General features: G+C 37.9%; 5 protein-coding genes across 8 annotated transcripts in view; 3 read left to right on the top strand and 2 right to left on the bottom strand.

The window, feature by feature from the left end:
• The window catches only part of LOC145984275 (uncharacterized), a 4,716-nt gene extending 87 nt beyond the window's left edge, over nucleotides 1-4,629 (top strand). Inside the window, exons 1-2 of the mRNA XM_083117950.1 lie at nucleotides 1-524; nucleotides 3,594-4,629. The exon at nucleotides 1-524 is cut by the window's left edge and continues 87 nt beyond it. Of these exons, the coding sequence (XP_082974076.1) occupies nucleotides 7-524; nucleotides 3,594-4,461 (1,386 nt within the window). The 5' untranslated portion in view covers nucleotides 1-6 and the 3' untranslated portion in view covers nucleotides 4,462-4,629. The remainder of the gene's footprint in view (nucleotides 525-3,593) is intronic.
• A 2,487-nt stretch (nucleotides 4,630-7,116) lies between these two features.
• mio (GATOR complex protein mio) lies at nucleotides 7,117-42,631 on the bottom strand. 2 transcript variants are annotated; one of them, XM_083129186.1, is made up of 16 exons: nucleotides 42,519-42,631; nucleotides 36,851-36,988; nucleotides 34,540-34,737; nucleotides 31,863-32,150; nucleotides 30,655-30,847; nucleotides 29,314-29,510; nucleotides 28,279-28,463; nucleotides 26,357-26,499; nucleotides 24,703-24,819; nucleotides 24,175-24,413; nucleotides 20,404-20,534; nucleotides 19,059-19,197; nucleotides 17,396-17,534; nucleotides 13,536-13,746; nucleotides 12,889-13,106; nucleotides 7,117-7,295 (listed from the first exon to the last, which is right to left on the bottom strand). In XM_083129186.1, exons 2-16 carry the CDS (start codon nucleotides 36,966-36,968, stop codon nucleotides 7,202-7,204), a joined length of 2,610 nt encoding a protein of 869 aa, XP_082985312.1. In that variant the 5' UTR covers nucleotides 36,969-36,988; nucleotides 42,519-42,631; the 3' UTR covers nucleotides 7,117-7,201. The 2 variants fall into 2 exon arrangements, with proteins under 2 accessions (XP_082985312.1, XP_082985315.1); XM_083129189.1 differs by having other exon boundaries at nucleotides 42,449-42,625.
• A 469-nt stretch (nucleotides 42,632-43,100) lies between these two features.
• Nucleotides 43,101-52,631, top strand: LOC145984220 (transmembrane protein 222). Its single transcript, XM_083117820.1, has 4 exons — nucleotides 43,101-43,424; nucleotides 47,055-47,265; nucleotides 50,954-51,084; nucleotides 52,155-52,631. Exons 1-4 carry the CDS (start codon nucleotides 43,273-43,275, stop codon nucleotides 52,234-52,236), a joined length of 576 nt encoding a protein of 191 aa, XP_082973946.1. The 5' UTR covers nucleotides 43,101-43,272; the 3' UTR covers nucleotides 52,237-52,631.
• A 12,505-nt stretch (nucleotides 52,632-65,136) lies between these two features.
• On the top strand, nucleotides 65,137-110,896 carry LOC145992767 (neprilysin-4-like). 3 transcript variants are annotated; one of them, XM_083129171.1, is made up of 15 exons: nucleotides 65,137-65,196; nucleotides 72,915-72,996; nucleotides 80,669-80,811; nucleotides 83,024-83,584; nucleotides 85,370-85,621; nucleotides 87,048-87,250; nucleotides 89,274-89,453; nucleotides 93,494-93,705; nucleotides 95,845-96,067; nucleotides 97,838-98,014; nucleotides 98,982-99,144; nucleotides 102,583-102,792; nucleotides 103,843-103,949; nucleotides 109,500-109,675; nucleotides 110,615-110,896. In XM_083129171.1, exons 3-15 carry the CDS (start codon nucleotides 80,727-80,729, stop codon nucleotides 110,712-110,714), a joined length of 2,649 nt encoding a protein of 882 aa, XP_082985297.1. In that variant the 5' UTR covers nucleotides 65,137-65,196; nucleotides 72,915-72,996; nucleotides 80,669-80,726; the 3' UTR covers nucleotides 110,715-110,896. The 3 variants fall into 3 exon arrangements, with proteins under 3 accessions (XP_082985297.1, XP_082985288.1, XP_082985305.1); XM_083129162.1 differs by lacking the exon at nucleotides 65,137-65,196 and adding an exon at nucleotides 67,029-67,107; XM_083129179.1 differs by lacking the exons at nucleotides 65,137-65,196; nucleotides 102,583-102,792; nucleotides 103,843-103,949; nucleotides 109,500-109,675; nucleotides 110,615-110,896 and adding exons at nucleotides 67,029-67,107; nucleotides 99,972-100,110.
• A 1,472-nt stretch (nucleotides 110,897-112,368) lies between these two features.
• On the bottom strand, nucleotides 112,369-134,159 carry LOC145992743 (carotenoid isomerooxygenase-like). Its single transcript, XM_083129132.1, has 11 exons — nucleotides 134,120-134,159; nucleotides 127,497-127,833; nucleotides 126,192-126,303; nucleotides 125,172-125,318; nucleotides 123,782-123,923; nucleotides 123,272-123,425; nucleotides 122,475-122,692; nucleotides 119,844-120,020; nucleotides 118,680-118,940; nucleotides 113,822-113,920; nucleotides 112,369-113,465 (listed from the first exon to the last, which is right to left on the bottom strand). The coding sequence occupies exons 2-11, from the start codon at nucleotides 127,831-127,833 to the stop codon at nucleotides 113,292-113,294; spliced, it is 1,821 nt and encodes a 606-aa protein (XP_082985258.1). The 5' UTR covers nucleotides 134,120-134,159; the 3' UTR covers nucleotides 112,369-113,291.
• Between the last annotated feature and the right edge of the window lie 10,020 nt (nucleotides 134,160-144,179).

The following is a 144,179-nucleotide window of genomic DNA, read 5'->3' as shown; positions in this document are numbered from 1 at the left end:
GAACAAATGGATCATAAAAAGTTAACTGAAAATCATGAACCTGACTTGTTAAGTGTGTCACAAAGTATTAAATTCGTATCCTGTACCGAGAAGGGTGCCATCAAATTGGAAGCAGGTACTATCGCTGAATCAGTTGTAGGCAATGAATTTTTTATGCACGAAAACAGTGATAAGGAAACAAAAGTATTTGATGCCGTTAACCAGGACACAAAAGACTTTGACCTTATCCATTCTGTTTCTACATCCAATGAAAGTTGTGTCGAAGTTGGGGATCGTCAGCGGGAACAAGCTACAGTGTCTTGTAAACAAGAGATAGAAGTAGGAAATGATACCATCAATATTCTGCCAGATAGTGACTGTAAAGTAGATCCAGACGATGGTGTTTATAATTATTCTTATGCATCAGCCCAAACAAAAGACCGTTCAACTCCCGTTGGATCTTACCAGAATGAAGTGAAACCTTTGGAGCATTTCAGCAATGGAAGTTATAGTCCAACAAATGAGACAATGATTCCATCTCCGAGGTAATACACCAATATATTTTAAATGACTATTGTTACTTTTATTCTAATTTGGAAATTTAGCGAATGTGACTGTTTGCAGCTGGTCAGAAATTACCATATTTTTGTTCGGGGAATTGAAAGTGTAAGCATGTTTAATGATTTTTCGAAAGTTTTATAAAGTATTAGCAAGTGCTTTAGAATACTGAAAATTGATTCATAGCAAGAAGATTGCTTCATTGAGCTTATTTAACTTTGCTTTTCTAATTGTGAAGATGAGGATGGGTGATGATATGATAAAATTGATATAGGGACAGTCACAAATAACACCCAGGTCAGGATTTGAACCTAGGACCTGTGGCTTCCTAGTGCAATGTGCTAACCACTCTACTACAGAGGTTGGCAATTCACAAGAAGGAGCAGTTTTTCGTCTACAGTTGTCTCACACAGTTCCGGTGGATTTTCATTCAAGGCTGGAAGGGGCTTTGGAACTTGAGACTAGATATTCCATGATCAGATGTTGGAAGCATTTAGGGACATTCTTTTATAATGCAGGAGGCCTTAGAAAGAGCTTTTCGTGGCTAACAGCAGACGTCGCTCGCACACTGTTGCCGATACTCTCGTGTCGTCTGTTCCTCAACCGAACAAACAGGCCGAGATAGCAAGAGGCAGAGAGAGGTCACTCACCCTTCCAGAAGGGAGCAGCGAGCTAGCTGTGGCAACCAGACTCGCTCATTCTCCGACCTGATTGGTTCTTGCAGACATACCCCCATATTGTCGCCTGCTGCAAGCCCGCGAAGCGGTCTTTTTAAGACTTCATGGAGTATAGTGCAAAGACCTCTAAACCTGACCCACTTTACACAACAATGAAAGCATTTACGGCTGTAATACCCCATCGCATAACATAGTGCCAGCGCAGTCTGTATCCAAAACAACAGTAAACAAATGGCTGCTAACAAACAGATACACACGTAGGAGTGTTCACAAGTGGGGAAAAAGCAGTAGTAAATAGTTAATTGAACAAAACCGTCTACTCTGAAAGTTATTTGAGCTATTTTTCTACATAGGCACCCATGACATTGAGGCACTTCCCATACCTGTAGTTTCTCTCTCTCTCTCCCTCCCTCCCTCCTTCATAACCTTGTCACACAATTCTGTTGCCAGTCCATTCTGTTTGCAGGAGCTCCATTTCATTACCATAAACCTCCGTGATTTATCGATGAATTTCAGGTCAAGATTTTCTAGTGTGCAAAAAACGAATGATGGCTCACAATGTTGTCTATTGACTGCCAACAAAAATACGTGCACAACCATCATCACAATGCTATTTGTACGAAAGCTCATACCGGGCGACCTTGGATGCCCTGCATATCCTTCTGCCAGTGGACTGGTTTTTCCAGACTTATAACATGCATGCCTAACACTATTATTAAAAAAAAAATTCTAGGGGATGGGGAATGCTAGGGTAAGAGGACAACCCAAAATATGAAATTATATACAGTGGAACCTCAATTTTATATTTTCAACAAACTAAACTGAAAAAAAAAAAACAACTTAAAATGCAGGAAAATGTAAAATCTACGAAAATTTTATAACATTTTGCTATGGTGTGACCGTCAAGATTGAATTTATAATGTGGGTTCCACTGTAATTGGTTAGAAATTTCATGGCAAACAAATATTGGGAGATTATATACAGGGTGTATCATAAGTAATAGCGCAAACTGACATAGTTGAAAGTACACGATAATAGAAGCAAAAAGGTCTCAGTAAACATGGGTCTGCAAATGAGCAGTTTGAGATAATTGTGAATGTGTGGTTACAAGCCACCACTGACTTCATTGTTTGTAAACGTCATCCTAGTTGGTAAAATGTACTCTTCGTTGCTGTAAGGTTCCATTTTCACTACACAGTACAGCACATTCGGTTTAGCCTGAGCTCTGGCATGCGCGAAGCGGGACTGCCTCTTTCACCCAGGGAGCTTAATCAATGGGGGAATCCTCTGTCATTCTTTTCCTTGAATTATCACCTTCTCAAACTGTCACTTTAAAAAAGAAACTAAATGCATTAAGGTGGTTAGCAACTCTGCTGTCACTGGAACTCTCACATCGTGGCGCTGATAGCAGGCTTCTGCGCAGCTGGAGGTCAGAGCTCAAGCTAAACCGAAGGGCTTGTACAGCACAACTGACGTGACTCCCACAGTACGATTAGACTGTGTACTTGATTGTATCCATCCTGTTTGATTACAACGCCACCTCTTGGAAATGTTCTGTTTTGTAAACAAAGAGCAAACCTCTGTGCAAGAAGTAAAGCACTCGGTGTTTACAAAATGCAATCAGTGATGGCTTCTAACCACACATTCACACACATTATTACCAACTAGGACAACGTTTACAAACAATGAAGTCAGTGGCGGCTTGTAACCACACATTCGCAATTATCTCGAAAATGGCTTGTTTGCAGACCCATGGTTACTGAGACTTCTTTGCTTCTATGAACGTGTACTTTCAACTGTGACAGTTTGCGCTATTACTTATGATACACCCTGTGGATAAAAAATCTGGTCAGTGTTGATGTTATTTCAATTGTGACATCAATCAAAGTTTTAGTAGGTGGCCACAATTAAAGCTGCCCCACTTGGCTGCCCTCTGAAACCCGTTTGAAGTAACGGATTGCGCTGAAACTTGGTATAGATGCTATGGAGACCATGGGGAAGTGAATGCTTATGAAAAAAAATATTCAAATTTTCACCACCAGGTTGAAATGTGGCGCTGAAGTAAACCACCCAGTAATTTGAGTTTATGTCGGAGTAGCAGCATTCAATACATGCCATGTTAATGTGAATGACCCTTTGGAAGTGTAAGGCTTTTTTTATTTTTTTTTTGTCGTCGTCGTCAGCATTTGCTTTTCTGTGGTCTTCATAGCCTCAAGGTTCAGCGAAATCTGATACTTCAAACGGACTACTGAGCACTCTGAGTAGGGCAACTTTAATTATGGCCACCCAATGTAGTAGTAGTTGATAATATTGATAGTAGCATATGAAAAATATCTGCTGTAATTTCCTACTAAAGAACTTAATTTTTGCAACTTCCAGCACGGCTGTCAAATTGAGAATACCAGATCTGCTGAAACGCACTTTGAGAGACGGATTGAACATGAGGAAAGCAATTCCACTCGAAATTCTCCTACCATGTCCAAACTGCGACAAGTGCTTTGGTGGGAGAGAGAAACTGAAGGAACATTTAAAAACCCATGCTAAAAAGAAGCCGTATGCTTGTCAACACTGCGATCGGAAATTTAGGAATAGAGGCCAACTTTCCCAGCACTCTAAAGTTCATAGTAAGGAGAAACCTTATTTGTGTGAAACGTGTGGAAGGAGTTTCGTGTGGATGACAGCTTATACGAAGCATGTGAAATCGCATACAGGGATGAAACCCTTTTCATGTGATAATTGCAAGAAGTGTTTTGCCGATAAGATGACACTCGTTAAGCACCTTCGTGTGCATACCGGGGAGAAACCATATTGGTGCACGGAATGCGGGAACAGGTTTTCTCAGAGACAAAACCTCGTTGCTCATGTCCTAACCCATAAGGGTGGAAAACGCTTTGGATGCGATGTCTGCGGTAAGACATACTCTCGTAAGTCAGGCCTTGCTGCGCATGCCAAGATCCACAGCAAAGGTAAAACTTTGGCATGTACTTACTGCGAGAAAGCATTTTTCACCAAACGTGATCTATCGGTTCATATAAATGTTCACACAGGCAAAAAACCATATGTGTGTCAAGTGTGTGCAAAAGCATTTTCTCAGAGACCGAATTTGATTACGCATTCCCGAGTTCATCTTGACGTAAGGCCGTTCTCATGCGACGAGTGCGGAAACAGTTTCAAGATCAGGAGCCACATGCTTAGGCATAAGTTAATACACCAAGGTATTACGCGAAGCAAGAAATTGCCAAAATAAGCATACATTTTATGAGGTATAGCAAAATCAGTATAGTACTTGAACTCCTACCTGATTCTGTGCAGTGTATTGAAAAAGTAACAAAATATGAGCTCCTACAAGTTCCAGAATGGCTGCCTATTCAATGGTCAGTTGTAAATATAGGTTGTCTTGTTCAAAATTACCTTAATTTACTTCTTATACCTGTCTTACCATAAATACTGTCACAAAGTTTTAAGTAAATTGACACAAAATGCTGAGAGATATTGTAATATCCTAATAACATTACTGAAATGGATGGATGACAAATCAAAATCACAAATCATTATTCCAAAATGGCCACGCTTAGCACGCACACATTCCGTAAGTCTTTGTGGCCACGCATCAATTGAATTATGCAACACATCGACTGGAAAATGAGCAACTGCCTTCAGAAGAGACCGCTTTAAACTTTCAATATTGGGATGTCTCTGCTTGCAAGCCATCTCCTGAAGCTTGGACCACAATTTGTAGTCCAAAGGGTATAGGTCCGGACTTGCAGAAGGCCAATCCGAAGTGGGAATTAAGTCTGGTACATTTGCCTCCAGCCACTGCTGTGTTGTTCGGGCCTTATGTGCAGGGGCTGAATCCTGCTGGAAGCTCCAGTTCTGACCATGGAAGAGAGTGTTGTTGACATTCTTGACTAGTCTCTTTGGCTGATGTTTTTACACCTTTTTCACAGAAATGGAGCATGCTCTCATAGCCAATGTTCCAGACTTCATTTCCACTTCAGATTGGCCTTCTGCAAGTCCGGACCTAAACCCTTTTGACTACAAATTGTGGTCCAGGCTTCAGGAGATGGCTTGTAAGACGAGACATCCCAATATTGAAAGTTTAAAGCGGTCGGTCTCTTCTGACGGCAGTTGCTCATTTTCCAGTCGATGTGTTGAGTAATTCAATTGATGCGTGGCCACAAAGACTTACGGAATGTGTGCGTGCTAAGGGCGGCCATTATGAATATTGATTTATAATTTTGATTTGTCATGCATCCATTTCAGTAATGTTATTAGGATATTATAAATATTTCTCAGCATTTTGTGTCAATTTACTTAAAACTTTGTGACAGTATTTATGGTAAGACTAGGTATAAACATTTCTTTGTATTGAAGTTATTTTACATCACTTTTCTACCTCCTGGGTTAATTACAACAATGAGAATGACTGATGAACTGTTGGGTGATGGAACAAACACAGTGATACATCCATTCATTAACCAGGGGCCTGTGGCTTTGTATATTATACTGACCACTCAGCCAGAGAGGTCTTATTTGCCTATCAAAGGCACTGACCACAATTCATCAAAAGAAAAATTCTGGCACCAAGTCACAAATAAGTGAATAAAAATACATATTTTGCAAGGAACTCAATATTAATATAAATTTGCTATTTTGTCACCACTATGTGTGTGGAGTTTGCAAAACAAATCAGCAAGTGAGAGCAATTTACCCAATCTGTTAATAAAAAAAGTGATGCAGCATGTCACTTTCAGTGTTGTCTTTTATGTACCCTTCACGGAAGTATTGATTAGCGCATTGATGCCATCATCTCAGACATTCTGCAGAGTACATGGAAAATGCACATTGAGACGTAATGAATTGTGAATAAATCTAACAAGTTGATATTACCTGCAGTTTATACTCCAGGTCTTTAGTTTTCCAGTAGCAACAAATTTAAATTTAAATTTGGACAGGACATCCTGTATTATTCTTTTTATGTGCATACATGTGTGTGTGTGTAAGTTTATTTATATGGAATGCATGAAAGGTCATGGAATTGATTGATTGCAAAAAATAAACTTCCTGATGATGGAACACGAGAAACCATTATTAATCATAATTCTCAATGTTAGTGATATTTTCGCGAGAGATACCTCTACTATTGATTGTGCAGAATGAATATCTTACCTTTTTAATAATAATAAATGTAGTTACTTCTGTGATGAAGCCCATGGAGTATTGGAATGATATTTCTGAGTATTCTTTCATCCATTCCATCTAATTTTCATTCATCGTCAATATTTCCCTAAAGAGTTACAAAAGAAAAATTAAATAACCAAATACAAATAATAAATGTACAAATTTTAACCCTTTCCGGACAGGCAACGGGCTCCCGTCGCTCCCTATAAAATTCCATTGTGAATTTTCTGCAAGGATTCCACTTATTGATGATTTGAATCCCGAGTAGTAGTTTTATGCTTATTTTTCATTAAATATTTCTGTATTATGCATTGAAAACATGTTTTCAGTAACTTTTAATACAATGTTTATTTTTTTAATTTAAAAAAATTGACAAAAAAACGTGAGAAAATGTAACATATTATATATCTGTGGAAAGACGACGTGTTGTAGATTTCAGGAAAAAAAATGTTAAATAATAACATACTTTGCAACATATTTTCTATGCTTTTTTGTAAAACTTGTCCTGGGAAAACTCGGTATCTTCAAACTTGTCCAGAGAAGGTTAAAAATTATTACCTCAAGATTTGGCATATTTTTGCAGCAATAACAATAATTCAGTCTCCCACCTCCATTGCTATACGAGTCCACAATTTTCACAGAAATGTAAAATATTGTTATTGAAACAAAGGAACCACCAAGATGATACATGCAAGTGAAAAACATTTTATAGTATGTACATAATAATTAATTTATTTACTAAATTTGTATGTGCATCATTGTCCACCATCCTACATTAGGAAACACATGTGGCATTCACAATACTTCTATTTCTGTAGATGAACAGAAGTTATCTTGCTCACAGTATCTAAGGAAATACATCTGCATGTACATGCCGTAACAGGACACTCTGAATGATCCCTGAAATATTACAATAAAACAATTAATGAAGAACCTTTTTTATTAAATTAAACAAGGGTGATACCAATTCAATTCAATTTTCCTTTATTGAAGGGTGAAGTTCACCCTGCAGCTGTTCTGCCACTTAACCCAAATATAAAATCTGCATTAGTTGTAATACATTTTTTGAGCCTGTTACTATAGAGGATGCATTCTAATATCTTCCCGAAAATCGAAGTATTTTCCATCTGAACACACACTGGGTGTGTTATTGTGGATAGCCAACCTTTGTACAGAATAGTATACAGTGATCTAGTGGTCAGTTCTACTGCTTTAGCGATTCGCTGGTCTCTTCAAACAATTTTATTGCTTTACAACATGGAAGCGTATTGGAAGGCTCATGTTCCAATGTTGGCACTAGTTGTAAACAGCTTATCACTTAGAAGCAGTGATTGCATAAATAAACCGGTATGAAATGTTGGCCAAAACTGATAAAATACTAACACAAAATTTATTGCTATTCCAGGGCTGGGCTGATACAAATTTCAACCAACAGTCTTTCCGATTTTCACCAATACTGATGCCTGTACTTGCTGAAAACCATAACAATTCAAAACAGTTCACAATACAGTGTAACCCCGATTTTAGGTTCCCAAATTTTACCTTTTCCTGCATTATACATTCAAACTTCATGTCCCAACACAGCAAAATGTTATAAAATTTCCCCGATTTGACATTTTCCCGCATTCTTTTTCAGCTTGGTCCCCTGAAAGACATAAAATCGAGGTTCCACTGCATTTATAAATTTCAAAATATATAAAGAGAGAGAGAAAGAGAAATTGTAGAGAAAGAAAATCATGTTTTCCACTGGAACAGTATCATATCAATCTACCAGAGTTTTCATTTAAAATATTCATAACACTGATAAACAATGAAATACTCCTTTAAATAAAACTAAGTGATCTTTATGTATTCAGATGTGCTGATAACGAATATCGCATCCGTTTTCCTGTATCACTTAAGTTTTTTGCAGAATACCCAAATTTTATAGTTTTATGGTTTCAGGTCTCCTCACCCTGCTCTGCTTCCGGCTTAACGATTGGTTCCTAGCAAATGGATAAGAACTTTTCAGCGACCTTGGGTTTATGACTGGCACTTAATATATAGTGGAGGAAACATCTGGCAATAGAGAAATTTCCTGTTTCTCTGTTAAAATTTGTTCTTTTGTGGGTTAGTTGAGTCTTAACTTCCTTTCCGATAACTTCGCAAGTAGCTGTATTTCATGTTTGTGTATGTTCGTGAAATTGTGAATGTAATATTGTATAGTGAAGTGAAGTGTAAGTTGTATTTTAACAAAATGATAAGAGCATTCACAATTGTTTTTTTAAAGAAATATATTAAGTCAATTAATGAGTTCGCCATGTCACGCAAATGTGTGAATAACCCGAACTTGTTTTGTTATGTTTGCGGGGAATTTACTCCGAAGTCACAGAGAAATACTATCACTCCTATAGTGAAAAAAGAATATGAGTTGTATTTTGGAAGTAAAGTAGACGAGGGAAAAAGCTGGGCACCAGGTAAAATTTGTTGTAATTGTTCGAGAACTTTACATGGTTGGCTTAATGGCACTCGCAAATCAATGCCCTTCGGATACCCTGTAATATGGACAGAACAGAAACTTTATACTACGGATTGTTACTTCTGTTAAACAAACATAGTGGATATAGTTCTAAATCAAAACATTCTATATTTTATCCTGATGTTCCTTCAGCCAAGAAACCTACAAGTCATGATTTTATACCAATTCCTAAGCCTCCTAAAGAATGGACAGTGGATGAAACAGAACCAAGCAGTTCTTCTCCAGATGATGAACCCGGACTCTCATATTCAAACACCGATCCAAATTTTCCTGATCCAAATATACCTCACTTTATTTCCCAATCCGAACTAAATGATCTAGTCAGAGACCTCAACCTTTCTAAAATTCAAGCGGAATTATTAGGTTCTCGTCTCAGAGGGTGGAATTTATTACAAGATGGTATTAAGGTGTCATATCGGAAACGCCAACAATCACGGACACATTTTTTTTTCTGTTAGTAATGAGTTAACTTACTGCAATGATGTAGAAGGCCTTCCGCAAGAACTTGGAAGGAGTCACAACCCAAACGAGTGGAGACTATATTTAGATTCATCTAAGAATAGTTTAAAAGTAGTATTGTTGCATAATGGGAATATATACCCATCAGTACCCCTTGCCTATTCTTCCACCATGAAGGAAACATATGAAAGTATGGATACAATATTAAAAGTGATAAATTATGAAAAATATGGTTGGCAGATATGCGGAGACCTCAAAATGATTGGTATACTGTTAGGCATGCAATCTGGGTTTACAAAATGTTGTTGCTTTCTTTGCGAATGGGACAGCTGGGCAGAAGATAAACATTACAACATTGTGGATTGGCCCATACGAAAAAACTTGAGTCCTAGAGAGAAGAGTGTTAGGAATCACCCTCTACTTGAGAAAGACCAGATTTTGTTACCACAAAATATATAAAGTATATGCATATATAAAGTTAGGGCTGATGAAAAATTTTGTTAAGGCTTTGGATAAACACTGTGAGGGTTTTGGGTACTTGAGAAAAACATTTCCTAAACTCAGTGATAGTAAGTTAAAAGAAGGCATATTTATTGGGCTGCAAATCCGTGAGATCATTCATGATGACAACTTTGTGGAATTGCTAACAGAAAAAGAGAAATGCGCATGGTTAGCTTTCAGACAAGTATGCTGTAATTTTCTTGAAAATGTGAAAGCTGACAACTACAAGGAACTTGTTAAGAACTTGCTGAAGTGTTATCAGCGCATGGGGTGCAATATGTCCTTGAAAATTCAACTTTTTACATTCACATTTGGACTTTTTCCCCCTTAACTTGGGCGCGGTTAGTGAGGAATGCGGCGAGAGATTTCACCAGGATATTTCTGTCATGGAAAAACGATATGCAGGAAAATCGATACAGACCATATTAGCAGACTATAGTTGGAACCTCAAGGGAGAGGTTTCTGGTGGCAGTTACAAACGGCAGAGTTTAAGAAAGAAATTTTGAAAATGCAAGTAAAAATGTGTTTTTTTCCTCTTTTTTTTGCATGAAATTTCTTCATTGAACAGTCAAAATCGGTCCTATATATTTTTTTTTAATTTTTTTATATTTCATAGTTATTCACTTCAATATTTAAATCTTATTTCATGAGCAAACAAACAAAAATAATTTCAAATTTCGATGTATTATTACAAAGGGAATTAATTTTTTTATTAAAAACAAAAAATGAAAATCCAGGGAAAACGATAGGTGATACAGCATTTTTACTTTCAGATTTGGATTCAGCAGGGTCGAATTATAAATAATCACCTATTTTCGTTCAAAGGAGCAAAAAAAAGTTTGAATTTGTTCATCAGTGTAATTACACACAAGATAATAATTTAATCTGAGGATGGACCAATATGAAATTTTGGGAGATACAGATTTTAAAGTACTAATATAAAATTTACCCACAACCGATACTCTACTGATCAAATATAAAATTCCGAATGATTCTTGATGGTTCATTGACCTCCGTAATAAATGCATTTTACCACATGAACCAAGCCTTTGAAATGCAAAAGCTGCATATTTAGGCATTTACCTTTTAATAGAGTGCAGAATGGACACTATAACATTTATATACATCAAAAATTATAACAAAATGGCACAATATTGCACTAAATTGTAAGATATTTATAGACATAATGGATTGGTATTGGTAATTTTATCAATAAACTGATACACCGATATGCCTATTGACTTATACCTATAAGAGTACCATTAATCTGTCCCATTCCTAATATAATTACAAAATCAATTTCTCCCCACAATTTAATGCAAAAAATAATGAAAATTATGCATTGTGCATAATATCCAGGATATTTAGGCTCTTCAACAGTGTCAGGTGGCATATTTGGGGACTCCATGAGATAACTGGACTCCCAGAAAAAGTGTCAGCTGGTGTTGCAGATTAAATTCCAACTGTTGCTCTCAGATAGAAAAAAAAAGAGCTCCCCTTTGCTTTGCGTATGGGGGGGGGGGTGGAGTTAGGGTCCCACACTCTTGATCACAGCCAAAGGTGGGAGTGATGTGATCAGCACCATGCCCCTGGCCACCTTTACCCTCAGTTTCTCCTCCAGGTACCCACTTTATACGACACTGGGCAGGTGCCAGAGCTTGAACAGGTGGAAAAAAAATCCCGGTTCTCCTCACTGGGGATCGAACCCAGGTCTTTTGCATGGTAGTCAGATACCCTAATGACTGAGCTACTGCGGTACCTGTAAATCTTACAAATAAACCAAAGCAGCCGAGTTGATATAAATATACTACCGACTAATCTGCCCCATCCAAAAGGGAGCTTTTGAGATACAAGCGACAAGCACCATGTGTCACTTGTCAGCGAACCTTCAGTAACGAATGCAACACTTAGAGCCAAAATGACATAAGCTGCATGTGTTGCTTACATGTTGCTTGGGCTGGGCCGTTTTCTCAATGGTGTGCAATGTGTCACCTCGGTCTTGTTCATGCATGGGTGGTGAATGATTGCTTGTGGACTGAAGGAACCCTTTTCGCTTGTCATTTCAGTTGAACCCCTGCTGTTGTTTGTTGCTTCACTCTGAAATCTCTCAAACATAAACTACAGTATCTTTTTTTGTACTTTTCTTTTAACAAGTTTGATCACGAACTAAAGTTATCATGTTGCTCAAAACCGTAACATCCCACTGCAACACTTGAGTCACATGTGCATGCAATGACCAGTTGCAAACTGATGGCACAACGTACTTACTTTTCACCTTACATGCGTGCACACAAAGTCAATTCTAGCTAGCTATGAATGACATGACCATACCACAAACTAATTTGAAAACAACACTTTTATCCCAGGAGTTTTTTTTTAATGCTACTTGGACAGTCATGGATGCTTCTGGAAATTCAATGGAATCATTACACCCCAGATCGTCTGTGACTATACATATCATTAATAAATTTGGTTTGGCTTGATCAGTAGTTTACCAATGAAAATAGAGGGGATAAGACAGCTCAATTGTCTTGAGGAGCACCGTACATAAGTTTCTACTAGTTAAGCACCCAGGCAACAGATGCCATCAAATTTCCCTCAGTGATTGAATAAGAGGGTCGTGCACGTTTTGGAGTGAAACACAAATAACAAATGATGATACATCATATGTTCTTTGTGTTTTAACACCAAAATGTTCCAGATGCCCTCGTATATGCCTAATACACCTACATCTGCTGATTATCCTGAGATTTTGGCCCAAGGTCACCCACCATTGTGAAGAAATTGGGCGAGCTACAAATGAGTAGCGCAACCCAGTCATGGAAACCTGCAACGACGACTGAGGGTTCGTCACCCTGTAACTGGTTGATCTCTCTGGGAGTGAGGCTGGCAGTCCGTACATAGGCACTGGCCCTAACAGGCTCTTACACCAGGGGTTCATTAAACACTCAGGATATTATACCAAACTCAGGTCTCGCAGGGAAAGGAGCATACTCATAGTCAAGGAGTATTTACCTAAACCACTGTGTCATATGTGACGCATGGCCTCCATGCCTACAGGTCTGACACCATGTGAACCATGTCGAGAACTCTGACAACTTATTCTCCTTGCTTGCATCACTTTTGTCTTCCGCAGCCACCCTGTTGTTCTGAAAGCCTGAAGGAGTTCCCATGTGTAGGAGACAAATGGCACATCGAGGCAAAGGTTTCCTACAGTTTGGGCATGATGACATCTGAAAAGTTTCAAACGAAAATCTACATTGTACAATTTCTTGACACTGCAATGTGCTCACATATATGAGAATTGCCACAGATTTTAATCTCAAATTTTCATCAACTTTCTTTGTATCTTGAGATTATTTCAAATAGAGAAAGTTTTTATTCTTATTATTTGCCACATTAATTTGTTGACTTGGAAGTGTACTTAGATATTTTTTGTACAACAGAAACAAAGATCGTGTAACTTGAAATCGGCATCTTTGTAATTTGAGATAGGCTCCAACAGCATATTTTATGAATCACGACCACAAATTTTCAACCTAGCAACACAGCATGTTCCCAACCTGGGCTTGTAAAATCTGGTGTAAATGGCCCTTCACAATTTTTTCACGTTAATTTTGGAACAGTGAAAAATATGAGTTGTTAATTAAGCAAATACTAACCTTAAGTTTATTTGAAATGGCTCCAAAGCGTGCACAAGGCCCTCTTGTTCTGCTCAGGCCTTGCATGTATGCAGATATACTTTTCCCACAGTAATTGCACGACACAAACACCTGCTGTGGTGGTTTCTCACCTTGGTTGCATGCATTGAAGCTTACGTCGAATTGTGCTCTTTGGTTCCACAATCTCCATGTGTCCAGTAACATTCTATAGCTGCAAGGAACACATGTTTCAATTACTTAACACCTTCCCTTACTTATGCTTAATTACTTAGAGAGAATTCACACCGAAGTGACAGGTCACATGTGTGTCGCTTGGGAACGAGCAAATCAGCAACAATGCTTTCCACCGCAGCAGCATGAGGCCACACACAAGCCTGCATTCAATTGGTGAAATCATCAAGTGGCAAGTGCCGCCTGCTGCTTCGGTGTGAATTCTCCCTTATACACCCACACACAGTGTTTGGAAAGTTACTTTTTAAAAGTAACCGAGTTATAGTTACTTGCTTCAAAAAGCTACTGGGTCAATCCATATGAAGTCATACAACTTGGTTGCTTGACCATTTTTAAAAAAGTTTATATTTTGTGTGGTGTGAGCCTCATATTTTGACAGTTCAGAACCACTGTTATTTTATTTTTACTATCACCGATTTGAAGATGGCGGGCATTTTTTTATCATGGCGTGCGTCATTTTATCCATTCGTAAGCATCAGCGCCAACTTTTTTTTCTCAGCTCTGGTAAGTCCTACGACAATGAGACAAAATCTGTAATATTAAGCACATTACAGGCTACAATTATATTTCTGTGTAATTTTCTAAATATTATTCCTTCATAATAAATTTTAAGGTTAAAATTGTGTATTTTAATCGCTCAAAATGACATTTTCGGACATTTTTTTGGGGGGGGAAGGCAGTTTGTTTGACACTTGAATTTTTTTGTGGAAGTACCTGTGTACCAATAGTGTGTGTCAAAATTATTTGAAGCTTGAGACTTTAATCTTTTATTTTCTACAGGGTCATAAACATGTACTTTTTGTTAAAAAATTCCAAGTTCAGGGTTAAATATCTCTGGTGAGCAGTTGTTTAAAAATCTGAAATTTGTACACAATACAGTACTTTATGATAAGTAACTTCAGTAAAAATTTTGAGTTCGAGATTCAATCGGTTTAAGAGATACAAAACTCGTGAAAAATTCAATATTTTGCATTAAATATGGCATGCCTAATTTAATTTCTTATTAACATTTTGTGTTAAAATTCTGCAAATTGTAATTTGGAATGTCAATCAACAACATTACAATCCTGAAATGGATCTACAATAAAGTATATATACGAGGGCATGCTGAAAAGTAAAGCTTCCTACGTTTTTATTTTCTTTGTTACCTTGTAAACGCATTTTGGATTTTGAGCAACCATACATTGCACTTATAAGACTTTCCCGCTTCTCCATTGAAGGTTTCAAACTTCTATTGTCAGGGGGTGCCGAACTATTGCGAGGAAAATGGCAGCATGTAACCATGCAATGTTGGTGAAGCGCCTGAAGTAGCGTGCAGTGATCGAGTTTCTAACCACAGAAAATGTGCTACAAATTGACATTCATCTGAGACTGAATACATATTATGGGGATGAATGTGTAGACAGACATCAGCACTTTGCGATCTTGAGTTTATCATGATCTTAAAGAAAACCCCAGCTGAAGAAATCTCAGCTATGTGAGAGAATGGAGTGAAAGGCCACGAACTGCAACTGATGGAGGTCATCGGAATCGTGTTCAGCTTGGGTTTTCTTTGCGAACATGAACAGACCAAGATCGCACAGTACTGATGTCTACACATTCATCCCCATAATATGTATTCAGTCTCAGATGAATGTCAATTTGTAGCACATTTTCTGTGGTTAGAAACTCGATCACTGCACGCTACTTCAGGTGCTTCACCAACATTGCATGGTTACATGCTGCCATTTTCCTCGCAATAGTTCGGCACCCCCTGGCAATAGAAGTTTGAAACCTTCAATGGAGAAGCGGGAAAGTCTTATAAGTGCAATGTATGGTTGCTCAAAATGCGTTTACAAGGTAACAAAGAAAATAAAAACGTAGGAAGCTTTACTTTTCAGCATGCCCTCGTATATATACTTTATTGTAGATCCATTTCAGGATTGTAATGTTGTTGATTGACATTCCAAATTACAATTTGCAGAATTTTAACACAAAATGTTAATAAGAAATTAAATTAGGCATGCCATATTTAATGCAAAATATTGAATTTTTCACGAGTTTTGTATCTCTTAAACCGATTGAATCTCGAACTCAAAATTTTTACTGAAGTTACTTATCATAAAGTACTGTATTGTGTACAAATTTCAGATTTTTAAACAACTGCTCACCAGAGATATTTAACCCTGAACTTGGAATTTTTTAACAAAAAGTACATGTTTATAACCCTGTAGAAAATAAAAGGATTAAAGTCTCAAGCTTCAAATAATTTTGACACACACTATTGGTACATAGGTACTTGCACAAAAAAATTCAAGTGTCAAGCAAACTGCCTTCCCCCCCAAAAAAATGTCCGAAAATGTCATTTTGAGCGATTAAAATACACAATTTTAACCTTAAAATTTATTATGAAGGAATAATATTTAGAAAATTACACAGAAATATAATTGTAGCCTGTAATGTGCTTAACATTACAGATTTTGTCTCATTGTCGTAGGACTTGCCAGAGCTGAGAAAAAAAAGTTGGTGCTGATGCTTACGAATGGAGAAAATGACGCGTGCCATGATAAAAAAATGTCCGCCATCTTCAAATCGGTGATAGTAAAAATAAAATAACAGTGGTTCTGAACTGTCAACATACGAGGCTCACACCACACAAAAAATAAACTTTTTTAAAAATGGTCAAGCAACTAGGTTGTATGACTTCATATGGATTGACCCTACTCAGAGTTACTGATACTTGAAAAGTACATGTAAGTTTACTTTTACAATTACTTTCTGCTGGGAATTTTCTTGCACAAATTATTATACACAATCAAAGATCATTCATTGAAGAGCTCGGGTGTAAAACATGGTAAGTGACATTTTGGTCATTTTTAAGTTACAAAGTAAAATGTGTCATCCTTCAATTTTTGAGTGAAATTGCCATCATACAATTTGCATTGGACTCAGTGAAGCCTTCTGAAATTGGTAAACACAGCACGAAAACAATTTATCTACAGTATAGCTTCTAATAACTTTTTTTCTTAATGAACTCAGAAATGACCAAAATGCCACTTACCAAGTTTTACACCTGATCCCTTCAATTGTAATAAAATAAATACATGAAGACTTACATGTTTTCTCTTGTACATAATAGAAGAATGAGTTACGTGGATGTTCTAAATTTACCATGCAATGAAGCCGAGCTTCCTTGCCTTAGGTGATTCCACGAAAATAATTTCACTTTGGCATCCACAGAAAACACATAGTTGGCAACATGTGTCCCTCACATTGCAAATTTTCAAGTTAACGAGTTATCGTAAAGTAACTGTTGATAGCATTACTTCGATTGCAAGAAAAAGTAACTGTTACAGTTACAGCAATTTACTTAAAAAGTTAGCTAGGTATGGCTAAAAATACCTAAAAAAAATGTTGGATGAACCGTGCATTGTTTTGCTTTAGACTAAAAAGGCCCATGTTGCTTGTCGCTTTCGTCTGAAAACCCCATGTTGCTTGTTGCCTGTCGTTTGTCGCTTCAGTCTGAAAGCTCCCTAAAGGTATCAGTTTTATGTCCCTAAAAGATGCCCCTTCCCCCTCCCCAACCCATGACTGACTTGGACATTCCAATGAGTGCAAGGCCTTGTACTCATGACTAAATATTTCCCTACCTTTCTAGCCACTGCTGAACCCTTGGGTCCTTAATCAGCTCAGTAGAAAATGCTGTTATGGCAAGGACACTGACACTCTGCACGTCGCTTGTGTAGTCCAAGTACTTCTGCAGAAGATCAATTCCTTCCTTACTGCTGCCTACAAGAAGAAATGCATGATCGTTAGAGACACATATTTTTGGTAAATAAAATAGCAAAATTTCGGTACAAAAACAGTCAATTTTGGATTCAAAAGCGGTAAATAAAATAAAATTTTGGTGTCATAGGTACCCCTTGATTACAAACAAAATAAACATAACCCTTCCAATAGCACATTTATGTATTACCAGAGTATTAAATTTATTCCTGTATAAAGGGGTCCATTCTTGCTTCTCAAATATTTACAGCAGAATTATTAAATTTTCCGTGAATTGCCTAACTTGCAGGATGATTCAAACTTCAGAAAGTGTCGCATCGGTGAATAAACTCAAAATTTCGTGTTTAAGAGTCTATTTCGCATTTTGCATAATTTCGTGACAAAACAGGGTAGGAAAATGCACCTCACACCTTTCAAAAACATTAAAAATTAACATTACAATGTGTTATTTCATATTTCGTGTTTTCATCAAAAACAAAATATGCATGCCCCTAGTGATGGTATTTTGTTTGATAATAATTGAAACATGTTTACAAATATGAAAAAAATAACTTTTTCTGAGCTATGTATTCACTGTTCTTCAGGTATTTATTTTTCAGGGAAATATTTTGATACTTCTAAAGTGACTTAACCCTGCTGGTCAGAAACATGGACCGCCAGAAATTTTTGTAGGGGTAGTCGGTCCTTTGATAAAACAATAGTACTAGAGAAAATAAGATAATTATTATTGTTTTAAAATAATAACTATTATAAACTAATAAAAACAAAATTTTATTATGAATTACTATTATTATTATTATTGCTATATCATTTCAGAGACAATTTTACTTGATTCACCTCATGATTGATTATCCAGCACAACTGCCTTTTATTAACACGTTCGCTGCTGATGCCACCGATCGGCGTGATCATGTTGTCTTGTGATACGCAGGTGATGCATTTCGGCACTTTGTTTGCAGTCGTGCAGAGTTATTTTTCGCAGGAAACCACTGCGCCAATTTTGCCACTGCCTTTGTGAGACTGTGCATAGCAGCAGAGGTTACTTTGTTTCTCAACTCTTTTATCCATTCATAAGTGCTGCAACTTCATTCTTCAATATGAGTGATAAAACTTACATTACAACTTACCATTCGCAACTGTGTGAACTGCCCTGATAAACCTGGACCTGTGTCGGCAATTGCATTCCAATTTTTTTTGTGGGGGGGGGGGGGGGCAAGGTACCAAAACTGGGTAGGGACAAGGACAATTTACTTTCTCCTTTGGTATAAGTTTTAGCATAATGCGAGACAAAAAGTGAGGGGGAGGGGACTGAACAATGCCAGTTGGCCAAATCAAGTTATGTGATTTTTCGGGCACACTGCTCACCCTTGAACCACTGTCTACTCCAGACACATTTTATACAACTTTCAAGAAATATGATGATGTTCTGTAGAATCAATGCTTCATAAAAATATAACATCATATCTTTCAGTACACATGCACAAATGTTGCATGAAATATTTGGGAACAACTTGATAAGAACTTTACCTGTTAATAACATTCCAGATAAATTGCCTTCTTCTGTTAATTTTGCAGTGAGTTTCTCCAAGTAGTCAACCAACTTGTTATCGGACAGGAAAGTGCAAGCAAAAGCTACTCTGTCATCAACAGCCATTCCCTCCTCACTCTGAAATAAAAAGGAAATAGTTAATGTGGGTTTTCCATTATGCATAAAGAGTACTGTATTCAGTTCCACATTTTCGCAGGCTTTTCTGCCACTTTCGGATAATCGTGAAGTTCAGGATGAAAGGTGATGCAATTAAATTGGTGAAAGAACAATAACAAAGGCGATGCAATTAAATTGGTGAAAGAACAATAACAAAGGCGATGCAATTAAATTGGTGAAAGAACAATAACAAAGGCAATGCAATTAAATTGGTGAAAGAACAATAACAAAGGCAATGCAATTAAATTGGTGAAAGAACAATAACAAAGGCGATGCAATTAAATTGGTGAAAGAACAATAACAAAGGTGATGCAATTAAATTGGTGAAAGAACAATAACAAACACATGAATACATGAGCATCACAAAGGCTTATACTGGCTGGGAGTCAAGACACCAGACCCTCGTTAGCCTGCAAAATGTAGTCCAGGGTGTACTACTTGGAAGTGAAATTGACATCTGGATGCCTTCACAAAGGGTCACATCACCCCTATTGTTCTAAACAACGTAAAGATAAAATACATCACCTGCTTATGAATTTATTATACAGCTTGTCCAAAAGTGAAAACTTTATGGGATCCCCCAGTCTCTTTCCATCTTTTCAATTGATTGATTGGTTTGGTTCATTTAACTTTGCTTTTCTGCCACTTTTTGCTTATCATGGAGATGAGGATGAATGACTGATTGATTGATTTGTTGTTTTAAGTGCACTTTATGTGCAGCAAGGCTAATCGAGACTGGACCTACAGTTTAAAGTGGGATCCGAACCACTGTGGAATGTTCCTCCACCAGGTATCGAACCCGGGACCCCTTGATTACAAGGTGACGACATTACCACTATGTCATTGGGGAGAGTCTGAGGATAAGTGATGATATGATGAAATTGATGAAGGGACACTCATGCCCAAGCTGGGATTCGAATCTGGGACCCCTGGCATTGTAGCATGCTGTGAAAGTTGGCCTCATCTTTTCAATAATTCATCAAAATGTTAAGACCAAAATTCATAGCAATTTTATGTACCAACGCTGTACCAATAAGAGATGATAAAAAAACAAACAAACACTATACCCAAATTTCATTGGGTTGCCTTCATAAAGTTACATACAAATTTCTAATAAAAAAAAGGTTTAACTCAGTTATATGCTTATGTATAGCAAGTCATACTTACTAGAACATTTTCATAATTATCTTCATCTGCTGTAAGGAATGCAAACATTGCCCTGAGATAAGGATCACTCAGTTGAGTTCTGGATGTCAAGCACATTTCCCTCCATATACTGTTCTTGTCATCAGAGAAACCTAAGAAAAAGAAAAATAATGGTCAATTTATTAAATCAAAAGAGATGCAGACTAATAATTACAGATGAAGAACAATCCCAATAATAAAAAAAACAAAACATTAAGGGTAGTACATATCAGCGGCGTGCATTCTGGATACGCAAAGTACGCAATGCGTACCCACAACACAATAAGAAAATAATAAATATTTTATTTGCCTTCCCTGAACATGAAAATTATCGTTCCGAACTTCCACTGCAAGAAATTCAGATTTCCGCACGAACACGCTACGGACTGCCTTGTGTCGTCTGCACCATCTGGCCTTCCTGGACGCAGTCCCGAACGATCCCGATGTGCCTTCGGCGAACCACCCGATCCCATGGTGACCCGATCCGCGTTTCTGCCGATTTCCACGAGCAAACGCAGCCGCTTCTCTTGAGTACCCTAGAAATTCGGAAGGCAGCCCCATTGGCTCAGATCAGCCCCGACCATATGTTTGGGTCTGCCCGCTCTCGCCTCATCCTGCGTTTCCCTGTTCAAAGCACAGAGGTCTGGGAAGCCAGGGTACCAAGGATTTGGGCAGCGTTTGCAGTGTTGGCAGTAGTCAACATATATTTCTTTCTGGAATGTTTAGCTTACTCACATTTAGCAGTCACGCGTAGATAGATAGATCACTGTGCTCGATTGCAATAAAAAAAAAGATTGCTAAGAGGAGGGCAAGGATATTTTGTGGTAGAATATTCGCGTAAACTATAAGATGTAAAATATTTATGCGAGGTTAAAATTACACTAGCAAGGTTTTTGCGTTAGGGAAACGAGGATAGCAGAATGGACTGACCGACTGAGTATTAACTTTTGCGCGTGAACCCCTTTTTGGCGGCGTCATTGTCTCAGGGGGAAATTATGTGAACAATTTGCAAATTTACACATTACTCAGAGTATGAGAGTATCTGTTTATCCCATTCCAGAGATCAACATTTTATTTAAGTTCATTTGCATTTCAGCCTATAAGTTGATGAGGATGGGTGTTGAGTTGACTATTGACCCGACAATATGAATGAATAGAAAAACGAAAAACATAAGTAAACACAATGCTACTATGGGATTCGATAATGAGCCACTCCCCTCCCCCCTCCAAGACATTTAAAAATGTAATGTATATGGATGGTATATTGTGCCCAACATTTCTCTTTTAGCTCTTGAACTGTGCTGGGATGAATACCATTGTATGCTGACGCATTTTTCTCGTGAGCGTTATTATCATTTTTCTACAAAATATTTCATAGACCGGCAACTCCGAGCCATTCATCCACAAGAACGTGCTGTTTTCGGGGCGACAGACACTTGTTTGTTACCGTGGGAGGTTGACTTTTACTTTCTTCTGTGGTGTGAAATTTGCAGCAAGTGTTTCGTTTATATTATTTGCTTGTTTCTCGGTTTAGTGAATGGGGAGGGGGGGGATTCGAGAGTTATTGATGACATTCTGGAGATGGGATTTTCGGCATAATAATAATAAAAGTGCAAACGATCCGAAATGGTAGGTGTGTGTGTGTGTTCCTGATTTTCAGGACTTGTTTCAAGCAGGAGTTATGAATGATGGTAAGCAGTATGTTACACATTTTCAGAAAAAAGAATTTAAAAAAATAGAACTATACAATTGACTGGCAGTAGAAAAAGCGGAAACTTTATTTGTTGGCCTTGTTCGTTGGTTTCCTCTGAGAAAGGTGTGTCAAATAGTAGAGGATACGGAGGATACTGACATTTATCAAATTTATCACATGCTATACGAAAGCACGAAAAATCATTATGTCAGTTCGTTCGCGTTCAATGTTAATTGCGCTGCATGTAGGAATTAATCGAAGTCAATTGGTGGACTGTACGTAGCTACATCAGAATTTACGTATTTGCGAATATAAATATAAAAGATCATACATATATCTTACCTCGTTACATTTGGATCTCTCTGGTAGCGTTTAAGATTATATCAGAGATTCCTTAGTTTTCTCGTTAATGCTTCAATAATTGACATCCTATTTTATTAAATAAATAAATAAATAAATAAATTTCTGCTCCCCTTAATCTTCAGGACATGACCCTCGTAAAAAAAATAATTAAAATATGGTGTGATTCTTTATTCTCAAGCAACAACTTTTGTGCGGGATGAATCAAGGTCTTACAAAAGGGTGCAAGGAGTGATAAATGCTGCTATGCCGTTCCAAAAAGTTATTCCTGTTATTTGAAAATTATGCAAGGATGATAAATTTTCGATTACAAAATTTCGAAAAAAGTAATTTTCTGTATAACACGATGGACTGGGGGGGGGGGGGTCTGACCCCTCCCTTCAGTGCGACCATGTTGCGTACCCTGGTCTAAATGTCACCGCACGCCACTGGTACATATGTATGTGTGAAAACTAAATACAGGGTGTCCCACATTCAATTTCTTTATGTTGTTTTTAATAGATAACTATTGCATCTAGAAATAGATATTTAAGAAAGGAATAGCAAGCAAAAGCATTTCACTACCTTTACTGAAAAAAAAATAGTGAACTTCAACATACAGTATTTTCTTTTCTTCCAACCTGTAAGACTTCCTGTAGAGAACTTTTGCTTGAAACTGAAATTGTTCATGCCACAATAGGAACACATGCCAAAGCGTACAGATTTACTTTCTATAAATGTGATGAATTACTCTAATGTTGATAGAGGTCCTGGATATTAATTTTTTGTTTTATTTTGACAGGACCACGAAATGCAATTTTTATATTTGACAATCTTATAAAGTGTTTAGGTGTACTTTCTTGTGTCATGAAATGATGCAACTTTAACTCTTTAAACTTGAAATTTGGAGTTTATTTACAAAAATCAAAATCCATACTTAATCAGTACTTTTATCAGTATCAGTTAGTTAACAAATCAATTCACATAATTCCATGTTATGGATGAACTGATGTGACATTTACTGATGCCATTAACTAATTCGTTTTATTTTATGATAGATGCGGTAAACACGGTTTAAAATTACTTACGTGAAATTTTGAAATTTCGTATTTCCGCATTGCACAATTTAATGGTTAAATCCTATTAATTTCGAAGACCCTCTGTCTTCATTCACTAAGGATACGGCATCTGAAGTGGATATGGTACCGCATCACTGCTTGTTCCCGAGCAGCGGTAGTTGCCATTTCTCCCATTCGGCAGCGCTGGCATGTGTATCCTGGTTTGCGTCGTCTGCTGTTTTTTTTGCTTCCTGTTGTCGGGTGGTGCTGCCAGGTGGTGTTGGGGGGGGGGGGGGGGCTGGGCCATGCTGCTCGATGTGGTGCAGTTCCTGTTTCCAGCATGGCTGGAGGGGGTCGAGTATGCGCACCGCATCTTTTCTTTGGTTTATATTTTACTTCACTTTCCTGCCACTTTTTGCTAATTGTGAAGATGGGGATGAGTGATGACATGATGAAATTGATGAATAGACATTCACAAACATCCATGCCCAGACCGGGATTCGAACCCGGGACCTCTGGCATCTTAGCGTGATGTGCTAACCACTCTGCCACAGGGGCCAGCAGGCTCAATAAGATATTAACTGGAATACATACATTTACCAACATCTATTGGAAAGTTTTCATAATATAATAAGAATAAATCTTGATACTTGGTACACATACCTGATAATGCCATTGCAACAATATTAAGATTGGAGTCCCTTTTTATATTGTCATGCAGAATGGAGCCTCTGTTAAGTATTTCTATTGCCTTCCTTATTTTCAAATTAAATACGGCAATTGCTGCTGCTTTGGCATATTTTTCATATTCAACAAGTTTATCTAGGAAGTTGTAAAGTGCGGAGCCATCCTTGTCGAATTTCCATCCACAAAGCTGAAGTGCTCTCTCTCTCTCCTCGCACCTGGAATAATTAATGTTAATTAAAGCACAGCTTACACCTTGTGCCAAGAATATTAAGAATACATATTTGTTTATAATAACTTTATTAACAAACACAACAGGAAAATAATTGTACTTGAACCCATGGCATCATTAGCAGGGGGTCAAGGGGGACACATCCCCTCCAACAAGGAGAAGAAAGAAAAAATATAACATGAATCTGTATGAAACAGATAAAAGTTCTGAGAGTATGTGCATTAAATTGTGCAAATTCTAAATTAAAATATGATAAATCATTACAGCTGACTAACCTGTACACTCTGATAGCTGATGCATGCCCTGGAAGAAGATCTGGCCACACAACACATGCAACTTCAGACCTGAGGCTTACACCATTGTGGTTGGCAACATCCAGTCGAAGAACAGATCTGCAATCATTGAGCTAATTATTTTATCCATAAAAATGAAAAGTTTTAAAGTTACAACAAATACATATAAACTTTCTAACCTTCTCACCCACAAAAATACAGAGTGCCTACACATTTTAACTGTGAATAAAACAGAAAATAATGTAGATACAAAGGCACTTGTAGTTTCTTTCTGTGTTTCTAGGTCATGAACGTGTTCATGGATGGTTTGCAGTTCTGTAGTTGAAGCAAATACCGCCTCCACAAGGGAGAGCTCAAACTGTGTGCTGGATTATTGAAACACCATCAGTGACTCAAACTCAGAGAAACTTCAGAACACATTAACAGAAAGATCCTCCTCCTAGAAACAGTAACATAGCTTGGAAAAGGGAGTTGTTAGAAACATGAAGTGTGCTAAGTTAAGAAGAGTCCCAGATGTCTCAGCACAAGCCATGATCATGATGAGCATGTCCACGAAGATTTTATTCCCCCTGAGGGTATGTGAAAGACATTGTTTATATATGCGAGTGAGACACATTGATAAACTTAAAGCCAGAATAAGAAAGAGCTATAGCCACTGTGGATGTTGGAAATCTCACTCAAACCTGGAAAGAAATAAACTTTCACCTTGATATTCTCCGTGCGGCAAATGGAGCACATGAACAAGTGTACCAACAAAAGCCAAAAATACTCTTTTGAGCCTGTTTATACATCTATGCTATTAGAACAGGCTGGCCACTCTAGGACCATGATAAAATTCAAGTATAATTCCCGGTTTTCAAGGCGAACTTTCCAAAAATTCAAGGCTCCAAGCAGATGTTTTCTCTATTTCAACCTTACACATTAGCGCCTCTCACCAACCACACACACAGGTATATTAAAGAACAAAAAGAGTCTATGAGATTCCAATGTATCCAAAAATTCCAATTTAATTAAATTAAAGAGTACATATACATACATAATATATAATTTAAGGTGCGGAGTTTACATATGTCATTTCACATACTCCGACTCAAAATACATCTACAAAAATGAGTCACAAATGTTACGGGATACATTAGTCTACGAAAAATTGCTAATTGTATGAGGATCTCAAATTCAAATGTCCCTAATCAATTTGAAGATATCTTATCTTACCATAATCTTCTGTCTGGCAGATAGACTGTTCTACAAAGGACACTAACAAAATAAACTGATTGAGAGAATCGGTTTTATTTTACACACACCTTTCTTTTCCTTCCTCGATAAAAATAAATGCTGAACTGTGAAAAACTTGCCTCAGAAATTTATAAATATGTATAGCTTCAATCAGATTTGGATTAATAAAAATTGCAATTTTTCACCATCTACAGAGAAAAATTCAAGCAGAATTCAAGCATAATTCCCGGAGCCAATAATTCACGCATAATTCCCGAAATTCCTGGTGAGTAGCCACCCTGTAGAATCGTTACATCTTCATTCTTTTCTGTTTTATCCACGTTTAAAATGAGTCAGACCTTTTGCAGATACCCTGACAATTACACGTAACCACAATTTAGGCAAATTAAAGCACAATTACCTTACGCCCGGATGCTTGCAGGCTGCTACACTTACTCCCTTCACACTTCCATCATCCACCAGCATTCTGCTAGTGGAAAGCCAGTACCACAAATTTGCGAGGGTTTCATCTTCTGCCAAGTCGCCATTCACAGTCAATTGCTGCTGTAAAGGTATTTTAGGAAATATTACCATGATGTCTTATCAATTCAGATAAACAAAAAACAAAAAACAAAAAAAAAAATTTCTTCCACAGTAATGACAAAATAATTTACAGTTTATTTGCATAATGTAACCCAATAGTGAACACTGAGAAAAATTGTTGTATGCAATAATATTTTACTAGGATTGAGATGATGCTGATGTGTCAGTTGTATCAGCAAGAGTGCCTGCAGAGGGGGTACTTGCCCCCTCCTGAAATATCAGGAGAAACTTCACAAAATTTGAATGGTGAAATTGTAGCGTGCAAACATGGATGAGGGGTGTCATGAAAGACAGCAGAATAAGTGGTCTCTGTGCATCGTGAAAAGAAAAAGACAGAAATGTTCACCAACAAAGTGATAGATGTGTATGGAAAGGAAGAGGTCAGATCCAGTTTCTAATTAAAGTATGTTCAAGTCTGAATTTGAGATCATCATCATGGTATTTTAAAGTCCATTTCAATTTTATGATTTGTAAAACAAGAAACAATAACAAAAGGTAAAGTATGATTTTTTTTTATGATTGAAGGCAAGATGTGAAATCATACTCCCCCCTTCTTTGTACTTAAAAAGAGAAAATTTTCCCAGCCTGGGGAGGGGCTGTTTGCCCAGATTGGGGACAAGGTGGGGAATGCTTGCATTGGGGCCTCCCTGGTAATGTAGTGGTAACGTCGTCACCTTCTAATCAAGGGGCTTCAGGTTCAATACCTGATGGAGGCACATTGCACAGTGGTTTGCATCTCACTTCAAACTGTACATCCAGTCCAGATTAGCCCATCTGTGCACAAAGTGGAGTTAAAAACAGCAATTCAATTCGATGCTTGTATAGATAAAATGCAGTAGGTAGGGTGATGCCTATGCAAATTATCCTAGTGGGAGGGATGCTTTATGTGAATTTTCTTAACTGGGGATAGCATCACCCATGCTTCCCATCCCTTTGAGCACTGCTGACCCTCCCCCCCCCCCCCCCCCGAGAAAAAAATATTCTGCAAGTGACCTTGGTATCATTATGGATATCCACTGGAATTTATTTACTGATACCAGCTGATAATTTTCTGGCCATTTGGTCTTTCATGTAAAAATTACAGACAACACTTGCACAGTCTACCTATCCTCGAAATTAAGCAGTTTGATTGATTGATTTGCTTTATTTTACTTCGCTTTTTGTGCCACTTTTGGCTAATTTGCGAAGAAGGAGATGAGTGATGATATGATGAAATTGATGAATGGACACTCACAAACATCCATGCCCAGGCTGGGATTCGAACCCAGGACCCCTGGCATTGTAGCACGATGTGCTAACCACTCTGCTACGAGGGGCAGCTATATGCAAAGTTTGAAATTTCCATTTAATTTACACCAATATTATGGGGGGGGGTGCATTTTATGGTAACATAACAGGTATTTTAATATACTGATGTAATTCTTGAATAAATTCGAGCAAAACTTTCATAAATTGGTGCATTGTGATGGCCATAGGAGGAAGCCGAAAATCAATTATTATTTTTATAATTTCGATTTTCTTCTTCTTTTAAGTTGCATGATTGGGAGGTACAATGTATAAATTCCTCTGCTAAAAACCTTGCCACTTTGGAGAAAAAAAGTGTTTCTATCCATATGACAATTAATTCTCAATCTATGATTTTTTTTGCACTTTGCAGCAAGTTTGAAAAGTGCTTGCCCACAAGAGGCAATTGCTCACTAAAGGTTAATACACTACCAGATAATATGCAACTATACTTACTTTCAGTCCATAGCCAAGTAAGGCTCTCCTCTTCATTTTCACAGAAATGTCATCCAGGCAGCCGTACTCCGAGTCCTTCTGGTCAATATACTTCAGTGTTCTCCTTCCACATGTCCAAACAATTTTACTTGTTGGCAACCAATTTAATGTTATCCTGTCAAAAACTGCATAATCTGTTAAGGAACCTGCAAAATACATATAATACACAAATCTTCATTACCACATCAAATGATTCAAATTTATTATGTAATGTGAAAAAAAAGTCAACAAAAACAAACAAAAAAAAATACTGTACCTATGGTCAATCTTTCAAACAGTTCACAAAAATGCCAAATGCTACTTTCACAAGGTCTTGTCATCCTGAAATTTAGGCAAAACACAATATTTTTTGGAATGTTTTATTTGTTTCTTATCGGATCAGTAGAATATAAGTTATAGATAGAAACAAGCAAATAATGTATGTGCCGACCCCCGTGGCAGAGTGGTTAGCACATTGTGCTACGATGCCAGGGGTCCCGGGTTTGTATCCTGGCCTGGGCATGAATATTTGTGAGTCCATTCATCAATTTCATCATACCATCATCACTCATCCTCATCAAATTAGCCAAAAGTGGCACAAGAAGCAAAGTAAAATAAAGCAATTCAATCAATCAATCAATCAAATAATGTACGTATGTGTGTGTGCTCAACCAGGACTCAAGCCTAACTCTCTGGCATGACTCTACCAAGTGAACTATAAAGCGTTGAACTTCAAAGTGAAAAAAACAACAACAAAAAAAACCAGTTTAAAACAAAGATGGCCGAGTAGTTCAAATGATAGAGAAATGCCATATGTCAGGAACCTGGATTCTAGTCCTGATCGATGCTGCATTTCTCACTTAAGTTTCTGTTCTCTGCTACCCCAGTGTGTGTCAAAACATAAGCTACCATTATCAGTAAATTCTACATCAGTACTTGATCCACATCAGTTTAATTTTCATGTAAGTTCATCCCTACTAAAAGATAATTCACTTAATATTGACACAACCACTTTACCTGTTAAGGCAATAGTCAGCAGTCTATTTTCATGCTCTGGATGCCAAGTGAATGAGGTTACATAGCTTGAAGTCTCTGGCTGTATATTTCGTTCTATAACTGAAGGTTCCACTTCATCATTCCCAACCACTGTGTGCTGTATATCATGCAGGCCTATTGTGAAACTATCTCGAAGAAGAGATCCAAGCAAATTGCACCTGTAACGAGATAAACATTTAAAATCATAAACGAATTTACAAGCCTGTTTCTTTTATTAAGCATAAATATCTGAAATGTATCAGGTGATTATATATAAATTTGGGCCGATGATTAACAATATTACATGCGTTTCTTTTAAGGCTTGGCTGGACCTTTGGCTGATGCTAGGCAAGTTGCTTTCAAATTTTCCTCTCCTTTCAGTGTCATCTAGATATCTGTGATGGGAAATAGGTTTATTTTTACATGACATGTGGGTTGAAAATAAAGTAGTGGCAACATTGTCAGGAAAAGGTGAGCTTCAATCCTCTGTAGAAGTGCAAAGCATAAATAAAAATAAATAAATAACACCGTGCATGTGATATAAGGGTGAGCAATGCCAGTTTGAGCCCATGTCGATGTGTGGAGTGCCAAAAGTGGTCAGTGCAGTGAGTGTTGTTGTGTATGTAGAAGATTGAAATGAGGACCATTTTGTTCACCATCCTAAAACATGTTTGCCAAGGTAAAACAGAGATTTTGGATTAAACTGCAATGGGAAAGTGCATTTCTTTAGGAGGTTGCAATGCATCAGTTAGATAAACCTGAACATGAGAAAATTGCATCATGCTGGGTTCTCGATATTGTCACCAATGTGCAACCATCAGCTATTGCTACAGGCTTCATACAAGTATTGACCACATTCTCGTGCATTTTTGTCATGGTCAAATCTGAATTTTGATCCAAAATCGCTGATTTACCTTGGCAAACATGTTTTAGGATGGTGAACAAAATGGTCCTCATTTCAACTTCGTACATACACAACAAAACTCGCTGCACCGACCACTTTTGGCACTCCACACATCGACATGGGCCCCCAACTGACAATGCTCACCATCTAATAGCAGATGCATGGTGTTATCACCTTTTTCTGACAGTGTTGCCACTACTTTATTCACAATGCACGTACAATACATTCTAAGCCACTTTTTTTAAAGTTGTAATGTACATTCTGATATTTTTACGCACATATGAATCTCATCATCTTATTCATAAACTTGCAGATGCAGGTCAGGCGAAGACAGCCAGTTAAAAAAATTCCATTTTCAATTTGGAGTCATAAATGAAGGGATTATGAATTTTTGTTGAAATCATGTGGCAATACCTTACCTCGTGGGTGACCACTGGACTTTCACAACAGGTTTATTTTGCATCAGTGTCAGTATCGGCTTCTCAAAATTTCTTGTGTCCCAAACTGATATCTGATGATCAACAAATGTGGCTACAAAATGATCACAGTGTGGGTCAACAGTTACTCCATACACTGCTTTTGTTGGTATAGTGTTCACAGCCTTTGTGGAATCTGGAAATAATGTATGTGTTTTTTAACATGTATATTCTAAGCAACAAAACTACACAAAATATAAAACAAACATGCATTTTACTAGTTCAAATTACAATTATGTTGTATATAAATGGATAATATAATACACAGTGTTTAAAAAAGAATCATCCGATTTTGAAGTCATTAAACTCAGTACCTGTTCGCTAACACACATCGAACAATGTACTGTTAGGAAGAAGATATTTGTGAGTTCCACATGATTGCTGGCAGGTAGCAGTAGCACGCTCTCACCAGATTCAAGCAAGATGGTGACGTCGCAACAAAAAGCTTTCTGTGTACTGCAATTTGAAGTGTGTGAATCTGTTACAACGTACTGCACTTTGAAGTGTGTGAATCTGTTACAACAGTGCAGCATGAATTTCGGCGACGGTGTGGTGTTGAACCTCCTACCGCACAGAGTATTAGACGTTGGTACAAACAGTTCAAAGACACAGGTTGTCTGAGCAAAGGGAAATCAACAGGCCGTGACTCCAGACATGCTCGCATCTGTATGGGAAGAATTCTCCTACCATATGGACATATGCCGGGCATCCAAAGGGGGTCACATTGAGAACTTATGAAAATTTTATCATACAAATAAAAAAATTGATACACCTATGAAAAGTCAGTAGTTTGGAAACTAAATGTGGGAAGGACTTTATTCATACAAAAATGGAGCACATGCTTACTTCTTGAGCACATGCTTGGCTACAATTTGAGTTGATGTTTTAAGTCTACTTCACACACAAAGGCTAATTGGGATCCGAATCACCATGAGCCTCCACCAGGTGTCGAACCTGATACCCCTTGATTACAAGGCAACAACATTACCACTACATCATCAGGGAGACCCAAGAACTTTGTAAAAACAACACTTGTAATAATAGAATGTGCTGCATATTGTATTAAATAGTGAACAAACGGTATAACAAAGAGCACAACAGTGTCTTTGCGACATTGAATTCTGCTTACTAAAGCTTCGTGCATTACTTACCCCTCAGATCCAATAATTTCAAATGCTTGTTGTTCATTCCTAGCACCATTGTCTTTGCCTGGTGGTTAAACCAAGCCAAAGAATTTGCAGTTTCTGATAAGCCCAATTCTGCAATAGGCTTTACTATTTCCGGCATGTGGGAGCCCCTTGATTCTATCAGCGAATACTTAGTAATGTCCCACAGCAGAACAGAATGATCGGCACGGTATTTATCCAGGCCGACTGCAAGGAGATTCGAATCGAGGCGGTTCCATGACACTACATTGCATTGGCGAGCATGTTTTGGTGCTGAAAGAAACAGAAGCAACAGGATACAAATTCTGTCTTATTTATTTATTATTATACACATGCAAGCACATGGGGAATTACACATACAGGGTTCCTATTCATTTTATGAGGCTCAGTCAATAAATAACGAGGCAGAGGATATTTCACAATACTTACATAACGAACCTCAGAAGTATTGTCCGCTGCTGTTTAGGCATTTATCCCATTTGACACCAGTCGCAAAAGGCATGCTCGTAGAACTCCTTTGGCTGCTGTTGGAACCAATTGCGCTTGTACTCTTTGATGTTATCTTCCGATTGAAATTGTTGTCCCCGCAGTGGTTTTTTGAGCTCACCGAAGATGTGGGACTCACGCGGGGACAGATGTGGACTATAGGAGGGGTGCCTCAGGACTTTCCACTTAAATTTTTTCCAGACATTCCTTTGTTGTGTTGGCTTTGTGTGGTTTAGCGTTGTCGTATAATAGGACGACACCATGAGAAAGGTGACCAGGACATTTCGATTTGATTGCCTTCCTGAGCTTCGTTAACGTTTCACAATACCACTGGGCATTGACCGTAGCTCCATGCTGTAGGAAGTCGACGAGGAGCGGTCCCTTGGGATCGAACAAGAACAAAAGCATGACCTTGCCGGCACTAGTGTGGAGGGGAATCTGCGTGCTTCCAAACACGGAATGACTGGACACGGCCGCTGCTCGGTTAGCAGCCTTTGTGCATACCTTGCCCGACACATAATGCCATCTAGCGGGGAAAACGCATGCGAATCAGTTTCATCACACCTGCACCTCTATCTCGGGCCCGTCGACCCATTTCTAACTACCATAGTTTTGGTGTAATATCCTCTGCCTCATTATTTACTGACCGAGCCTAATACCATACCATTACAACTAGTGCCTACTTCCCTATATGCAGGAGTAGAAATATACAGGGTGTTCAGCTGCCATTGCACCTGGAATTTTTCACTGGGCATTTGAGTTTGCTTGTCAAAATTTCCATTATGAGTAGCATCAAATAACAAGTACAGTACGTGTTATTTTAATAGTTGTGTGTTTTCTTTGTCAAGTATAGAATTCATTAAGAATAATATTCATTCTGTTATAAATTTTTGCACTGTTGCTAGCCAAGTTTTTAAATCTGCAGCGATATGGTAGAATCGGCCATCTATTAGAATGTATTGCATAGTTATTCATGCTGTTACCGGTAGAGCCTTTTTTTAGGAAGGCCAGTCCGGAGCAAGAATTAATTACTTTTACTCTAATCTTGTGTTAACAGTTGGGCTGAAAAGTTCGTAGGCTGACTCATAGATGGCGTTACTAGAATTAAATCCATGTGATTTTTACTTAGTACTAACCTTCAAAAGATACGTGTATAAATTTCACAGCTGCCGGATAATTAGTTCGTGAGATATAGCATTGTGAGTGAGGCAGCTTTTGTTATTGTGAAAAAATGGATAAAAAAGAATTTCGTGTGTTAATAAAGCATTGCTTTTTGGCGAAAAAAATGCTGTTGAAGCCAAGTCTTGGCTTGATAAACATTATTCGGACTCTGCACCAGGAAAATCAACCGTTGAGAAGTGGTTTGTTAAATTTAAACGAGGCGAAGTGAGCATCGAAGACTATGCATGCAGTGGACGCCCCAAAGAGGCTGTTACCGACGAAAACATCAAAAAAGTCCACAAAATAATTTTAAATGATCGTAAAGTGAAGTTGATCGACATAGCTGAGATTATTACATAGCGTTGTTGGAGCGTTTAAAGGATGAAATCACGAAAAAACGGCCCCATTTGAAGAAGAAAAAAGTGCTGTTTCATCAAGACAATGCACCGTGTCACAAATCAATGAAAACGATGGCAAAATTATATGAATTAGACTACGAATTGCTTCCCCATCCACCATATTCTCCAGATCTGGCCCCCAGTGACTTTTTCCTGTTTGCAGACCTTAAAAGACTGCTCGCTGGAAAGAAATTTAGCACTGATGAAGAGGTAATCGCCGAAACTGAGGCCTATTTTGAGGCTAAAGAGAAATCGTACTATAAAAATGGCATCGAAAAATTGTATGACCGCTATAATCGTTGTATCGCCCTCGAAGGCAACTATATTGAATAATAAAATCGAATTTTGTCAAAAAAATATTTTTTACTATGTTAGCCTACGAACTTTTCAGCCCAACTGTTAATTATAAATTAAATGTTTTAAATCACATTCCATAGCTTTCTTAGCCCATATTTGAAAATAAAACATGCTGTCTGAGAATAACAGACTGGTGCCTGAATTATTTTCAGTTTTGTCTACCCTGCCTATATGTAGTTGTAACATGCACCAAATGTAATGTAACTGGACAAAAGTTGAAACAAAAAAACATATTACAGAATTACAAGAAAGACACTAACCCAATTCCTTTCCAATGAGACTCCCTGCATCGTAAGCAGATGGACTGAAGGATGTGAGGGCAACTTTTCCATTTGCCTGACCAACAGCCAACAGAATATCCGGTTTTGGATGCGGATACACATCCACACATTTGATATAGTGGTGGTTGGTATTTGTTGCCAACAGAGTGGCACACAAATTTTCAGATATCCTGATATCTAAAACAAAAATGTGTAAGTTGTCAAAAATGGATCATATGTTCATATGTACTATATTCGATAGTTTTAATTTTGCCTAGTAAAGCATAATAAATAATAATTAACTCATATTTTTTTTAGATTTCCAATCATGCCTTTCAGTGAAGTTATGAAAAACGTCATGGAGGCATTTCATGGAAAGTGGCCCTACTCATGTAAATATCAAAGTGAATCAATCTGGAAATTATTATTGTTGTTAATTGCATTAATTATTGATGTTGTTAAGAACATCAACTAAACAGGAACTACAAAATACAGTAATAGAAAGGGCCAGCTCAATACAAGATAGAGAAATGATAGTGAACCCAAAGAAGAGTAAAGTAATGCATATATCAGGGGCGACCAATGCATCGCGAGAGGTAGCCCGTGGTGCTCTGTCATATACGGATTTTATTATGCATAGTCACAAAACATTTTATTACTTACATTTGTATTTTCAACTGTTGTATCAGAAAAAGAGCTTTGTTGTAACAGTTAATTTCTTTCTTTGTTGAATCACATAATAATTAACCATAAAAAAATGTAAATATTCTTTGCCTTCTCTGTTCAGAGTAACCAACAATTCGTTATTGAACGACTGAACAATGCTAAACTTATTAGCGGAATTCAGTGTCAAGTGTCTGGAAACAAGTGTACTGACTGCTGAAAAGTACAAAACAGTTGTGCAATTTTTTTTACTGAATAAATAATAATAATAAATAAATAAGTAAATAAATAAATAAATACATAAAATAAAATAAAATAATCAATGTCACTTTTATGGTATTGGTACATTGCTTCCTTTTTTAAGCTCTCGTTGTTAGGTCTAATGAGATAAGTAGACCGCCAGTGATTCTTGAAATCTAAATTAGCCCTCAAACCAAAAAAGGTTGGTCACCTCTGGCATATATCAAAGCATGGAAACGAAGAGAGATTGGAAATAAAATGGCAAGGAGAACAGCTAAAACAAAAGAATAGATATGAATATTTGGGAACAATATAACAGGCAATGGAAAAGTAGAAGAAGAAATAAATAGCAGGGTTCAAAAAACAAATAAAATATATTACCAAATAAATAATACAATAGTAGGAAAAAAGGAGATACAAGAAAATACTACATTAAGGATTTATAAAACCATTATTAAACCAACAATGCTCTATGGCACAGAAAGCTTAACGCTCCAAAATAAGCATAAAAGTAAATTAACAGCAACAGAGATGAAATACCTCAGAAGAGTCATAGGAAAAACCAGGCGAGATAGAATCAGGAACACTAAAATCAGGGAACAGCTTCAAGTAGAATCAATTGAAGAGATAATAGAGAGAAGATCACTGGGCTGGTATGGCCATGTCATGAGAATGGGAGAAGAAAGAAAACCAAAATAAGTAATAGAAGCGAAACCAGAAGGAAGGAGAGAGAGGAAGACCTCGGATAGAATGGGAACAATACCTGTCAGAGATGGTTACCAAAAGAGGGAAGACATTAATGGAAGTTAAGAGAATGGCACAAGGTAAGAAGAGTTTCAGCAGATGGCTGAAAGACCCCGACGCCTAACAGCATGAAGGGGAAGAAGAAGTAAGTAAGTAATTGCATTAAGTTTAAATGTTTGTGAATGCATATAATTTGCACATTTCACCTTCATAAAATATATCCTTCATGTACAAATGAAGTCACACTTTGCTACATTTTTAAAGCATCGCACATTTTTTTCATTTGTTTACAGAACCCACAAAGTACTTCATAATTCTCTGAAATAATTTAAGGAAAAATATTTTAATCCAATCACATGTCTAGAACCTTGCATTTTGTGTGTGATTGGCTCACACAACACGTAATGTTGGAATAATAACACTCGAAAAAGTACTCCTAGTAGCGAAAACTTACAAGTACACTCAAATAAATGCATTTTTTCATGGATTTCTCATCTGTGTTTGAAAGCAAATTAGTAAGATTGATTTGCAGTTGGGTGTTCACATAAAAACTACTAAAGGAAGATTAGGGGAGGGGGGTTACGAGGTCACCAAAGTATGCATCTATAATATTACATCCTACCAAACTAACAACTTTATTTTGTTATTTATAAAAGATACTTACTTGATTGGAAAGCATTTTTAAGGTTGCTTACTTCATACAAATATATTTCTGTGCCCCATGTTATGAACTTGTCAGGATATGCTGTTAGCCATTGTACTTCCCATCGAACTCCACTCATGGCAAAGACAAATGCTCACCCTAAAAATTATACAACATTGACATTTAGTGTACATCTTGTACACATTGCTAGTTTCTGTAGCCTTGTGATACATCTACCAACTCTCAATTAATATAATTTTTTTTACAAGAAATAAAGACAAACATCACATAAAACACTGCCCCATTAACTTATGTAAGAAAGGTCCCTTAAACTCTTCCATAGATCTCTACAATAAACTACCACAAGATGTGAGGAAAGAACCAAAATTGATGATATTCAAGCACAAGATAAAATCAATGCTTCTGAAGCATCTTTTTTTTATTCTATAGCTGAATACATGGAAGCGACTTTTACATAAGACAAAATGTATATAATGTAGTATAATCACATATTACTCTTGTAAATTTAAATGTCAAATGAAGGTGGATAATTAGTATCACCTACAAGTAGGCTGTAATGTTCTATGTATATCTTCTCATGTTATATTTTTCTTGTGATTTTGATATAATACCAGAGTAAGACCCAATTTTTTACAATTTTTGACTATGTATTTTGTATTTGTAAAATATATTAATGTAGTATTGTAGCCTATTGTAATGTAAGTATTGACATGTCCTATATTACCATGTACTGTAATTTGTACACACCGGTAGTCCTTGGATGCAAATAAACTAAACTAAACCATAAAGAAAGGACCAAGTAAACAGATATCCAGAGGAAAGTTGGTATGTTATGCAGGCAGGTTGGTCTCTCTTGAAAATAATTTCTTATGCTGTTAATTTAAGCACACACACACACAGATTTTCACTGGTTGTGCAGGAAGCATGGGCAGTTTAAAGGAGACTGTAGAAGAAGCGGTCCCCCTTAGATGTCTAAAACTAACATTAAGTTATCAACTAAAAATTGAAAATTGTGATCACCTCCTCATTTTCAAGTCTAAGAAAGTGATTTCTCCTTTCAAAAATAAAATTTAACCCTTAACTTCACATGTGTGGTCTCACAGACCGCTAGCGATTATTGTTATTCTGTTGTTTATGCGTAGGGGTGGGGTAGGAGATCGCAGCGCTGTCTAGTTGTCCCTAGAAAAAAATAAACAAAGAAAAGCCTGGAAATGATCCAAATGTTTGGCATGAAGCTGATTTATGTGAACTAAAAACTTTTTTTGGTTTATTATTTTACTCAGCTATTTTCAAATCTAACAGAGAAGATTACAAATCATTTTATGCCATGGATGATACTGGACGTACCATATTTAGGTGCGTTGACTCTGCAACCTGGGCTGAATGCAGGCAGAACAATCCTTTAGCTCCAGTGTCAGAAATTTTTACAAAATTTATTGACAATTGTCAAATATTGTACAAGACTGGAGAATGTGAATGTATCGATGAAATGCTCGTAGCATTTCATGAAAGATGTAGATTTAAAATGTACATTCTGAACAAACCATGCAAGTATGGGCTAAAAGTCATGTGCCTTACTGATGGTTACCTGTTCAATGCATATGTTAATATGGGAATGGATTCAGATGGCCAAAATCTAAGTCCAGAAGAAAACATTTCCAAAAGCCAACTCAGACTGTGATTAGGCTAACGAAACCAATTAAACAGACTAACCGCAATGTTACCGCGAACAATTGGTTTAGCACAATCGAGTTAGCAACATGTTTGAAATCAAGAGGACCAACGTATGTGGGAACATTGAAGAAAAAAAAAAGTGAAATCCCAAAAGAATTCTTACCGGTTAGAAGCAAGGAAGTTGGTTTTGCAATGTATGCATTTACACATGATCTAACTCTAGTTTCATTTGTGCCAAAAAAGGCCAAGGCCATGATTATAATTTCGTCTATACACCATGATGAATCCAAGGATGGTGAAACAGGTAAACCAGAAATAATTTCTGACTACAATCAAACTAAAGGTGGCGTCGACGCCTTAGATGAGAAGTGTGCCAAGTATTCAACTGCTCGGCATACCCAACGATGGCCAATGGCATTGTTTTTCCACATTTTGGACATAAGTGGGGTGAATGAATTTGTTCTTCACAACTCCTACAAAGACAGTTCTCAAGTGAGCCGTTTTAATTTTTTGAAGATGCTTGCAAAGTCGTTGGTGACACTACAGATGGAAAAGCGAGACAACAACACCCACTTGACCTCCGAACTTCGTGGATCCATTCGCCTTGTGTTGGGTGTAGCAGAACCAAGATCAGAAATGGTTGGAGAGCGATTGGAAAAATGCAAAACATGTTCCACCTGTGACCCACAAAAGAAGAGGAAGATGCCTTATGTCTGCCATTGTTGCAAGAAGCCAATCTGCCTTGATTGATCTACCAAAATTTGCAAAAAGTGCAGAGAAAACTTATGAGAAGAAAAAAACTTGGACCTAAAAGTACTAGTGTAATTTTTATTGGTAAGAAATTACAATACCGGACCCCTCCCCGATTTTTGTAATATTTTGCATACTCACTAATTGAGGCCTCCCAATCACGAATTTGAAGTTAAAATTTGGGGGTCATGTGTAGAAATTGCAAAATAAGCGAAATTGAGTGAGGAAATTTTGCCGTTACAGTGCTATGAAACAAACATTTTTTATCGGTCCGTGATCGCAATTGACCCACAAACTATTCACAGATAGCTCCACGGACCATTCTCGGTAAGGTTAGGTTAGGCAAACATAGTTAAAATTTGGGGTCGTAGAACCATGCATGGGTAGCCCCACAAACCACACAGATAGCCCCAAAACATTCACGGTAAGGTTAGGTTAGGGAAGCATAGTTAAAATTTGGGGTCGTAGTAATATCAGGAATATATAAATTTCATTCTAAAACATAAAATATTGCAACAACCATTGCTTTCGTGGAGAAATCCAGGGTTTCTGTTCTGATCGCGGACCACTCAATTTCTACACGTGACCCCCAAATTTCAACTCCAAATTCGTGATTAAGAAGCCTCCATTAGGGAGTATGCGAAATATTACAAAAATCGGGGTGGGGTCCAGTATTGTAAATTCGCTCCTTTCAGTTTCCGGAAAACGGATTTCTTAAAATTTACAGGAGAAATTACTTACCGAATGCAGTTTCTTTAGACTTGTGGAAGTTCGGAGAAGTGTTCTCGGTAAATGTCTGTTATATCAGAGACACATTTCTTCATTTTTACAGAAGAAACTTCTTATGGAAATGAGTTTCTGTAGCATTTTGAAAGTTCGTGGAGGTATTTTCTCACCATAGAATGCTGCATAAGAAATAAGCAGTTTTGATATAATAAACTTGCATTTTGTGCAAAGCAACAACATTATGCCGTTGTTTCCATTAAGTACCTGCAGATGGCACAAGCATCGAAAGTCATGCGGTCTCGCCAGTGTTTCCAAATGTGCCTTTTTTTACGGATTTTTTTTAACTATGCTTACCTAACCTAACCCAACCTAACCTTGCAAGAAATGGTCTGTGGGGCTATCGTGAATGGTTTTTGGGGCTATCCGTCAATGGTTTGTGATGACATAATGAACATGAAAGTAGGTATTTTTTGGTTACGAAAGTTGGAAACACTGCATACCCACTCCAAATCGAAAAAACACAAGCATGATGTGCGATGATCCACAGCTGTGCATGCCATATTGTATGTTCCGCAATGAAAGAAATAACCAAAAGAATTACTCGTAATGTGAAAAATCGAAGTTATTTTTGTGTAAAAAGCATAATGGCACCTTCAACTATGTTCCACAATACACAATTGGTAAGTACAAACCATCCGAAACACAAAATATCCGATTTTAATGTGTCTCCGATATAACAGACATTTACCGTGTTCTCTCGCATCATTCATTGAATTTTGCCGGTAAATCATGTATTTTTCAATATAAATGTATGACCGATGCACAAAAGCTGTTGCATCCATTTCCTTCCAGCCAGTTGTTGCCTGTGTGTGATGATGTAATCTCGGTCAGTGTTTCCAAACATGTGTTTTTGTAACTGAAGAAGGTACGTTTCCGCAAATGGTTTGTGGGGCTATGCGACAATGGTGTGTGGAGCTACGCATTTTTTTTTCGAAACCAATTTTTAACTATTCTAACCTAAACATGACCCAACCTAACCTAACCTTACCGGAAATGGTTCGTGGGGCTATGCATCAAAGGTTTGTGGGGCTACGTAGGTATTTTTGGATGGAGTATGGTGGAAACACTGCATGCCGACTACGGTAGTGAAACTGTGACCGCCATTTAGCGCGGGAAAGGAACAAAAGGAACAAAACTTACTTCATACGTCGAAAATATAGATTATTTCCGTGAAAAAAGCAAAATGCCACCTTCAGCAATGTTTCTCAATGCAGAATACGTAAGTAGGAATATTGTAAGTGACATAAATAGCGAGTTTCAGGCGTTTTCCGGATATGGAAAGTTTACCAAATAGAGTAAAGGGTATTTGATTTTTTACAGTAATAATGATATCATGTAATATTAGGTTCGGTACTACTTTACTATACCGGAGACACCTATCAATGATTTATTTCGCAATTTTTTACATTGCTAACGTACTATTCTGCATTGCGGAACATTTCTTTAGGTGAAATAATGAATTTCTAAAGAAAAATACCTAAATTTTTAAAAAAATAAAAACATTTCACAAATTTTTTTCACCACAAAAAGTTGAATTTTTGACATAAAGAGTAATTATTAAACCATTGACGTTAGTCCCAAAAACCATTGATGTTAGCCCCAAAAACCATTGACGTTAGCCAAAAAAACCATCCACGGGTAGCCCCAAAAACCATTGACGTTAGCCCAAAAATTCACGATAGCCTCACGAACCATCACAGGGACGAGGTATGCCTACTAGGTTAGGTTAGGTTCCATTAGCACTCCTTTCGTTCAATTTAGCATATACGGACAACATCGGTTTTTCTCGATGACGTGCAGAAAGCAAATGGCGGCAGCAGCAATAGCGCGTCGGAAATAGATTTACGTAAAAAAACCACATGCATTCGCATTAAAATGGATCAAAACTACATTCCCGAACATCAACAATGCTACAGAAAATGATTTGTGTAAGTACTTTCTCCTGTAAATTTGAAGAAATCCGTCTCTGGTATAGTAAAGTGTTACCTTAGGTTCATGTTTAGTTTTATGTTTTAAAACATTTTTATTGTTTATTTTGAAATATGAGGTCTGTGAGACCGGATTGGGACAGTGTGCGACAAAAACATGGCCTGGGAAGCTAAGGGTTAAGTTATCTCCACAAGACATCTTCAATTCGTGTTACGCAAGAAGGAAAAGTAACAACATAGAATAAGAACACAAAACACAAACAGGCTTGGCAAGTACGCAAGTATTACAGTTCGTGCACAATTAAAAACAGCTCTGATGAAAATACAAGTTTCAATACAAATGCCTGTGTTGATAATTACATGTAATTTATAGGACATATGCTAAATAATGGGAGCTTAGCCTTTTACTACTACCACTATTTTTAAAAAAAATTGTGCACGAACTGTAATACTTGCGTACTTGCCAAGCCTGTTGGTGTTTCTCATACTTCCTTCAATGAGTGCTAAAATTCTTTTAAAATGAAACGTACGCTTCGCTGCTTTCCTTTTGTAACTTCACTTAAATGTGCCCATATTTATATATTCATGAACGAAATGAAAGTTTTCTGCTATATTACTGCTTGTTTACATCCGTACACAGTTATTAACAGTAATGTTCTTACAGTTCATCCCGTACCACACGGCAACTTGGAGAGGAGCTCAATGTGACATTGACAATGTCCAAATAATTTTAGTAAATCGTGTTACATGTTATACGAGATGTAATCCACGACAGAATGAATTGGTAGTTATGCACTTATTTTTCAAGCGTTTTACTATCATTACTTTCTTTTTACAGGGGACAATTAGTATTACACCATAGTATCATCGACATTGATTTTTGGGTACCCTGTGACTTTTAGTACTGACTAGGACCTCTATGCTAGGACCACATTGTGACTAGCATAGATACTTACAAACATAAATATTGTTGTATGTAACAAGTCAATAATTCTATTTTACAGTGGCAGACAGCTGTGTTTTGCTAATTAATCCATGTGGCATTCATAAAATCGCGATAATATTATGAAAGTAAAGAGATGTATAAAAACTCTCTGCCTTGCTATCATCAGGAGGACGGGAGCGGGCAGTAATCCGTGTGTACTGTGTTGACAATGAAACTTTATTAATTTTCTTTTATGTACTTCAAAACAGAACGGAAAATAATTTATATGTTATGAACTAGTCAATGAAAGGTATTAGTTTTTCCCACAGGTATTAACGTAGGTATGATTCCACGTTAAAATGCGTCGTGATTTGTCGGTGTCAAGTGAAAGCAGCAGAAGTAAAATAGTAGATATAGATATTCAAGACGAGAATGAACAAGAGTTGCCAATGGATCACAATAAAACTAGATATCCGTACTGCATTGTATGGACTCCAATACCCCTTTTAACGTAAGTACCAAAGCCTTAAACATTAACTATTCCGAATCGACAAAGTACAAGGCGTATGAAAGTATCAATAGCACTCTGTACTTTAATATAAATAATGTCCCTTTATTGCCCAAGTTCCGATTGTTTAATTCCTAAGTAATCATTGTACACCGCTCTTTCGACATGGTTCCATTTCTAGGTAAGAATTTACAATATAGAGAAAGTCTGTAATTCACTTCCTATTTCTTATACTCACTTCTTATGCACTCCTGGTGACGTATCTGGAGTTACGATGTGGGGTCGCATGTTAAAATTGTACATTTGTAAAATAACGTTGTTATTTACCGCGAGAATTCTCCATATGGCGTGTTCTGTAGTGATGAAACATTGTTCGTCGGTTACGTGCTACAAAACTAGGTATTGCTTATTGAAAGTGATCATTGGCCCACAAATCATTCACGGATAACAATTTCAGGTAAGGTTAGGTTAGGCAAGCATAGTTATAATATTTAGTTTGTAAAACTACTCATATACTCCACCATTGATTTCAGGAAGAATGTCGTGTTCCGTGAAACATTGTTCGTCGGTTACGTGCTACAAAACTAGGAATTCCTTATTGAAAGATCATTGGCCCACAAACCATTCACAGAAGGTTAGGTTAGGTTCAGTTAGGTTAGGCAAGCATAGTATTAACATTTCGTTCCTAAAACTACGCATATACACCTATATATAAAAAAAAATCAATCTGCTTTTTTTTCAAATTTCCAGACATTATCCCCGGTTTTTTACAACAGATTCGTTATTAGGAGGCCAAAATTAGTTAGTATACCGAAAATTAACAAAATTGGAGACTTTCTGTATATTGTCAATTTGCCATTTCTAAATGTCTTCACAAATATACTTCTCTTGTAGCTGCATCTTTTGTGAGGTATCATTTGTCCATTGTATGCTCCAATATGCATACGTCTTTGCGAGCAACTGTTCATTTACTGTTGTTTAGGTGTACCCATCGCTTCTGTTACAATGTCGCATAACATACCGGTAAGTTAGGAAGGGGTTTTACGCCTCTAAATTAGGGTCAACAGCATCCTGCGAAATGTCCTGCAAATGTTTGCCTCAATAAAGTCCTCCCTCTCATAAATACACAATTAACTTTTTATATAAATTGGTGGCATACACAGGAGGCGTATTTTTAAAGTAAGTACCGTTTTGATATGTACAAAAAACAAGTAAACTTTTTGTAACAATTTTATTGTTGCATGAAAGACCACACTTTTATCTACTTTTCCACATAATTGCCACCAATATTAAGGCACTTATCATATCGAACAACAAGCTTTTGTATTCCGTCGTCATAGAAGTTTGCCTCCTGAGTTGACAGCCACTGCAATACGGCTGTTTTGAGGCTATCGTCGTCATCGTGGCGCTGACCTCCGAGATGCTTCTTCAGTTGCAGAAACACGTGGTAGTCACTGGGTGCTAGATTGGGGCTGTATGGAGGATGATCAAATTGTTCCCAGCCAAATGATGCAATGAGATCTTGAGTTTGATTGGCCGCATGTGGGTGGGCATTGTCATGCAGCAAAACGATCCCTTTACTCAGCATGCCGCGCCTTTTGTTTTGAATGGCACGGCAGTTTTTTTAAAGTCTCACAATATGTTTCGGAATTTATTGTGTCACCACGAAGCAAAAAATCAACAAGCAACAACCCCTTCCTGTCCCAAAACACTGTACACATGATTTTCCGGACTGAAATTGTCTGCTTAAACTTCACTTTCTTGGTCGATGTTGAATGCCGCCATTCCATGGATTGTTGTTTTGTTTTTGATGTAACGTAGGCCACCCATGTTTCATCGCCTGCACACTTCACAAATCTGACGGTGAATTTCAACTGCTTTCACGCCTTTAGCACTAAGAAAATGAATAACAGCGCGTATTTCACAGTCGGCGGGATTCTCAATCGGCGGAGGCATTTTAAATATGCAAAAGCAAATGTATACACAATCAATTGTTGCTGCAATGGCATCTGTGGCTTGCCAACAGATGTAGGTACACAGTGCGCATGCACGGGACAACGACCGCAGCGCTGCAGTGGCGGAAATTCAAAACGGTACTTACTTTAAAAATACGCCTCATACATGTACACATATGCGTGTATGTGCTTACACAAAAATATAGTCGTACATCTAAAAAATTTCACGCTCGCAGCTTTAGGCCTGCTTTCAAGTTCTTACTTATTGCTTAGAAACAGATATTGCATTTGATTTATTCATGTGATATGATATATGAGGTTCAAGTGCTTGACACTTGGGGCACAGGTGCACTCCGAGAATTTAAAATTGTTTGATGTATTGATGAGGTGATTATGGAGGAATATACTACAGATGGGACAAGAGACAAATATATTCTCACTATTGATTAATAATATTTGAATATTATTTCACAATGTATGAGTATTTTACGGGATCGGGAAGTTGTTTCAGCATGAATATTAAAAAAGACGTGTAAGCTAGGAGAATAACACTTGTCTCACTAATGAGCGAGGACACCGAATTTGGGTGCAGAAATCTGTATCTACATCCACTACTTGTAAATGATAATTTGTAGGGATTCAATGGCATGTTTCTGTAATGAATAACATTTGTAGACGCTACCTGTGTGCATCCATGGATGTCTGCTTTTCATCTCAGAAAATCTGGTCACCTTACTCTAAATGCTTTTGTTGTTAAATTAGGCAGGTTGGATTTAGGGGTCTTAGCAGTAATAAAACATTCCTAAATACTTTTGTTGTTATCTTAGAAAAGTCAGGTTTAGGGCTCTTGGCATTGAGACTGTTGTTAAAAGTTTTCAACAACTGACCACGTGATATCTGGTCTCAAGAACGAAACCCCATTTAAGCCTTAGTATGGGTTTGAGATGGCCATAAACAGAGTGGTTGCTTTCTGGGAAGCATGGATACTTGTGTAAGCAATTTTTCAAGTCATAATATCTGTAGAATATAATACTTTGTACAACTTTTAAATTTCAACAATCCAGTATTCAAAAATACTTCCTAATACCCCTATTCAGGTTGCAAAATCATAAAACATTCATAACCATTGCCTGCTGTATTATAATAACCAAGGCCTCAGACAATTATGTATGCTTCATGGCATGGTAAAGTGAATGGAGAACTTTACCTTACCTTTACCATGTTGCAGAAAACAATAAATGAACATGCTGGTGGACAATTTGCATACTGTTATACAGTGTGTTCATTTTGGCTCTGGGTCGAGATTGCGCATGACATGATGCAGATGCCGGCATTTTCGTCCCATAATGTCTCGCTTAATTACGCACATATCTTTAGCATGTAGGCAATTATATTGCATAACGAGTACTACTAACCTGTGTCATAAGAGTTGTTGAAAGTTGTTTATGTGCTATCTCGGCCCAGAAGCAAAATGAACACACTGTATTTGCTGTTCAAGAGCAAGAAAATTATAAAAGATACTTTTAACTGGTAGTACTTTTTCTTTTCAGTAAGTTGTGTGTGTGTGTGTGTGTGTGCAGTAACATTATAGAAGTAAAGAAGGATCTAAAGATAATTAGTTGATACATGATCATTGAAAATAAAAATTGTGCATAAGAACTTGATTTTTGTATTGTAGGTGGATATTTCCTATCATTGGTCACATGGGTATTGCGTACTCTACAGGAGTGATAAGAGATTTTGCCGGCCCCTACTTTGTATCCGAAGACAACATGGCATTTGGGAAACCTACCAAGTACTGGAGGCTGGACCCTCTTTTGGCAAGAGGAGGCCAAAATGGTTGGGACCGGAGCATCATGGAAGCGTCTGAAGAATACAAAACTAGAGTGGTTAGCCTTCATATTGTTCTTAGCATGTGTGCAATAAAATATTAATTTGTAAGGGTAATACACATTAAATGTGCACTTGTCTCACTTAGTAGTTTGGCATTTCATTTCTTCATACAGCATATGTGCAAAAGATACAATTCAGCCTTATGAAATCAAGGTGTCCCAGGTTTGATTTCCAGTGGAAGCACTTTGGTTTGGACCCCACTTTAAACTGTAAGTCCAGTCCTGATTAGCCTTTCTGTGCACAAAGTGGACTTAAAACCAAAAAACTTAATTCAACATACAGATGTTGTCAGTGGCATGCCCAGTATTTTTGAAAGCGAGGGATAACATATACTTTTTCGGGTAGTTAGCTCTCATTTTGCCATCTTTTCCTACCCTTGACTTATTTTTAGGAGTACTGGGCCAAAGGGGGGGAGGGGTTGTAACACCCAACAACTCCCCCTTGGGCACTCCACTGGATGTTGTGCAATCTGTCATATTATTTTCCTTAATGTTAAACATCTGCAACTGCTGAGGGTGGATCCGCAGTGAAGTCTGAAGTCCACTTTATGCACAGTAAGGCTAATCGGAACTGGACCTACAGTTTAAAATGGGATACGAACCACTTCTGCCTCCACCGGGTATCGAACCTGGGACTCCTTGATTACAAGGCGAGGACACTACCACTGTGCCAGCGGGAGGCCCTCAAGGAGGAAGGGAAGGTCAGTGCCACCAGGAGGAGGAGGGGTTGGAAGACAAGAAGATTAGGTTACAGGATGGAACAGCCAGCCATAACACCTGCAAGGTGGAAAATCCAATTTTATCTAGGAGGAAATAAGGGCATTAATTCCTTAGACATGTAGAGTGACTATCCATTTGAGGTTGTGTTGTTGTTTGTGTAGCCTGAAAAAGTTCTAGGAAACCAGAACGAAACGTTGCAGATAAAATCAAATAAAAACCACTAAAAGTAACTGTGTTAGATTATTTTGCAGGTACAAAAAGTGGTTATGTGAACCTTCAAGAAGAACATTGATATTATGTAATATTCTCGAATAATTTATATCTTGGAAACTAGAAATAGTAGTCATGAATGATACCTAATTTTTTCAGCCTAGATTAGGCCAGAATGTCATACTAATAAAAAACATGAATGTCAGGAGCATAAATTGAGCCACAGTATGATTATAAAGACACATTTGTGTCCTCCTTGAACATTCATGCAAACACCATTTTTATGTCCTTTGTGCCTTTTGGGTAGGTAAAGGTTAGTGAAGTTGAAAAATCTAATGTTTATGACTAAAGCCCCCTGCACACGGGGACAGTACTGGCCGCCAGTACTGGCGGCTAGATGTGTCAGCCAGTGAAATGGCCGGACAGTAGGCTTACACACGAGGACAGTAATGGCTTCTATTAGTGGCAGCCAGTAGCCAGTTTTTTTGTGTGTGGACGTGGTGAGTGCAACAGTCAGAGGATGTGTGAGAACATGGAGGAGGTTGATGAAGAGTTCGAGGAAGCTGTTGATGAGTGATATTGTACATTGTTTAAGTGAAGAGCTTCAAGAAATAGTAACCAAAAAGAGGGCGTGCTGGGTTAAAGACTGGGTGTGTCGTAGAGATCAGCTGGGAGGTTCGGCTACAATACTGCGGGAACTTGCCGAGGAGGATCCTCTGGAATACAAGAGAATTATGAGAATGAGTGTGGGGCAATTTAACGAACTGTGTAATTTAATTGAACATAAAATATCAAAAACAGATACGCTAATCAAAAACGCAGTTCCTGCCCGTCCAAAACTAGAGGTTGCCTTACGATTTTTAGCTACTGGTGACAGTTACTAAACTCTAGCAATCATGTTTCGAATACCAGCCAACACCATTTCTAGTTTTATGCCAGAAGTACTTACAGCAATAACCACAGCATTACAAGAATATATGAAGTTAAGATCTCACAATTATTGCTTGCTAACTTGTTAATTTATAGTATAGGGTAGTAGAAAAATCAAGACTGGGTCTATCTTTTGTATCATTTAATAAACATTTGTAAAGAGAGTAGCAAATTCTTAGTAAGACTGGTGAGTTGAAAGTAAATAAGTGCAGAAATGTGCATATCTTTTAGGGGTTGTCACTCCCAACAACTTTGCTAACCATAAAAGAGGTGATTCAAAAAAGATATCAATTTTCGTTAGTACAATTTATTATGAAATGTAATATTAATTGTAATGATTTGTAAAGTACACAGAACAAAATTTGTTTGTCAGGTAATGTCATTTCAATGTAAATGTCTGTAAACAAAATCTCCTTCAGCTATAAATTCGTTTTGAATACTATCGTCGTCATCAGAATTACCGACGTAGGACGAGACTCCAGATAACATCGGAGAAGGTGAAGGTCGTGGGGATTCCAAGAATTGCAATCTCTCTTTTGTTAGCATAGATTGAATTTTGTCTTGGCAAGTAAGTCGGTTCCTCATGGGTCCCTCAACTGAGCTGCAACATATTTTCCAAATACGTCAACCTCGTCGGACTGGAGTTTGTTTGAAGTTGACGGGCGACTCTCAGTTATTTTTTGTAATTTTGCAATCACACCCTAAACTTTAAATAAGTTGCTTACACGCCGTTTTTTGGTATTAGGTATGTGAAAAGTAGGCACAACTGGGGGTTCTGATGAGTCCTCTTCAATCGATTTGTCGACATTCTGTTCACTGTCAACAGTTTGATGAGTACATCTCTCAAGAAACTGTCGGCTGCAGTGAACCATGGTATTTTCGGTACGTAGACGTCGTCAGTGCCCGCCCCACTTGCTTTTGATTCACTCACTTTCAGGAGTTCACCTTTGTACGTGGCCTTTATAGCCTTTATACGGGCTCTCAAGAAACCCAAGTCGGGAACTGCGACCCCTAGTCCTATTAATTCACCCTTTATCTTTATCATTGAACTCTCCCTCTTTGCCTTGTTGCCATAATCAGAATGACGAACGTTCCATAGTAGTTCATAGTTTATGTAAGTTTCTAAAAATGTACCGATATTGTCCGCACTCCATTTTACACTAGCAGTTGGTTTTGTCTTCGCTTCTTCAGATTTTGAACAAATTTCCGGTGTTAAATTTCGCAACGAAAGTAAATACGAAAGTAATCACAAAAGTAGTTCTTCCCTCAACAAAGTCTAGCGCTCTACTGGCGGCCAGTACCTTTAAAGACACGTCCAATAATGGCTGCCACTAGGTCACGTGACTGTGTTACTGGCCCTCTGGCGTCCACTAAACTCAAACATGTTTGAGTTTGGTGGCCGCCAGTAGTCTACTGGACGTTGAAGCGGAAGTACCCCTGCACACGGGGACAGTAGAGGGATAATTAGTAGCGGCCATTACTGGCTAGTACTACTGGCCGCCACTACTGTCCCCGTGTGCAGGGGGCTTAAGGTCCGAGTTTAATGCATAATCCAAGCGAAGATAATATTTACTAGCAGAGCAAATTATTGAAGTTTAATGATTAAGGCAGCAATAAATTGTAGTCTCCTGCAGATTATTGTAAGATAGAAAGCTATACACCCTATGATTTATTCTCATTTTACTGATGTTTGTATAGTGAGCTATAAAAGTAAATAAATTATTTAAGAACTTTCAAAAAATACATATGTGAACATGAAAGATGATATGTTAAGAACTACATTATCCTAGCAGGCTATAATATATGTACTATCATTTCTTTTCAGCATAATCTATTCTGTGACAACTGCCACTCTCATGTTGCCTATGCCCTGAATCTTATGCATTATAAGGAGAGTGCTTCTTGGAATATGGTGAAATTATGTTTCTTGATGCTACTCCATGGAAAGTATGTAAGGTATGTGTATATGTAACTAACACAAAATGATAAAAATACAAATAATTATAGCTACAGCATCTCCCTCATTCTTATCCCAAGCGACAGATTCCTCATTTCAGTAAAACCATACTCTTGTGTGCGAGTTTTGAAGGGGAGAGACATTTTACATTTTACTCAGACTTGGAAGATAAGAAAGTGACTTGGGGGCATTCCATAAAAAGTAGTCCTACACCATATAAATAACAAAATGAATTAATTAAAATAAAAACACTAATAATTTTCAGATTAAGGTTTAAACGTTTGTGAATGCATCTTGTAATTTGCATATTTCACCAACAAAATTAGCATCTGCACCCTATACGTTTCACAGACAAATGAAGTTAAACCTTGTTACATTTTTAAAACATCACACACATAACACATTTTTGTTATAACTCTTTTCCAGTCTTACGGCAGGCACCCTACCTGCTGGCAAGGGAAGTGGGGAAGCGACCAATCCAGCACGATAAGAAACGCAGCAGTATGTAGAACAAGGTGAGGGCAGAACTTGATCCTCTCGATGTCTTAACACTCAGCGCCACTGCTGTTGTCTGGTTGGTCTGCTGCATATTGCCCGCTCCACACTTCTCTTGCCAGCATGTAGGGTGCCTGCCGTAACAGTAGAAAAGACCTTTAATGCTTTTTCATGCATTCAGGCTATGTCATACTTTCTTTTTTCTTTTTTTCATTTGTTAGCAGATGCCACAAAGCTTCATAGTCTATGAAATCCACTTGTTATGAACATTTTAATCCAATTACATGTCTAGAACTTTACATTCTGTCTGTGATATGTCACACACGTAACACTGAAATGCCTTTTTAACATCTTCATTCAGATATATACAGTGGAACCTCAATTTTACGTTTTTCAGGGGACCAAGCTGAAAAAACTTAAAATCGAGGAAAATTTCTTAGGTATGCAACAAGTGACAGATCCTTGTCACTTTGTTAATTTTGGTTGTATACTTAAAATATTGATCTAAAAATATATGCATATATCAAAGCTTTTGTACCTTTGCAATGTACTCATGCTTACTGTATCTTTGCAGTTTTTGGGCATTCTTGAAGACCTGGATACCTACCATTTTTATTGTGAGTGTGGTTATTACTGTTTACTTACTCACAGTTTGAGTCCTGCAAAACATGCACTTATGTGAAACCTGACAATGACATAAGTTTTAAAATCTACAGCTTCACATGGTGTGGTGTAAAAGTTGTGAAGAGTTCTGCATGAAAAAACCTGTGTTTAAAAAGCAATTGTATAATGTTGTGTATATATGTACATATTGGGATAACAGAGAAAGACATGATTTTAAGTCACTAATATGTTATTTATTTTTTAACTAACAATGAGAGATTATATGTGATTTTTAATGCAGCTCAAAAATAATACTTGCAAATCTGTAAGTTTTTACTTGTTCACTATTAGTAATTTCATCAGGTTTAACAATATTATACATATAGTAATTGTTTTATTGCCTGACTAAACTTTTCATGTGCAAATGTGAAAATAAAAATTACTTCAGTTTAAATTGCATTTTCCTTATGTACTTGTACTTATATTATATTCCACATGACTCAAATAGCAGACGACTTTAAGATTTGATGTACGAGGGCAATTCGGAAAAAAACCTCCGTTTGCGCATGCGCGAGAAATGTCCGGGAAGAGCGACGTCAGTCCTGTGGCAGTATGTGCAGTAGTCCAGTAGACAGTGAGCAGTGGAAGGAGAAGGTTGTGTTGCAGTTCACTCATCCGTTACAACAATTGAAAATGAACGTTCCAATAGCAAAGCCCGCCAAATGTGAAGTGTGTGCCGTAATTCGATTTCTGTGTGCGAAAAATCTTTCGGCGGCTGCGATTCATCGCGAACTGTGTGATGTTTACGGACCAAACGTGATGAGTGACAGTGTCGTACGTGAATGGTGTCGCATGTTTAAAGATGGACGAACCGACGTGCACGATGCGGCAAGAAGTTGGCGCCCATCTGTAGTCAGCAACGAACTCATGCAGGAAATTAACAAAACTGTCCGTGAAACCCGTCGGTTCACGATATCGGAACTTTCTCTGCGCTTTCCCCAACTTTCTCGGACTGTTTTGTACGAGGTGGTGACAGAAAAGTTGGGGTACCACAAGTTCTGTGCTTGTTGGGTTCCAAAACTCCTTTCGGAGGAGCATAAAAGAAAAACAGAATGGGCTCTGCTTTGGACTTTCTGTCACGTTATGCCGAAGAAGGAGAACAATTCCTTAACAGAATTGTGACTGGCGATGAGACCTGGGTGTCGTACGCGAACTCTGAAACCAAAGAGCAATCAATGGAGTGGGGACATACGCACTCACCAAAGAAACCCAAAAAGGCTCGGCGAACATTGTCTGCCATAAAGGTTATGGCAACAGTCTTCTGGGATGTGAAAGGTGTACTGTTAGTGAAGTTCATGGAGCGTGGATCGACCATCACTTCAGAAGTCTACTGTGAAACATTACGACAACTCAGACGAGCCATCCAGAACAAGCGTCGTGGCATGCTGACTTCCGGTGTGGTGTTGGTTCACGATAACGCTCGCCCGCACACTGCTGGACGTACTCAAGAACTTTTGGAGCAGTTCCACTGGGATGTTTTTGGTCATCCTCCCTATAGCCCAGATTTGGCACCGAGTGACTACCACCTCTTCAGGCACATGAAACAGTGGCTTGCATCGCACTGCTTCGACAATGACAATGTGCTTCACGATGCTGTTAGCAGGTGGCTTCATTCCCAGGCGGCAGATTTTTTTGCAGAAGGAATTTCAAACCTTGTAAAACGTTATGACAAGTGCCTCAATTGGAATGGTGATTATGGTGAAAAGTAATGTCATGTTCTAAGTTTCAAATGTATATAATACAAGTTCTGTATCTACGAATGTATGTCATTGATAACCAAACGGAGGTTTTTTTCCGAATTGCCCTCGTATATTTGTATCAAAACAAAACAATAAAATCTTGGAAGAATCTGTGGTTTTGAGTAACTTGTGGAGTGTACATTGAATTCTAGTAATGTTAAAATATGCCATGGAACCTCATGTTTTTCAGGCCAAGGTGCAAAATTTGAAGTCCAGGAAATTTAAAAATCTGTGAATATTTTGAAACATTTTGCTTCATTGGAAGATTGAATGTATAATGTGAGAAAATTTTAAAAATCTGGAAGTGTAAGATAGTGGTTCCAGAGTTAGAGATGACTAATATTTTGAGTGGGTAGAAACAGCAGATGTTACTATGTAAAAAATATCTCCACTGCTATCTACAGTGTGTGTTGTCATATTCATATTTTTGTTATTTCTACATCACCCTTCTGCCTCCCTAGTTTAATTACAATACATTGTTGAGATTGAAAAATAAATGTATTAGGGATAGACCGATACTGATAAAGTACCGATATAAAATTCTGTCCTCCACCGTGGTCCTGCGGTCTAAGGCATCATGCTTTGGGCTCGAGCTACGGGATGCATGCAGGTTCGAGTCTCCTGGGACGAAGCGTAACAACTTTTCTCTTGAGATTTCGACCTGTGTATGGGACTGGCCACCCACCATCATGAGGAAATTGGGGAGCTACAAATGAGTAGCGTGATCCGGTCATGGCAATGTACAACAATGACTGAGGGTTCGTCGTGCTGACCACATTTCACCCTGTAACTGGTCGGATGATCTCCCACCTTGCCAGTTGGGAGTGAGACCGGTAGTCAGTAGGTGGCACTGGCCCTCATGGGTTATTACAACCAATATTCTACCAACCAAATTCTCAATTTTGAGATCTTTTCACCCACTCGCTCCTTTTTTTTCTTTCCAATCTTCAGGGAGCACAGTGGGGACACCTGATCAACACACATGTCAAACCGAGACCTACTGATATTTGCCAATGTTCAGAAAGTTATTTTTTAAAAGTAACGTGAGTTACAGTTATTGTAAAAAGTAACTCAGTTACAGTTACTGGTACTGGAAGGTAACTGTAAATTACTTTTGCACTTTCGCTGCTTTTGGATTTACATTGGCTTACTGAGTAAGATAAGGAAAATCGTTAGGAAATATGTTGATGAATAATGCTTGTCAATTTTGTTCATGTTTTCCGAGGTCGGAAATACAAAATCATATAGGATAAAACAAATATCTCGAAACAAACACGCAAATAAAAACACCTTTTTTGCGTTATTTCCATATGGGATCAAAAGAACTTCGATACATGACAAGGCTTCCTTAAACTAGCATTTTGGGTAATGGTTGTCTTATATTGATGACATGATAATGCCAACATCATATAACGTCATTGCCTTGTAATGGGGTCCCGGGTTCGATTCCCAATGGAGGCACATAGTGCGGATCCCACTTTAAACTGAAGGTCCAGTCCCAATTAGCCTTACTGTGCATAAAGTGGACTTAAAACACCAAATCAAACAACCAACCAACCAACATCATATAATTATTGGGGGAGGGGCAATATTGATAACTACATTTTCTTTTATTCAAAATGTATATACCTACTTCTTGGGGAATTTTGTGGGGCAGAAAGTGCCTTGCCCCCTCCCCACTACCTTTCTAAAGTCTGTGCCTATGGTGATAATTGTCAGTAAATGGAACTTTCTCCAAGAGTATTAAAGCGTTGTGAACAAGAGAACAATCACTATGTATGATTTATTTTTATTTTTGTATAGATTAGTTTCCACAGTATATGTAAAAGTATTATATTTCCCAAGTGCTATGCATATTTCTATTGAATTGTATTGAGCATCCCTTTTTCTGCATTGTCCAGATGAAGATATACTTCAGTAGGTGATCGCTTCTGTAATTGCATCAAGTTTTCGATATTCATTTTGCGCAAATTTCTTTACTTTTACCATTTGTCAGTGATATTTTGCATGAAAATTCTCGAATTTTGCTGGGAAAGGTTAGTAGAGAATTGAACCAAAATTTTGCGTTGCTTGTGTGATTTAAACTTTCCCAATAAGACAATAATCAAATGCAAAGGTTCATATGCATTTATCAATTTGTAAAACCCACTTGAGCCAAGTAAAAGGATCATTCATTAACCTTCATCCAGGAGGCAGCACTCTTTCCAGCTAGAAACTCACAATATTAAAACCGCATATCGAGTTCATTCATTTGAATTGTGGAGAAAACAAAAAATCTTCATTGTTGTCGGTGTTTACATACTTTCTGTCGCTATCCAAAAACATAATATGTGCCTTGTATCGAAAGTAGGAAACAAAGTGTTTCATTCTGAAAAGGATGTTAATAGTGGCAAATAAAGGAGTGCAGTTTATTTGATTTTACTCTCCCTATATATATTGTATATGCAGTGGCGGCGATTGGGTTCCAAAACCGGGGGGCAAGGTGCTAAAACTGGGGTGGCAAAGACAGTATATTTCACTTTCTAGATAAGGTTTAGCATTGTGTATGGGCAAAAGTGGCGAAAAGTAGAGGGCAACTGCCCCCCTCGCCGCCACTGCATATATGCACAAACATTAAACACTTTCTCTTATTAAGCAATAAATTTTCTACCTCGACTATCACATTAGAAATGAATGCAGCAGAACACGGAAGTGTTCGATACCCGGTGGTGGCACATAGTGGTTTGGATCCCACTGTAGGTTCAGTCACGATTATCCTTACTGTGCATAAAGTGGACTTAAAACACCAAATCAATGGATCAATCAGAACACTGAAGTATTCTCGTGCAATTAGAAACGACGAATTGCAATATAGCGTGGATGTTCTACATTTAGCATGTAACAAAGGTTAACTACCTCGCCTTGCATGATTCCACAAACCTTAGCATCCAGAGAAGACACAAAGTTGGAAACTGTTACCAAATTTAGCTTTTCTCCCATGTTACAAATTTCCAAGCCAGCAATTTAATTGCAGGCCATGTGGCACGAATGGGAGAGGAAAGAGGAGTTTACAGGATTCTTGTTGGGAAACCTGATGGTAAGAGACCTATAGGAAGGCCAAGACGAAGATGGAGGGACAACGTTGAGATGGACCTAAGGGAAATCGGTAGAGATGGAAAAGAGTATATAGAACTTGCTCAAGATAGGGAAAGATGGAAGGCCTGTGTTGCTGCAGCCATGAACCTTCGGGTTTAAGAAGGCTAGGGAGTTAGTTAGTTAGCAATTTAATTGTCATAAATTGATTGACTGATTTAGTTTATTTTACATCACTTTTCTATCACTTTTGGCTAATCATGAAGATGAGGATGAATGATGATATGATGACATTGATGAAGGGACACTCGTAGAGAACACCCATACCCAGTCCAGGATTCGAATCTGGGACCCTTGGCATTGTAGCACATTGTGCTAACCACTTTGCCACAGAAGCTGGCAGGGAACTAGAAGTAGTTTTACGTTATTTAAATTAACAATGACTATAGAAAGGGAGAAGCTTGAGAATCCTTTTTGTCAGTTGAAACTGTCTCAAACATGAAAAATATCTGATGTTGTTTCCTTGTAATCAACAAGTTCAGGATTCGATTTCCAGTGTTGATTTACTTACGTGTTTAGTAAATCTAGTCCCGATTAATGTAGGGGTGAGTCACCCAAAATGGGGACGGTGGGTCAAATGGGAATGTCTTAAGACCAACTCGGAAAATAAAAAAAAATTGCAACATTTTTTTTTCAATGATAACATTGCTTTTGGTAAACCAAAATGTAAGTGACCCCATTTTGGATGACTCTCCCCTATTTGCAATAAACTTTGTTTCATTCTTTTAATATCTGCATCTGTGAAAGTATTGATCCAACATTTTTATTCATTGTAATATAATGGTGCTAATATTTTTTTTAATAATACCTAGTCATCCCCTTTTGGGAGGAGCACGTACCCCTCCCACTAAATCCACCAATGGCTACTTATTTTCAAAAGTAGCATGTTCCAGTTGGAATTCTTTCAGAAAAGTAACTGCTTTACAAGTAACTAGTTACTTCCAAACACTGATTTCTGATGAGGGAGGGGAAGGTATTCCCCAGCTGGTCAAATTTGCGCAAAGCATCCCCCCTGGTTGTCTAATTGTCACTATGTTAAACTAAAGAGCATCCCCCCCCCCAAGGTAACTCCAAGGCTCAACCAAACACCCCTTCATTTCAGGTGCTGTTCATGACAGACTTCGAACCTAGGTTTAGCGGGACAACACTAGGCAGTCTTACGAATAAGGAAAAGTTAGTCGTTCCATTTCTGCACTGTATTTTTTCCTCTTGAATAAGTGACGATGAGAATCAGTGGACATTTGCAAGGGCAGGATTTTTTTCTCAGGAGAGTGGTGCTCAAAGTGGAGGGGGTGTGGAATGATGCTTTCCCTCAGTTAAGAAAATTCTCACAAAGCGTCATATATCAGACACCACTTAATCTACTCTCTTTCAAAGCATCCCTTGTACATAGGCGTGCTCATGGGGGGGTCAAGGGGGACAGTTGACTCCCCTAATCACGGACGTTCGCATATTATTTTCCACGAAGGGACAAACAAGGTATTTTTCCATTACCCCGATAATAGTGTTGCCCCTTCAAAAAACATCTCTTCAATTTGAAATTATTGCATAATAATTAATGTAAATTACTATGATTGAAATCAAATTATACATGCAAAATATATACTTTTAGGTTGACATTCGTTTTCGAAGTGGGAGATGTGGCCATCCTTGCCCCCCCCCCCTTTCCAGACATTCGATGCCCCTATATTATTATACTTTCACTTAGAAAGCTAGTGTAGAGGAATCTTATTGCTGTTATTAAACGATATTATAATCTTAAAGAAAATGAAGTATTTTGAAGCTGATGAAAGTTCGAAGCAACTACTGGAGACACAGTGGCACAACCACAAGGGGGCAGGGGGCATTGCCTTATCCCAACCTTGGACGGAAATCAATTCTAGGGGGCAAACATTGAAGTAAAAGAATGCAAGACTAACAGAATCTAAGAGTAGCAGGACAAAAGAATACTGAAGATGGAATTAGTTTTCACGTCTTTCTTGCATTATTTCTTCCAGATGGCCAGGAACACCTGCAGGGGGGCAATTGCTCCCTCGACTTCAAATTTTATACAAATAAAAATTCATTTCGTAAAATTTTCTTGCTCGCTTTGCTCCCAATATCTGTTTTTCTTACAGTCTTGTCAAGTTCAGAGCAGTAGTAGCTACGGGGCTGCGAGAGTTCTCACGGTATGCCGAACGATCTGAATGAGAAAAATTGTAAACGAGAATGCCATGGCATCCCATAATTTTTTTTGCGCGCTATTAAATCAATACTGTTTTCAATTTATATATAAATTTGGATCGAAAAATTTTCTTGCTCGCTTCACTCCCAATTTCTTTCTTTTCTGTAATGCATTGTGAATTACCAGAGGGACAAGCGCGCGCGCGCGCGCACACACACACACACACACACACACACACCATGAATACATTTAAAACTAAAAGAGTGAGATATAATGAGATTTTCCTTTCCCGACTGACCTTTCATCAAGGCTTTTGCCCCCCTAATCAGAGGGTCTTCACACACCTATGCCCTCTTAAATTAGAGTACTGCATTGGACCACTTCTGCTCGCTCAAACTCAATTGAATCTCATCACGCTCGAGCGTGATTCGCTCGAATGTATAGAATATCAAATATCATTTCAATGCGACAATAATCGTACAAATACGAGTATATATGTAAAATCCGTCCTGGCAGTTTCATTTGCATGTACCGCCATGTATTGGCAAGGTAGACTAAACTACATTTTATCATGGAAACAATGACTGTTTACTTAATTTTCAATTTCACTGCGTCTTGCACTTCACAAAGCATGTTTGAAGGCAAGTACCACAGACAAATTACGCTTATACGTGAACTACTACTTCTGGGCTTCGAGCGTATGCTGATCGCTTGCCTGTTCGAGCGTTATTCGCTCGAGCGAAGAAAGTGTCGATTCCGTAAGCCATCTAGCGTCACCCGTGCGAACTATTAGATGATCGAGCAAAAAAGCCTCGATGCAGCACTCTAGTTTTCACGCTACAATTTTACCATTCGAATTATATATTGTCTTTCCAGATATCCCAGGAAGGACAAGTACTACCCTTGTACCCTTGGAGGACAAGTGCGGGTACCCTTGGAGATTTGGCCGTCCTGTAAGGTTTTGCGTCCTAGAGCGGTGGGCCACGGCCCGTACTGGACCCTGGTGTCAATTCAGGAGGTTCTCCTGAAGTTTGCTACTTGCAGCCCGAGCTGGAAGAAGGCCTTTAGTTCGGTTTTTACCACCGATAACCGAAAATCGTTTGGGTTTTTATCGCGTTAGAGCGGCAAGGGTTAAGCGACTTGCAGCCCAAGCTCGCAACCACCTCGAAATATAGCCTTTCGTTAGGGTTTCGACTTCGATAACAGAATACCCTATCGCGACAGTGGCGGTGAGCGATCAAATGATCTAACCGGGGGGGGGGGGGGGCGTTGCTTTCCGCATCCAAATTTGAAGGTTGACGGACGGGCACCACAGTCAATTTAGTTTCCGCAGCAATTTTTATTAGCAAATTTATTGAAATGGAAATATTTTGATTAATTTGAATTTTTCGGTGTCCGAAATGGAACATTGCAATGAAAATCAGCACTTACCTAATTAATTTAATGATATTAACCAGAGGAAACTAAAAGATTCCATTAGATCCAGTTGTTGACAACTAATTTAAACCAAATTTTATGTTTTAGCAACGAGCCTGGACATATTCCAACGAATACTCTATGATTATGTCACACTTTATTTATTAATATTAAGTTTCAAGTGTACATATTAACTAACGTATAAAGTTAAGAAAAATAGAAAGCTATTTATGATTTAAATTGTTGGATCGGTCATCGACTTCTAAAAAAGCGAATTTACCTGACCGCGGGATCATCACTACAGGCTACTTGTCAATATAACGTTACCAGCGATGGAGTGAGTTATTTATTATAAGAATTGCAGTAAGTGCGCAATTGCAGCAATGATTGCAACTTTTCATTCCGTTATTTGCACAATAACAGAGTAGTAGTTGAGAATCACTTTGTTTTGACTCGGACACCGCGTGCATGTGGCTGAAAGAGTCCAGAAGTTAACAGGGTCAATTGTGGACATCGAGCGAACATCCGTCAGCTTCATGACGTAAGAAAGCACGCCTCTCATTGGCTTATGCTTGAGTTTGCGCAGAGTCGATTTCTTGCTACAAATGGGCCACATTTCAAATCAAGACGACATGTGGTTCAATCACTTTTTAAAAAAGATTAAAATCTACCGAGACCTACTTACAGCATCACAAATTACTCTTGTTCATTTGTTTTTGAGACTGTTTGATTGCTAGTATGCTTTGGACGAGACTTCATAGAAACTGCACCCAATTTTCTGTTCCATGTGTACGGTCCAAAGCAAAATTGGATTGAAGCAATGGCCTACAAGGGCGGTTCAGACATGTATAACTGGTCGATCGTGGATCTTAAATAGTGGTTGACACCCTCAATACACACCCTTAAGTTAGACAACCCAACATACACTGGGCTGTGACTGGTTGCACTGAATATGAGAATAGCGTGTAAGGGTGACAATTTCCGAAGACAACCAAATGTAAACCTCTCTTCTATGCCACGTAGTACACAGCGACGTAGAATGAGAAAAAATGCAATATATCAATAGTTTAGAGGGCGATTGTTTCTTCCATTTGGAGGAAACTCCCTCTATACTTTCATTTATCGTAATACTAAAAATATACAGTGCTAATAAACCCCATATTAGTGTATTATGTGTATTGAAATGAACTATCTTCCCTCCGCGAGATGTCTCTGTGAATCATAATAAAAACCATCATTGTCTTATGGTGAAAGCATCAGCTGTCCATCCCTAGTATAGATGTGAAAAGAGATAATTTAATCATGATTGCAGGAAATTTTGCTTTACCAGGAATGTGGCTTTAAAAATATGTCGTGTTTTCCCTCTTAGGTAAGGGTTGCATTTTTGCATTAGAAATTTTAAGTTCTCATAATTTATATTCGTGCATGTACTTCTTAATTGTCCACTTACATATAATGAAAAATAAGACAAGATTTTCGTAGTAAAATTATATTATAATGCAGACCTAGTATAACAAATGCAATTGCATCACAATGAGTATTGAATACAATACAAACCTCAAGAACAATTCTAGAAGAAGCATTCGTTTGCTACCTTTTAGAATTAATTCTCCTTAAATCGAGGAGTGTAAGGGGCCATTCTTTCTAAAGATATCCAAATGTCAACCTCGCTTCCACGTAGAACACCCTGGACTGCATTTTGCAGACTAATAAGGCTCTGGCGGCTGAACTCCTTGGGGACTTGTGTTGCGTGTTTGGTGATTGGCCATTTCATCGTATCACCATTCATCCTCATATTTGCTATTAGCCAAAAGTGGCACAAAAACTAAGCAAGATAAACCAATTCAATCAATCAGTTCTTAGATTGAGTATCCAAACAGTCCATATAACTGAATTAGGATTCCAGTGTGCAATGCGTGAGCTTGACTGCCACTTCGAGTTCTCTTTATTTTATCTCACACACATAAAAAAAATAACTGTTTTAAGATGTCAGAAGTTTCTGGAACATCTACATTTCAGTGGCGGGCTAGAATGTACAATATAGAGAAAGTCTCCAATTTCGTTAATTTTCGGTATACTAACTACTTTTGGCCTCCTAATCACTAATCTGTTGTAAAAAACCGGGGGTCACGTCTGGAAATTGTACATTTTGATGAAAAATTGTTCGTTAGCACCAAAAACCATCCACGGGTAGCCCCACAAACCATTGACGTTAGCCCCAAAAACCATCCACGGGTAGCCCCACGAACGATTCACACGAGGTTAGGTTAGGCCTGTTAGGTTAGGTTCCATTAGCACTCATTTCACCTCTAAATTCTTCGAATAAATAGGGATCGTACTAGAATTGAACATCATAAATCATTTTCTTGTAAAACAACGGCGTGGTTGGACACAATGACAGGATATTACATTTTTGTTCGTAAAACTACGCATATACATCTATATATATATAAAAAATTCAATCGGCTTTTTTTCAAATTTTCAGACGTGACCCCCGGTTTCTTTCAACAGATTCGTGATTAGGAGGTCAAAATTAGTTAGTATACCGAAAATTAACAAAATTGGAGACTTTCTCTATATTGTAAATTCGCTCCCAGTGGCGTAGCATGGGCATTTCGGGTGGGAACGCCAAGTCCGAAGGAAAGGTCGGCCCCTGTTTGGTTAATAATTTACTTATGGAATTAGTCGCCACAGGTGTTGTTTATTTGCCTGAAGTCAGCTGGGTTTGCAATAAAGCATCATCATCCATGCAGTTTTTAGCTAGAAAATTAGATGCCTCACTATGCAACAAATGTTTTGAACTCTGGTGTTTTATACCTTTCGGCATGACACAAATCATTATAAAACCTACCTGAATCACAAGCCTCTGGACAACAGTAGACGTCATTGTTGTGAATGATCCAACTAATGATTGATTTGGTTTATTTTTACTTCGCTTTTCTACCACTTTTGGTTAATCGCGAATATGAATATGAGTGATGATGAAATTGATGAAGGGACACTCACAAAGAACACCCGTGCTCACCCCGGGATTTGAATCACGGGCCTCTGTCGTCTTGGCGCGCTGTGAAAAACACTCTGACACGGAGGTGGGCGGATGATCCAACTATCGTACACTCTACTAACATAACAGTGCCGATTAGTAATTCAGACCACTGTTTATTACGTCTTGAGAATGTTGATAAACATTTTAAAATAATTTTCTCCAGAGACCATTCGATGTTAAGAGTTTTCAAATGAATGCTAAACATTTCCATTGACACAATATTAAGCAGTTACATAATAACTAAAAAATAATAACCCGCAAAACTATTATTTTTTTTATTATTATTAAGTGGTAGAGCAGCCACAGGCTGAACGTCTACCACGAGGACTTCAGCAACTTATTTGACAAGAACTGTGTTGATCTTTTAGTTTTTAATGCACATCGCTGTTCGTGCGATAAATTATAAAATGCAGTGTCCATTAAGAAGTGCTATATTTGAGTTTGGTAAAGTTACGTCCGTCAATATTGCGTATTGTAGCAACACATAGCACGAGTGGCACGAGCGCGAAGAACCGGGTAGAAGTTATACCGCTGTCGTCTGCTTCAGAAGGCAGGAAGGGTCACGTGAACCAATCACGTAGCCCTGTGCTCCATACGCGGGCGTAAGAGAGAGCATTTGGGCGCGTGCTTTAGAGATCCAAGCTTTCCCTCCAGAAAGGCAGCAAGGAATATAGGGTCCTGTACGCCGAACCTGCTCGGCGTCTGGCCAGGAAAGGCATTTAAAAAAATTGCTAGAACGAGTGTTGTTAGTGGAGCGTTGCAAGCGGATCGCGAGAAATAGCTATTATAATGCCATGAAGGTCAGACATATATGAAATTAGTCAAGATTTACTTTATATTTACAGCATTTACGCATTTTTTAAATATTAAATCTGGGAACGCCGGGCGTACTATAACGCTACGCCACTGCTACATTTACGAAGTTGTAATGAATTTCGAAACAGCACTTTTTCTCACAAGGGAAGTGTAAATCCCGATTTCTTATGGTAATTTTCGCATCATTTCACGTTATGTTCAATTCGAAACACAGATGCCTTTTAGAGAGGGGCCAAACATGCCTAAACTACTCACGTGCGAATTCCTCGTCTTATATTTTCGCAGAGAACCATTAAAATCTAACTGCATAAAAAAATTGCTGGAAATATTTCCCGCCTCTTCTAGACAAAGGAAAGTAAGAAATAGTGTGTCAAATATAGGAGGGAGTTCGGTATGCACGTAACCTATAGTAGAAGTATTGAAGAATATCTCTTTTTTGCCGAACTGCTTGGAGCTTGGAAAATGTATAGAACTTTATCTCCTTCCCCTTCTCTCCTCCCTAATAGAAATCTTGCGTACTTCTATGAATTTAATATGTCTACTATGTATTTTCGCAGATTGTCGGGCCTGACGGCTTTCAAAACCTTCAGCCAGCCTAATGTTACAACACACAAGGTGATACAGCCGTGAAAACATGCAGGTAAGCAAATTTACTAATGTATGCAAAACTACCTAACTCTCTGGTCTGTAGCAACATGTGATTTTTACCTGTATCTATCCTGAGCAGCAGCAATTTCCTATTCCCGTCCCACAAGTCTTTTACCATTAGGCTTCCCAAGAAGAGTCAGAAAACTTTTATATCCTCACATGCGTGTTACATGGCTTGACCACTGAAGTCTTCTTTATTTAATTTTTCTAATAATATTAGGATATGAATATAGATTATGCAGTTCAGTGTTATGTAACCTTCGCCAACTCCTACTGTTTCATCTCTTAATCTTAATTTATGTTCCTCTTTTAGTGTAAGAGACCATACTAATTAATGCATGCGTGAAAACGTATCAAACAGTGGCGTACGCTGAGTCCAATATCCGGACTAGCTCACTATGGCACGTGGTACTAGGCAATGGAGGAAGAGAGAACACTATAAGCTCGCATAAATCCTCCGTATAAGTGGTCAGGCACGCCCATATTGCTCCTCTTGACGTTACCATCCCAAAGGCAGCTAGGTTGCCAACTTCTAAGAATTCAGGTTACCAACTCCTAAGAATTCAGGTTGCCAACTTCAGAATCGACATTATTTTCTTATTGAAATGAGTAAATTTATACACAGTTTGAAATCGATTATTCTTTTGTATTTTACTCTATACGCTTCAGGCTTCGCAGTTAGCCTAGCTAGCTTAGAATATAAGCTCCTGGTATCAAATGTGTGAAATTGATTGCATTTCCAATGACATTAGGATCCATAGGAACGCGTTGAGAGGGAGGGTCGAATTTCGGTATCGATATATGAAATCCAACCGATACTTTTCGATATCGATATATCGGCATCGGCTCAGCCCTAACATATGTAGGATAGACTTTGTACCGCCCAAAATAAAAAAAATAAAAAAACGTTCTGCTCCACGTCGCGATTAAACCAGAGAGATAGTCACTGTGCGAACTAAGCTTTTTGCTTGTAAACTATTGCCTTGCGGTTGTAAGTACTTTAGAACATTGGTTCTAACCAAGGTCATTAAATTTCATGATAACATTTAAATGTGACTTAGAAAAGTTAGTATATTTAAATTCTGAGGAAAAAGATGCCTCATATACAACAAGAGGTATCGAACTAGTAACACCGACTACTTGACCAAATTTCTATTGTCAAGTTCAAACTTAATTTCCATCTACTACTTACAAGTTTCTTGTGGTCAATTGCAGAATGGTTCCCATCTTCAACGCACAAGGCCGCATACTTTTTGACAGGGAAATCTTTGATGACTGGCACGAATGATTTTCGATCGTGTTTGTTACATAGTTAACAAATGTATATGCTTTCAATCAGTTTCTTTTAAGGAAGATACAAACATCCCGGATAGGGATAAAAATAATTTTATTTTGCCGGTGATAACATTTTTTTTGTGTGGGGGAAATCCCCAGCGTCCCCCTGTTAATTCGCACACTGGAGGTAGTGTATAACAAAAACTTAAAAGAAACATTTTCAAAGAAGGAAATCCGGTTTACTAGTCAAGTAGAAAACTGTCTAAACTTGAAGAGAACGGCAGACTCTTCCAGGAACCCCATTCAACGAGGAGATTGAACACAAGGAAAAAGAATGTGAAGAGAAGTTCGCAAGGATGGCATGGCTTCCCCCACCAACAATACAATTTAGCAATCTGGATTCGGTTCTAAGAGAGAGAGAGGAGAGTGAGCGAGCGTGTGGCGGCCTCACTGAAGGTCAAATTACTCTTTCAAATTGGCTGCTCTGATTGAGAGAATTGCGAGGCGGCGGCGAGCGTTCCACACAGTTCCCATTTTGCGTAGTGCCTCTTCACCCGCCGCCAGCGTTCCGAGCATCCAGCAACCATGTTTATGAGGACAGCCATGAGGGCGAGCAGTATGTTCACAGGTAATTTCGTGCAACATACGTCGGGCTGAAGTTGTCTATGGTTACGCTAAGAAGGGGGTGCGAAATCATTGAAGACCGGTGGGCGCGGAGCCGACTTCGGTGGCGGAGTGGTTAGCGCATTGCGCTGCGACGGCAGGGGTCCCGAGTTCGAATGCCGGCCTGGGTATGGGAGTTCTTTGTGAATGTTCCTTCATGAATTCCATCACTTATCGTCGTGGTTAGTCAAAAGTGACAGAAAAGCGACGGTAAATAACGAAAATCAAAATCAGATTTTAATTTACAGACACACCAGTGTTCGGAAGTAACTAGTTACAATTAACAGTTACTTTTTTGAGAAATTGTAACTATAACTAGTTACTTTTAAAAGTGAGTAACTGTAACTGTCACTGAGTTACTTTTTTACGAAAGGAGTAACGTTTTAACAGTTACTTCTACAGTTACTTTGCAACACTTAAATTGCTATGTAAGTGTCATAAATTATTGACGATTTAGGACTCAAAGTGACCCGGAATTTAGTTCCTGCTGTGATATAAAAGCCCATTCTTTGTTACATTAATTCTTGCAAACAATAGATGAAGAGGAAAAGAGAAAGTAGTTGTACTAAATTTGTCTCCTGGCGGTGGTCAGTCGGTAGACTCCAGCCAGGTGCCAGGAATTTCAAGGTTTATCGTATGTTTCATCTCTCGTTTGGTAGACCTGAATTCCAAAGCGATAAACACACCTCGGAAGAAGGGTGGATTTCCCAGAAACGGGAAGATAAGCCTCTAGGAGGAGAAAACCTTCGTATTGCTGACAGTTTGGCATTGTCAGTTGTGTGCTGTGAAGTGTCTCTTGTTTCTGTAGTTTGTTTCTCTGTGACCTTATAACTTCCCCCTTTGTAAGTAGCATCCGATAGTTTTTCCTTTGCTATAATATTGGATAAAACTGAAACTGCAATATTTCAGTGTTTTTACGAAAGAATTCAACGATACTGGTACGTACTATGAACGAAACTGAAGAAGACGAGAGCTAGCAAATGCGCATATGAATGGAAAACAATGTAATTGTTTCCACATCATTTCATTTATCTCAGTTCCTGATAATTTAAAAATGGAAGTAAAAATATTTAAGGTTAGAATTCGCTTAGCTATTTATGATTGATTATTCAGCATTTCTGGACATTTTGAAAAAAAGTAATATATTTTGGTAAGTGAAATATACGAACATGCCATAAGTTTAACGTGCCATTTTCACCTTCATCGATAACGCACAATTATAGGCTACTACATTGTATTTTTATCACTTTCTGCTTCATAAACACTTGAAATTGTACAACGAATTTATTTCTCTCTGACACGGCCTTTATGCGAAACAAACCCCCCTTCTTAAAATATATTCTACGTGAGTGATTTCTCTCTCCATCTCTCTTTTTCTATACAGTTTCTAGAACCCCCCCCCCACTCCAATGGAGATTTCTTAAAAGAACAACAATGATAATAAATACAAATGTTTAAGTCGCAGTAACTCAGCTGAACCTCCGTGGCGGAGTGGCTAGCACAACATACTATATGTCAGGGATCCCGGATTCTAGTTCGTTTCGGGCATGGATGTTTGTGTTTGTTCCAATTAGAATATAGAAAACAGAAAATTGAGAAAATGTGAATAACGGGGTATACTACCGCATAGCGGCATTCCTTAAAAAAAGAAAAGTCGTTTGGGTGCCTGACAACCGTTCGAGAGACCCCGGGTTTGATCCTCGGTGGGGGAGAACCGAGATTTTTTCCACCTGTTGAAGCGGCTCCAGCGCACACCCAGCGTCGTATAAAGTGGGTATACTCTGGAGGGTAAAGGATGCCAGGGACGTGATGCTGATCACATCACCCCCACCTTCGTCAAGAAAGTGTGGGGCTCTAACTCCACACCCCCTATACGCCTTCATGGCGTCACGCAAAGCACAGGAGAGCACTTTATTTTGTAATAACTATAAATATACGATGACTTATATTATGTACCAGTAACATAAGTAAAAAACATGTTAGTCTTCACAAAATATTTTATTACAATTAATGATCAGTTTGTGTAATTTGGTTGCAAGAAAATTTTCAGCAGAAAGTAACTGTAACTGTTACTTTTTAAGCAAGTAACTGTAACTGTACTAGTTACCTTTTTAAAAGTAACTTTCCGAACACTGAGACACACACACACCGATATATACATATGAATTGTTTTACCCTATAATATACATATTTATTATGCTATTATATATAAAAAGTAAATTAATAAATATGCAAGTTTGTAAATGTAAAAAGGTAAAGTGCTCCCCTGTGCTTAGCACCACGCCATGAAGGCGTATAGGGGTGTGAGGGTAACGCCTCACACTTTCTTGATCCGGTCGTGAGTGGGGTGATGTGATCAGCATCACGCCCCTGACCGCCTTTACCCCCCAGGGAAATGTAGATTGATTGATTTGCTTTATTTTACTTCGCTTTTTGTGCCACTTTGGCCTAATTTGCGAAGATGGAGACGAGTGATGATATGATGAAATTGATGAATGAACACTCACAAACAGCCATGCCCAGGCCGGGAATCGAACCCGGGACCCCTGGCATCGTAGCGCGATGTGCTAACCACTCCGGCACGGGGGCCGGCTTCATTTGTACTTACTTACATACATACATACATACATACAAATGTACTTTGATTGAGTTGGTGTTTTAAGTCCACTTTATGCACAATAAGGCTAATCGGGACTGCACCTACAGTTTAAAGTGGGATTCAAACCACTATGTGCCTCCATACAAACATAGTATATTTATAAAGTAGCATACTAATTCCTTTAGCAACTGGTTAAAAATGCCAATAAATTACAAAATAGTTGAAATGGTTTTATTATGAATAAGTTTTTGTTTAATTCTTGTTTTCTATTAAGATAAATCAATTAGATTTCATACTCATATTTGTCTTGCATTCTTGTTTTACTTGAGCATACATTGCTATTGGCGTTGATCTCTTAATGGTCTCTTGAAAAAGAGAGAGGAGAGAGAGACAGACAGAATTAAAAAGGGAATGCTTCAGAAAATGAAGAAATGATCGAGGAAAGAGGTAGTATAAACACTAACAAATAGATAGTAAGTCTGAGAGGAGGTCGGAAGGTAGAAAGAAGATCCAAGAAATAAAAGGAATTACAAATTAAACGGAAAAAGAAAAATATATAGTTAACTTTTCCCTATTGTAGAAGGGTTAGGTGCCGCTCCCTCCCCCTGCCCCTCCCTGAGGGCGTCCATGCTGCTTCCCGCCTTCCTTTTTGTTGGCGATCAGGGATTTAGGTTCTCAAAATTAATGATGATGATATGAAGTTATCCACAAATACTGGAAGACGGGACTTCAAGTAGCCAAGCCAAATATTTGACGCTGGAAGTTTTGAAACCTTTTGTTTGTTTGGTGCATTTATTTTTATTTTTTTGTTTTCTAAAAAAATGCACTAATATTATTATTTTTTAATTAATTTTTCTACGCGCCTGATTAACCAAGTACGTTCTCAAGCTTGAAGTGAGAAATCGCGGGCTTATCCCAGGTGGAGTTCCAAATTATCAGCGTTGACCCAGTATCGAATTGAATTGAAGTGTTGTTTAAGTCCACTTTATGCACAGAAAGGCCAATCGGGACTGGACCTACAGTTTAAAGTTGGATCCGGACCTCTGTGCAATATGCCTCCACCATGTATCGAACCCGAGACCCCTTGATAAAAAGGCGACGACGTTACCACTACGCCATCGGGGAGGCCCGGGTTAACCCAGTATCGGAGAGGTCAGTTTTGGGCAGGGTTGTTAAAGGTCCAAGGACCTATATATCCTAGTTGGCTCTAATGGGTTCCGTAACAGGACCGGAACCTTCTTTTCTAGCACAATTTAAATTCGGTCCAACTTGCGTGTTGTTTCATTTCAATACCGAACTTTCACCGTATTTAAATTGATCCGGAAGAATGGTTCCGGAACTGAATTGAAATACTTTAATGATAAAAAAAAAGTTATTTACGGTCCAGAACCCATACTTTTCGGTCTCTCCCGGACCGGAATTGAATTTATTTACAATTCCTGGACCTTTAACAAGGGTTGGTCTTGAGAGGTATCAAGCGGCGATGGAAATTCATAAGAAACAGCGGCGGCGCCAGGATTAATCACCTTGGGGGTCCGGAACGAAATTTAGAGGGTGCGATGTTGAAAATAAAGGAAACGTGAAACATTCATGCATGCTTTAGCCATTCAACCAATCGACTTTTAGTACGATTTTACAAAAGTAGCCAATGAAACTGAAAACTACCATTATTGACTTCCTTAATTCTTGTTTATTTTGCCACAACAAGCGTTTGTTTTGTAATTTGAAACGAATAAAGCTTTTTTAAGCAGGCCCATGATAAACATTGTGTCTCACAAGGAAGATAATCAATCGTTGTTGCAGAGAGTGCACCCCCAGTAGAGGAAAGTAAATGCGGGTTATCTTACGGATTTGGTTTGCCTGTTGTATACAATAACAGCGGTGCCACTTGACCACCAAACATTCTGCGCTCAATATGACGACAAGGTTTTAGTGTCATAACTAGACCACGGATTTTTATGTAATATCAAAGTACAAAATATGTACATAAATATGTAACAATAATTGATAAAATATGTACCTAAATATCTATTGTCAAAAGGATATGTAGCTAAATATGTAGTATCAAAGAATATGTAATATTAATGACAATCGAGTATCCAAGCAATTTCAAGAATTCTGCTAGATATTTATTTTATTTGAACATATTCAACTTAATTTTAAGGACATAGTACGTCGTTCAAATAAAAATTTGTATCAAATTAATAAACTCAAAAAAGCACAGTGACGTGTACATATTTAAGGAACCAATTTTGTCAACTATTAATTACTTTTCACATCGCAAATTGTTGTATAATATATAAATATGTTAGAGAGCTCTTTCTAACTTTCGAAACAAATTGTAAAAAGAAGCATCTACAGAAAGAACAATCGAACGAAAGTACATAGCTAATTTTGTACAACTCGCTACGTACAGGAAAGTAGCTTTCTTGTCCACCGATTCCAAGTTTCTAGGTGCTTCAGCTTGTGTCGACTTAGCAGTCAATTTTAGGTGATCGTAAGCACTAAGAATCGAATTGATTATTAAATATGACATCACATGAGTACACATTTTCTACATCATGTTTCAGAGATCGAAAACATAGGAAGAAGGATCAAAATAGGAAAACAAATACCGAAATATGTTGTTTTATGTGAAGCAAATTAGCAAATGTAAAAATATGTAACATATAACTTGTGCAAAATCATGTCAGTTACGTAATTCGTTGACATTTTCCTGTTCAAGGTATGTATCTAGAAAGGAATAGAGTGTGTAATTACATACAAATCCGGGCTCTAGTCATAACGTAATATGGGAATGCAATAGTTGAAAGTGGGTTTTGAAAAAGTGGTGCGGAAGAAAAGAAAAGTTCCCCTCTGGCGCCGCCCCTGATACGATACGAAACGAAGAGCCGCCTGGGTGAACTTGGCCGCAAAGGGCTGTTGCGTTTAGCTTCAATCACGATATATACTTTCATTTAGACATTCGCCCTGCATTGCGGGAGTTGCTAGGACGGCCGCTACGCCACTGCCTGAACTCTTCTCGTAATTTCTTATCACCTACCGCTGTGCACTATTTAATCTACATTTATCATACTTTGTCACGCCATTCTTGGTCCTGATAGCTCCATTATATAGTGTGCATAAAAATATAAGATTTCTCTGAATGATCGAATCTTTTTCTCCATTTCCAGCGGAGGACTTTAAGCTTCAGTCAAAAGGAAAATGTCCGGAATGCAAACTACCGCTACCGAAGCAATATCGAGCCAGTAAAAGGTAGGTGGGAGAAACTGATATATTTAGTGTGTTCACAACCACAGGAAACAGTGACGCTTAAGCAGTGGCGTAGCAACATATCGCGAGGCCCCATCCGTTCTTTAAATTTGAAATCTCATTTTGAATCGATTAGAAAGTTTTCAAGGATATGTCAGCAAATTATCATATTTAAATATTGATAGTAATAATAAATTACTAACGAAAATGATATTTAATAATATGCCACAGAGAAATATACACTTGGCACTATTCTTGTAAAACACTAATGGAATTTTCTTATACCAATGTAGTAGTAATAGTACGTTTTTAAATATGTTCTTCAAGCACTAACCCATAACTGAACTACCCTTAAATATGCTAAACTTTAAAAAAAAGAAACAGAAATGGAAACTACGAATCTTTAAATATAACCTATATTATATTCAATGAGTCTTCCTTTGTTTCATCATTTAAAAATTTGTAGAATGTAAATATCACAAACCATGGCATAAGAAGAAAATATCGAAAGACGCACATAACATTTTTGCGTAAATGTTCCACATGAGAAATATAGATTGAAAAGGCTAATTTTTGCGGGCAATTAAATTTAAACATTCTGTTTTTATCTGGCTTTAAATTCTAGTTTAACGTTATAATTCGAATGAATACGTCAAATCAGAGGCGTAACATACAGCAGCAAAAATTAGCCTTTTCCATCTATTTTTCACACTTCTATTTATTACATTTTCATATCAACCCTATGATACGCAAGGCCCCTTCATGCGCGAGGCCCCGGGCGGTCGCCCACTTCGCCCACCCCTAGCTACGCCACTGCGCTTAAGGTTTTAGAAGGGATATACACGAACGTGAAGGGTAGTCGTCTTTAATTAGTGGTCAGTTCTATACTTTTCCATATTATTCTACATTTGACTTTTTTAAAGAATGCTGGTCAAAGAGGGGGTTATGATCCTCCCCCTTTGGCATGCCAACGAGAGGTAATTTAATATAACTAGTAGATTCTGCGATAAAATACAATTCGAAAACTGGATACGTTGCATTGTTTCTAGGAGTTCTTCGAAAGACGTTCGTTGATATATATGCAATGATTAAGGAGCGGCAAATCTTTTTAAAATACAGGGTGTCCCGAATGGGACTGACGGTTTTTAAAAATGTGTGGTTTTAATATGGGCAGAAATAGGGAAGAAAGAAAACATACATTTTGAAGGAAAACTTAAAAAGTTTTGTTCAGCAAAGTTTCATAGTTGTACGACTACCGGTGACGGCGCTAGTATCGCCGAAACGAAAAATGGCGTCGGTACTCGAAAATGCGCAATGCGTGTGGTAGTTTCAGAGACAAAAAGTCTTGTTCCAGTGCAACGAAACTTCCAACGTGTTTACCACAAGGATCCTCCATCACGCAACAGTATCCAGGCGTGGAAGGAACAATTTTTATGGACAGGGAGTGTAGTGAAACCTCACAGTGGTGTTTAATCGCGTGTGTCAGACGAACGGGTGGAGTCAATAAGAGTGTGGTTCACACGTAACCCGAGGAAGTCAATTCGCGCAGCGAGCAGGCAGCTGTGAATTCCAAGGTCAATTGTGCACGATCTGGTACATAAACGATTACGTTTATACGCGTATATGTTGCAATTGTTGCAAGAAATTAAGCCTAACGACAACCCAAAAAGATTAGAATTTGCCAATGAAATTCTACACAAGATTGATAATGACCATAATTTTCTATCGAAAATTGTTTTCTCAGATGAAGCAACCACTCACTTGTCAGGCTGTGTTAACAGACACAATGTTAGGATATGGGGATATGAGAATCCGCATGCATATGTGGAATATTCCAGAGACAGTCCAAAATTGAATGTTTGGTGCGCTTTAACACTTATTGAAGTTATAGGCCCCTTCTTTTTCATTGAGCAAACCATAACAGGAAATGTGTTCCTAGACATGCTTCAAAACTTTGCAGTTCCCCAATTACAACATTTTCAACCTCAAGTGATTTTCCAATTGGATGGGGCCCCCCCACATTGGAGCCTACAAGTGAGGGAGTATCTTGATACGGAATTTCCGGAACGTTGGATAAGCCGTGATGGGCTAATTAGGTGGCCACCACGCTCCCCTGATGTAACCGCTCTGGACTTTTCCTGTGGGGGTATGTGAAAGACATTGTGTATTCCGGTGAAAATGTTCGTAACCTTGATGAACTGATGACCCGTATTCGGAATGCGATTAGAGGCCAGCATAGTCTGCATTTTACCTACCCACTGCCCGCTTGCCCGTGAGGACAGGTATACCTGCTAGCCTGCCCACGGCAACGAGTCGACTTGCGTCTTTACCCGGGTTCTTCGTCTTCCAGGCGCTCTGCGCTTACAAGGTAACTGGGCATTCAACAAGACCCGGGCGCCTGCAAAACCTGCTGTAAGGAAACAGCCCTCCGGCAGCGTGTCGCTCCAGGTGTTTCATCACCACGTGGACAGCTTCAGCCAGTGTTGCCTACTTACGTAGCTCGTAAATCCTACGAGGTCCTAGGAGGAGCTCTCTCCTCCAAGGAGAATTTATATACTTAGCGATTTCAGTTCAGCGTAAGCAGTTTTTATCTTATTGCCAGGAAATGCACGCAGTATTACAGCTTCATTTATTTAAATGAATGATCGAGCAAACAAAAATCTCCTCACTGAAAACTAATTGCTTTTCATTGCATGGTGCCTTAACCAGGCACGCAGTGGCGCAACCAGAGGGGGTAGGGTGCATTGCTCACAAGCTTGGACGGAAATTAAGTCTAGCGGAAGGGTCAGGGTGGGGCTCAAACATTAAAGTACAAGAGAAAACAGACTAGCAGAATTTAAGAGTAGCAGGGCTAAAGGGTACTCAAGATGGAATTAATTTTCATATTTTTCTTGCATTTTCCTTACAGACGGCCAAGGGCACCTGCAGAGGGGGAATGGAGGGGTAATTGCAACCCTTTGATTTCAAATTTTATGAAAGTAGAAATATATTATAAAATATTATCCAGTCTCATCAAGTTCAATGCCGTAGCAAAGGGGTAGCGGGAGTCGGCCCTGAGCGCCGAACGATCTAAGTGAGAAAAGTTTTAAAACAGAGAATGCTATGGCGGCCCGTGATATTATTTGCTATTAATGTTGGTTTTGTTACGAGTTGGATGAATTGATTATGTAATACGTCGCTCCATGTGAAAAGAAAATATTGTAGATGGAAATTTTACATGCCATATGTCTGTACATTCGGAATGCATTTATCATGCACTTTCTTTCTTTCAAAAACAGTTTGTGTGCTTGTTTTCCATTATTACCTAAAGTGAAATTGACGTGTTGAAAAAAAATATTTCTAATCCTCTGTTTCAACACAAATGCGCGTGAGAACCGACTTCTACCCCCTTTTGCGTGATTTATGAGGATTATAATGCCTTTCATGCTACTTTATTACTATTATTGTGATTGTTCTTGTTGGCACGTTTATCCAAGTACTTGGCCCTACCCCCCAAACGAGGGTAACGGCAATGGCCCTGGCTGGCTACGGCCCTGGTGTTCGCAGTAGAACAGTGTGTTGTTCGACTCGCGACCTCAGCGTCGAACGTGACATGTTTCAGTCCTGTCCTATATCACTATATATACGTATATTGGTTGTTTACGACATATACTTATGGATCCTGTGCCACGGAAAACCTATTTCAATGTGTGTGTGTGGGGGGGGGGGGGGTAGCAACATTCGTAAATCTCATTTCATTGGTGATGTGGCTTACGAAGCTTCGAGTTCCCTTTTTTAAGTAGTGAAAATCTATTGCAGTTGGCAACACTGCAGAACGGTGTGGGCCAGGTGCAGTTTCTACTCGAAGCAACTACGTCATGCAGAGGGAGGGGTCTGCAGTTGATGGAAAGAACGAACTGAGACCTACTAGGTATCGTAAGACTGCGGGTACCCGGCGGGTCTACAATGCCTGCCAGGAACGATCTGTGCAGGTGGGCATACAAGCTGCTCAAGCGAGGGTGTTGCGCAGGTTGCATGGAATTTCAGGAGCGATGTCTCGCGAACGGGTCTGCTCCAGGTCTTGTGCAGGCCTTTAAATGCGATTGCTTCTGTCACGCCTCAGATGTTACAGAATACGTGGAGAGAGATTGAATTCAGGCTGGATATTCTCCGAGTCACAAATGGAGCTCACGTGGAGTTATACTGAGTTACAATGACTTGTAATTAATGCCAATAAAACTTTTTGAGTTTTCCTTCAAAATGCATGTTTTCTTTCTTCTCTATCTCTAACCATATTAAAACCACACACTTTTAAAAACCGTCAGTCCCATTCCGGACACCCTGTAGTTACTTACCTTACTTACCCGATACACATTTTGCAGAAGAACTGTTCCTTCGTCGGATGCCTTTTGTTTAATCAGTGTGAATACTTGCATCTCTTCAATTTATTGGCTTATTTTACTGAGAATAAGTGTCGACATTACGCAGATTAATTCGTTGTTAATCGAATTGTGAGTATATTTTGCATTTTGATGATGACGTTCAATACGTTTCGTACGAATATCGTCGTATTTTGAAATTAACTTTAAAAGTTCGAAGAAATGTTCTCCGTTAAGGCTTGCCTTAGCTACAACTTCAACTCGAAAAGCAAGCCCCTGAATAACAAGATACCGCAATACATCCACAAAAACTGACATGTAATGTCGGTATTCTTTCTATTTAAATTTTTCAAACGATGAATTTCAAACAACCACTACACGTAATTTCATCTCACTACTCAGTCTTGGATTTAGAAATTTACGGACACATAATCACGATATAATAAAGCCATATTTTGTTATTGATTTGAATATCTGCATGGGAGGTGGGGAGGGGGCACAAGACGCCGAGAACTCTAAATCCTGACCTCTAGGTTAATCGCGACGAGGCGAATGATGATTCCAGGAAATAAATTAACGAACATTACCTATGCCTAGGTCGCAATGGATTTGATTTGATTTGCTTTATTAAACATCGCACTTTCTGCCACTTTTGGCTAATTTGCAAAGATGGGGATGAGTGATGATATGATGAAACTGATGAATGGACACTCACAAACATCCATGCTCAGGCCTGGATTCGAACCCGGGACACCTAGGTCGCAATGGAAACTTGAACGAGAGCCTCATACGCATATATACTAAAACTTAATTATTATAGCTAAATAGGAAAAGTGAGAACGCACTTCATGAAGACTCTTCATGCAGAACATACCTCACGTCATACTCTTAGAAGTGAAAACCCTTATTATTCGATAGTTCATTAACGCTAGTTGAGAGACATAAGGGCGGGCGGCCTCCCCCTGCTCCCCTCTGGCGAGATCACCGCTGCTGCCCTACGTGCCAATCCTGTTACGTGGCTGGGCAGAGGTAACGACTGACGTGTGATGGATGAACTCCATGGCCGTATTTAGGGGGGGGGGAGTTCTAGGGTTCACCCCCCGCCGAAAATTCTCACATGTTGGGTTAATGGAAGTTCAAAAACCATAATATGTAACTCATTTTCAAAAATTTATTCGAAGTTTCAAAGAAATACAACAAGGATACAATGTTGAAACGATCCATCTAGAATTTTCATACATTTGGAATTCTGAAACTTGAGTGAAACAGTATTTTTGTAGGATTTGCAGCCCACCCACGCGACCCCTCTAATTTCACTTCTGCTGTCCTCTTTCCAGAATTAATCCTGGCTGGGTCAGACTGAAAAGTCCCTTATGAATGTTCCAAAATGCCTTTCCAACTTTTAAATTCCCTATCCGATAAAGTTGAAAATCCCCCTTGATAGGAGTTGAAACCTCGGATCCCCAGTTTTGTAGTGTGTTACGTTCGCGATTGTGGTTACAATACATGCACCGGGCTAAGTTTTTAAAAATTATAACTGATTACATAGTTTTCAAAATTGGAAATATTAAGTTTTATGGTCAAACAACAAAAAATTTATGACTAAAATTTCTATCTAACTTTTAAAGCTTTTTCTTGAAGGTGTTTAAATTTAATAACAAAGTATAATAATTGTGCATTTCAGTACACGCTGTATGCTGCGTGAAACGTAAAAAAAAATTAAAGAAAAGTGCTGGATATTTACTCATCTGCTGGACTGAGTAAGCCTCCTCAAGGAAATACCAACAACAATAATAATATAATAATAATAATAATAATAAGTATTATTATTATTATTTTGGAATAAAATTGGTTTATAATTATGATATTTTAATTATTATAATATAATTATTGTCATTATTTCTATTATTCAAATTTCTGGCAACGTCCATGAGAACAATTATGAATGAACCCCCCCGAAATTTTTTGATGAACTCAATACACAGTGGTGAGTGTAGGTAGCAGGAATTATAGTGGCATTGTTTGAGCCACTTTTAGGCTATTTTCTGTTGAACTTGGCAAGTCTAGATGTATGTTACCATTCTTCAACGTCTTCATGATGCAGTGGGTCGCAACTGTGGTGGGGAAACAACTGGATTCTCCACCATAATAACGTCCTGCCATGCTGGCCACTCTTGGTGACACCAATCCCAAGGCAACTGTTCTAACACAGCCTCTGTACTGCCCAGAGCTAGCTACAGCTGCTTACTACCTGCTTCCCAATTCAAAAACATGATCAAGGGGCGCAAGTTTGCCTCAGCAGAAGAGGACAGACACCCATGGTTCATGCTCTCCAGGTGCTCACCAAAACTGACCTGCAGGACTGTTTTGTTAAGTGGCTGGCAGAAGTGTCATTACCCAAGGTGCTTACTCTAAAGGTGGTGTTTTGTAAATGCTTGTAATAAATGTTAGCACAAAAGTTCGGTTTATTTTTGATTGTACCACATATAATGTATCTCAAGATCAAGGACGTAAGGGGTCCAGCCCCCGCCGAAAAACTTACCAACTGCTAAAATTAAAATATACTTGTTTAGCATTTATTGTATAATCCATGGTTATAATTTCCTCTGCAGTTATTTAAAGGCAAGGATTATATTGGGATCATATGGTTTTGAAGGACAGTACCAAAGATTTTTGCTTGCATACTAATATTTATGATGATTTACATAAAATATTGATCAGGAACTTTACTTTTCGCCAACTAGATCTAACATAATTTTTATTTTATTTTATTTTATATTATATAGTTAATTCTTCATATATTTGACATTAATCTATTTGCCAGGGCACTGGTTTTCAAACAAATTATGCCAATGTTAACTACAGGCAAGATAGATAATGAATACATACTGTTATACCTCTATTCTTATTTGGTCTATTTACCTATTCATGTAATAATATAATATTAAATAATGTATATATTTTAATTAGTATTAATTTAATTTAATATAATTATTTAAATTTTAAAATTATTATTATCATCCTTGAGACACTTGGTTCAACCCCCCCCCCCCAAGATCATTATTTGCCTGATTTGTTGATACAGTGATGTGTTGCAAAACTTTTAGGTCAGCAAATCTATATAGGCACTGAGTACAAAGAGAAATTGTATTAACATTTGTTAAGTTTGGTTTAAGAATCATGTTAAAATAGAGCAATTTGTTTCTCCTGTTTACTGAGTCTATGCCTACGCCACTGGCACATTTATTTAATGAGGCAGAAAATCCACATAGAATAAGAAAACATTGCATACTAATGCATTTAATTTCTCTTGAAAGGTCCGAAACGAGGAGAAATATCCAGTACATTTTACGATTAGTCGCCGTGCCAGTCCTTATGCTTCCTGTGGTCATCATAGTCATCGCCTTCATTCGACTCACCACCAGAGCAGAATATCCAATTACTAGGATGGAAAGTGCAGGTAACTCTATCAAGACACCCATCAGTTGTTCTGGAGAGGACAAACTAACTTGAAATGGTTTTATACATTTATGACAACCTTAACAGGTAACTGCCCGATTACAATATTGGGCAATATTTATTGATGAAGTGATTGGGACACAATCACTGGTGGGCCATCATGGGATCAGTGTGACCAAGAATATCATGAGTGAAATGTGAAAATAAATGGATGTGACGGCTTTACTTTTAACAATGTAATGGACACGTGGATCACAATAGTGATCCACTTGTTTATATCTAAATGCTAGTGCCATTTGGCAACACTTTTGATCTTTCTCCCATTGTACCATCCTGAAACAGTCCAGGAACTTTTCGTTAAGTCGTTATTTGAAAAATATCCATTGTTGACTTATTATAGAGCTCACATTTCAGTGGAGCACAATAGTGATCCACGTGACCAATGATGAGCATTTATGGACATGTAGTATTTTAATATACAGTGTGGGTGAGAAGTAACTAGGATTGGAGAATTTGCTGTAGTTTTTGTAATATTTAAGCAATCTCCATTAAATATTCTGTACATATAAATTATGGAATAGGATTACATAGCTCAGAATTCAATGTAGGCACCAGCTTTCCCAAATGAATGGGTATGGAATCCACGGTCTTCTGTAGGAATTCCTTCCGGATGTTTGTAACGACATCCTTAATCCTTGCCTCAAATTGTCCCATAGTGCAAGGTTTTGTCTTGTACACTTCCTCCTTTGCCTAGCCTAACAGAAAAAGAGACACAGGGAGTGGCAGGCCATTCGTGAGGACCTCATCGTCCCAGCCAATGTCCCAGAAAATTGTGGTCCAACCTGCCTGTATGGTAAGTGCAAAGTGTAGCGGAACACTGTCTTGAAAGAAAACAAGCTCATCAATGTTTCCCCAGTGAGATACAATAGGCCAAACATACCCTTGCAACATTGTCAGGTAGTGTTCGCCATTCATGGTGCCATGCAGAAAATATGGACCTACGATCCTATCAGCTATAATATTGTGAAATTCGTATGCATATACAGGGGGGTCCAAAAAATGTACTCATTGTTTGATAGCCCATATCTTCTGACAAAATTGACTTGTGGGTACAATTTTTGACACTGAGAGAGAGTTATGTTAGATGTTCAAAATGACCACCAGCAACTTCTAAACAACTCCGATGGCACCGAACTGCAGACTGTAATACGGCTGTCAGTGTATCTGGCGTAATGGCAGCACATGATGCTATTATTTTTTCACGTAGCTCGTTGAGTGTAGTTGGTTTTGTCGATACATGTCATCCTTGATGGTCCCCCACAGGTAGAAGTCCAGTGGTGTCAAATCAGGGAACCGAGGTGGGTACTCAATAGCACCGTGTCGACCTATCCACCATCTGGGGAGAGTGTCATCCAGGTATGACCTGACATCGCGATGGTAGTGAGGCAGGGCTCCATCTTGCTGCAGGTAAAACATTTCATCGCCAAACATGGTTCGGATGGCAGGCAAAATTATTGACTGAAACATTTCAAGATACACCTCACCGGTTACGGTACCCTCAAAGCAGAAGGGACCAATCAAACCACACGATGACAAACCACACCACATGTTAAGCCACGGTAGATTCACTGCCTTCTCCACATAAACGTGAGGATCGATGGGCGACCAGTAGACACAATTGTGGCAGTTCACAGTACCGTTAAGTTTGAATTGCACCTCGTCAGACCACACAACTGTCCCTGCAAATTCTCTATCCTCGCGAACCATGTGCTCAAACCATTCTCAGTATTCGACCCTACGATCCGGATCGTCCTCGTTGATCGCGTGTAGCAGTCTTGGAATGTACACTTTCCACTGTGCAACCTTCAGAATGTGTCTTACGCTAGACCGACCGGCAAATTGCCAGCACCACCTACCCGCGACAAACTAAACAGTTACACTACACATCCACATGAGATTAGTACGTGTAAGTCTGTTTGTTTAGAAAACATTGCATTACAAACAGTGAATACATTTTTTTGGACCCCTCTGTACGTAATCCTATTCCATAATGTATATGTACAGAAAGTTTCACTGAGATTGCTAAATATTACAAAAACTACAGCAAATTTTCAATGTCTAGTTACTTTTCACACTCTTGTTTCTAAAAATCTGTTTTAACCCTTAAGTACTATGGATGTTCAAACTTGACACTATTATTGATTACTTTGCAGTTATGGTTTTCGATCCAGACATAGAAAGAGAGGACAAAGAATTGCTTCAAGGTGTAAAAACAAGCTTCATCCTACCATCACCATTCCGATTGTTGAGGCAGAAGAGGGAAAAGCCCGAAGAGATGGACGTGTACCAGGGAAACACCACAAGAGAATCCATCGTATGGGTAGTGAACACGTCACAGAGGAAAATGAATTACAGCAATCCGTTTGCATTTAACCTGTCCAATATTAGCATCACATCGAAATCTAAACGAAGAATGCAGGTGGAGCCACAAAATGCCACAGCCGAACATGTACATGCTTCTTCTACAGGTGAGGAGTCCGTGAGTGTTGATGGGGATTATGGGGAACAGTATCCTGATGGGAATCGCGATTATTGGTATGAGGAGATAACAGAGGAAGAAGAGGATAAATTAAATTCAATAAAGACAGAGACTGAAGGAGAAGAAGAAGGTGCAGAAGTGGAACTTGACATATCTAGTAATGCAAATGGAGTGGATGATTTTCGTTTGTTTTGGAGGAAAAATGAAGATCCGGAAAAAATACGAAAAGCACAAGGTAAGTGTGTAACAATAATTTCATTACTTGTGTGTACTGTTTGGATCTTATACAACCTTGGATTGCAAACAGTGATATGGTGGAATCAGTAGTATTTGTGATCCATACTGTGTCTACATCAACTTTATACTCATACAGCGTGTCCATGAAGTTACTATGTAGTGAAGCATCACACACCATCTTGCATTTTCATGCAACAGATTAGTGGTATTCCTGTCTGTTTGACTTATTGTTATATTATTTATCATTACAATTAACCTACAAAAGTAATTTGCACACAATTGATGAGTTGAAGGCAGATTTCCGATTTCTGCCATTTTATTTTACTGTACAGTCACTTTACGGATATCATTTATTTGATTTTGTTCACCATTATACAGTGGTTGATGAGATGGTGTGGAACATGTTAGTACAATATATTACAATTATTAGTTATCTTGAATTATTTTCCAAGGATATGTGTTTGAAAATAGTATATGAATTCAAATGTACAGATTATACATAAATTGATTTGGTGATTGGAGATCTACATACTTTCTATGATTTACACAAATATTCAGTTAATCCTTATAGCTAGGATGAGAGTTTCATGTGCAGAATCAATTCATTCAAATGTCATTTTGACAGAAGTTGCCTATATTTTGTATCCTCAGAGGTTAGCCTCAGTATGAGGCTATTTACAATTTATTGTCAAGTATTCGTTTATTGAGTAAATACAATGATAATTCAATGAATGTTAGTGACAATGGTTTATACATTGTCATGCAATGTTATTTGGACATTCTCAATTGTCTAGTGCTTTCTACTATACTTTTTTAACACTAAATTTTGAGAGAGTACATCCTCTCTTGTCTTCAAAGGAACACATTTATTTTTGAACCTACAACCGACATGTGATTATTACTACAAATTTGTTAATGTGCTAACCATCTACTCTACAGGGACTCTAAAGAGTGCTGATTAACACTAGACAATGGATAATGTCCCATTAACACTGCATGCTAAAAACAAATATTAGTGTTAATATTTTTTCACTAACTTTTATATTAAAGAACTGACTCCATTGCTTTTATATCACTCAGAAGGTTATTGTAATGGTGAACAGCTGTATAACATGCTCTGTTGCAGGTGGACAACAGGGGACAGGGGGGAAAAGCAAGCAAGGGCGCTTGCAGGATTTTTTCTCAGGGGGGCAGAATCACAGAAACTTTTATTATTATTATTACTATTATTACTGCTATTATTATTGTTTTTATTTTTGTTGTTGTTACTATTACATTACTATTATTACTATTATTATTACTACTACTGCTACCATTATTATTACTGATTATTATTATTATGTTTTTTAAAAATTACATACATTTATAATTTCCATATTCTCTATACCATGTAATTTGCATAACTGTATACTTAACATTAATTCATGTAGGACAAAAAGCTGTTTCTTAAAGTTAGATAATCAGTGTAAAATAGACTGTAAGCTTAAATGTAACCCTACTTCAAATAATAATAATAGTTGTAATAATAATAATAATAAAAATAATAATAATAATAGTTACTGTAACTTATGGTCTGTAAGTCACAGAAAACACTTTTGGTTATATAATATCTCTAGAATTTCACAATTCAATTTACATTAACTCTTTCCAGAAATCTATGGGGAGGGACAAGTGCCCCCTTACCCACCCGCAGGCGCTCATAGGGACAAGATGACAAGATAGAGATATGTACATGATGAGAATAGAATACTTAGTATAACGTTTGTTTTCTTGTTGGTTTTAGCTCAAAGGATGCTTCAGTACATGGACAGAAGCACACACCCATGCAATGACTTCTACCAATATGCCTGTGGAAACTGGGGGAAGACAAATCCAATACCCAGGGATAAAGCAGGATATGACACGTTTGAAATGTTGAGGGAAAACCTAGACACTGCACTTAGTGAATTGCTAACAGAACCAATTTCCTCCGGTGACACCAAATCATCTGCCATAGTCAAGGCAAAACATCTATACCATTCGTGCATGAACTATGGTAAGTGGTTTCAAGCGTTGTTTTAATGTGCTGTTTATTTTGATGTTTTATCCTGTCTTGAGTTGCTTTTCTCTAGTTTCTAAGTAGGAGAAACAAAAACTGCATCCTTTTGAATCCTGTCAGCTCAGAGGTGATGTTAGGAAATGTAGGTACTGTATATGCATGATGTCCTTATATTCAGAGAGAGAGAGAGAGACTGTTTCCTCCCCTCTCTCTTTCTTTCTCTTGAAAGAAAGAGAAGGAGAGAGAGAGAGAGAGAGAGAGAGAGATTGAGCAAGAGAGAGAGACAGAGATTGAGCAAGGGAGGAAGAGAGATAATGAGAAAGAATGAGAGATAACAAACCGATAAAATTTTGATAGCGTCCCAATTGATTTATTCATTTTTACACAATAAACTACTTACCAAAATGAGTTTCTGTAACATTTAGAAGTTCTTGTTGGTATTTTCTTTCATCGAAAAAACCCAATGTTCTCCGTATATGCTAAATTGAATGCAATGAGTGCTAATGGAACCTAACCTAACAGGCCTAACCTAACCTGGTAGGCATACCTCGTCCCCGTGATGGTTTGTGGGGCTAACGTCAATGGTTTGTGAGGCTATCGTGAATTTTTGGGGCTAACGTCAATGGTTTGTGGGGCTACCCGTGGATGGTTTTTGGGGCTACTGTCAATGGTTTGTGAGGCTAACGTCAATGGTTTAATAATTACTCTTTATGTCAGAAATTGAACTTTTTTTCGTGAAAAAGCAAAATAGCACCTTGAAGAATCTTTCGCAATGCAGAATAGGTAAGTACGAATGTTAAAAATGCTGAAATAAACAAGTGAGAGGTGTTGGGATGCTATTGAAGTTTTACCAACACACCTTCTCCTTAGCAGAGAGAGGAGAAAGATAAAGGGTAGAAAAGAAGAGAGAGAGAGAGGAAGAGAGCAGATAAAGGGATTCTCCCTTTCTCAATTCTCTCTCCATAGAGGGGGGGGGGGACTTGAGGAGAAAAATAGAGAGAAGAGAGACTCCTCTCTCTCTCTCTTTCCTAAAAGCTTCCTTACAGCTTGTTCCTTTCTATTTTTATACTTGTAATACAACAAATTAACTGTTGGTTCAGTTTGTCCAGGATTATAATAAACACTTTTCAATGGAGTGAGCAACACACTAAAATTCACTACTATCTTTCATAATATAATGTTATCACAGGCAAAAGGACCTGTGTGGAACTGCATGTCCTGTACATCATACTCACGCATCGAGGGGAGGGATAGAGGGGAGCATGCTTCCTTATGGCCCAAGTTCAATAAATGAAGGGAAAGATGCACGGAGGCTCATGACTGAAGGTTCTTTTATTTGTGGTCACTCTGTAGCAAAGTTTGTGTTTCATGTATTCCTGTCTTGGTTGAAAGCAAAAAAAGAAATATTTTTTTCTGTTCCTAGAGATCCTGGAACACAGGAGAGACAGGCCACTCTTAGATCTTCTGGACAGGCTAGGTGGATGGCCTGTACTGTGTCCATCCTGGGACAGTACCAGATTTGATTGGTTGAGCCTGATGGCCAAGCTTCGCTTATACAACAACGATATTCTAATATCTCAGTGGATTGCCCCTGATATCAAGAACTCTGATGAGTATGTCATTCAGGTACTTGTATTATCTTATTCATCACCTTGTCTTTGCAACACATACAGTACACTCCCTCACACACACATTATTTTACATGACACATTATTTTTAGTATTCTGGCTGTCAATTGTCCAAATAAATATGTTAGAATTCTGGTCATCGGGAGATGCGGCGATGACAAAGCAAAATAAAAATTTGGCTTTTTAAATATTTTATAGAAGAAGAAGTAAAAAACTAAGTCAGAATACTCGCATATTTGAGCGAAATTAGTCATGCGACGCCATGAAACAGCTAGAAATACGCAAGAGATTTGCTAAGTTTAGCGCATCGAAAGGAGAGCCCAGTTCTATCCCCCATACCCAACTGTCCCGCTACATTTCCTGTTGAGTGCAAAGCTGTCAGGCAGGCCAACTCATCGCAGCAGGTCTGTGAATCCAAGGTCCTTCGACCGATTTTCCCCCGCTCTTGAAGGTCTTGTCATAAGAGACCTTTTTTCAGCCCCCTTTTTTACAAACATGGCAGGGTTTCTGTGACATCATCAAGATGAAACTTCTCAGAATGCCTAAAGCATGCAACGCTCTTGTTTTAAAGAGAAAACACATTGAAGAGCATCACAACGCAACTTACACAGAATACATGAAAGCAATGGTACATAGAAAAAAATACAAGTAAGCAAAAAATAATTTCCACATGGTTAGTACTAGAAAGAACTGTGGAGAAAAATAGCAGTTCTGGATCCATTGTATTTCCTTCACAGTATTTCTCCTTTTCAATTTTTTTTTTTGATCCTGCGGTTCAAATATCGATTTCAGAAAATAATGTTCTTGCTTTACAAAACATGAAGTACTTCACATTGTTTTGTGTTTACTATGCTTACAAATGACAAGACTGATCCAGATTTTTGTTCTCGAGGTGACAGACATACTTAGTTAGACAGAACCTTTTCCCAAACATATCCTACTTTCACACTAAGGATGATCAAAAACATCAGGATTCCGGAAAATTTAAAATCTCGATTCGGAAATTTTACTACCCGGATTTCGGAGGCAATTCGAATTTCAGAGAGAGAGGTTTAATAATTTTTCCATTTTTTGGGTAGAATTAAGGAAGTTTAGTCTTCCTTATTTTACGATCATATACTCCGTAGAAACAATGAATTTGGCCATCTCTACTTCACACGTCTGTACGAACACTGTTATCGTCATTATCAATGTAGGAATGCCCCTTCCCCGCCAAGGTTGAAAGATTGACTCTGACGTTTGGCAAGTCTTGCGATGACTAAGTAAAAATGTCACGCTTCGCCACTGTTAGAATTTCATAATAAGCTAGGCTTACACACTTATGGCAGATCTTTCACACTTGTGCATTTATGCTGCCACCTGGACTGCTTGATGCAGACTAATTCACAAACTCTTTACATGCTGTTTATGCAAAATGAATGACATTAAGTATATCTATGTTTATCAATATTCTACAAGAACCACATAGTATTTTGTGTCTTGTATTTTTAACATATTTAAAGTTTTCGTAAAATTTTAGACCCGAACTTGTAACTCAAGTGTTTGTAGCTTTAAGAATAGTTTTAATATTTATTGCTGTTATAATTGTATAGGCTAGTATCAAATCTTAGTAAGTAGTTGTTTTGATAGTTTGCACATAAGTATCATTCAATATCAACTGGATTTCTGCAAAACACAAATAATCATAGTTAATTACATAGATATTGTCCGTCAAAACAATTATCAAGTTTTGAATTGAAATAAATCATTATGAAATTTACCTGATGAAACATCTATATGAGATGAAACACTGCTTGGAATAATAAACACTGCTTGGGCTTTAACAGTAATTCTATTACAAATATCTCAAATTTGAAATTGCACTATTCAACTTGAGCGGAACATAAGTAGAATTGTTACTAATAGCAGTTCAATTAAATATATATTTGGTTTTTATTTATCAGAATTATAAATATAGTGAAAGCAAAGGAAGATAGTTGATTCATGGAGCTAAAGGTACCCCTTGTATCATTTGCCTATAGTTGGATCAAACAAGCCTCGGGTTGCCAACAAGGGATTATTTCCTTCAGCCGTCTAACCATGTCTACCTGGAAGCTTACAGGAAATACTTAATTACTGTTGCGAATCTTCTTGGAGCTCCTTTGGAAAATGCGACAGATGAAGCTGAAGGAATAATCAATTTTGAAACAGAATTAGCCAAGGTAAGTCCTGAATTATTTGTCTATATGGCTATTTCATTTTTCTTAACTGATGCTATTGAACTGTATAAAATGATGCAGTCAGCGGCATAGCGTTATAGTATACCCATACACCAGGCGTTCACTGATTTAAAATAAAATAAATGCATGAAAGCTGTATATAAAGATTCATTAATTATGCATATACCATATGTTTTGAGCTATAATAACATAATAGCTATTTTTCACGATTCGCCTACAATGCTCCACTAACAACTCTTGTTCTATCAGTTTTCCAATGCCTTTGCTGACCGGGCGCCGGGAAGGTTTGGCGTAAAGGGCTCGACCTGCCAAGAATAATGCTTGGATCTCTACAGCACATGTGAAAGACTCCGTTGTATGATCCAATGGAGCAACCTGATAGGATCTAGGGTTCATGTGTCCCTTCCGATGCAGATGACAGAAGAATTCCTATCCGTGCTCATGTGTGATGCTACAATACGCAATACTGACAGACATAACTTTACCAAACTCAAGTATACCACTTCTTAAAGACCAATGTATTCTGTAATTTATCGCACAAACAGTGATGTGCATTAAAAACTAAAAGAATAGCATAGTTTTTGTCAAACAAGTTGGTAAAGTCCTTGTGTTAGAAGTTCAGCATGTGGCTGCTCTACCACTTAACCCGCAAAACTATTTTTAAAAATTAAATCGTATACAATTACGATAGTTGGCCAATGTCAGGCAATTAACACAATGTGATCGCATTTTCAAATTAACAATACCTATGGCGACTCACTCTATAAGTAAACTATTAAGCAAGGAAAGGCCTACCCTTCCTTTGGACTTAGCATTCCCACTGAAATGGCCATGCTACGCCACTGGATGCAGTATCAAATATCTAGATCGTCTTTCCAATAGAAAAGCATTGAATAAGAAGAATCTACATAAGATAACCAGAATTTTCAGCTTTGAAAGCGGTGCTTGAGGCTGGTATGTGTAATACAGGCTGAATATTCAAAGTGTTTACAAATTTCCGATAATTTTCAAAGGGTAATGCCATGTAATATCATGCGAGTTAGCTTCTTGCACACTCACCAGTAAGTGAATTCAGGATGATACTTGCATTGCCTGATATTTACCAATTCTAACCTGTGAATTAAGAAAATTCTATGGATGGTGCAGAGGAGCTACAGGGGGAGGGCCTCCTTAGTCAACCAGTCTGTTACCTTACTGCGTCTCCCCAAATAAACAAGTAAAACTCCACAAACAAAGGTTCTTTTAGGAATAATTTTCATTTTTGTATAGTATTTATGGATATATGCCACTACTTTCCCAGCAAATATACTTGCGCCCCTGTTTTTTCTTGTGTCATTATTCTAATTGATACAGTCTTTTTACTCTCAGTACAAAAACTACAACCTTGTAGCTAGTGTATTTTGGCACTCTAGGCAGGATTGTGTTTTGCCTTTCCCCCGCACTGACATTTTATGTGCATCCTTCGATATTTTCTTCTTGCACTATGGTTCGTGACATTTGCAACCTACAAATTTTGAAATGAGGAAACAAAGATCAATTCATTTAAAAAATATAGGTTATATTTAAAGATTCATAGTTTGCATTTCTGATTAAAAAACATTTAGCATATCTAACAATATTTCAGTTATGTCATAGTATCTGAAGAACAGCTTTTAAAAAATACTATTACTACTACTTTGGGAAAGCAAAAATTTCAGGATGTTGTCTTTTTATTTCTTTAAAGCTTTGAATGACACTCTAGGCTTCAGCTCCACTGCCTATGGGCCTGAAAAAACCATCCCCATCACAGACATCCTTAGCAGGAGAATAGGGGCGATGCATTCCCCAGTAATCTGGAAAATGTACTATGTATATAAGGTTCGCCCATAAAAAACTGAACTTTTTTTTTTGGGAAAGAATGTAATTACCTTCAAATGACTTTATCACCTTCAAAATAATCACCAGAGGAGGCAATACACTTTGACCAGCATTTGTACAGGTCATGGAAACACTGTTGATAGTCATTGACAGTAAGTGTTTGCAAAATATGCGTAACATTTAATTTAATGTTTGCGACGTCATCAAATCTTCACCTTTTCATAGCCATCTTAAGCTTGGGAAAAGGAAAAAATCAGCAGGCGATAAGTCCGGAGAATATGGAGGGTGATTGATCACTGCCACTGAATGCTTAGCAAGGTATTGTTCTACAGACAATGCGGTATGAGGCCGAGCATTATCGTGTAACAGAAACCATTGGCCAGAATCACAGAGGTCCTTCCTAACCTGCTTCATCCTGTTTCTGAGTTGACCAAGCACTTCCTTGTAATACCACTGATTGATTGTTTGGTTTTCAGGGACAATTCATGGTGGATCAGTCCTTGGGAATCAAAAAATGCAATCAGCAGCACCTTTGTCTTCCATTTTGACATCCGTGCTTTTATGTTTACAGGCGAGTACTGTCCTTTCCACTGCGCACTCTATCTTTTTGTTTCGGGGTCATATTGTAAACACCAGGTTTCATCTCCTGCCATGATGCACTTTAGGAAGTTGTTGTCCTGGTCCGCAGTTGCCACCAAATCCTCACAGCACTCTTTCCTTTTGTCTTTTTCTCGTTCTGTCAAAATGCAAGGCACAAAGTGAGCACACACTTTCCTCATTTGCAGGTCCTCCGTTAAAATTAACCTACAGCTTTCTTTGCTGATATGAAGCATGTCTGACAGTTGCTGCGTGGTTAAACATCTATCACCTCTCACCAGTGCACGAACTTTTTCCACATTGTCGTCATTCCTTCACGTTGAAGCTAGAATTGATCTCCAGGGAGCTCACAGGCTATCAGGGTGCGCTTTGTAAACAAAGTCCATTTTCCAAAAGTTTAACAGTGTTAAATGAAGGTAAATTATATGCGTGTGTGAGTGTTAGGGGCAGGGGGGGGTCATTAAGTTACATAAAATTTAGATATATATACAAAAACATCGCTTGAAGTGTTAATTGACTGCTATTGAAATCATCTCTTACTACACAATCCATACTACTTTTGATGATACAGATATTTATAATCACACAAAAAAATGTACAATATTCAATCATAGTGCCTACTGTACATTCCACCCCTGGCCGAAGCATTGAAACTCCCCTTCGTTCCCAAAACTTGGGATCTGTTGGCCTTTGACACAGAAGCAGAGGGAATTTGCATGATAACATCAAAGTCACAGAATTTTGTCTAAAAGGGAGGTCACAACAGGGGTAGCGAAGGTATAGATAAATAATGTAATAGCTGCTGTTCATGTTATGTGAAGTTATACTTCACCATAGTTGTGAGCAAAATAATATGTGCTGTCTACATTTTCACAAATTATACAAAATAGTTTTACCTAATATCAAGTGGGCTGAGGACAGTGCCAGGGGGTGGGGGGTCTGATGGCAGTTCCAGGGGGAGCTCAACCCTCCTGGCCCCTGCCTGGCTACGGGTCTGTGTTGAAGGTCATCCTGATCTTGGCTCATCCTCAACACTTTCACGTCCACCTTTGAAATGATTGTACCAGGCATTAACGTCATTGCGAGGAAATTATGTAAGTAATTCATACACCTGGGTTCTTGATAATGCTGCATCACCATACACTGCAATTTGTAACTAAACTTTATGTTGTAACGTTGTGCTATCTTGGTGCACATATTTTGTACGCCGCCTGCACACAACCTGCATCTGACACATGCTTGCCCCGATACCGACTGCCTACAACAGGTTGAAACATTCACTGACAGGAAGTTTAGATATAGCTCTTTGCAGTGTTGCCAGAATACGGTAACTTTTTATTTGGTTCTTTTTTTTTTTTTGACAGTTCGGTTTCTTTAAGAGCGGACCTTGTACATAAAATATTGGCGTATTTTGCTGCATATTCCCACAATAACTCAAATGTAACAACACCAATGCTCCACCCATTACTGATGATACTAAAAAAATGTGACATCAATTCTTTCAGCTTGTTTGTGTATTTTTCTACATCAATAGATACTTTCCACAGAATATAACTATCTTGTTTCAGCTAACTTTATCATCAGACGACAGACGCAACATCAGTGAAATATACCAGAGAATGACACTTGGCGAACTAAAGCAGCTCATCCCCCAAATTGGATGGAAGAAATATTTGTGCAAGGTTCTTAGGAGACCTGTTGATTATAAACAGCCTGTAGTTGTTTTTGCACTGCGATATTTTCAAGATCTGGTTGTCCTGCTTAAGACGACACCACCAAGGTAAATTTTTATTGCAGACAATTTTATTCAAGTAGCCTTCAAGTTTTATGTATGAATATTAGAAGCAGAAGTAATTGTTTGGATGGATTGATTGATTGAGTTGGTGTCCACTTTATGCACAGTAAGGCTAATTGAGACTGAACCTACAATTTAAAGTGGGATTCGAACCACTATGTAACCTCCACCAGGTATCGAACCCAGGACCCCTTGATTGCAAGGTGACAAAGCTACAACTTTATCATCGGGTGGCCCTTTGTTTGATAATGGTATTAGAAAAATATATTGGCCGTAGTGGAGGCAATGTGATCAGCACCATGCTCTAGCCAAGTTTACTCCTCAGTGTTTCCCCTGGGGGTGCATTGGTTAGAGCTGTGTAAACCCCAGAGCACCTTATGGAAGTAATATTGAAAATTTCACCTGAGATTGCTCAGCCTGGGCTCAAACATAAGTCTCCTGTGTTGCAGTCAGACACACTACTGACTGGGCCACCATAGCTAATAATAATAATAAGAATAATAATAATAATTTGAACCATAGTAGTCTAGCTGGAAAGGCATCTGACTGCCACATGGGAGACCTTAGTTCCATTCCTGGGGTGGATGATCTAAGGTCGGAATTTTTCTGGCCTTGTCCTTGCATAAAGCAGCTCTGGCACTCACCCAGCCTCAAATCAATGGGTACATGGGGTAAAGGCATTGGAGCCTGGTGCTGATCACATCCTCTGCAAAATGGCCGAGATCTTTAATGTATGGGGTTCTACCCCCACATCTTATAAATGTGCCTTCATGGCACAATGCTATATGCACAGGGTACATTATCCTATAATAATAATAACAATAATAATTACTTGAGGATGTAAAGAATGGTGCAAAAATAGAAATATACACTCATTCCATTTATTTCTAACCAAGTCCACTAGATATTTGTGGAAAAGAACCCCACTGATTCCATGAAGGAATATTAAGATTAGAAGATGTGTTAGTCGTGGAAAAAAAAAAGGTGGTTCGTTTCAGCTGGAAAAGTGAGATTATGCATTCATCTGCATATATACTATCAGCACAAAAATGATTCATTCCAATTGATTTTCTTATCTTCATGTAAGTATGACAGAAATAAACATACTTCATATTATGATACATGAAAGGGTATACAAGTATATGATTAGGTTGACTTCTATTGCAATATACGAGGGTTATTTTTAAGTAAGATCCATTTTGCAATAAAAGCGAAGTAAGTAAATGTTTATTTTTTTTAAAAAAACATTTATTTTCTGAACTTACATACACTTCTCTATTTTTCTACATAATTTCCTTTGTGGTTTAAACATTTATCGTAACGAACTATGAGTTTTTGGATACCCTCCTCATAGAACTCTGCCGCCTGTTATGATAGCCAGTGCTTTAACATTTTGGATCCTCTACAACGAGGAAGGTGATGAGTTTTTAAGTCATATCGTGACAGGAGATGGTGGGACAGGCAGGGTGTTTTGTTAGTGGACTTTTTGCCGCAAGGAACAACAGTTAACTCAGCTTCCTACTGTGAGACCCTAAGAAAACTTCATCGATCAATCCAGAACAAACGGCGTGAAATGCTGTCAGCCAGTGTTGTACTGATTCATGACAATGCAAGGCCACATGCCACGGCTCAAACTCAAGATTTGATCGAACCTTTTGGCTGGGAGGTATTTGATCATCTGCCATACAGTCCAGACCTTGCACCTGCCGACTACCACCTCTTCCACCGAAGACCTTCACTGATGAAGAAGTGAAAACGACCATGAGTAACTGGCTATCATCACAGGCAGCAGAGTTCTATGAGGAGGGTATCAAAAAACTCGTAGTTCGTTATGATAAATGTTTAAACCGGCAAGGAAATTATGTAGAAAAATAGAGAAGTGTATGGAAATTCAGAAAATAAATGGTTTTTGAAAAATATTTACACGCATATGAAAAATATATATATTGAAAAATATTTACTTAACTTCGTTTTTATTGCAAAACGGACCTTACTTAAAAAATAACCCTCGTACGTATGAATGAAGATAAATTATAAAGAATTCATAAATACTGCTTTTTATAGTACATCTGCCTTAGTTGCAACCATTGACGCAAAGTGAACTTTTCTGTCTCTCTACTTTAGGACTATTTCCAACTACTTACTATGGAGGTTCATTAGACACCGTGTTAACAATTTAGATGACAGGTTTCAAGAGGCCAAGCAAACATTCTATTTCGTTCTGTTCGGCCGGGAAGAAGCCCCACCTCGTTGGAAGAACTGTGTCACTCAGGTGAACAGCAACATGGGAATGGCTGTCGGAGCTTTGTTTGTGAAGAAGTACTTTGATGAGAACAGCAAAAATGATGTATGTACAAGTATTTTGTACTTTTTGTATTTAGGGTGCTATTTCTTTGTAGGATTATCTTTTCCAATTTATTATCTTGTATTTTGTTGTTTCTTTTTTTTAAATATTGTTTTTCTGACACTTTTGGCTAATTGCAATGAAGATGATGACATTATGACTACATGGAATTGATGAAGGGACACTCACAAAATTACACTCATGCCCAGGCCAGGACTCAAGCCTGGAGACTTTGGTAGCAAGATCATGAGTGCATTGTTCAATGTGTTTGGCCACCAAAGCAGCCTCAGTTTACTATTTCTAGTTTAACATATTTGGTTATACTTTATTCATGCGGTGGCTCAGTCGTAACACATCTGACTACCATGCTCAAGGTCCTGGGTTTGATCCCCGGCAGGTTCAAATCCGGGAACTTTTCTAATGTTGGAAGTGGTCCTGGCGCCCACCCAGCGCCGAATGACATGCGTACCTGAGGGAAACCCTGGGGGGTAAAGGTGGTCAGGGGCATGATGCTGATCACATCAGCCCCACTCATGACCGGATCAAGAAAGTGTGGGGTGTTACCCCAACCCCCCCTATATGCCTTCATGGCATGGTGCTAAGCACAGGAGAGCATTTTTTTTAATGCTTTTCCCGATGATGCAGGGGTAGTGTCATCGCCTTGTAATTAAGGGGTTCTGGGTTCGATACCTGGTGGAGGCTCATAGTGGTTCAAATCCAACTTTAAACTGTATGTTCAGTCCTGATTAGCCTTACTGTGCATAGAGAGGACTTAGAACACCAAGTCAATAAATCAGTAACAATTTATTTATGCTTTTATTATTTAGAATTGATTTTCTGTCCCTTTCGACTAATCATGACAATAAGGATGAGTGACGATCGATTTATTTATTGATTGATTGATTTTAGTTTATTTTACTTTGTGATTAGCCAAAAGTGGCAGAAAAGCAAAGATGAGAATGAATTATGATAATATGAAATTGATGAAGAGACCCTCTTAAAGAAAACTTATGCTCAGGCTGGGATTCGAACCTGGGACCCTTTGCATCGTGGCATGCTGGGCTAACCACTCTGCCATGGTGGTTAGCTAGGATGAGTGATGATTATATGAAGTTGATGAAGGTAAAAAGAAAGTAAAGTGCTCCCCTGTGCTTTGCACCATTCCATGAAGGCATATAGGGGGTGTGGAGTTAAGGTCCCACACTTTCTTGATCTCAGCCGAAGCTGGGGGTGATGTGATCAGCACTATGCCCCTGGCCGTGTTAACCCCCCAGAGTTTTCTCTCTCCAGCTGGAAAAAGTCCAGGTTCTCCCCTGCCAGGGATCGAACCTGGGTCTCTTGCATGATGATCAGACACCCTAATGACTGAGCTACCGTGGCTTGTTAAAATTGATGATGAAACTGAACAATGAAACTGATGAAGGAACAGTCAAAATAACCCCCCCACCCCCCGTTTCCAGGCTGATACCAAACCCAGGGACTTTAGTAACGAGATGGAAAGTTGATAATTGAATGGGCTTGGTCATTGAACTGGCACTATTACTAGTCCATCCATTTACTATGGAAATATTTTCTTCATATTTAAAATATTTTACGAATTATTAAAAATTACTTTCTTCATATTTAAAATATTTTACGAATTATTAAAAATGTAATAATAAAATGTCAAGATTCACATAGATGTAATGTGTGACTCATTTCATTATGTTATTTATTGCGTATCTAGAAAATGAACCCACTCATATTAAAACTTCTGATCATGAAATTTTACAGACTTTGAGAATGACTAGAGAGATCCAGCAGTCTTTTCGTGATATTCTGAATAGGACTGAATGGATTGATGAGGAAACAAAGGAACTTGCAACAGACAAAGTGGACGCTATGACTCTGAGAATTGGATACCCAGACTTTATTCTTATCCAAAGTAATTTGGATGAACGGTACAAGGATGTAAGTATCTTAGTAACATTGATATGAAACTCTAAAAAGGACACACCATGTTATTCTATTACTGGTGGCCAATTATATTGGGAACTGGGAGAAAGGGGAGGTGTCATGAACCATTCCCTTTTCGACTAAAATTTTCTAAATTAAAATGGAATGTAAAAGTGCAAGAAAATATGCCAAAATATAGAAAGAATACTGTATAACTTCTTCATTGGTTATATCTTCCACCTCTCCTTTACAATAATCCTGCTTTTTGACAAAATTCTTAACAGTGAAAGCAAGAATGTTAACATAATATTTCCAAATCTTTAGACAGTCTTCAGTTTTAAAAAACGGTTCAAAACTTTGTGCAATTGCAAATATTTTTATAACAATATGCAACAATTATAAAGAAAGCTCTATTAAGATATTATAATTTTATGACAAAATATAATTTGGTTCATGTTAATTTGTTTAGTTATAAATACTAATTGAATCTCATAAAACCAATTACAATCTGTAATTCATTTTGCATTTTGGCTATTTTATGTTGTCTTTCTACAGTTCAAGGACTCTTGTGCAGCCAAATAGTTACCACTCTCACCTTTGGTGCATGAGGTCTGGGTTCGATTCCCTGTGAGAACCCCTCAATTTTCTTTGTTGACCCAGCATCATGAGGATATTTGGGGAACTACTCGAAAAGAAGTTGGAGAATCTTGTCAGAAAACAGTGTTGGCAGGCTCTGGCCCTCAGAGAGCTGTTGCACCATGGGATTTACTTTAGTTTCTCTACACGTTAAAGGCTAACTTGTATTGCAAAGATGAGGATGAATGATGATTGCATGATATAGATGAAAGAACAGGATGGGAGTTGAAGACAGAAATTACAGCAGTCTCAAGTTGGTGACACATCAAGTATTCGACATTTACAGCATGCTGAGACATTCAACTTTTTTTTTGCTTCATATATTTAGGCAAGATTTTCTTTGTAGGTTCAAATCAATCCAGATAAATATTTCGAGAACACACTGAACATCCTTCGGCATCTCACGCAAGTGGAGCAGGAACGTCTTGATAAGCCTGTTAATAAGTCGATATGGAGCACAGCACCTGCTGTGGTAAATGCATACTACAGTCGCAACAAAAACCAGATCAGTGAGTCAAATTGATATGTTATTTATATATTAAGCTTAACAGAGCTGCTGATGCTGTAGGTTAACATATGTTTTCATATTCACTTGATACGCTTGATACTTCACTTATCTTAATGCAGAAAATAACAGAAAATTTCAAGGATAATCTTGGTATGTTTTAAATTTTTGCGCTTGCATAACAATAATTATTCCATCAGAATTATAAAAAAATAAAAAATAGCTCAAAGCAAACTGTGTACACCACTTCAAATTTAATCTTTTAAATGTTCATAAAATAAAGAACATAGTTCAGTTTGAAAGTTTATAACAGGAAATTTTTAAAACCTGTATTTTAAAAACTGCATTTAATGCCATTTATCATATTAGTCATATTTAAACTTTCATTTGTATGTGACTTGAATTTAAACTGTTAAAAATTCCAAGATTTTTTTTTCATTTAAGCAAGCAGTTATTTACACTAAAAACACCAGTCAGATATTTATCAGATAAATTCAAATTTGAATTTACAGTTGTTATTATTATAATGACTTTTTATAGAATTAGAAGTAGCCCCATATTCTTGGCAGTCTGCATAATATTAATTAATTTTTCATATCAGTGTAAAGTTTCAAGTTCACATTGGTCAGAAATTTGTTCATACCACCATTGCTACTTGATTATATGTTTATAAAGTCCTTTTTTTTTTTTTTTTTTTTTTTTTTTTTTTTACATAAAAGTGTGTCATTATCAAACTCATTCACATCTTGTTTAGTTGACTTGAAGAAAAGCCAGTGATACTCCGAGAATGGTACAATTCCAACTGATATACATGTTTTGGCTTCTTCCTAGGTTATGACTTGTCATTTGTCAATCTCTGAGCAGTCGCTATTCAGCTTGTTAGAAGGTTGCAACACTGCAACTATACCACTATTAATTCTGAGCTTCTGCCATATCTTGGTGATCCAAGGCTCAAATCCATCGAACATGTGCAGTGTTAAGGTATTTGATCTTCACCTTTACAGTTCATCGATATTAAGTCCCCTTCATGCTCATATATGTTTACTGAAACTGGGCTTACAGTTTAATGTGGGATCTGTGAACCCTTGAGTACAAGGCAATGCAATCGTGGAAGCCTAGATCATATTTTCCGTAAAGTTTGAAAGAATGAACTATAAATAAATTAAATGATGTGTCATGTTGAGAAGCCAGAGGGTTTGGATTTATATCTTTGAATGTAAGACTTGGATGCTTCTTCATATAATTTCTCCCTACCCATTCCGTCTGTTCATGATATATTATTTTTGTCATGAAAATCATAGAGAAAGATAGCGAGAGAGAGAGAAGAAACAATTGTAATAACTAAATAGAGATACTAATTCATAGGGATGGGACCGATTAATCGGTACCCTATTGGTATCTGCCGATATAGGCATATCAGTGTATCGGTTTATTTTACCGATCCGATATATCGATAAATATCTTATAATTTAGTGCAAAATTCTGCCATTTTGTTGTAATTTTTATGGATAATCTCCATGCCCTTCTTTCTAAAAAAAGTAAATGTCTAAATATTCAACTTCTTTTGCACTGCAGTCACCTTGAAACACACATTTATTAAGGAGATCAATGAACATTTCAGGTTCTTCAAGGACCATTTCTAATTTTATATCGGATCGGTAGAATATCGGTTATCGGTATCGGTAAATTTCATATCGGTACTTTATCGGTATTGGCCAAAATTTCAGATCAGCCCATCCCTACGTAATTCATACTGGCATAACTATTGGATTACTTTCCTGATATATGTCGAGGGTGGCCACTCTAGAACCATGATAAAAGTCAAGTATGATTCCCGGTTTTCAAGGTGAACTTTCCAAAATTCAAGGGTACCAGCAGATGTTTTCTCTATTTCTTCAACCTTACGTATTTCAGCCTCTCACCACCCACACACATACACACACAAATATATTGACAATGTAAAGGGTCTGTATGATTCCAATGTATCCAAAAATTCTAATTAAATCAAATTAAATGTTACATATATTTAAAATATTTAATTTAAGGTGCGGAGTTTACATTTGCCATTTCACATAGTCAGGGTCGAATCTCCTAACACAAGTCACAAATGTTATGGGACATACTAATCTACGAAAAATGGTTAATTGTACAAAAATTTCAAACTCAAATTTACCTATCAACTTCAAGATATCTTATCTTGCAATAATCTTTCGTCCGCCAGATAGATTGTTCTGCAAAGGACACCACCATAGTAAATGGATTGAGGGAATTCCGTTTTATTTTTCACGCAGCTTTCTCTTCTTTTCCTTCCTTGATAAAAATACAAGCTAAACTGTGAAAAAATGCCTTAGGACATTTATAAATATTTATAAATTATATGAGGTTTGGATTAATAAAAGTTGCAATTTTTCACGTCTATGGAGAAAAAGTTACACAGAATTCCCGGAGCCAAAAATTCATGCTTAATTCCTGGGATTCATGAAATTCCCGATGAGTAATCTTTCACCCTGATGAAGAATTAATATTTACAAACTGAAAAGTTACTTCAAATTTGTACCCAACAAAGGATAGATTCTGGGTCTTTGATGCCACTAAGTTGTCCTATCATTGAAGAAAGCCATACATAGTGAACATACAGAGATCAAAGTAGTGGAATTTTGGGTGAAGTCTGAGTTTGGCGCCACAATCCCACTTGTGTTTTCTCATTGGGCCTGAAATTTTCACCAACTTTTCTACTGATTATCATATAAGGTAGAAAGTACATTCTTTAAGTGCAAAATTTAGCATGTAATAACATAGGACTTTGTCTCAGCCTCAAAGTCATGTATGCTAGTTGGAATTAAAAAAGTTATTAAAAGGCTGTTCAAACCAAAACAAATCCTATGGACATATAATCAAGTGCCTATTATCTGCTACTATCTATTTTCATTATAACTTACAGCAAATGACTGGTATTGAACCTGGGACCTCTTTGATTACTAGGTGACAACATTATCACTACATCATCAAGAATGTCCTATACCGTATATATTAGTTTACTAATTGCAAAATTCATTGTAGTATCATTCTGATCTAAAAATAAACCTGTCACTCCTTAAGCGGTACATGTGACTATAAATGAATGACTCAATAGCACTTTATCTTTAGCAAAAGATATGATTTATCTGAAAATTATTGATATCTCTTCAGCTAGTATACTGCTAAAGTGAACAATAACATTTCCATGATTAATATAGTTTGTAAACTGTAGGAAATAAATTTATCTTCTCTTAAGTATTCAGGTGCATGATTTAAAGTGTCCACCAAAACATTCAGAGTTAGATTGAGATGTGTTTATGCATTAGACCTGTGAGTAGACTGACAGATTCATACAAGTAGTTCAGAAGATACAATAAACATCGATAAAATCTGGTAACCACAATATTTTTTTCTTGTATTTCAGTGTTTCCTGCAGGCATCCTCCAACCACCATTTTACCATCACCATTTTCCCAGAAGCCTCAACTACGGAGGTATTGGCGTTGTCATTGGACATGAGGTAACTCACGGTTTTGATGACAAGGGGCGCCTTTTTGACAGAAATGGCAACCTTCATCGATGGTGGCATGAAGATGCTATCCATAACTTCCACGAAAGGGCTCAGTGCCTTGTTGGTAAGCGAAATACTACAATCAGAACTTACATTTGAAAGTTGGTGGGAAAATATGTTTCCAGTATTTTAGTTGTGTTAAATATAGTCAGTGCTATGTTCAGTAATTTCATAGGGAGCTTTTTTTTGGGGGGGAGGATAAAAGTAGAGTAGAGTTATGACACTTCATTTTTTAAAATAGTCAGTCCTATATTTTATCATTTTTCATGGCTTTGATGTTCTTTTTCTTTTAAGAAAACCTGGGCTAAAGGGAAGGTTATAACCCACATAAACATCCCTCCCTCCCTCCCTCCCCTGAATATTGTATTACTTATATGCAGTGTGGTATTTTAAAACAATTGAAGTATTTTATATATGCATTATATTATACACATACAAAACAGACCCCTTCCAAAGAAACTCTGTATATAGTTTGCTTGATGAACCCCCAAAGTAAATGTCTAAATGTGCAAGGTTCAGAAATCATGGTGGCTATGCCTTCCATGCACCCCTTCCTATCCAGCACTCTGGAAATGTCATATTCAGAAACTCACAAATAACAATGCCATAGTGTGGAGGAGAATCATCGTGTTGAAAGACTACACTTTTATCTCCAACTTGTGGCACTAGGATGAACACCAATTCAAATTTCGCAAGCCAAAGGATGCACTGAAAGTTCCTATAAACCATTCTGCACTCTGACTGACTGAATGGCATGGTTTGCATCACCCTCATGCTACATGACTACCTGCAAACACATGTCAGTCTTCTCCACGCTTCTGAAACTCTTTGAGATGCTCTTGAATGCAGTGGAAGTCTCATGATTTTATAATGTTTTGTTTGGATTTTATAGGAGTCTGAAATCCTACCGTGACTTTACTGACACACTGTAATTATCCACTGTACCTGCTTTGTAGTCCTTAATTTAATGAATAATGCAATAACTACTGTTAGTCAAAAAAATACGTGACTTTTAACAACTGTGTGACTCACAGTCACAAAGAGTATCGTCTCCCTAGTAAGTACTCTACTTTCAGGTTTTATTCACCGATAAAATAATTTTCTTACATTTTAGATCAATATTCACATTATATGGTGAAGGAAGTGTCCATGAGAATTGATGGGGTAAACACACAGGGAGAAAATATAGCAGACAACGGTGGTATCAAGCAGGCATATAAGGTAAGTACTATAGTGGCATAACCCTGCAATGCAGGTAGGGGGGGGGGGGCTCAGGTAGTTAAACACTTCAAAAGGACCCCAGGTGTAGCCCAGAGGACAATTTCCCCTATACCTTAAGGTCAGTAACCCTTAATAACAGGGGTGGAGACTGCACCATCGAGATTTGGGGGTGGGGGGTTTCCCTTCAAATAATATAAAATTCAACATTTATATATTTTCCCAAAATATATGTAAAAATTTTACACCTTAAATGCACCATATTTAATCCATTAGATAAATAAAAGATATCCAACTTTTACATATTAGGCCTTAATTGATGTGTGGGTTCTGGGGGGGATTCTGAATTAAATGTTGGGGGGGGGGCAGTATCCAACTCTAGGTCTCAGATTATGGCAGGTATTTTAGTTAGAGTGATTGAGCATTAGATTGAAGGGAGTACCAATTATTGTGTATTACTATTGTGTTAGACTGTTGCGGAAATTCTGGTGTGGAGACAGAATTAATTTTTTGGAGGAGGCAATATCCACTCTTCAATATCAACAGTAAGTCTAAGATTGACATGGGAATTTTGGTGGTAGGATTGAGAACTAAATTTAAAGGGGGAGATAGGAAGCTCTTGATAATGTAATGTGTTAAATCTTAGATTGTCTATGGATTTCTGTAGTGGAGAGAGAGAGAGTTCGAACATTAAATTTTGGAGACTGTATTTAGCAATATGGTATCCACACGTTTTCGACCTGAATGTGTCAAAGGAGAAGCTGGAAAGACTAAGTATCTCGGGATCCTAAGAAAGTATTGACATTCCTTAAAATTAATATTCTTGAAAGACTGCAAAGAAATGGATGTAAAAATTTTCTTGCTCTCTTCACTCACAAAGTTCTGTTGCGAGAGTGTGTGTTTGGTGCTTTGCTGAGGTGAATGTGAAGTTTTATACTATAGCTGCATTACAAGATATAAGCGATATCCTAGATATTCATTAATAACATCGCAACTTAAAATATTGTGCTTAGTGCTGGTATACTGCTTAATTTAAAGCAGGTGCTTCATTTGGAACAAAAATATATCGAATCTGCATTTCTAAGTTCTTGTCACAGGAAAATTTGACTTTAGCAAGTTAAATTTCCACGGAGGATAAAATCCACATAATTGTTGCTATGGGTTACTAAAATAATTATATATTTACCCCAAAAAAACAGTGGGGGTGGAGGTGGGGGTGGGGTGTGTTCTTTGAAAGATGAACCATATTATATTTTCGCCCTGAGCTTAAGAATTTCTAGCTAGGTTTCTGTAACGTCTCGTGAAACAATAATTGAATTGGTCATATGGCTGGAGCATGTTATTTGGTTTACTTACTTAATTACTTGTGTGTAACAATTTGTGTTAAATACTCAAATTGTGAGTTTTATAAACCCACTCACAAACAGTATTTATATGCATATTTACATAATTTAATTTACTCCATTTAATCAATCAATGTGCTAGCTTTAACTTTTTCGAAAATGAACAATTAAAAAATATGGACAGTTTAACGTGGTATTTTATTCAAATAGACATCAATTATTACATATTCATCCAAACTATTTTGTGGGGATTATGATGAGCGATTTTAGAGGTGGTCTTGAGTGATGGGCAGATCAAGTATAGTGTTCTGTAAAGCTAAGAAATTTAAGTTAGTTTCGGTAGACACGCTGTCGTAATTAAATACTTTGTGGAATTATGATATGGTTTGAGGGCACGAATGATATGATTTGTGGTTGACGCATGACATGATTTAGGGAGGGATGCACCATTGGCCTTGGGGGGGATGGGCACCCCTGCTTAATAATAAGTAGTGTATTTTACATTGCTCTCCTGATGAACAGGGTACTGAACATGAGTCAACTGTCACCATTATTTTGGGGGATTTTGTGAAGTTAATTTTTCTTCCATTTTGAAGTTTTGTGGACATTTTTGTAGAAACAGTTTTTCTTTTCCAGTCTATTATGAGCATTTTGAATGTGATCATTTTGTAAAGAAAAATGATCTGGTTTCATGTAAAAGTCTAAGAAATTTGTTTAGTGCTATATAAAAAAGAAATGGCACCATTAAATTTGTGACTAATAATATTGATTAAATAGCATTAAATAGCATTAAAAGTAAACTCCATGTCAGTGTGGCGACAATGTTTTGTGGGTTAAGTACTTTCAATTGGTTTTTCATTGAGTGATGTGTAATCTGTGAATTGAGTACCATCACTACTCTATTTCTTTCTAGTATAAATAGATTCCAGATGACCTTTTCATAGTCGGTCAACACTGACAAGCTAGACGTTCAGTTCAACTTGCAGCACTAAAATTGCTTTAATACAGGGTGTCCCACGAACGGCGCAACTGGGAATTAAGAGTGACGTTACTTTGTAACCGGAACCTGTACGTACATAAGTCATACACCAAATGTTAGCCCTGTCCAAGTAGATATTTTTAAACATAGAAACAACAAACGGGGTGCAGTGTTGTTCATGCAGTGTTGCCAAATGTAAGTGAAAGTGTAAATTTATTTTTCCACAAAGCATGGAAAATTGCATGTCAAACATTCGTACGGAAATTTGGACGTCAATTTCCACCTTGGGTAGGTGGACTATTTTGCCATCTATAGTTCAGAGGAAAAAAAGAAAATGAAAATTTAGTGATAGTCTATGACATGGAAATACTGGAAACAGGAAAAAAAGAAAATGAAAAATTTTCTTTTTTTCCTGTTTCCAGTATTTCCATGTCATAGACCATCACTAAACACACCTTTTGTTGCCTTCAAACATCAACAATGTTGCCACTGTACCTCATAATTTTTTTTAAACACCCATTTGGACCGGTACGCCTTTACGAGGCATTTCAGGATTGGCTATATGCGAAAACGATCGGTTTTCTTCTCTGAACTATAGATGGCGAAATAGTCCACCTACCCAAGGTGGAAATTGACGTCCAAATTTCCGTACGAATGTTTGACATGCAATTTTCCATGCTTTGTGGAAAAATAAATTTACACTTTCACTTACATTTGGCAACACTGCATGAACAACACTGCACCCCGTTTGTTGTTTCTATGTTTAAAAATATCTACTTGGACAGGGCTAACATTTGGTGTATGACTTATGTACGTACAGGTTCCGGTTACAAAGTAACGTCACTCTTAATTCCCAGTTGCGCCGTTCGTGGGACACCCTGCATAAGTCACTATTAGTATTAGTATTTGTGGTAAAAGTTAATTTCTTGGATAACTGTGGGGAGAGGGTGAGACTAGCTAACTATTGTACATTTTTTGACCCTTCTGGCATTATCAATGGCATAAACTGTTCATTAACATGGATTATGGAATCTAAGAATGGACGCACTATCATTCCCCTCCTGTATGCCTCAACTAGCATTAATGAAGGCACTGGTTCTTTAAAATTAACTGGATAATAGAGTGCTCTGGGAGAGGATTTTGCTCGAGCACCAAATAGTTCACACCGATGACACTAGCTAGAATATAGAATTGAGCATGGGCATCCGGAAGGAGGGGGGGGGCATGCCCCCTGGAAAATGACTGTCCACAAAAGAATTATATATTTCACACATAATTTAATATCAGTCCCAGTAATTTATGTTAATTATTACAAGTGCGTTGAAGGAACATGGTAATTTCAGACGAAACAGTGTTTTTTGAAAGGCCATCACTATTATGGGGGGGGGGAAATGCCTCCTTTGCCCCCCCTGGGAAAAAAAATACCTTGCTTGCCCTTCCCTGGGAAAAATCCTGCGGACGTCCATGGAATTGAGAGTTTCTTCGCTCGAGCGAATTATGCTCAGACAGGAAAAATGAGTGTGTGTAACTGTCATTTGTTCATGGTGGTGGGCCTCAAATATAGATCATGATTTGAAAGACATAGTGAAATTGAAACTTAAGTGAACATAGTCATCATCTCCATGTAAAAATGTAGTTTAGTGTATCTACCAATACACAGTGATATATGAAAATGAAATAGATGATTGTGGGTTGAAACTATCAAGTTGGATATTTTACATGTATGTCTATAATTGTCACACGAAAATGATATTCCATTGTATATGCTCGAGCGTAGCATGCTCGAGGATGAGAGATTCGAAGGAGTATGAACGAGCGAAGTGGTCCCATGCAGTACTCTACTGGATAACAACAAAATCATGCAACATCCCTCTAGTGCACTTCTTAAAATAAACTTATACCACGGCTACAGATATCTTAATCTCAGGGGATAGGTTCTTTATTCTAGAATTCCAAATAAGAAAGCGTTTTATAGCTAAGACGATATAGTTAAATGCGGATCTATATTCTGAAAACTGTACACAATACAGAGAAAATATATAGCGAAGCTTGTATATACATTGAAATATATATATATATGCTGATTCCAAATTTACGTCGGTTATATTCTTATTATATATATGTGTATAATTTAAATGAAATCTTTTTTTCTCCTAATTTTGGGGAAAAGGCTTCTTCATCTTTTTCTTCCTTTATTTTGGGAAAAGGCTTCTTCTTCCTTTCTATCGTTGATTAGTGAAAAGGCTTCTTCTTCTTTTCTTCTCCTAATTTTGGGGAAAAGGCTTCTTCTTCTTTTCTTCCTTCTATTTTGGGAAAAGGCTTCTTCTTCCTTTCTATTGTTGATTAGTGAAAATGCTTCTCTTTCTTTTCTTTCTTCTAATTTATTTTCTTTCCTTTAAAAGCGTAATCTTATTTATTACATATATGCACTCGCTTTCTTTGGCATTATATAAACAACACAAGCTATACTTATCAAAAGATTAGGGGCGTCTAAACTGACAATAGTGCCACCTCCTATGTAACGACGAAAGGGGAATAGCCCAGGATTGCTAACAGCAAAGCGCTGCCTATGGTCCAGTGCATCTAATAAGGAGCGCAACCGTAAGTGCTTCAGGGCGTCTAATTTGAAACAGTGCCACCGAGGGACGGACAAACACAAAAGCTGACGATGTTCTCCTCGCCAGAGGTATTGAATAAAATTTTGATCACTAGGATCAAAAAGGAGATACATTTCTGAATTCATTTGCTCACTTATTAACTTTCCTAATTGTTTCATATACAAGGATATTCTTAATTATCTTAATTGGCTATTTACAACATTTTATTTACTCCTATAATTTTTATACTCTTCCTTTATGTATTTTGCATTTACTATAATATATATAATTGCTCTTCTCCGCTCCTAGTTTCTACAATGAACTCTGCTCTTCTATATATGGCATGCTGCCATCTATCATCGCTTTCGGGAAACATTTCTTCCTTGCATTTTTCATTGTGTCGTCGGAACTGGCACGTGACAACCAGAAACGTGGAAATGTGTAACTTTACACTCCACTTGAAATCAGCCACCCTAGGGATCGAAGCTGGCTCTCCAGTGTGATAGTCAGATGCCATATGAACTGGACAACCACAGTTCTCACTCCATACAATAATGGAATATATAATTGTTATACTCTAGCACATGCACTGATGTTTATCCAACCATGCACTCGTGTTTCATTTTTCAAATAGGCATACCAGGAATGGCTGGAAGAGAATAATTCAACTGACGAAACCCTGCCTGGCCTGAATGCCACAAATAATCAACTCTTTTTCCTCAACTTTGCTCAAGTCTGGTGTGGGTTAATGCGTCCAGAAGCTACGAGAAATAAATTAAAGACTGCAGTTCACTCTCCTGGGAAGTTCAGGTAAGGGAATATTATCACTGCATTCTACCATAGATGTGTCAACGATCAACATTTCCAAGAAACTCTACTGATGACTTTCAGAGCATCAAGAGCTTAATAACATACTAGGTTACTTGTTTATTTTTTGATATTTCTTTATGACTTGCTATAAGTAGAATTCAGCTGAGCACAATAAACTGCCCCTCCCTTCCGCCTCTTCTCTCTCTACCCATCTGTTTGCATGTATACACTATACAGCAACTGCATTTTATTATTTTTCACCACACATTCCAGATTGTTTTTCGAATCTTAATTATCAAAATCCAAATACCGAAGGATTTGAATCTTGGATTTGATACCCACACCCCTGCTCCATAATCCAATATCTGGACTTCAGTTCTATGATCTCATATCCAAGATCTAATATCTAAACCTTGCACTCAAGATCTGATATTCAAATCTCAGATCCAGGATCCAATGTCCGAATCCTGAATCCTACACTTTGTATGTATTTATAAAACTTGTATATAGAACCTGAATCTGAATTGAGATTCAATTCCTCATGGAGACACTTTACAGTGAACATAAAGTGGACATAAAACAACATTTTTGGCAACACCTGCAGGTATGTGAACATTCAAGAAAAATACTTCAGTTGAAATCTTACATTTAAACTTATTTCTATTGTTTTATGTTATGGTGATCATTATAATGCATTTTAACTACATTACATATTTCTCTTGGACAACGATAATAATTAAGAGATCAGAAAATTAATACTGAGAAACATCAGTGCCCCATAAGTTTAAAAAGCAGTGTCACATAATGTAACATACTGCAATAGAACTACAATGGGAGTTGGCTCAGTATAATGCCTGGTTCAAATGATGTAACATATTTTGAGATCTAACAATCCCTGTCCTATACTGAACAATATTAGTAACCATTTTATTATTTCAGGGTGATAGGAACTTTGTCCAATTCTCTTGACTTTGTGAATGTATATAGTTGCCCTCCTGGCTCGCCAATGAACCCAGTTAAAAAATGTGAAGTGTGGTGAAGTGTGCAGAAGGAAGAATATAGCAGCAGAAAGTGAAGTGAATTTGATTTTGTACATCTGCATGTATTTATCTGGGAGAATTAATGTAATTACTTTAGAATTTTTATCCTTGCTTTTCATATTCTATTAACAGATATATTAGAATGTATTTGTATATATATACATATTTATTACATAAATTTTTATTCAAGTACATGTAATGTGTGTGTTATGTGTATATAAATATATATTACATGAAAGTACCATTTGTCTACTTTTTCCTTTCATATTATACATTTCTCTTACATGATACTCTATTGGTATTCATGAGCATAACTTGGAGCCTAATTTTGGGGGAGGAACAAACTCAAAAAGTTTTCCATCTCATAAAAGTAACTTCCATGATTGCTTGTTAAATTGCAAATATGACTATTACTTTGCTCTTTATGTTCCAGGAGGTTAACAAAAGTAACCTAACTTGTAAATTTTGATGGGGCAAGTGTTCCACCTTGACCTCCCAAGTTATGCCTATGGATACATCAGTTTATTAGTATAATTATTAATTATTTTGGTGATCCCGGTCTTGCAACTGAGTTACACTCTGCCTATGGCTGAGAGAACGCACTGTTTCCGAGCAAGAGAACATACTCCGCCTCTTTGGTGAAAGAGACAGCTACTTCAGCCTTCTTATCCCTTTAAGTGGTCATGTCAGATATGCCCACTTGTTATCTACAGTGGGTTCAACGGATATATCCATCCTCGACATTCTCTGGTTTAATCCTTCTGCGTATGATGAGCTACGGACCTGCATCTTTTTATATCGAGTTAGTTAACATTTCTGTAATGAGATCTCACTCTTCAGAATATCCAGAGTATTTAACTTGCCATCAACAATCGAGATGAAGATGGTGCTTCCACGTTGGCACTCTGCTAGCTGTGTTTATCATTCACTTGTATATAATATAGTACATAATCTGTTCTCGGAGCCGAGGTGTGTGCCAATTCAGGAGCCGCATGAGCATTTTTCTTGATTGAGTGATTCAATTAGGTTCTTTAGGTCACTTTTCTGTCACTTTTGGCTAATTGCAATGATAAGGATGAGTGATGATGAAATTTATCAAGGGGCACTCACCCATGCTCAGGCTGGAATTCGAACCTGGGACCCCCTGACTTCTTGCAATTTGAAGTCTTGCATTTTACAACGATGGCTCGAAGTAGCAAGAGGAGTCTTTCATCTTGTTTGAGTATAGAAGATGCACTTCGAAGAATTTTTGAAATTGAATTTTTAAAATTACCCAAAGGAAGAGATTTGGAATTTGAAAATTACCCACTTGGGGTTAAGATGCTGAGATTATACCCATTTTATGGATGCTTGGAAAATTCACATTCTTAGTATAACTCCTTCATGGTTCCCTTTTTAGATTAGAGAATCACTTCAAGACACAATACGTTTGCTTGAGGAATTTGGAGAGAGGGGTCGGAAAGTACGTTACCCCATTTACGTTGGCACATATGTTTGGAAGTTATATCTTCCTTTAGAAGAAGAATAAAAAGCAGTCATTCAAAAATATTTTTTATTATGTGCATGCATACATATACATGTAGAGACACGGACACTGCCGGCTTATAATAAATACATTGACTTTCAATGGAATTGTTACAAGCTGGCAGTGTCCGTGACTGTACATACATACAGAAAAAATGCACATTTAAATTAAATAATGTAAATCCAATTTACATAGTAGCATGTGTAGTCAAGAACTGGTAAAAATAAATATAGTCAATATATCACATATTTGTTTCTACAAATTATTCCTTTACATTCTTACTCTGAATCAGAAACGTGTTTATAACATGTATCTTTTTTTTACATTCCTTTCAATCTAGATATGTTTTCTAAATAAAATCTTTTAAATTATTTAAACTTTATGCTGAGTTTGAAACCTATCTGAATACTATTGATAATAGTTCTCGGTTAGCACGCAATTTTAATTGTCTTAAGAAGAGGTATTCTCTTGAAGCATGGTGTTACAATAGATAAATAAAAAATAGACAATGGATAAGGTAATATCAAACAGTGCTTGAAGTGAGGGGGTGGGGTGGGGGATGGTTTCCTCCCAGCTAGCAAAATTAACAGAAAGCATCTCCCAAGCTGTCTCGTTGCACCACCATAGGAGCATTCCCCCAGTTAACCTCAAGGCTCGACCAAACACTTCCCCTCCACCTAACACTTTCCCCTTTAAGCGCTGATGTCAAATTAAAATTGCATGCTAAAAAAAAACCTTAGTTTTTCTTTAAAACATATATTTGAACCGGTGAGACCAAGAAGGGAAAGATTCCACTTTTTGAATAAAATGGGCTGAATACTTTGAATACATATCAGAACTAAAATAAAGGTTTTAAAAACAAACCACTTATTGAATATTGGTACTATGGTTATGATGAATAAGTTTGTAATTGTAAGTTTCTTCATCCGGCTTTTAGTTTTGGTTGCTATGAGTTGTTTTTTTTGATTTCCCGAAAGTAAGGTCGAATGGAATCTTTCCCTTCTTGGTCTCACCGATTCATTTATATTGATATACATAAGGAAACTCTGCACTATTGAAGTGCAGCAAACCATCCATGCAAACATTTAGGGACAGGGCTGGGTGTTATAAACTCCGCTCTTCCAATTTCTGCCCACGATCTGGCATCCAGGATAAGAACTCCTGCTTTGTTTTCCAGACCTTTTCCCCAGATCAAAGCAGAGACCACCAAGCCATCATCTTCACACTGCAAGAGAAAAACGTTTGTTCTATAGACAGCTTAAGAAACATAAAATTGTGTGTTATAGAATATCAAAAAGTAAATTTCCCATGTATAATTTTGGTGTAAATGAATGAACAAGAATTATAATGGTTCAGCATTGTGCATTACACAGAATAATACTGTATCTTTCGTTTTAACGCTTTAAGTGTGGAGAACATATATGCATGCAAACACCCTCCCCAGATTTTGCCCCATCCATAAATTTCTCCACGAACACCTGATTAATAAAGACTGAAAATTTACATTTACACCCCATAAAAACTTTCTCACATTCATTAATTCCAAAATATTGGAGTATTGTAAAAGCTACGAACACTTACTTTTGGCTCAGGAGATGGTATAAAGACAGGCTCACTAGCATAGACGTTGTCCTCACACCATGTACTATACGTTCGCATTTTGGTGTCCACTTTGATCAGCTGAAAAATGTTTAAAGTTGTATTACATGAAAATATTAAATAAAAATATAGCTTGCACTCAAAATTACATCATAAAAGTATTCTAGAGCTCTTTCCCACGTGCAATCTTCCCACCTGCAAGGGCAAGAGTGAGGGAGTCACTTGTTCTGAAACCTAAAAATATTGCAGGGTAAGTCACTCCCCTTTTCACAAAACCACCTCCTGTTTCTTCTGCCAGGATTGCAATGCCACACTGCAAACTTGCTCATGAATCAGATGGCAAGAGGTTTGCCACGTTTGTCTAGTTGGTAGAGTGTCCGACTGTCATGCTGTAGACCCTGGTTCAATTCCGGGGGGACCGATCTAAGGTTGGAATTTTTCCAGTCTTGTTCCCACATAAAGTGGCTCTGGGTCTCACCCAGCCTCGAAACAATGGGTACCTGGGGGCAACCCTGGGAGGTAAAGGCGACCAGGGTATGGTGCTGATCACATCCGCTAAAGGTGCTTCATGGCACAGTGCTATATGCACAGGGAACTTTACCTTACCAATGGCGACCGACAAAGCTCTTGTCTCTGTCACTCCTTTCTTACAGCCCCTCTTACAACTATACAACAGCCCGACCCTGTGGCCGAGTGGTTAGCACATCGCACTGCGACGCCAAGGGTCCCGGGTTCGAATCCTGGTCGGGCTTGGTTGTTTGTGAATGTCCATTCATCAATTTCATCATTTCATCACTCATCCCCATCTTCGCAAATTAGCCAAGAGGCACAAAACGCGAAGTAAAATAAACTAAATCAATCAATCAATCAACAACTATACAACACCGGTGCTCATGCGAGTCGCCACAAATTTTTGCAGGGGGTGTCGGGCAAATGATAAAAGTTCAATAGTAGAAAAGTAATAAGTACTATTATTACCACGCTTATAAATATTATTATACAATAATAAATATTATGAACTAACAAAAATAAATTGTATTCAAAATAATAATAATTATTATTATTATTATATAAATGGGGAGAGACTATCCATGAAACGAGTGAATAACAGAACAACTATTTTCCATTATTTCTTTTGCAATTTATGCAGTTAGTATCTGAAATGCATTTTGATATTAACTTTTGCATGTCTCGTTCAAGAAAAGGCTTTATATGTTAGGTGGAATTGTTTTTCATAAAGTTCGTTGTGTGACCTCTCACCAACTGTAATTATTAGAATTTTGAAAACTGTGGAACCAATTGTTCTTTGGATGAAATGGTAGAATATAACCTTGGTTCTGTATTTTTCACTCAATGTTTTCGATCCTATGCCATTTTTACTTTGATTATTCTGTTCAGTAGCAGCGTACGCAGGATTTCATCAAGGGGGGTGTTATTTAGAAAACTTTCTACAAATACACATTACCATTGTTTTATTATACTTTAATTAATAATAATAATAATAATAAATTAATAATTATTATAATTAATTAATTAATTAATTAGTTTAATTACTACTAATAATTACTACTAATGCAGCTGCTATTTATGAAAGAAATACAACAAAATTACATTTCATTTGTTTCTTTGTTACAAAATAATTGTCTAGTCAACGGTTGTATATGATAAGTGAGACATTTTAAGTGTGAAGAAAATCCATAAAAACAAGCAAATATATTAAATTTATTGAAATAATCGAAATATGAAACTCATTCAAGGAGCCGCGCTGGTCTAGTCTGACAACTTCTTGGGATATCCGGGTTCGATTCCCGGAATTGGTTGGAATTTATCCAGCCTTGTCTCCGCACCCAGCCTCATAGCAATGGGTACCTGAGAGCAACCCTGGGGGATGAAGGCTACCGGAGCATGGTGCTGATCACATCACCTGCAAAATAGTTCGAGATCGAGAATCTTCGGGGCCCACCACATGGCACGGTGCTATATGCACGGGGGAATTTACATTACCTTTACCTATGGAACTCGCCCAGGATGATGATGATGATGAAGCACGAGAATACATGTTGCCAAATTCCACTGAGTCTATGTTTTCGTTGAAAAGTAAGTTTATAGACATTCCAACACATTTATCACTTCTAGGTGATTCACAAAGCACTTCTTCAACATTATTTAATGATGTGGATGTAGACTCAGCATCACTTGAGAGTTCACAAGGGGATGTGAAATGAAGAACGTTTGCAATGAGGTCGGCACACTGCGACGAAGCAAGGAATTTTCACAATTCTCGCGAGAGTCACTGCGCGACTTTTGGCAAAAAAAAAATTGCAAAATTGAACTTTGCGGCCGCTTAGATTGTGTTTGGAATGTTGTGTTTTTCTTCATGCTGCATGGGAATAATAATTCAAATTATTATTATTATTATTATTATTACTGTCGCAGATCTTTGACTGTGATAAATTAGCCATTTTTAATTTTTTCTACAGCATTTTCCATAATATTTCAAAAGCTCAAGGGGGGGGTTTAAACCCGGTAACCCCCCCCCCCCTTGCGTACGCCACTGATTCTGTTCGAATACTAACTAAAATTAACTTTATTTCTGTTCTTAACAATAAGAGTAACAAACTTTCGGATTTCTTGTATCTTTAAATGAATGATGTCAATTTCCAGGGGGGGTTCACCGACCCATTCCACCCCCTCCTCCCAACGCCCATGCCGGTGCTTGCTCTTGGGTCAACGCATGTATACGCGAGCACTCTTTCACAAAAACAGCAGATTCACTAGGCCTGTCTTAGATGTCTTCAACTGCATTCCCCTCATCAACCTTGGAAAATCTTTCTTCATTTCCCCTTCCCAAACTTCTCTGTAGTTTCCACATGCTTAATTTTTACCAGATTCCTACTATGCCTGGTAAAAACCTCTGTTTACGGTAGCACAACTGTGGTGACAAGAACTTCGATGTTGTCAAGAATGAATGAATCGATGAGTTACAATTTTTGGATACATTTTGCACTCCTCATAGCACTTAAGAGATAAAAAAGGGATGTAAGGAATCACTTGAGAAAGTCTAAAGGTACAAAGGAATAAAGGGACCTTCCATAAGACACATTAAAATGATAAGGAGAGGGTAAAAACTTCTTCAGAGACAGTGTAACAGGCCAGTTCCCTAAAAACCTTAAAACACTTGTTAAAATATTGTCATCTCCTCCCAACATTGATAATAAACAGTTGGGAGAATTAAAAGTTTGAACGAGGAAATTAAAATCAGCTCGTTCCATAAGAATATGCCAAACACTTAAAATAGCAAGTGGCCATGTTTGTCTAATACTAAGTGGGAACACAGCCAAAGGACATGTGTCCTGTGAATCGTACTTATGCATGGAGGGAAGGGGCAGAGAGGAGCATGCTTCCTTATGGTCAGAGATGAAAGGCTGGAAGGGAAGATGGACAAAGTTTTTGTTTACGGTCAAACTATAAGAGATCAGGAAGAAATAAAAACTTTATCAAATTAAATTTCATGTTGCACAGGAACATGAAAAATCAGCATGATGTCAAGGTACTGGTCATCATTACATGAACATTATTTATCTTCAATAATATCCCCTCAATCTAGAATAAGAATTGAAATTTTGTTTCTGATGGAAGAAATATGGATTCTGAAAAATATTAGCTGCTATACTCGTAGCTTAGAAAAGTAAAGCAATCAACAAGAACCAGTTGTGCTGTGAATTTTAGTAAAGGGAGGGAGGGAGGGAGAGAGAGAGAGAGAGAGAGAGAGAGAGAGAGAGAGAGAGAGAGAGAGAGAGAGAGAGAGAGAGAGAGAGAGAGAGAGAGATTTGAATTAAAATTCACAAATACTGTTGACTAGAAAGGTCATTTATGGTAATGTTTCCAGTGCAATAGTACATCTTTTGATAATGCCAAGATTCAAACAAATAAATTTACGCGGGATGATCGGAAAAAAAAGGTTGCAAAGCATATAACTTTTGTTTTATTCACTGTAACGTAACAAACATTTATGTGTAAATTAAAGACATGTTTGTCTTGTTGCGAGTTTGAGGACTTCGGATTCTGACCATGTATACCCGAGAAGCGGACATTTAAAATGGTGACTCGTCTAGAAAATTGGTCAAGAGTAGAAGTGAGGGCAGTGGTGCGGTTCCTGTGGGCCAAAAACACTACACCTGCTGACATTCATAGGCAGATTGTGGAGGTATATGGGGAGGGGACAATTTCAAGGCAACATGTAGCGAAGTGGTGTCATGCCTTCAAAGAAGGACGGACCAGTATTGTTAATGACAACCCTGGACACAGTGGTAGGCCCAGTACCTCAACCACTGATGTGAACTGTGCTCTTGTGGATGAGTGTATTTGTGAGGACAGAAGAAAAACATTACGCTCAATATCAGATGAGCTGGGACTACCATTTGGTTGCCTGGCCACCATTATCTGACATGTGATGATGTCAAAAGAGCTGCTCACGGTGGCTACGAGAACTTGACGTGGATTTCTGTGCAACCGGTATGGAAAACCTCATCTACCGTTGTGATAAGTGCTTGAACAAAAAAGGTGATTACATCGAGGACTAGTGTTGACTGCCGTCCATCATCAGGTGTGTTGATCTTCCAGCTATGTCTAACACATATGCCATAATAGGCTTTGTAACCTTTTTTTTCGATCATCCCTCGTACAATACCGGAAAATTAATATTAAAAAAAATCTATGTGTTAGTTTGGTAAAATTTATCACACTAATTTCATGAAATATACAATGAGGACATATTAAATATTGTGAATGTTTTGAACAATTGATAATATATTTTTAAAAAAACTTGAAGGTAACTTACTGTTCCAGGATTATCTGCATCTACATCTGAGGAAATAGCATAAAAATATCTATATTTCTTCCCACAATAGCTTTCATAATATACACGAGGAGTCTCACAGCCAATGTCACAGAGGATTTCTGGAGTAACAAAAAGCTTATCTTTTGTTCCCACTGACTTCTTAATGTCATCTTTTGAATCAAACTGTGCAGAAAGAGGCAGCACAAATCTTAATGGCCTGCCACGAAACATTCCTGCATAATTGGGGTTCCAGGGTGCTGACTGAAATAAACAGACAAAAATATTCTTGCATTTTCATGCTGAGCTACAGCGGAGCCAAAATTTCACATTTCTGGATTAACACATTTCCATGCTGGTTAAAAATTTTAAAAATTCCTTAACAGTTCCCTCAAAAATATAAAATCGATGTACTCTCAAGTATCATAAGGAATCAGAACTTACTACATGTCAGTTTAATTCGTACCTCCAAGGCAAAAGAATGAATAAGACACCTATACAATAGAACTAACAACATATTTAAATTTTGAAAAATGTTAAAGCAGATTGGATCAATTATTTCACAAAACTGAAGGCTTCTTGGCCCATGAATTTAGTAAGAAATGAAAAAATGACATGATCCATCCTTTCTTCTAATTTTGCATTACTCAAATTTTTCATTAATATGCCTATTTAGAAATGGAACTTGTGCATAAAGTGTAACTTTTATTGTCATTTACATTTTTTATGTTTGTTATTTTCTCCATTATTGTCATCAAATATTAGCAACTTTGTAACACACCAGAGTCCAAAAACAGATAAGAAAATATTGTTTACACATTTAATAAATGTAGTAACTGTAACTTTACATGTTTCCACTATGTTAAAATTAATGTAAGGGTGTATAGTAATGAATGTTAAAAACTATCAGAACTATAAATTTTGTCTTGTCCCATATCATTGCACAGTCACAGACACTGCCGGCTTGTAATGAATACATTGAATTTCAATGGAGTCGTTACAAGCTGGCAGTGTCCGTGACTGTACTATGTATGATTTAGTGGATGAAATAAATAAATAACCAAACAATCGCTAAAGCCTAAAATATGTACAGTTTCTACATAATAACTCCATTATGACTGCAGATACACTGACAAATGCAAAGATTTGGATTATCAAGTAAGATACCTTTAGAGCCTCGATATACATGCAGTTCAGCATTGAAGAATCCTTGTAGCAGCAAATGTCAACAATTACTTCATTACGATTTTCATAACAGTTGATTATGTGAAGGAAGAAGAAGGCTTTTGCTCTGTACGATGCTACATGAGACCCATCTTGCCTTGACAGAAGGTGTATCTCTGTCTGGAAATTAAAGGAAAAAGAAGAGAATTGCTATTTGTAAGAAGAAAGAAGCACCACTGAGTTTGAAATTAATTTCTCAAACAAGATAACACATCTATAATTGCATTATGAGTACATTCCTAAAACATATGAATTGCCTTGATGGCCAAGCATGAGTACTGGACTTATGGTGACCAACGTTCGACCACGAATTTAAAGGAGATTTCCAACTCGGCATTGAATTTACAGGAGATTATGGGAGATTTAGTTGCAACAAATTTTGCACATTTCTAGCAGTGTGGTATCACTCTAGTAAATGTTTGTGCAATGGATAATATTAAACAAAAGAATTAATGTACATTTTATGTAATATACGGATGAAAACAGAGAATAAAATTTTACAAATTTGAATATATCTAACCCAAGCGTCAGGTTAACCTTGCAGCAGGTTTTCGCATATGTAGATCCAAACGTGCGCACAAGAATATAGTTCCACTGAGACGGGTTCTATTCCGACACAACTGCATACTTGCAAGAAAACAGTTATTTAATTTGTAAAATACAGACAAAATAATACATCCATTAGCAGGTGTGGACTTGATCGGTTGCAATCACTGTGCAGACGAACTTGGATCCGCAGATTCGCCAACTGGAGTTTGTATTGAGCTGAGGAATCCCTGAAGCCCAAGTGCGAGTCGAGCAAGACTGAATACATTGCAGAGCACGTGGAATCCGTGATACCAGTGTTGCACATCCCACTATTTTAACCCTATGTTTATTGTGATTAATAATCGTGCTATACAGCGGCGAGAATGGCTGAATCAAGCAAGGTCTCCTGTTCAGCGAGTGTTATTGTGGGCTTCATCCGAAGGGAAAAGCTCTTCAAATCAAGCAAGTTGTTTAAAATGCATAATCCTCCTTACGGAAACAAGATCAAAGTAAAACAGGGCGTGAGGTGATTTTCCGTCAATGGGCGCACGAACTGTATCCCGGGTGTTGAATGATTTGCGGTTTGAGTTTAGGAAGAGGAAACGATTGTTTGTTGTTTGACTACAAAAGAATGTCCCCGGTATTAAAAGATATCCCCGTGAGAAGAAACATGTTTATTATTTGGAGCAGACGTGCTTTAACTCTGGGAGGGGCGTGGGCGTTATATTGATTTTTTTTTATATATATATATCACCATGCAAAACCACCGCCAGGGCTGAAGAAACCGACGAGAAAGGGAGAGGGGAAGGGGGAGGCTTATTGTTTCACCCACTGACGGCAATGACGTCTTTGTTGAAGGCGCATATATTTACTGTTCCGTGCAAGGAAAGAGATGGATGATTAGCAAGAAATGGACAGACCAAGAGTTGAATCCTGGTTTAGTGAAGTGATTCATAAATTGTAACCGGAATAATAGCAGCAGACAATGCACCTGATTGTATATATCCACAATAACAAATCATACTTTTTTTTTTTGCTGGTATAACTTGAAGTGCGTGTGTCTTACAGTAACAAAGGTTTTCATAAACGTATTTTTTTATAAACCAAAAACAATAATTTGTCATTAAATTCAAGAGGGCCTGTCGTTGTTTACTTATATCTTTGTTTATTTTTATTTTTGCGTGCTCGAAATATACACACATGCTCATGGGCGTCCGGAAGGGGGGGCAATGGGGCCAATCCCTTCCCTGGAAAATGAAAGTCAACCAAAAATTATGTATTTCACACATATAATTTCATTTTAGCCACAATAATATGTGTTAATTATTGCATTAACACAATAAATTCAAATTTAAGCAATGTTATTAGGGAACTACACTCTTTTGGGGGAAATGTGACTTGTTTGTCCCCCTGGGAAAAATACTCTCATGTTTCGAAGATATTTCGCATTTATATTAAGTAATGACACATTTTTTTAAATAATTTATGCGCCGAAAGTACTTCTAAAATGTTATGTTTCAGGAGACAAAAAGAAACACAAATATATTCCGCTTGACATGCATGCGGGTTTTGATGTGTTGTGCGGTTGGCAATACTGTGGATTTTCTCAGTGTCTGCGATGTAAGCAGCTCGGCGGTTGAGGCAGGACTGGCACGGAAGATTCTGTGCTCAGTTCCCGCGCGGATTGATACATAAAACCTGCTGCAAACTTAGCCTGACACGCGGCTTAGTCCTAACCCATATGTATTTGTCCACTGCTTCTGCAGAACTAAGCATAGTTAACTACTGCAAGATATTACATCACTTCACATTCATTACATAATACAATACATGAATATATATATATATATATATATATATATATATATATATATATATATATATATATATATTTTACTAAGAAATAATTTTAATTGTGCTGCAGAAAATTAGAAATAAATAAAATCTGATTAAGTAAATATTTTCACCATAAAGGCAAATGCAAATTGCAATGTACTGTTAAATATTTTTATTATTTTTTCACCAAGAAACCAGTATAGCCCTCACCTCCTCATTCTCGTGCCACTTTAAATTAGCAGCCATGGGTTTGGATGTGATTTTGTTTTTCACAACAGCAGGAATGGATATGCACAATGGCTGCTCTAGAATCACAAAGTAGTTTTCAGTAATTCCAAAAGTGTGCATATAAGAAGGATGCATTCGCCAACGGGAATTCAATGATGCAATAATGCTTGCTTTGTTAAAACTAGTATCGTAAAGGTTTTCTGAAAATAAAACAATGAATGGATGAATAAAAGTACTTCACCAGTTGATTACTTGTTGATTTTTCTCTTAAAATTAGGCAAAATGAATAAGGGTAAATATTTCCATGATTGTTAGTAAAGTTTTTGCATTGGACTAAAAATAAGAACAAAAATACAAGTACATTAGTTTTAAAAAAAAGGTTAGGAACTTAGGTGTAGTGGCAAATCATTATTCTCCATCCTTCCCAATAATGTTCCTAAGTTGCCTAAAAATTCCTCTAGAATTCTAGACAAAAACTTCAATGAGAATAAAGAACAGTCTCTTGGTATGTCAATTTCATGATTTTCAATAAATTAGCAGTGAAACTAATTTCATTATTCCACAAAATACAATATGATGTGCACTTTAACTTTTAGCAGTATTTCTCCTCAATTGAAAGTGGAGTATATAGATTACAGGAATTTATTTCTAGAATCATAGAGACTACAATAACACTAGAATTGAAAAGTCTACATAATTCCATGATATCTCTACCAATCCTGAAAGCAAAATGAGCAATGTGCAGCCAAATGTTTAAAAATTAATTCAAACTATTTTACCTCTTTCTGTGCTCTTTTTGGATGGAAATTTTACAATGCAATATTTAGTTCCTGCCATAGATATTTGCAAGCCCACATTGTAAACAGTGCCATCTTCTGTTATATGAGGATGCGAGGAGTGGTTTACTATGGCGACATGCTCTGACACATCAACCTGTAAACAGATATAAAAAGTTGGATTTATGATAATGACAACAAGTCATTAGCTACAGGTTCAGGAAAGATAACCCAACCTCCATGGCAGAGTGGTTAGCTCAGCATTATGATGCCAATGGTCCCAAGTTCAAGCCCTACCCTGGGCATGGGTGCTCTTTGTGAGTGTTCCTTCACCAATTTCATCATATCATCACTCATCGTGATCTTTGCAATTAGCCAAAATTGGCAGAAAAGCAACATAAAATAAATCACAGCAACAAGTACGATAAATATGCAGAGATGATATAAATTTTCAAAATATCTAACCTGAGTTCAAGTATAAATTGTAAATGTAAGTTCGAAACATTATTTTACCCGATCTAAAGTTTCCAGTGTTTCTGGATTTATCCTGTGGATGTAAGGAGCTTCCGTGAAGGCATAAAATGCATCATCAATAGGGTAAATGGAAATCATGGCATTATCAGATAAATCCTCTGATCTAAATATGGAAGCCACACTGCAAAAGATTAAAAATTTCATTAGTGATTATTCAAATGTTAAAACTGAACACAACAGAGTTCATGTATTGAATGTGTGTATTCATGATACAAACAAAACATATTCACAATATAAATTTATAAATTGTTCTGAACATAAAAAATTAATATAGCCAACCTCTTTGGAGGAGTGGTTAGCACAGTGTGCTATGTTCCAGGTTAGAATACCGGCATGGGTGTTCTTTGTGACTGTCCTGTCATCAATTTCATCATATCATCACTCACCTTTATCATCGTGATTAGCCAAAAGTGGTAGAAAAGTAATGCTAAATAATAACAAAATAATGAAATAAAATAAATTCAAAAATGGCAGAATTTTACATTTGGGGGAACGTCCCACTGAAAAAGTGGATGTCTATGATATTAAAATATCTATGATACTGTAAATATAAATCGACATGTTCGATATCACTGCATGTAAATGCAAACAATGTGATTCATGGACGAAATAAATCAATCAACCTTCTAACAACATTTTTATATGTGATTCAAATACAGGTAAATTTGATGAATAGTCTGTGCAATTATAACATGAAGTTGAAATAGTATTTTCCACATTGAGAAGTATGAATGAATTTTGTTTAATGGACAGAACATGGATCAACAACAAAGTAAATGACTTGTAGTCCAACAGCCTGAGAGAGGGAAGGGTCACTCCCACGTGCAGAGGTGGGAGATGATACAACCAGTTATGGGGTGATGTGTGGTCAGCACGATGAACCCCCAGTCATTGTTGTCATTGTTGTAGGTTTCCATGACTGGGTTAACCTACTCATTTTTAACTTCCCAATTTCCTCACGATGGTGGGTGGTCACCACTCCCATACACAGGCCAAATTCTCAGGAGAAAAGTTGCCAGGAAACTCGAATCTGCACGCATCCCACAGCTGGAGCCCGAAGCATTATGCCTTAGACTGTGCAGCCACAGTGTGGGACGGACAGAACATGGAACAATATTTTAAACACACACACAGCATTGGCAGAATAATGGTTGAGCTGGGTGTATAAAATATTAATAGTTACTTGATGAAAAAACAATAATGTTATATTTTTGTGTGAAACGTGAAAGTTGTTAATTTTTTTTTTAATTTTCAAAAAACAACTTTAACATCATGGATATAGTTTACTCATGGTCTCACATTTCCTAACAGGCCCCGAAATGCATGATTATATAAGGTAGAATTAAAATAAGTTTTCATTTGTTTGTACCTTTGAAAAATCGTCTGGCATGGATCTGGGACTGCTGTTGTGCCAAACTCCGTAACCACAATGCGTTGAGCTGCCATGTTACGTCTGAAGGTTTGGGACTGAAGAAATCGGTTTTGGTACGTAATCCTTCCACCACTGAAAGAATACCTGTAATAGATTTTCATTAGATGAGCAGACAATTCAAATTAAGTATTTCTTTCCACAATTGGAAGATATTACACTATGTGCACAGTTGTTGGGGACAGGGGGGCTGCATGATATTCTCGCAAATCATGTAATTTCTTGAAAATTCTTCAAATATTCTCTGTGTTAGTCATCCATTGAAAAGTACACTCAGTAATGTGTATATCTACCAGTGTAATAGTACTTACATAAGAATCCTGTAAAATTTAAACCATCTTTGTAAAAGTTCTGGTCAAATCCGAATGATATGTAAATGACAAAACAGTTAATTTATATGTCACTCTTCTTATCCTGCCTTTGGCCAACCTCCATGGCAGAGTGGTTAGCACAACTACAACATCCTATGATGCCAGGTTTACTGGATTGGAATTCCAGCCTGCATGGGTGTTGATTGCGATTGTCTCTTCATCAATTTCATCTCTATCCTAATCGTTGTGATTAGCCAAAAATCAAAATTTTCCTGTCTTAATCTTTTTGCCTTCATGTTACATGTATATATTTGGAAAATCGATTCTTGTTTTGATATATATTTCAACCAGTGCTCAGAATATTTAATTATGTTGAAAATGAAGCACCTCTGAGGATATGTTCTATCATCTCTAATCATTTGAACCAATTTGCTGTACCGCAGACTACGTTCCCATAATTCAAAATGGAAAAGGGTCACTGTAAACTACACCTTACTAATATCATTTGAACCCTACAATGCCTATGGCAGTGCCAACTGAATTATTATTATTATAATAAAAATAGCTACATAAGAACATTAAACAATGAAAGAATTTACAGTCTTTTTGAATACTACCTTGTCATATGAGAAAGTTGCATTATCCATACCTATGTAATAGAGCTGAACCATCAAATAAATGCTTGAACTCAGTATCACCGAACGAAAGCTTTCCTGGCCCATTCCTCAACAATGTCCCTTTCAGCCATGATGGTATAGAACCTGTGAAATAGGAAAGATAAGTATGTCATAGAAAATACAACTTTCCAAACAGGGGTGGTGGCAAGGGTGGGTCAGAGAGGGCCAAAGCCCACCCAAAAATTAGTCTGCCCCACACTTTCGAAATGTAATAAAAAAATTAACGATAAACATAAATGACAATGTGTAGGTAATGATGAGTACGCTTATATATAGAGATTTTTTTTTTTTGAAAATGACGCCACCTAAATTTTTGACAGACATATAGTGGCACACCCACAAAAGAAGGTCTTGCAACTCCACCGTTTGCAAGTTGCACCTATCCATTTGTTTATGAACAGCTTGGCAATGTATTTGCATAATATTATTGTTTTAATGAGACTCTTCCTCATGTTAATATAATGAAATTGCACTTCTGAGAACTTGGAAGATGCACATTGACATTGAGAGATGGGTGCCAGGAAGGGAGGATGTGGGGAGCTGGAAGGTTCCAGATTGCTTTGGTTAGTGTCATAGGGTGTTCCAGAAGTCTGATGGATTTAAGTAATCAATAATTAACTGTTGAGAATAGCAACTTGCAGTGATTCGCATTGCATTGCTAAATGCTTGGGGTAGTTGTAGCAATGCACAATGTGTAGCACAGTTTATCAAGGCAGAATCTGTTATCCAAACACAAAGGAACTTCACAAGAAGGCATCAGGTTATAGTGTGTTCACGTTAAGTGTCTAACATTGAAGAAGTGAAGGGAAAGATGAGAGACACAGTAATGGGTGTCACCCCAGAGAGACTACAAGAAACAATGAGAGAACTTGACTCCAGCCTACCTGCAGGCAACTACAGTAGATCTGAGCAAAACAACATTTTGAGTTGCCGATTGCAATGAAAATAACAGGAAGCTGCTATCAACAGTTTGTGAGTTAATGGAATATTAATTGGACATTATCCATTGTCTAGTGCTTTTTACTTATACTCATTCTAACACTAGTTCTCGGCTTCAGATGAACAAATTTCTTTCTGCCTATGCTGGGGATCCTGAACCTACAATAAGGCTGTGATTTTACTGCAAATCTGGTGCGCTAACTAACTACCGCACATGAATTTAGAAATACAGAAGCAGAGAAAAATCCAGAAAGGGTTAAATTCTTTGAATACCTCTTTCGATTTGAACAGTGACTATAAGATATCCAAACTACTGCAATATGGTGAAATGCACTTACCACTGACAACTCCTTCAATTGGCTCTATTACTTCTTGCTTGCATGATCTTAACCAAATTGAAACATCACAGTTTGGGTACAAGTTAGTCCCTGCAGGTCTCTTCCCAATATCTGCTGCTAAACCGTGTGCATCGACCTCTTTGTCTCCCTGCGTTACTCTTCTGTTTTCAAGAGTAAATATGGTCCTCAGCAACCACCAAAGGAAGTCTAAGAACATCTCTCTTCCGATAACCATTTGTCCACAAACGACAGAACATAGAAGCACCGTTGCGGCCACTTCAGTTTTCAAATTGAACTTAGCTTTCAAATCTGTGGTTTTTAAATCACCTGCTTTCATCTGGAATGAAAAACAAATCATTATTTTGTGCTTAATTCTGTTATGATTGAGCCATTGAACATATTTGTTCTTCCTCACAGCTTGATATCAAACAGCTCAATCACAACATTCCTGCAAGCAGCTTAAAAAAAAAGAGAGATCACAACAGTTCAGCTGTTTCATATTATGTATAATCATGATATAATCAAGCTGTGAGGAAGAAGAACAAATATGTTCAATCACAACAAATTCAGTTCATTTGAGTGTGTCGTTACCTTTTTAATGTGTCGTGTATGTTATGTGCAGGGTCCTTTACAACCTGCACTTTCAACCTTTCTCAATGGACTTTTTACACCCCTTTCTTTACTCTCAGGTAAGGATTTTAGAAAAGGGGATTTCCCCCGTAGACACTGAAGAGTGCAAAATAGCAATCTGTGCCGGCCTTCCCATTAATTTTAATTCATGAATTAATCCCATTCATAACTACTCCAATATTAGTGAAATTGACGGCTCTTGAAAAAGTGCTCAGTTTTTAGATAACTTTTACGAGAGAAACACACCTATACCCCAGATAGCAAGGTAGACTTACCTCAAGTACACATTAAATTTGCGTGAACTTGTAGGAAAATTTCAGAGCAAGTCTGCAAATTTACAGCAAATTGAAAGCAAAGGTACTAATTACCAACATTTGAAAGTGCAGTAAGTTCTAACTGTAACCTGCAGCTAACTTGCACGATAAGTCTCAAGGCTTGCTGCAAGTTAACATGAAACTTGCAAGGCAAGTGTTCAAGATCTGAGTAATTATTTTTTCTAAAATTTTAGTTTTTTTTGTTATTTTATGTCACTTTCTATGTCTCTAGTTTAATCGCAACGACGAGGACAAATGGTGAATTAATGAAATATAAAAAGGGACAATGTAGAATTCGAACCTTTGAGAAACATGCCTCTACAAAAATAATTGTTGTTTCTAAAATAGTAGCTTGTAATTGTTCTACATCTCTACGTTATTCGTCACCATGAATGGTAAATTAATGTACAGGCAAACACCAGGAAACTTTAATACCTTATCCAAGATTCGAACTTGGGAACATTTATTTCAAGTTTGCTAAATCCTAGAACCATCTAGAACGTAGTGGCGGCGATTGGGTTCCAAAACTAGGTGGGCAAGGTAAAACAAGTGGGGCGGAGGGGGGGGGGCAAAGACAGTTTACTTTCCCTTGGTATATAAGGTTTAGTATAGTGCGGATGCATAAGTGGCAAAAAGTGGGGGTAACTGCCCCCGCTCCTCCTAATCGCCGCCTCTGCCTCGAAGTCATTCACACAATACCAATAAAATGGGAATACACCAGTGGCATACACCAAGCTTCACGTATTCAAATTTCACACACCTACCTATGAATCATGTTCTCAACACATACCTCGTAAGACCTTGTGACGTAAAGAAGCCAATGAAAAGACGGATTATTTACCAAGCAGAGAAGTTGCATCATCCATCGCATGCAGGAACATTTTCACGTCTTCATGAAACTGGAGAGTTGTTCAGAGCAAATTCGACTGAGGGAATCAAAAGTTTGAAAGAAAATTATAGCCTTGCAAATTCATATTTTATTGCCCTTATGGATTAAGTTTCCAATGATTCAATCCAAATTCTGTAATATTGGATATGCAAAGAATATAAAATAAAATAAATAAAATAAAATAATATAAAGAAAACAAACCTGCATTAGCAACCATCTCCATTTGTAATCAGCAGACACGGCAATAATTAAATATACATAATCGCTGCGAAAACATCTTCTGAAAAGAAAATCTGCGTCGTAACACAGTTGCATTTCGTGTTAACGACAATTATGTTTCAATTTTTGGCAAGTGTGTGTCATTTGCCAGTTCGTGAGATTTTGTCATCTTTCCTGATTCTTCAGATATGGAAGGAAGAATTCTGTTTTCAACTCTGATGCAAAATTGTGGAAGGGCTTATTTGATGGTAGTTTCAATATGAAATGCTGTTTCAACTGTCGCATGCGCAAACGTGTTTACACGTTGCACGCTAAATTTAAAATGTCTCGCTCCGAGTAGTACACAAGTGATATGCATATCGCTACATTCCTGTGTAAATGGTTTAATTTGTTTCTTCAAGTTCGATTTCAAGTGGCGTATTACTCAAATGCCATGCGGTATGTCGCGTATCGCTTGTAACATGGACGTGAAATATACCTTAATGGAATCGTTTTCTGTTTAACGACGCTTATTTGTACCCCTAGATAATCACAACGAGGAAGCGAGAGAACTATTTGATTTGGTTTATTTTACTTCGCTTTTCTGCCGTTTTTGACTAATCGCGACGATGAGGATCAGTGATATGATGGACACTCACAAATAATACCCATGCCCCGGCCTGGATTCGCACCCGGGACCTTGGCGTCGTAGTGCGCTGTGAATGGTAATGAAGAGATGAGTTAATTTTTTGTTGCAAGTCCACTTTATGCACAGATAGGCTAAACAGAGCTGGACCTACAGTTTAAAGTGGGATCCGAACCACTATGTGCCTCAACCGGGTATCGACGTTCTGATTACAAGGCGATGAAGACACTACGCCATCGGAGAGGCCCCACGCGAAGAGAGGAATCTTGGTTTTCGTCAAATGAACAATCCCAGCATTTGCCGCCTGAATGAGGGAAACCATGGATAAACATGTTAGGATGGCAGCCCACAGGGTTTTCTGCGATATCCAGAACACGAGTTCGCCACCTTAACCACTCACCATATTACTAGTAAAGTTCTGTTTTGGTGATAAGTAAGGCTTGATTCACATCTACGCTCTAGTAATGCTCAGCTCACGGCCCGTTCATGATCAATTGGAAAGAATGTTTGACCGAAGTGAACCTTGTGCGGGTGTATAAATACGTAAATGCTGTATTATACCATTCGTTAGTTTATACCTTATCTAGGCATTTGTGATAATTTTGAAAAGCAGAAGTAGTTTCTTTGATAATTTGAACATTTTCAAGCTATTTGTAAACTATATAGTTATTTTCGTTTTATTATTTTGTATGTTTCAAGGATAATAATAAACAAACATTATATAGCCTAATTGAATTTTTCTTGCCCTAGATAAACAACGGGCTTTTCCCTATGAGAAATACCCTCACGGAATTTCGTGTTTCTTCCCTTTACTCAAGGTTAATTTTTCTTCGGTATGCTTTCAAAAGTTGAGAGTGACATTCGAAAATTCTTGAGAAACTTGCTGTCGTTCTCCATTAGGCGAGGGTACAGGGCATAAAACCCGCATTGTGTTTTGCAGATTGCAATAATTGGACGAACCCAAAGGCCTTTTCGTTTTTGGAATTCTTTTCATTTTTGTATTTTTTTCCCAACGCCAGTTCTGTAAAAGCCAAATCCTTTTTCGAAAACACTGTTAGGGCCGGTACTGGGCCCTAGTGATTCTGGCCGCGAGAGATTCTGAAGTTTTCGACTTGGAGCCCAAGCTGGCAACCACCTGGAAAGTTCACCTTTCGTTCGAGTTCACCTGCGATAAGAGGAAATGGAACATGCCAATGAAATTCATCGCTTAGCAAATTAATGACATTGGCCAGAGGAGACTTAAAGATTCCATTAAATTCATTCGTTGTCCACGAATTTAAACCAAATTTTATGTCAACAAGCCTAGATATTACCACAGACAAAGGTAATAGGCAGACATTGATCTCAGGCAGCAAACTCGTGCATTTTTAAAAGAGCGCATGCAAGAATTTCGTATATCCTCCGCTTGGAGGCGCCCGCTTTCACTTCTGGTCAAACTAGCAAACAGCAGATGACACTGGTAAATTTCAAGCAAATTTCAACCTATTACATTTATCTGTGATATTACCAAACTAATAGTCTTTGTACTTTAATAAATAAATTACGGCATAAATTTCAAGGGGTTATTTTAATTAACGTATACAGTTAAAAAAGGTTAGAGAGCCATTTACGAGCAAAATTGTTGAGATCGGTGCATCGACTTAAAAAAAACAACGAATTTACCGGGCAGCAGACTCACGAAGGTTGAGATCCACTGCTACAGTGGAAACCTGCCTTGTTGATATGCAACCAAATCAACAGTAAACATTAACGGGTTGTCTATATGCAAGGATACTCAATAAGCTTTGGCAAGCGCAAATCTTCACGCACTTTCTTCGGCAGATAAATGAATTCATTCTCCTTAGAAATTCAGTCCCACGTTTATAATACAGCGTGTTCGGGTTAGAGGTATACAAAAATACACAAATCTATATAGTTAATTAACTTTCTTGTCCCAGTTTTGTACAAAGGAACTCAAAGTTTTTATTTGCGCTGGTACACTTCAATGTACGTACATCCAGCGTAGAGATGATAATTATTGAAGATCAGGCACACACAGGAAATGTACTACGTAGAAATTTTCAGCGAAAAATGCATTAACATCTCTACGCTGGGAGGATTCAGGCAATGTCGAAGTCTACTGTGTTTCAAGGGCAACAGATCCCGTTGCGGTAGCACTGGCAGAGACGATTCCACGCAGGTAAAACAGCGACAGCGAGATATCAGGCGAGGCCAGGCCGGCTCAGTAGCTCAGTGGTTAGAGAAATCGTACTGTATGCCAGAGACCCAGGTTCGAGTCCTGGTCGAGCCTGCATTTTTGCTGAAAATTTCTACGTAGTACATCTCCAGTGTGTGCCTAATCTTCAATAATAATACCAACTCTTAACAATTTGTGGGATCATTTGTTGGTGTTTGACTAGTCGTAGAACAAGTGCTTTGTGAAGTACAGCAGAAGCAGGGAAACCTCTTGCACATGAGTGTAAGAATGAGTAGCAAAATACTCTTCAGCAATGCACACGCGCTGCTCGAAGAATACGCCATGCTGAATCAATTAAAAGAACAGGCATAGTAGCGTCGAAAGTGAGCGAAGAGAATTCAGTGTAACCAGAGGCAGACTAGGATTCTCTCAAGAGTCCAATTTCGGCACAAAATCTTGGTTTATGATTTTTCACGTAAATGTATTGCCGATACTTAGGCACATGTGGCGTGCGTCTGTTGACAATATTTCGACCTGCTTGCATAGCCATACATGTCCCAAAATTGGCACTTTTTCACTCAACCCATAAAATCGCCAATAAAAAAATCCATCAAATGTTGCACATGACCAATATTGGTCGCAAATGACAGATTGACATGGCATCAGTCATCAGACATCTAATTATGACCCTTCCATAATTTCTTACGTATTTTTCTCATTCAAAAGTGCATTTCTGGATAATTTTTAACGCTGCCTTCCGACAGTTATTAATTTATCTAAATTTTCTGTATGAAGAAAACTGATAATTTTAAGCATTGAAAAATATCTCAATGGATGAAACTTTATAATACAGAAAACCCAGTGTAAATATCTCTTACGGTTTTCATGATATATATTTTCAAATTTGGGTTGTGCTACTTTTGTTGTATATGTATATGAAGCTGAGAATCACGGTATTCAAAACATCGCTAAATCATTCGAGAAAAAAGGAAATGGGGTATAGGGAGACAAAGAGTAAGAAATTATTACTGACTCTCTTGAATGTTCACAACGTTGATTTTTTTTTAAAAAAATCATTTGCTAACTTACGCTGTACTCCAATTTGAACTTAGAATCATCAAAATTTCGTACATATTACAGCATAAGATCACAGTCGCCAGGCTGAAATTTTTAGCCGCCATGGCGACCTGGTAGTCAAGATTTTTCGAGCCCTGCCATAACATATTTCGTAATTACGATTTTAAACCTTAATTTTAGAAGTTGTTCCAAGACAAATCGGGGGTTCTTTTTTAAGTGAAGTTTGCATTTACGACTTTGTTTTTCCCCGAATTCATTTGAAAATTTTGTTTTTATCAAAATTTCGGGTGGGGCTGTAGCCTCATCAGTTCCCCCCTTGGTACGCCAGTGGAAAGTTATAATAAATTTCATGCGTTTAAATATGAAGATATAGAGGCCAGAGAATTCAACGTAAAATAGAAAAAATGTCACCCAAAATATTTACTTGCAACAATTTATGCAACGTTACTGTAACATTTCTATTTTTTAATTAGCAATCTATAATGTTGTTCATTGTACTGCTGCAAGTAAGTTCATTACTCGAAAGTTGCCGAGATACAATTACTAGTTTCCTTGCCCGCGAAAAAAATAAAAAGAAATTTGAAAAAACTCTGGACCCTTCTGGATTATAAGGATGCCATTGAAATTCAAGGGTGTAATTAGAGCCAGAAATGTCCGTGACTGTACATGAAAATGCGACTGTTTCCAACTCACCTGTTGCCGCCCCGTATGATGCTTGCAGACAGAGGCTCTAGGTTCGTCTGGAAAGTTCTCTTCAACGCCAAAGCGTCGCTGAAATCTGAGCGCAATCGATACCAGAAAGGCTCCACGTTCTACGAGTATTACGCAACATTAAATAAGCTCATGGCGGGGGGGGGGGATAGGGAGGATCAGCGTTACTTGATTCCCAATGGCATGTGAAAAGCCTATTATTGCTTCTTATATTTGTATTCTCTTTCCATATTTCTGTGCTTTCTTACTTTGAATTTTCGCTTTTCCTGTCCCAGAATCTACTTCATTTTCTCTGTTGTCAATTATTTCTTTTTCTCTTCCGTTTTGTGTCTCGTTTACTCCGTTACTCTCTCTCTCTCTCTAGCTTATTTCGTCATTTTTCCATTCTCTCTCTGTAACCCAATCACATACATTTATTTATTTTACATTTTCTAACTCAATTTTTTTTTCATGATCATATTTCTCATTCCCCCCTCTCTCTCTCCCCACATTCTCTTATTTCTCTCTCTCTGCCACATTGTAATATTTATCTCTCTTTGTTATTCACTTCTTTCCCCCCTTATATATAGTCTACATATCTAATATATAAAAATGGATGTATGTGTGTGTGTGTTTGTTCCGGCATAACTCTCGAACGCCTGGAGCAATTTTAACCAAACTTGAAACACATATCACTTGCAGTCTGGAAAGAAATACTGTGGGGGTAAGACACCTCTGGCACCCCTAGGGGTGGTGGTGGAGAGGGGGTGACATGTAAAAATAATAAAAAACGACCGATATTAGTGGGGAAAAAATAATCGAAAACGACCGATATTAGTGGGGAATCAACAGTTTTCGGGGTCGCTAAGATGAATAGGGATACTCCCAATGCCATTTAACTACAAGACACCCCTAGGGGAGGGGTGGGTGGAAAGGGGTGACATGAAAAAAATAATCGAAAACGAGCGATATTAGTGGGGAATCCATAGATTTCTGGGTCGATTAGATGAATAGGGACACTCCCAATGCAGTTCAACTCAAAACACACCTGGGGGTTGGGGTGGGAATGGGGTGACATGTAAAACGACCGACATTAGTATGAAACCCATAGTTTTCGGTGTCGCTAAGATTAAGAGTGACACTCCCAATGCCATTCAACCCCCAAGAAACCTCTGGCACCCCTAGGGGGTTCGGATGGGAGGGGGTGACATGTAAAAATAATCGAAAACGACAGATATTAGTGTGGAATCAATACATTTCGGGGTCGCTAAGATAAATAGTGAAACTCCCAATGCCGTTCAACTCCAAGACACCCCTGGCAACCCTAGGGGTGGGGTTGGGAAGGAAGTGATATGTACAAATAATCGAAAACGACCGATAATAGTGAGGAATCAATAGTTTTCGGGGTCGCTAAGAGGAATAGTGACACTCCCAATGCCATTCAACTCCAAGACACCCCTTTCACCCCTAGGGGTGGAGGTAGGAAGGGGTGACATGTAAAACGACCGATATTAGAGTGGAATCAATAGTTTTCGGGGTCGCTAAGATGAATAGTGACACTCCCAATGCCGCTCAACTCCAAGACACCCCTGGGGTGGGGTTGGAAAGGGGGTGACATGTAAAACGACCGATATTAGTGTGGAAACCATAGTTTTCGGGGTCGCTAAGATGAATAGTGACACTCCCAATGCTGTTGAACTCCAAGAAACCTCTGGCACCCCTAGGGGTGGGGGTGGGGGTGGGAATGGGGTGACGTAAAAATAATCGAAAACGACCGATATTAGTGTGTAATCCACAGTTTTCGGGGTCGCTAAAATGAATAGTGACTCTCTCAATGCCGTTCAACTCCACAATACCCCTGGCACCCGTAGGAGTGGGGGTGGGAAGGGAGTGACATGTAAAAATAATCGAAAACGACCGATATTATAGATCCACCAACTTATTTGAAACCCTGGCCAGAAACAAGTGACGCTAGTGTCGAATGTTTAGGAGGGGAGCTCGGGAACTCTGGGGCAAGTGAAGGGATGGCAGAAACACGTGTTTCCCCCCTGTGTTGCCAAATCTAGGAGTGGGCGTGTGCCGTGAAAGGTTTGCAAGTAAACAAATATGCAGGCCGAATATTAAGTTTCGTTTCTAGATGTGGTAATTCAAATAACATAGCATAAGAGAAAGGAGGGAGTGGGACACTAAAGTTAAAAACGCCAGCTGTCTCGCAGAAGGATATCAACAATTTAAACACATAACATTAATATTCTAAATTATGTAAACTATATAAAAAAAATATGTAAAAAAAAAGCAACTTACTTTTGGGTTCTTGCCTCCGGTTAGCCTGGAGGCAGATTATAAGGTGTCTATGCCGGAGAGGTCCGAATTCGAACTTTCGCTGTCACTGTCGCTATTTACATCGCTACTTTCGGAACCCGATTCCAGGTTTATAATCAACGTTTGAACTTCATCTTCGAGAATTCCATCATTCTTCTGGTATTCTTTTTCCAAACGGATGGCATGTTGGCACATACATTCCCATTCCTGCACTGTGACACTGTCAATTGCACTTTCGGTAAGAGCCCTTATTTCTCTCAAATTTGAACTTACGTTTCGTGAGGCAACTCTTCGCTTTATGGTGCTCCATATGTACTTGATCGGGTTCAAGTCGCAGTGGAAGTCGAAGGACGTGGTGGCCGTGGGTTTTCAAAATTGTATCAGCTCGATATACCGGATCGGGAAGATTATTTTTTACTTTCAGCAACAATTCTGGCTTTGTTTGTTCGATATCGAAAGGGATGTTATTTTTTAATAGCCATTCTTGAATCTCTAGTTTCTTACTTTTTGTGTTCGGGGCTTTATTGGTTTGAATTGAGTGGTAGGAGGCATTATCCATAACAATGACAGATCTAGGTGGGAGATTCGGAATAAGTTTCTGTTCCAACCACTTCTCGAAGTTCTCGGAATTCATTTCGTTATGGTAATCGCCAGAAGTTGTTTTGGCCTGAAATATATTAAGGGCGTTTGGAACAAACCCCATGGAACCCCCGGCGTGACTTATGATAAGTCTCTGCCCCGGACTGTCGTTTGTGAAGACACCTGACACATCTTCACTCTGCCAACATTTTTTTACTTTGTAATTAGGATGAATCCAAGTTTCATCAATGTAAACAACAGGCCTCCCTTCGTTGCGGAATCTGCTGATCGCACGAAGATATGTTGCTCTCCAAACCACAATGTTGCTTCGTTCAACCAGAGCTAAGCGAGAGTTTCTACATTTTTTAAATTTAAAGCCTATCTGTTTCATAATTTCCCGTAGTGTTTCTCGCCCCCCTTGATAATTAATTTCTTCCTTAGCAATATCTAAAAGTTTCAATATTGTAGGAACTTCTCTTTTCACTACGTACATTTCATGGATTTTCCTTCTCAGTATACACTTATCCATGTCGCCAATGACAATCTTATTCTGTCGAGCACGCCTCCGTTTACCAGGAGTTGACAATTTCTTGTCAGGGGTTTGTAAATCTTTTTTCTCTCTTTTCAGTTTTTTAAGCAATGACTCCGATATACTGCTCTCTTTAGGGGTTGATCGCGAGGATAATTCCACCCGTCTCTTTTCTCTTCTTCACACTTCTCGATGATTCGTAGTAGCAAATTTCGCTCACTGCTGTGCACAACTTTCGACATTTTACACTTACTCAAAAACACGTCTACGCACATCAACAACACTCCTCGAATTCTTGAAGAGAGTAAAATTAGCAACACTGTGTCAGCGGAAGTGGGGAGGTCCTTGCCCGACCAGCGCCAGAGCAAACACCGGGGGTGAGAGAAGGAGATGGGGGAGGCCGGTTAGTTCGCATATTTTCCGAGGTTTCAGAAAGCTTGGTGGATCTATAGTGTGGAATCCATAGTTTTCGGGGTCGATAAGATGAATACTGACATTCCCAATGCCGCTCAATTTATTTATTCTTGATCTTGGAGGTGGAACTAAAAATGTTGTTCATAAATTGTTAAATTTATATTATAGTGAATTTGTAAAAGATATTACTTTATAATTTGTACACTGTACTTATACTTTAATACCTGTAAATAAAATGACTTACATTTTACGCCATAGTTATAATTTATTAAACACCCGGGCAATGCCGGGTAATCAGCTAGTCTACTATAAAGGAGAACAATTGCAATTATATTCATTCTATTACTTTTCATATTCATAAGAATTACATATTGTATAGCTCACAAGTACTTAAATAAAATAAACAACTATTATATGACAACACAAACTACCACTTTTGTAAAGGAAGAATATGATGCAATTTCTAAAAATGAAGTCATAAATTCAATACAGAACATGAAAAATAGAAAAGTCTGCAGAACAGGTGGTATCCCAATGGAATTATGGCGAGTAAAAAACTTCATACTAGACTGGTTCAATTGATATATGGCCACATGGGATAACAACAAATGAATGGAAAACACCATTAGTATTACCTACCCACAAAAAGGGGAAAATAAACGCTCAAATTATAGAGCAAACAAAATATATGCAGCAATTTCAAATTAAAGAAAATACCCAAGAAAATTGAAGAACAATAATGTGGTTTTCAAGAAGGTTGCTCATAGTCGTATATACCTAAGCCCCGCGACAGGTTCAGTTTGCAGCAACTTTTCTCATATATAGACCCAAACGTGCATGCAGAATTTAGTCCCTCTGCAATACTGCCGATTTTCTCACTGTCTATGACATGAACAGTTCCGGCAGTTGAGGCAAGACTGGCACAGGAGATGCTGAGAGCCGGTCTTGCGTGGATTACTACATAGAACCCGCTGCAAACTTAACCTGTCGCGGGGCTTAGTCTGGCCATAAATACTGTTACACACTATTTTGTGAATAAATTGAATATGGTTTCAGATTTTTAAATGTTCTTTTAGTACGTTACACTTACATATATTACACTCAAATAGCACCAATCCCTTTTCAAAATGTACCCTTTTCGCCCTTACACAGGCTCGAAGTCTCCCTGGCCATGCATCTATTGCAGCATGGATCGTCTTGATGGGAAAGTCTGCCCTTGCTGCTGTCAAGGAGCGCTTTTAACTTTCAGTTATAGGGTGCCTCTTCTTGCAGACAGTCCCCTCTAGCTCTGGGCACAGTTTGTAATCCAAGGTACTGAGATCACGGCTATCAGATGGCCAATCAAAAGTTGAGATGAAATCGAGTACACTGGTCTCCAGTCACCGTCGTGTCATCCTTGCCTTATGAGCTGGGGCAGAATATTTCTTGAACATACAGGATTCATTGTGAAACATTGTTTGGTTTAACAGTGTCACGAGAGGGTCCAGGACACTTTCCACATACACTTTCCCACGCCTTTTAAGCCCTTTCCTCAAAAATGAGGCTTGGTGGAACTCTCATAGCTCACCCCGCACCAAATCATGGGCAGGCTGGTGGCATCTCTGATTTTTGGGAACTCTCTAGCAAACTTCTTGAGAGTTTGAAGCATGCACCCTTTCATTTTGGCGGTTAAAACTTTATTCAGTGGTGAACAATTTCTTATCAGTGAAGAGAATCCTGCAATGCCCATTGGCAACATACCGTTGCAGGAGCAGTCTCGATTTCAGTTCCCTCTGCTTCTTCACTTGTGTCATCAGGAAATTTCCAGTACTCCACCAGTAAGCTCCAATTCCAAGGTCTTCATTAAGTACCCTGAACATTGATTGATTGTTGTGAAATGTTCAGCTCCTGTGCCATTATCACTTTTGGCGGATGCGAGCCAGCACTGCATTAACGGCCGCAGCTGTTCATACTGTGTGAAGTAGACCAACTCTTGGGCGATCTTTCATGCTACCAGTATCAGTGAATCTCTGGATTGTCTGATACACAAACCTTTTGCTGATCTTTGGGATTTTTAGGGGCTGGAAAATGTCAGTGACTTCCCAACCATATGCAGAGCAATTATGGCTACTCTGTTTTCATATTCGCCCCACTCCATGCTAAGCACAAGAAGATACACGCTTGCTCTTTCACAGCTTAATACACAATGGTCAGGAGTGAACTTCAGCACAAGCTTGGTTCATGAGCCTGACTACCGGATCCAAGGCGAAAGTTTGTAATATTATTTATGGCCAGACTAGGTAGATGCTATATTTGTACTGAAACAATTTATCAAAAAAGAAAGGAATTTAATTGTCCACATTATTATTTTAGAATTTTGAAAAGGCATGTGACTGAGTAAAAAGACATAAATTATGGGAAGTTTTAGAACACTATGAAGTCCCAAAAAAATTTAGTAAATGCAATAAAGAGCCTTTGTGAATAAATAGATCATGGAAAAAAATGCAAGCCTTTGAAATAAATCAAGGACTAAGACAAGGATGTGGTCTCTCTCAATTATTATTTATTCTGTACTTTGATAAAATAATTCAGGAATGGAAATCTTCAAAGGAATATATATTGATGGAAATACAATACTACGAACAGTATTTTTTTTCGGATGACCAGATATTGATTGCAGCAAGTGAAGATGATCTACAAAGGTCTGTTTTCAAACTTTTATCAATTCTTACAAATTGTAACATGAAATTTTCAGAGAATAAAACAAAGTCAATGGCAATAAAATTCCTAGAGTGAAAATAGTGATAAAGGATGGAATAAGTGAACAGGTAACAGACTTTGTATATTTGGGAAGCCATATTTCACAGTTTGAATACCAAAAGAATCTTGACACAAATTTAATAAAATATAATAGATTAAATAGAATTTTGAAAAACAAACGAGAAAAGAATTAGATACCATAACATAATTTCAAAACTGGCTCTTCTATATGGTAGCAAATGCAGCAATATGATAAAAGGAATCCTGGTCTGGAAACACCTCATTAAAAAGTTCCAAGCTGAAATGTAGTTGAGGCTGTCCAAGACAGTGGAATAAGACAACTGAAAGATGTGACATGTAGATTTAATACAGACATTACCACAGCGTATTACTGTTAATCATGATTTTCGAAGTTTCTTCGAAAGTATGCTTTCGTTTTGGTTTTGGGAGTAGGGTGACCAACTCTCCCTTATTTTCCCCAAAACTCCCATATTAGAGCTAATTTTTTGGGATCATCCTGGCTCCCATAGTAAGAGAGGAGCCCTCGTATATTCATTAACAATCAATATCGTGGAATTAAATTCAATCTGATATCTTGTGAATTTGGCGATACTTCAAGTCGACTGCAAGATCTTGCTTGTTTAGTCTTCAGAGGGCGAAGTGACGTTATGTTGATTGATGCCTACTTCTGCAGCAGTATTGGACAAATACATATTAGGACTAAGAAACATGCAAATTTGTAAATTTTTATTCTGTATTGTGATCTGTATATAATATAAAATGTAAATTAAATCTTTTGTTTAATATTGTCCACTCCATGAACATTTACTGGATTGACGCTGTGCCGCTAAAAATGGGCAAAACTTGTCGTGACTACATTTCCCACAACTTCAATGCCGAAAGTTGGTCATGGAGAGAATATAAAATGATCAAAATTAGTATATTCTTTGTATATTTTTGGGGAAAGAGCTGGCAGACTATGAAGCCATTTTATCTATTGGTTTCTGCTATTAAGTCTTTCATGAAAACACGATAAAAGATCAAGGTGTGCAATTTAATACTTGGTACGGTCAATAAATAACCAGATTAATGCCGTGAAAAAGCTAAATAAAGTGAGAAGGGATATGTAGGCCAGGCTGGGGCATGTCACATGTCTGCGAGACGAGTTCCAAACCACGTTGCTACGAGGGTGAATCAAATATGAACGAGCCTTGTGCGGAAAAACAAAATTTATTGAAGGAAACAGAGACATTGCCACATCCTATTTTACTACATAGTCTCCGCCCTTAATGATACATTTTTCCCAACGTTGTGGTAGGTTCTTGATGCCGTTCTCGTAGAATGAAGCTGGGCGGGTAGCCAACCAGTTGCGCACAAAGGTTTCCACCTGATCGTTGGTCGCAAATCGCTCGCCCCCAAGTGCTTCTTTGAGGGGTCCGAACAGGTGAAAATCACATGGTGAAAGGTCTGGGCTGTACGGTGGATGCGGAAGCGGGCCCCAGTGCATTTCCACCAGTTTCTGCCGCGTAACACCTGCTTTATGGGGTCTGGCGTTGTCGTGGAGGAACAAGACCTGGTGGATGGGACAGCCTCATCGTTTGTGTCGATACTGCACCTTAACTTGATCCAGGAGGCTGCAGTAGTAGGGTGCGTTGATGGTCCGACGTTCGTGTAAGAAATCCACCTGTAGGATCCCCCTCCAGTCCCAAAACAAAGTGGCCAACACCTTTCTTCCTCCACTCCATGCTGACACGTTTCAATGCTGGGGTGTAATGATGCACCCATGTCTCGTCACAGGTAACGATGCGGTGCAAAAACGCTTCCCCTTCCACGTCAAAACGAGTGTGAAGCTGGCGAGCAATGCGAACTCGGTCATCTTTTTGAGCAACATTCAGCAGCTTGGGAACCCACCGAGCTGTGATTTTGCGGAAGCCCAAGTGCTTTGTGATGATTGATTGGACACTTCCATAGCTCACACCAAGTTCTGCCGCAATTTGCTTCACAGTGACTCGGCGATCCTGTTCAACAAGTTCATGAACACGAGCCATGTTGTCATTCGTCACACTGGTGCGAGCGGGGGTGCACTTCATTTGCAACACGTTCACGGCCTTGCTGGAATTCCTTACACCACACCTTCACTCTTGCCCATGAGAGGGTACCATTCCCAAACTGGGCCTGCAGTCTCCGGTAAATTTCGGCCAGTTTGACGTTTTCCTGGGTGAGGAACTTTATGATTATGCGTTGTGCAACACACTGGCACACTCTGCTCACTCATCGTGAGAGCTACTAAACGAAGCATGCGACACGCCGGCTGTTCTGGTTCCTGACTCACGACAGCCCCACCTACCGGCCGCACATGCCCAATCACACCCTGCTACTCATTCCGACGCTTAGCCAATCAAGGCTTGTTCATATTTGATTCACCCTCGTACCTACTTCTTGGGGAATTTGAGGGGCAGAAAGTGTCTTGACCCTTCCCCCCCACTCATCGCATCATTTGGCTGGGAACAATTTGATCATCCTCCATACATCCCCGATCTAGCACCCAGTGACTAGCACATGTTTCTACAACTGAAGAAGCATCTCGGAGGTCAGCGCCACGATGACAACGATAGCCTCAAAACGGCTGTGTTGCAGTGGCTGTCAACTCAGGCGGCAAACTTCTATGACGACGGAATACAAAAGCTTGTTCGATATGATAAGTGCCTTAATATTGGTGGCAATTATGTGGAAAAGTAGATAAAAGTGTGGTCTTTCATGTAACAATAAAATTGTTACAAAAAGTTTACTTGTTTTTTGTACATATCAAAATGGTGCTTACTTAAAAACTACGTCTCGTATTTCCAATAATTTAGTTAGCCTTCGAATCAGAATTTATGTGTTATCACAAAAAATGCAAATGTCAGTTTTTCTTTGTCCAGCAGTGTATTAATGGATTTGTCTATAAATGACGTTATTGCAGATCACTATGTATTATGTATCAAATGTGACTATTCTACTTTTTCCTCTCCTAGAAAAATAGCAGAAACAGTAACAAAACATTCCCATATTTTTAATAATAATCATATTATCAAACATGTAAAAGAGCTTTCCCTGTAACATAATTGCTATGGCTATCACTTGTAATCAAGAGGTTGAAGGTTCAATTCCTCATGGAGACACAAATTTAAACTGATTCGCCTATCTGAAAATAAAGTGAACTTAAAACTACTTAACTTTTATGACGTTTCCAAAATGATTTTGGCAACATATGCAGTTAATGTGAACACACAAGAAAAATACTTAATTTGTTTTACTCCACGAGAGGTTCAAGAATTTAAACGAAACTCCAAACATCTTGTTGACAGCTAATGTACCAACATATGCAAAAATCTGTTCCTTAAAAATGCATGCGAGAAAAATTAATGAAAACAGTCACGGGCAACTTGCCGAGCAGAACTTGCACAATACTTTTGCATCTAACTGTATTATGTACTCCCG

This window comes from Lepisma saccharinum, chromosome 1 (genome assembly GCF_977018435.1).
Source record: "Lepisma saccharinum chromosome 1, izLepSacc3.1, whole genome shotgun sequence".
NCBI classification, from domain to species: domain Eukaryota; kingdom Metazoa; phylum Arthropoda; class Insecta; order Zygentoma; family Lepismatidae; genus Lepisma; species Lepisma saccharinum.
This window is presented reverse-complemented; position numbering and strand designations above follow the sequence as displayed.

Excerpts from the sequence above, each read along its gene's own strand:
- mio (XM_083129186.1), bottom strand. The coding sequence starts at position 36,968 with ATGAGTGGAGTTCGATGGGAAGTACAATGGCTAACAGCATATCCTGAC. Across the intron at positions 28,464-29,313 it reads GCTGACTATTGCCTTAACAG|GTTCCTTAACAGATTATGCA; the intron begins GTAAAGTGGTTG and ends TGTATTTTGCAG. Across the intron at positions 13,747-17,395 it reads GTTCAGCAGTGGCTAGAAAG|CTATAGAATGTTACTGGACA; the intron begins GTAGGGAAATAT and ends TGTTCCTTGCAG.
- LOC145984220 (XM_083117820.1), top strand. The coding sequence starts at position 43,273 with ATGCGTCGTGATTTGTCGGTGTCAAGTGAAAGCAGCAGAAGTAAAATA. Across the intron at positions 43,425-47,054 it reads ACTCCAATACCCCTTTTAAC|GTGGATATTTCCTATCATTG; the intron begins GTAAGTACCAAA and ends TTTGTATTGTAG. Across the intron at positions 47,266-50,953 it reads AAGAATACAAAACTAGAGTG|CATAATCTATTCTGTGACAA; the intron begins GTTAGCCTTCAT and ends ATTTCTTTTCAG.
- LOC145992767 (XM_083129162.1), top strand. The coding sequence starts at position 67,065 with ATGTTTATGAGGACAGCCATGAGGGCGAGCAGTATGTTCACAG. Across the intron at positions 83,585-85,369 it reads AAAAATACGAAAAGCACAAG|CTCAAAGGATGCTTCAGTAC; the intron begins GTAAGTGTGTAA and ends TGTTGGTTTTAG. Across the intron at positions 99,145-102,582 it reads TCGCAACAAAAACCAGATCA|TGTTTCCTGCAGGCATCCTC; the intron begins GTGAGTCAAATT and ends CTTGTATTTCAG.
- LOC145992743 (XM_083129132.1), bottom strand. The coding sequence starts at position 127,833 with ATGAAAGCAGGTGATTTAAAAACCACAGATTTGAAAGCTAAGTTCAAT. Across the intron at positions 126,304-127,496 it reads AATTGAAGGAGTTGTCAGTG|GTTCTATACCATCATGGCTG; the intron begins GTAAGTGCATTT and ends CCTATTTCACAG. Across the intron at positions 118,941-119,843 it reads TGTATATCGAGGCTCTAAAG|TCAGCACCCTGGAACCCCAA; the intron begins GTATCTTACTTG and ends TGTTTATTTCAG.